The sequence below is a fragment of the Ictidomys tridecemlineatus genome, chromosome 11 (genome assembly GCF_052094955.1).
Source record: "Ictidomys tridecemlineatus isolate mIctTri1 chromosome 11, mIctTri1.hap1, whole genome shotgun sequence".
NCBI lineage: Eukaryota > Metazoa > Chordata > Mammalia > Rodentia > Sciuridae > Ictidomys > Ictidomys tridecemlineatus.
In genome coordinates this window covers 45,777,768-45,914,947 of record NC_135487.1, presented here as the reverse complement: position 1 = coordinate 45,914,947, position 137,180 = coordinate 45,777,768, and the positions used below count along the sequence as shown (strand labels likewise).

Sequence of the window (137,180 nt, the reverse complement as noted above, 5' to 3'; positions counted from 1 at the left end):
CATTTGATAACCTGTAATCCCAAAGTGAGGGCTAAATGACTATTTCTATAAGCTGGACAGCCATGGCCAGACTGTGATCCTCAAGTGACCCATTGCCAGCTGTACTTCTACAGCAAACAGAAAAAAAAAAATAGGCCTGATAACAGCCCATATCCTGCACTTTGCACTTAGGAGCTAGAAGCCTCAGCAAGTTACTGGTCTCCCTGAACTTTAGCTTCTTCATCTATAAAAAGGGATTTGTTAACCCCTGTTCTCAGGAGGATTATAAACACTGAAAGCAATGCCATTTGGACACTTCCTTGTATTTTTTTGTGTGTGTGTGTATTTGTTTATTTATTTTTAATTAATTTTTAATGTATATATGACATCAGAATGCATTACAACTCATATTACACATATACAGCATAGATTTTTCATATCTCTGGTTGTATACAAAGTATATTTAGCATGGATTGTGAAAGGAGACCCTCATTACTATATAAAATACATGTATGAAGATGTGAATTTGGTGTCAACATACCTTATATATAATCAGAGATATGATAAACTATAATATAATGGTGTATTAAGAATTGTAATGCAAAAATAAATACATAAATATTTTCAAAAACCCAAAGTATATTTACACCAATTTGTGTCTTCATACATGTACTTTGGATCATGATGTTCATCATATTCTACCATCATTTCTTTTTTTTTTTTTTTTTTTTTAGCCTTGTAGTGTAGACATGCCATTCTTTTCTTTTGTGTATGCGTGTGTGTTACTCTATCATTGACTTATACTCCCAGACCCTGGATGTACCTTTCTTTAGTGGCTGAACATTCAGGAAGGTTCAAAAAACTTTGAACAATTGTCTGTGTGAAAAGTCCTAGAGAGACCAGACCACTACTATTGCAAAAACACGTTTTGAGATGTATCCTGTCCTTCTATTTCCAAGTGACAATTGCTTTTGAATCATCTCCTGTCTAGAATTCTCCACTGCTTTATCCCCATGGGTGTGTGCGGGTGTATGTGTGTGTGTGAGTTAAGCAAAACACATTCTGACACTTGTGAAAATGGTAAATCAGCTTTTATTCAGAACTATCACAATAGGTATAGGAACTACTGCAACAGCGTCTACAATAGGGAAGAAATACTGGGCTCAATTCCAAATAAAACAAAGAAAAGTGAAAATCTATAGACATGAGAAGCAGGGCACAGGAATTGTTGTATGGAAAATTACTAAGATGAAGCATCAGTTGTGAGAGGGGATTCCAATTAAAACTACCTGACAGGATATCTGCTGAAGCCAGGCCAGGATGATCAGACCCCACTAGGGGGAAGTAAGGTGATTAGACTTTAGTCAAGAAGAAAATCTTTGTCAATGGGTGTGTGCATGCACATTTGCAAGACTTACACATTGCTAAAGTACGTACTCATTCCTTTTTCCTCTGAGTAAACATTAAAAGAACCAAAATTATTTAAGTCACAGAGAAAACTGTAGCTATCAAGGGACAATGTGACAACTGAGGTTACATGAGGCCTGGCTATGAAGCAAACCACTGTCCCAAACAGGAGCATGTTATAAAGTCATTATGCTTTAGTCACTGTGACTTCTATGCTGGGACTTTGTGGGTTTGCTTATGAAAAATCCATTATTATATCTTTTGTTTCTCAGATAAGTGGAACTTTGTATACTCCCCATGGCTGTGTCATTGTGAGCTTCTAATAAATGCTGGATAGGAAAGTCTGGAATCTTGGAGCTTCATCAGCCTTCTCTGGCAGTACTTTTCCAAATAGAGCTTTGCATGTAGTGGCCTTGCTAACCTACAGCAGGCCCTGGAGAGACACAGAATGAACTGTGTGTGAATTAATCTTCCAAGAGCCTTAGCCTTTAAAGATGGAAAAAGCACAGAAAGAAGACAGAGAAATGAACTCACAGGTAGGCAGACTCTCCCACTGTGTAACCCTGAGCAATTCACTAACTATCCAAGAGCACTATTCATATCAAATGAGATAATGCATGCAAATTGCCTAGCACTGTAACTGGCACATGGACATGCCCATAGTGAGAGTCTAGTGTATTTTATTCTTACATGGTATTTCACTTTACCCCATTCAATGTGCCAAATCATTAAGTGTATTTTCCGGGTACAGACACACCTTCCAACCAACATATAGCTCATTGACTGTGGGGTCCCAGAGATCAGAGAGTTCCCACATTCCTGTTCTTCATTCTCCCACCTGCACTTACTCCTCATAGTAAACAAACTAGGTTGGTGCTACTCTGTCCATTGTACAGATGAGAAACTGAGGTTCACCGTAACAGATGTGGTTTAATGGCTAGTGAGTGACTGAGCCAAGATTAAAACCCAGCTGTATAGGACTCAGAGTCCAACACCACCATGAAGGTCGCAGTTAAAGCAAATAACCCACAGAATTCTCATTAGTATGATCTATATCTCTCCCACAAGTCTGGAGGTAAATACAAGCTCCATCAGTCATCAGCATAGAACCTGGATTCTGCACCAAGAGCACACCTGGTAAACGCCCGTTGAATGGAGTTCCCACAGGAACGTTTTGAAAACCCCGCTACCTTTCTGTCCTCTTCCAATTCTCCCAGCTCCTGTGCCACATCTGGTTGCTGGAATAAAAGATGCCTTCAGAATGCTTTGGTGATCTATTCATGTAACCAGAAGCACCTCGGTAGAGATGGCACAGTCCAAAGAGTTTGCTAAGTGCTTGCTGCTGACTCTTCAGAGGAATTTCCCAAGATCATTAAGAGAAACAATAGCAGGGGGTTGGTATTCTAATTGGGATCAGAAATTGGACAGCTTTGGAGTTGGCCTGAGAACTGTGAGGCTCTGAAAACAAATGCATGTCTTTCTTCCCTCTCTCTCCTCACTCCCCCTCTTGTAAGAGCCTTTCAGCTACAGTTCCAAGGCTCCTTAGCAACAAAGGCGGGGTGCCCAGAGCCTGGGTGCCTCCGGAATGCCAGCCATTCCCCTCATTAGCATTGAGGGGCCTCATCTGCCTGCACAGTTGGCCACGGGGACCATGCAAAAGGCAAGTGGCTTGGGGGAGGCCCAGCATTTAGCGTGGTTTGTTGGGAAATGGGAAACCTTCACAAAAGTTTCCAAACAAAAGCCATCAATATTATTTGTGAAGCCATCAGACTGCCTGGGTACAATATGGCTCTGACTTGGCCGCATGCTCTCTCCCCAGGTTCTGTGCAAAGGCACAACAGCACCCCCACCCCCAGATGTATCTCCATCTCCAATGCCAGCCTGCTGGAATGTCCCCACCCCCTTTTCCTGTCCTGTCTCTCTTCAGACTCAGTTTTTCCAGGTTGGACAATGGGTGGACTCCAACTGGCAGTGGGGGTGCCCAGAGAAGGAGAGTTAACAAAGGGTAAATGGTCAGATGGTAGGACAATCATGAACAGATGGCACTGTGGGGAATGGATTCCAGACAGATTCACAGGCAGACTGAGCGCTGACAAAGGCCGAGCGAGACTTATTTGGTGAAGTGCAATTGGCACTGGGTACCAAACCCTTGCACAAAACACACCCGCCCCTCTCCCATACAATCTCCCCCACATAGAGGAGAGAGACATGGATCCCAGATTCTGTCTCACTGGAATCCCAAAGTACCGGTCAGTAGACTAGTCCCTGGAATATTATAAACAGCAAAGCTATTTTTCAGTGTAGAACCGACCCTAAGCAGAATTTCCTTCAGCTTCCTGGTGCTTGGATACCTTTAGTGATATGGCTCTCACTACTTATGATCTTGTCCTTTCCAGACAGCTCCGATCTGTTCTTCTAAAATCGGTCTCTCTTTTAACCTCTTCTCTATCCTCTCTTGTGGTCAGAGAGAATGTGAAGTGTGATTGATGATTGTAAAAGCAGTGATGATCCTAGCCCTGTGCCTGGCCTTTGTAACATCAGGGCTAAACACTTTTAAAACCAAATGAAGAAGGAACAGCAAAGAGAGAAAATCTTGTTTCTCACCTGCAGAACTGAATCAAGTTGGGGAAGGAGTTAAGAGGGGGAGGAAAATATAGGGGGACAAATGTATAAGCCAGTATATTGGTTTGCTAGGGTGACTGTAACCAAGTACTACAAACCTGGTCATTTAAACAACAAAAATTCATTGTCTCACTGTGGGGGAGCTAAAAATCAAGGTGTTGGCTGGGTTGGTTCCTCCTGAGGGCTGCTAGGGAGTCTGTTCTGTGCCTCTTTCCAGCTCCGTGTAGGTTTTGGTAATCTTTGCTGTTCGTTGGTTTTTAGATGCATGACCTTGGTGTCTGACTTCATCTTTGCATGATGTTCTTTTTGAATGCATGCCTACTTCTGCATCCAAATTTCCCCTTTATTATAAGGACACCATCATTGAATTGGGCCCTCCATAAGGACCGCATTTTAATAGATCACCTTTGCAAAGAGTCCAATTCCAAATAAGATTGTATTCTGTGATGCTAGGCATTAAGACTTCTACAGATATTTTATGCTGGCACACAATCCAACCTATGACAGCACAGAGAAATAATTGTAACGTGTGGTAAGCACTTTCTCAGATTTTCCATGGAAAAATGAGCACACAATAGAAGAATTAAATGTCTCCACCTGAGTGGCGCTGTGGGATTCTCCTGGGGGAGAAGTACTGGGCTCAGCTAGCATGTTGTCTTTTGCCAGGTAAGTGAACAGAGATGATCTTTTCAAGAAATGGAAAGTGTATGCAAGCCACATAAGTCTCTTTTCCACCTGACAGTTTTTCAAGATTTGTTCTTCTGTCCCTACAACACACACAAACTCCCCAGGGTGGACATACTCTCCCAATTCCCAATCCCTCCATAAGCCAGGATTTAGGATCCTTTCTTCATGATGGTGCTGTCCCCTAGAGAGTACTAAACTCGGGGATCCAGGATGACTGAGAACAGCCCTGGGTGAGCAGACTTGACCCCAGGCACTCACAAGACTGGAAATATAAATCCTCTTTTTCATGATGAGTTACTGCCGACAACTGATGGTGTGATTCTTGCCTGAAACTGAAGAACAAATCCACAGGACCTTCCAGTATCTGGACCCCCCCACCAAAGCTGAGCATATTGTATTATTTTTCAAAATGGCTATTGTTCAACATTTGTTTTCTCTCCCTGGAGACTATATGTTCACACCCATTGATTTCAGAGGTGGCCAGTAACTTGTGACTTTTCTCTCAGGCAGAGAAATGTCAACTCCCTGATTAAACCCCATTTCATTAGTAAATCTGGATACAAATGACACAGAACTCCCAAAAGTAGCTCTGAAGAACATCGTGCAGTTCTTCTCTGTTCTTTTTCTTCTTCGACAAGCCAGACATCTCTCTAATAGGATCCAAAGTAATGACAACATGGATCAGAGTAGAAGTCAACACCATGGACCCGTCATGGACGTGAACATAAACAGAAATAAGCCTTTGAACATGAACAAAAAAAATAAGCCAGTAAGAATGCAAGACCATTTGTTAACATTGCAAAACTTACTGAGGTTTATTTATGCACACCCTGGCAAGCCAAAGAAAAGGGGGCATAATTCCAGAGACAGCCCTTTATATTCTGCAGAGCATCTGTATTCTTCCGGTTCTCTCTCTCCGGCTCCTTCATGGAGTGTATATTTCTCCACCAAAATTATCAGAGTTAGCCAGTTGCCTACCAAATTTCACTCTTTCTCTTCTATGAAGGGGAGAAGAAGGTATAAAGCAGTTGTCCAGCAAGACTACTACGTTTCTCAGTTCTCCTTTATCTAAGCATGGCTTTTTCAAAAGGTCTCACCAGTAGAATGTGAATTGAAGTAATATCCAATCCTTCCTGGCAGCGTACGTTAAGCAGTAGCTGACTTTTCTCTATTGTCTTTGTTTTTCTACCTGTCCTTAAGAACCAGAACCATGTGACTCTTCATGGATTTTCTGATATCAGTAGGTATTCCTCAGAGTGTGTTTCCTGTAATGACAAGGCCAGGTGATAATTCCAGACACATGCTCCAAGTTCTAGTAGACTTGGGAAACATCATGTGCTATATCCCTTTCTCTTTGATGAGTCTCAATATTCAAGGCACAATACAATAAAACTGAAACCAAAGTAAAAAATACTCTTACTCTCATTTAATATAAACATATTTGATGAAAGTACTTTTTATTTCCAAATAACATTTTAGCCTACCTCATAACAAGTGTTTTATACAAGGCACTATGGGAAATGCTGTCCTAGAGAGTCTTGGGCACCCCAAGTCTTCCACCTACCTACTGTACTTATTGACCCATCAAATGCATTTAGAGCACATAATGTGTCCCAGATCCTGTGCCATCAAATTCCAGGATCCTTAATAGGCTATCAAGTAATCATGAATAATTGAAAATAGTGACAGAAAACTGCATATTAACTAAATGGTTGTTCTTACCCACCAAATAAGACTAACTGCAGCTTAGCTAACATCTAAACAGAAATAAGCATCTCGTTGCACACCTTTGCCTCACCACAACCCATCCCTTATGCCTCATTTAACACCATCCCTTCACTTTTATTTCACATGGATAAGTGTCTGCTTCCTAAAAGTCTTATGCAGATTTGAGGGATTTTGCATTTATTCGTGCAATTGTGTTCTTGCAATATCTTTTTCTCTCCTTTTTAATTGTTGGGTGCCTGGCTATTCTGTAACATCTAAATCATCTATACTTTGGTAAATTATTTGTACCTTGCTGTACAAAACTTTCCATAACCCATATCCTGACCTACTACTTTTACCTCTATATGTACAAACTCTGAAAATCAAACAGTCCATCCCAGTTAAGTGTCACAACTACTCCTATGAGGGCTGATCTTGGTTAACACTCCTTACTCAGCACTGGTGACACTTGCCCTTCCGTTCAGCATGTGGGAGAGAGAGTGAGAAAGCACAAAGGCAGGAGGGAAAGGTACTGTGCTCTTTTCAGAGTTGGGATTGGGAAAAAGAATAGTAGAAGTTATAGAGAGATGGATTTTGACGCAACTTCCAAAAAGCATACGAACCATCAGAACCAATGGACATGACTACTTGTCTGTGCTATAGGATTGGTCACTTCTTGTCCTTAGAAGCACTCAAGATGGACAAAAATCTGTCCATGTTAAAAAAAAAAAAAAGATTAGTGGTCCCTTCCACAGGTTAGACATTATGGATGATGGAATATTTTGGTTTGGAAGAATCTCTGAGAAGTTGCCCTATTTTGATCATCCAGTGGCAGAAAGAGGAAGAGAAGATACAATCACCCATAGACTGAATGAGTTTTCTCAGGTCTTTTGTGCCATCATCATACTTATAACCACACTAACCCAGCAGAGTCCTACCATTTCTCAACCAAACATTGAATAAAGTCCAGTGCTTAATAGGAGCTTGCGGAGCCTAAGATCCAATCTACCTTATGCCTGTGGTAGGAGCAAGTGGGGCTCATTATTCCCCAGGCCTCCTGGAGGGATTGACTTCTGGCCAGGTCAACTATAATGGCCTATGCATTATCCAGGGCATGTTTCCAAGTGTATCCTCTGTCCTCAGAAGAGCACACAAAACTGGTCAAGGAAGGAGTGGAAAACAAGAAGAACGATGACCATTTGAGGATGCTGAGATGAGAGAAGTTCTGTGACTTTCCAAAGGTACAAGAAGAGAGAGACAGATGAGAACCTGCCTTCCTTCTACAAAGTTCTCAGAGACCCTTCCTTGGTAGACTTGGCAGACTTGCTGTATCCTGACTTGTTATCCAACTTCCAGCAGCAGGTTCTGCCCATTGCAAGGGCCAGGCAAGCAGGTGAGAGGAACATTGGTTCTCACATAGCAGGCAGCTCTGGGGATTTGTTTCCCACTACCACATGGTTCAATGAACCTAGGGGAAGGGGAGGGAACTCACAAAGTATTGCACACATGTTGCAGGCAGGTTCTCCGATCTTACCTAACACCTGTAGCAGCCCTCAGAGGTAGAAATTAATTCTGCTTTATGAATGAAGAAATGAGGCTTAGCAAGAGTAGACTTAAAAAGACATATTCCCAAGTCCAAAGCCTGTGGTGACCCCACCCTTAGCATGGAGGGAGCCATTATGGTCTTGTAAGCTTCTACCAGAGCCTCTTGAATCAGGGGATGGAAAAGAGGTGCTCAGCCTTTATATTTCTCTCTTTTGTATTCAATAAGTATTTTCTGAGCATCTACCATGTGCCATACTTCAGGGAATAATTTGAATGAATTTCCAAAGCTATGTCCACATTTCCTTGGTAAGGTTCTTACTCACATTCTACTGACTCACTTGGACTCCCTTCCAATACGGAGCCTCTTCTGGAATTGATCAGTTGGTAATGTCTCTCCATGGCATTTAGGGGGTTAGGAAATATGTGTGTACTCCCATTTACCCTTCTTCTGGCCCAGTCTTCCTCACTCTGAGACTATGACTCAGCCAACACCATGTCCCTCAGCCCCTTCTAGGATCCCACCAATGCATTAGTAACTTATTCCTATCTAGATAGTTTGGTTATCTGTTGATCAGAGGCCTTCATAAATACTGCAAACATGCCACACAGATGCTTTAAAAGGAAGCATTCTTCCTATCCTTCTGTCTGTTCACTCATTCACTCACCAGTCTAACATGTACAAATTCTACACTGTTCTTGGTACTATGCTTCGTACCATCACACAGCAATGAGCAAAGCAGAGTTCACAGTGTGTTCCTGAAGGCAGATACTGAAGCTATGGGATACAGCACTGTGTTAGTGCCATGTGAGAGGAAATTGGAGTGCTCGGTCTCAACAGAAGGCTGCATAGCTTGGCTTAGTAATAGGACCATGGCTACTGTCAGAGAAGACCTCTTAGAGAATGACTGAGCCAAGTGTTGGCAAAGGAAAACTAAATGGCCATAATGGGGGTGGGATGTGGGACAGGAAATGACTTTTCTTGATAGAACAAGTGAAATGAATGATGATCCTGCAACACCAATCCACCCTCTGTAAACTATGGTTACATACCTGTATGATGTTCCAGGGGAAAGAGGTGTTCCAGGGTCAGACCTTGAAGGCCTTTAAATGCCCTTCTAAGACACCAAATAAAGGGGACAGGAGGGTGTTGATGGCCAGAGGAATGTTTGATTACTCAGCAACCATTTGGTGAAACAGAACAGCATTAGGGAAAATCCATGACATCCCACTTGTGTGACTTGGAAAAATCATTTCATGTCATTAAATTTCTGTATCTTTATCTGTAAAGCAGGCTCTAAAGTGTCTACTGAGCAGGATTCTCATAAGGTTTGGATATAAGAGACAAAAAGCACTTCGCAGAGTCTAACTCTAAATAAGTCTTCTAAGGGGGGCCATGTATTTTATCATTCTCGTCTTCTGTAATAACCTGATCACAAAGGGAACTTGCAAAGTGAATGGTCTTCTTTAGGAAGAGCTTGAAGGGACCATGCCATCAGCAGAACGGCTTCAAGGGAGTCACTGACACACAGGAGTGAATAATTTATGTGTTTGGACCACTTTTAAAAGCCCCATTATTATTCCTTCTCCCCGCCTCACAATGATGCTGATAGCTGCAGCACATTAGTTAATTTCATGGCCCTGTTGTGAATCTTACGATATTTCATCCTCCTAATTCGAAATATTCATTCCAAGTGGTTCCAACTTCACAAATAAATAATTCCTGTTGGAAAATGGAGTTTTTCCATCTGCCCAGCCCATTTTCCATCTGTTCTTACAAGCTCATGGCAGGACAGAGCTGGGTCGTGAGGCCCCGTTGATTAGTCCTGATTTAAGAAGGAATGGCTTTCTCCCAGATGGATTGTGCATTAGTGATAAAGATTGGTTTCCACTGTTATCAGTTACTATGTGATGAGACAGTTTTAAAGACCTGGAAGTGGATTGAAAAGTACATGCTAGATAGAAGGAAGGAGAGAAGAGTCCCACAGGCTTAGCTCCCACTATAACAGGGTTCTAGAAACTACCCACACCACACATGCATCATTTCATAAGACAACAACCCAACAGGTGTATGTGATGATGGTCATCTGAAATGAGGATCAGACAGGCTGAAATATTTGCCTAAAGTCATATACTTCATAAATAGGGAAGCTAGAACTGTTTCCAAACCCCAGTGTCTTTCCACAACATGAAATTCAAAAGAGCTCTGTGCTTTTTGAATGGGAAGTACACTGGCAAAGGAATTGTGATTTTTTTTTAAAATAACCATGTCACATTATAATGGAAGCTTATCCCATGAATTAAGGATGATTCTCCTTGATGAGTCCTTACACTGACACAGAGCTAGACAAAAGTGAGCCACTTCTAGATAGGATCACTGTACAAAGTCCTACCTTCTTGGAAAGAGATGGGCTATGAATTGGGAAACTTAGGATCATCCTCTGGATCTCCAACTTGTTATCTTAATGCAAGGTCAAATTAAGGGTGAAAAGTGTGGCTTCTTGAACTAGAAGGTGATGGTTTATGTTGTGTTGCCTCTTGTGTCAACTTCACAAGATCTGAGAAGACATAGCTGTGGGGATCACAGAAGAATATAGAAGGGCGTACAGTTTGACAATACTAGGGTTCTGTGCAAATATGAGATGACATTTTATCTTCTATGCCTGCCTGCAACAAGGAGCTTGCATCAGAATATAAGTCTATGTAACCTTCCTTCACTGAAGAAGTCTGACTACAAAAAAAAAAAATTATTATCTGAACTAAATGGTGTATTCAGTGATACAGTTGATTTACTTTATCACAGATGGAGCAAACAGCCTATGGACCCATGCCAGCTGTGGCCCACATGTTTAGTCTTGCTATCTGTAACGCATTGAAGAATGTAGATGGTGTGAGCATTGAAACCAGAATGCCTGGGAGTGAAGTCTCAGAAGACAGTTTGTGAGCTTCATATGACCTTAATCAAGTTACTCAATCTTAGTTCCCTCTTCTCTAAAATGGGGTTAACAATGTTAGATTCATAGGGTGATTGTGAACATGAAGTGAGAATACATAGGAAATCTTAGGACAGGGTCCAGGATATAATAAACATCGGAAAAAAATGCTATTTATGGTTCACCCAAAGCATCTGTCTTCCTGGTCCACCACAGTGTGTGCATTCCCACCACTAGAGGGTGTGACTGCTACCACAATCAGGGAGGTTGTGCCGTTGTCTTCTAGTGACTACAGAGCAGAGATACTTCAAACTATCCCATAGTGCACAGATCACTCCCCAGAACAAGGAATTTCCAAGCCCAAAAACAAATGGTGCTGAGGTTGAGAGCTTTGCATTAGAGTCAGATCAAGATCTAATGACAGACTTTAGGCTAACCTAAACTTGTGGTTTCATAGACCATCTTTGAGATCATATGGTCCAAATGTGTTTTTTACTTAAAGTAAAGCTTTGGGGGCAAAGACTTGCCTTCTCCCTCTTATGTTTGGCAATAAAAATTACCTTTCTGTTTATTCTATCCTTCATTGTTCCTAAAAGCACATTCCCCAGATTGATTAGACCCAAGGTCAAGGACATTGGGCTACCAAGTAAAAGAGGTAAAATGTAGTCCATATTTCTGGGCGCAGTAGCTGAGACTCAAGAAGAGGAGAGGTCAGTACATCCCAGGGTATATGCAGTGCAGAAACCAAACTCCACATGTCCTGACCACTCACCCCCAGAGACTGGCAAAGAGAAGGGAGGCATGCAGGAAATATTATAATAGCAAACAGCCTGCACTTTGACTTGGAAGCAAAAGACTTGGGATTCAGTCCTGCCTAATAAAATAATGTTAATAAAAGGTACTTACCACAGTGAACAGCTTTTAAGATAAGTGAGACCCAAACTGCAAGTGCAAGCTGTTATTCATGATTAAGATACAGACTTTGGAACCAAAGAGCTTGGGTTCAAATCTTAGCTCTGCCAATTACTAGCTGTGTGACCTTGGGGAAGTCACCCAACTTCACTTTGCCAGTTATCTCATCTCCAAATAGGCATAGTAATATTATTACCTATTTCATACTATTGTTGTGAGAATTTAATACAGTAGTATACATAAAGTGCAAATAGAAAAGGGCCTGGCTCATTGCAAGTTTTATGCAGAATAGTGTAGCTCTTATTGTTAACTGTCCTTTGCCCTTCTGCTTCTTCCTAATGAAGTCAAAAAGGCAACCAAATTTGTTAACTCTACAAGAGCCAAAAAGAGACCCACTTGTTTTCTCCCAAATTCTGTGATGGTATCTTCCTGCCAAATATTTATTCGGATTAGGAGGCAACAGCGCCCTCTGCTGTTCGGAACTGAAACAGTAACATCACCCCGTCTGGAGGCTTCATTAATATTCTCTCCTTCCTGTCCTGTCAATCTTGCCTTCTGAAAATGTGCTTCCTATACTGATGAAATTGCTTCTGTGTACTAATATCATCAGTGAGGCATTTTCCTAAGCAGCTGACTCATGACTTTTTTTTTCTATCAAATGGAACCATCCTTCTAGGCTCCAGTTAGAATTGGAATAGCTGCCTGTTCTCCAGTTCTCAGTAGGTAGCAGGGCTCTGGACCCCCAATCACTGGAGTAGTCACTGGGCATTCTCCCCACCTGGGAGAAGCAGCAGAATTGGAGCATTATGACAAATCGCTCCCATCTACCAATCACTTTGTAACATGGCTGTTTTCAAGGTAAACTCATTTGTCTTGTTGAACAGATGGCAAAAAAAAAAAAAAGCTGGAATTTTTTTCTCCATGTTTCTGACTTCCTTCAAAAACTCTATCTTAGGTTCAGAAGGGGGCAAAAAGCCTTTTAACACAGACAGGGCCACACAGACTGAGTAAAGTGGTGTGACCCTATTTCCTCAGAAAGGAGACCAGCATTCATCGAAAATCTGCTATGCCAGGGTACAGGGTACAGTTGAATAAGAGAAATAACTTCTCGTTATTGTTAACTTCTCATTAAACATTGTAGGGCAACTATGGTTGAAGACAGTTAACTGTATGTTTCAAAGTCGATAGTAGAGAGGAGTTTGAATGTTCTCAATACAAAGAAATGAAAAATGCTTAATGTGATGAGTACACCAGTTACCCTGAACTAATTATCACAGAATGATCTAGATATATAGAAATATTACAGTGTTCCCCATAAATATGTAAGAGTATATCAGTTAAAATTTTAAAAATACATATATTTTTAAAAAGAAAGGATAACCTACCATGCCGGATATTTTAACAAAGTATTATACTATTTCATTCATCCTCACAACAGCCCTATAGTCTAAAGTTTACTGTGTCCCGTTCCCATTAGGAAGCAGTGCTCTGGAGTCCCAATCCCTGGAGTCACTGGGCTGAGGTTGATGCAGGGGCTGAGGCTGTGAGAGCCTTGAGAATGTGAGCCCAAGGTCATAGAAGTTTACAGCACAGGAGAAACTCCAAGGCCAAGGCTCCTCTATGCCATACTGTTTCCCAGAGATGCAAACTGTGGTTGGAGGCCCCGTGGTCTGAGATTGGGAGATCATACCACAAGAGACAAGAGAGAAGGTGCCCAGGAAAAGGGCACCTCTATTCCCTGTTCATGGGGAGCTTCTCAAGGGCCTAAAGTGGGAAACTTTTCTCATCCTTCTCAGGATAGATCCTTAGTCATCAAAAGGGACTCTGAGTCATCCAGGGCTGTCTAAAACATGAAAAAATCTCCTAAGTAATGGAATTTACTGAAAAAATTCCACCAAGTATTTGAAAAAGAAATAATATCAATTTTATGCAAACTCTTCCCAGAATATAGAAAAGGAAAAAAGTACAGAACTCTAATTCTACCTGAATATTAAAGCTAAGAAATATACACATTGACACCCTATAAATATACACACTCAAAAATCCTTAACAAAATATTAGCAAATAAAATCTAAAAATACATTAAAAATATAATACAAAGTAAAATTATCTTGGGAATGCAAGGTTGGTTCAACATTCAAAAATCAATCAAAGTTATTCACTTTATCAGTAAGCTAAAGAAGAAAAATTACCTGCAAAGACAGAAATGATGGAGTCTGGCCCCGGTATTCTCCGAATAAGAACCCCTAGGATGAGACATCCCCAAGGTCACAAATTACTGACAACTCTAGATCCAGAATCCATCCTTCCAGAATACAAAGCTATATTGGGTTGTCCCTCATGCAAGAAGCCACACAAATCTGTAAGTATAGAAGGGAAATAACACATTCTTCCTTCTCAGCTCTTCTATAGCTGGAAGTGACATGAGCGAGTGGGAACAAGATGATTCTAGTCCACACCATGCTAGAAAATTCCTGAAGTTCGCAGGAAAAAAAAAAAAGGATGACATTGAAGGAGAAAAGTCAGGCAAATTGCAAATATTGAAAATGCGATATAAGAAATCTACTTCATAATTTGAGAAACACAAGGTTGTGGCTCTTGGAAAATAATAGTGAAACTAAAGTGTTCCATTATTTTTCTCCAGGCAAGTTTCCAGTAGTTCTTTCCCTTGAAAACACTTTTTATCCACATTTCCCTCCCCAAAACATATAAAATTGCATCTCTTTTTCTATCTCTTCCTTTTCTTGGTTCAGAATTCCTGTGTCGGGTGTATACAAATTCACTCTGAAGCAATAATCAACAACAAACTAGTCTCGGCCTCAGCATCCTCCAAGTGAATTAGAATTTGGATATGCCTTTTCTCCATGCATTTCCCTTTAGAGTTGGTTTAATTTGGTTTTGAGTTTTATTGTTTAAAAGGTACTCAAATATCCAAGGCTTCCAATTATCTCATATTTCTAATTTACAGACAAGGAAAGTGTAGCTCAGGGGATAGGTGAGTTTCTGCCACTCTCCCAACTGTCCGACAAAGCCAAGAATCTGGACCATGCGGCACGGTATACAGAAGTATTATGGCACTCAACCCAACTCACTAGTGACACAAGGAAATCTGTAAACAGTGGCCTAAAAATAGTAATTATTTACAGTTCTTACTGTGTTCTGTGCACTGAGCTACAAATTTTTCTTCAGTATCTTATTTAATCCACAGAGTCACCTGGTGGGGTAGGTGTGATTATCCCCATTTTATTAAAAGATGAAGCTGCAAGAGGTCATTGAATATGACCAGAGTGATGCATAATCAGTAGGTAATAGACTCAGGACATGATCTTAGGCCTGAGGCCAAAACCTGAGCTCATAACCTTTGCATCTGACTACATTCTGGAAAGTCAAGGGTCCTGAAAGAAATACAAATGGGCATGCTGTGGAGTTAAGTATGTAGTGGGAGCTGAGGTGTCAGGAAAGCAGTTGAGAAGCGAGCACATGTTTGCAGGAGGGTAAATCAGAGAAGACTGTGCAGCACTTGAGCGACAACTGACAAATAGGATTTGAAAAGGTATAGAGAATGAGAGATGGAACCCAGGTTTCTAGATGGAGACTGGGAGCAGGAAAGGATCCTTTGTATGCACATGATTACAATTCTTTTGGGATGGAGGACTTGGTGACTTGGTGTTAGGATCAGGTGCAAGGTGCTTTGCAAGAAATATGATACTGATGGTGAAGAATGAAAAGTTTGATTTCATGTAATTTTTTCATACAAATTAAAGTCAGCATTATTCTTATAAATGCATTGGTTCTTACACTCAATAAACTGGCATTCTCTTGGGGAGATAAAGCAACAAGCAACTGCAGCATAACAGTAATTCTATGAAAGGAGTAGGAACAAAGCGGTCCTGACCATGGGGCTATAACAGAGGCATCCTGGACAGTGATGCCCAAGCAGAGAACTGGTTGCGCGTGATGCCCACAAGACAAAGGACGGGGTTATTTAGCAAGGAGTTGATAGCAAGGACAGCTGTGCCAAGGCCCAGACGGGAGAGAGCCCTTACGTAGCTTGTTTGGGAGGCTGCAGGTGTTAAGTACGGCAGAAGAGGAGAGAGCAGGTGGGAATTACTAGCATGGGAGGCCAGGGAGCCTACACGGGGTCAGCTCCTGATGAGACTGTGCCCCATGTTAAAAAGAGTGTGTAGTAAGGTGCCCTGGCCCTGCACGGGCACGGGCTGGCTTCCCATTGCAGTCAGCAAATCAATTACGCCCTCCACCGACTTTCGCCTTGTGTATTTAGAATGCATGGAGTTCGCCTGCCAAACATCTGCTCTCGCTATTAAGCATGCCATGGTAACCATTGCACTCCCGTGCGTCAGCGCCACCAGGATTGGTAATAATCACAAGTGTCAAAAACGAGAAAGAATGGAGAAGGAAAGCTGTGCAAAATCCAGCGGCAAGATGATTGGGCTGGCAGCTCCGCTCTGGGGCCCCGCCAGCTGCACCTTCTGCTGCCCCTGTTGGGGGCAGGGGAATTGATGCAGCGCTGGCCTCCTCTTGCCCCTTCTGTTGATCCCTCTCCCTGTATTATTCATCCGCTGCTTCCACCGACATTGGAAAATGCGCCGTGCCTTTGCCAGAACAACATATGTGCCCCTGCGCCATTGTGTGTGATAGATAAACCCGCCAGCGCTACCCAGACCCAGGGGCCCTCTGGGTGAAGACCCCGCGTTGACTCAGGCAGGCAGCACGGTGTCTTGGCAGGGGTGCAGTTCTGAAGACAGCCCTGGCTTAGGATTTCAGTTGTGGCAACGTCACAGCCTTGAGACCTCCGGCAAACCTCTCAGGCTCTCACCGCCGCCACCACCCCTTGCCTGGCGGCGAAGCCTGGGTGGAAGGCGTGTGTCTAGAGTGACTTGGGGGCTGAGCGAAATGGAGGGGAGAGCACAGGGCCTTTCACAGAATCAGCGGTCGAGGCTAGGCTACTTTGGTTTTCTTTTTAATTGAGCTCTCAACGAAAATTACGAGGCACCCTGCTGAGAACCTTATTCAATTACTGAAGTTCCACAACTGTAAGGTAGACATCGCGATCCCCATTTTACAGAGGAAAGCACTGAGGCTAGGGGAGGTTCCCTGGCTCCGCAGAGGGCTGGAGCTGGGGATGGCAGGCCTAGCGCATGCTGCCTGCCACACCTGCAGAGGCTTCGCAACTCTCTTTGTTGGTATTGTTTGTAAGTTCCTTCTGCTGCTGGGGCCACAAAAAAAGATAAAAGAAAAGGGGGTGGGGGGGAGAGTCTATTTCCTCTTCCAAACAAAAGCCCTTCAGAAAGGCAGAGCCAGCTCCCACCGCCCCCCGTCTTCTTTGCAGGGACTAATAGGCCTCTGGACATGTTATCCTCCTATCACTGCCCCCAAGGGACCCTCCACCCTGGCTGGAGCTTGTCTCAGAGGTCGGTCTAGAAATCCGTGCTGCGGGAATGCAGGGGTAGGGGTTATGTCTTCCTTTCCAGCCCTACGTGTCACTGCATGTGGGGAGCACACAGAGTATCAGAACCCGCAGCTGGTAGGGTTGGTGCCATCAACCCAAAAGCTCCGCTTCTGATCGCCCTTCTGCCTTTCCGCGGAATCTGTCTCCAAGCCAGAGAGCGGTAACGTGGGCTCCTGCGCCCTCTTGTGGCCAGGGAGAGAAATCTGCGGGAAATGAGAATCAGGTGGACCGGGAAGAATGGGAGAAAGCCGCTGAAGGCCACCGATTGCCACTGATTGTCTTTGTAAAAACAAACAAAACAAAACACTATGTCCCGGCAGTGAGAGGGCCGTTTGTTTCGGTCTCTTGATGCGTTGGTGTGAGATGGCTGATATCCCTGCAGCCATCTGTAGGTAAGTCTGCTGCTATTTCTCATGTCAACCTGGAAAGAGGCAAGTGTGGGTCCCTTCCCCAAGGCCTGCCTTTAGTAAAATCTCACTTAGCAGGCTCATCCCCGCCCCCCCCCCCCCGTTCTTCCAGCTGTGCTGAGGCCATAAAGAGAAGGCGTGTGTGTAAACACCTGGGCCCAAGCATCCCAAGTAAAGACATGCTCCCTCCCACCCCTCCCACCTCTGCTCCATCAGTGAGGACAGTGAAGAATATGAGAGCAAGGAAGGGAACACCTGGGGCAGTAGTGGGCAATAGGTAAGAGCATAGGGAGAGCTGGTGCCCCGGGTTGTTGAAATACCCACCACTGGTCCCACTTCCCTGCTTGATGCAAATGTTATCTGGGAGCAGTTCTTTCTCTACCAAAGCTCACTGGGGTATTGATAAAGGAGGTGTCATAGGTCCCTCCCTTCCTAATAGTCATTGAGTTCTAACATAAAATTTTCACCAGATGGATTTCAGCCATCTAGCTAACTCCGGAGGGACTGAGCTACAGGATTGCTGTGCTTTTATAGTGAACTAAGAAATAAAAAAAGAACTAGCATCAAGTACCCTGCAGTGCTGAACAGATACAGTGCTGACACCATGATTTTCTTCCTTCATTGGCTTCAACAAATCAAGAATGAATACAGAATGTGGAGCTTTTAATTGCCGTCCTTTAGTAGCCTTACAGGTAAGGGAACCTGTGTGTAGGAATCAGGCTTAAATATTGTAGTTGTCTCAGCTCTCAGACAGGATTACAGAGGGACAGCTATCCCTGATTAAACCTCTTCAGTTTATCAATGTGTCATGAGCCACTGAGTTATAGTCTTGGTTGTAGTAGCTGGGAGAAGAACATGGCCATCACAAAGATGGCCCAGAATGGCTGCCTTGGTCATCTGTGTGCTCATCTCCTTGGTTAGACCCTTCACACCTGTCTGCCACTTCCAAAGATCCATCCTCTGACTGATATTGTCACTGCCTATGGAACCAATGGTGGTAAAAGAAGCTGCAATGACCCACAGCTCTGCTGGAAAACCTTCCCTCTTGCAAAACCCCCCAGAGTGCACCAGCTTACACAACTTGCTGCTCTTTTGGCTAGTGCCGTCTCTCCTCCATGGATCTCCAGGCTCACTGAGCACCCACGAGATGCCTGTGCTAGGAGGATCCATTTACTGGTGTGGGTGGAGGGGAGAAGGAGAAACAAGAGGAGGAAAAAAGAGTGAAGTAAGGGTGACTAGACCATAAAAGACAAGAAATGGGGAGGAGGAGAGTAACAAGGAAGAGAAGAAAAGGATAATGTGAGAAAGACAGCTATAAAATTATTCCAAATATTTTCATCTGTTACCATTCAAATATTCTCAACTGTTCTTTGATTGACAGTTCAGAGATTTTTCTTTTCCTTTTCAGTGATGGGGATGGAAGCGAGGGCCTCAAGCACGCTAGACAAGCACTCTACCACCCAGCTACATCCCCAGCCCTGGGAGATCTTTGTAAAACCAATGCTTTTTGGAGAAGGAAAGAAGGTCGAGCACCACAAACCTTTTATTGAGAGCTGTGGTATTAGTTTCAGATAAGCTATATCAGGTTCATCTTTGTTGTGTTAAAGTTATATCTGCAGATGGAGATCCCAGGGCAAAATGACCAGCATTGCTGCCTGTTCACATTCCACTTGTTCAGGAAAACAAAGAATGATTCTTGCAATAGGAGTTTGTGACACCATGATCTGGGGTAATCTTGGGGACATGAGACATACTGACTTGACAGGCTGGCAGATTGTCTAGCAATTTGTCTTTTAACATGCATTGAAAAAGCTTCATCTTCAATCTTGATCGCAGTACACAAATGATTAGATTTCTTATTTATAGGGAATACTAATAAATTAGATTTTCTAGTCTGTCTAAAAGACCAATAGTTTAATATTTAAAATAGCATAATCCCTCCATGTCCACACCTAGGATATCCCATTTCTCCTTCAGTAATAGGAACAAGAAATGAACTTTGCCCCATGCTTTAGATACAGAAGGCAGAGGCTTTGCTGAGTATGTTTTCCATCTCATTCAAAATCAGAGCCCAGAAAACCCAGCCTTGCACATAGATACACACTCAGAGACAGCACACACAAAGGCCAGAATCGGCTGCAGGAGGCAGATAACAAGGCAGGTGCAGGCAAGCAGAGGCTGCCACAGCCTGGGAAGGAGACGCCAGCCCCTCGAAGCCCTTGATAACAGAATCCCCATCCCTGCTGCTTGTGGGAGGCCATGTTAATGCAGCTTAAGGGTTATTTTCTCCTTTAAAGAATAGGTCGAGTTTTAAAACCCCATCTTCTTCCAGCCGACAAGCTCATGCTTTGCCAAGCTCTGTTAAACACTGACTCATTGGAAAGGAACAGCCCTTTCCAAAGAGGAAATTGGATGTATATTTGTGTAAACCTCCTTTAAGAGGTTTGCATAAACCCCTTGTGATTACATGGCCTGGAGATTTGTTCCTGGCTTTGTGGATCCTCCAGCAAGAGCTTTCTTTCATGGTTATCTCAGCTCATTCTTAAAACTCGTGTAAGCTTTTGTATCTGGAGTTCTCAGCCTTAACCAGAAACTGCATCTGCTCAAAGGCTAACTGGCTCAGAGATGGAGGCCAAGGTCATATTTCAAGGGGAGTAAAAAAGGGAAGCTTGGGTGTACATTGTAAAAGCAAAATGACTGGTGTGGGGAGCAGTTTTGCCTGAAGAGCTTAGATTTCCTTAATCCAAATAACTTGTGCTTTCAACCACCCACCCCGACACAATCTGTGACATGAAGGCAGTGACTACATGATGAATAAACCACCACCCAGAAAGTTAGAAAAAAATCAATCAAAGGTGTTTGGTGATATGGATAGAAGTTTATGTTGCTTCTTTTTTCCCTCCAAAATGACTTCAGCCAAATAAGTTGGTGTGTGAAGACAGCCACAGATAGCCTTCCTTTTCCTCTATTACCAGTCACCCTTTTGCAAAGAACATTTGCAAATCCAAATGCTCTTTGTTTTTGTTGTTGTTGTTGTTTGTTTTTTGTTTTTAATCAGCCTCACTTGAATCTTTCCTGGTAAAACCTACTTAGTCCCTACCTGCCACCATTGAACAGTATTGTCACATTTGCACTTTTTTTTTTTTAGAGAGAGAGAAAATTTAAATATTTACTTTTTTAGTTTTTGGCAGATACAGCATCTTCATTTGTATGTGGTGCTGAGGATCGAACCCGGGCCGCATGCATGCCAGGCGAGCGCGCTACCGCTTGAGCCACATCCCCAGCCCCACATTTGCACTTAATACATGAGATATGTCGTTAGAGAAGAGCACTGTAATAAACAGAATATCACCTTTGAAGTCAGGGATGTCTGTCTTTGGTTCCTAGCTCTGCTATTTGTCAGCTGCATGATCTATCTGCTCCTCAGTCTCTAGGTCTGTAAACTGGGCCCAGTAGGAATGAGAAATAGTTGAAGCCCAGGGCTGCTGTGTTGACTCAATGAAACAATACAATAAATACTTTTAAGGTCCCCAGAACATAGCCAGCCTTTCATAAATGTCTTTATGAACAGATGATGAAAAGAATTCCCTGAGAGCCCTTTCCAAGGAGGAAAAGTTGAGGATGAAGAGAAGAGCTGTAATGAAAGGTTGATTCACCATCATAAAAAGATTGGGCTGAGTTATATTACCACCAGACTGAGAATCAATCTTAATAAATATAATTTCTCTGTGCCACTATCTTGCTCCTGCACCAAATAATGATCAGACAGCAACATGCAATCTTGTCCATCACCACACTTCCCAAATAAATCAACCCTGCATGATATGTGTGTGTGAAGAGAGTCACTTCCCAAATAAATCAACCAAAAGCATGATTTCACAATTTACCCAACTAACACCAAATCATGTCTCATGATCCTCAGAATTCACATGTGTTCCTGGACTATCACATCAAGTTCACCACAGCTCACTTCTGCCATTCCACAGATCCCAGAACAGTCACATGCAGCAGGCACAGAGAAGCAGCATTTGGAGATGGGCAAGTTGTCTAGACAGAAGCTAGACAGAAGTTGGACCAATCTGACAGTTGGTGACCACTCATTATACCTTTTATTCTGTGTCTTTTCTCACAAATGTAATAAATCTCTTCTTGTGTTGGTGGCATGCAGTTGGAGTAATCAGCCTTCTGAACTCTGTTCCATATCTACATTCACTCTCTAGTTGATTTCATCTATCTGTGGGTTTCTGTATCACCTACATCTAACATTTCCCAATTTATATTTCCAACCTAGCCCTGTCCTCTGGCTACAGATATCCAACTCCTTGTTTGACATCTTCATTTGTCTGCCTAAGAGCTGTCTCAAACTTCACAGTTCCAGAAATGAACTCCCAACTCTCCACCACCATCACCGCTCCAAACCTTCTGGAAGAAAATGGCAATTTGGTTAATCCCGAGAGTCAATCTTCATTCCTCTATTTTTCATATATATCATATTTGTGCTATCAGTAAATCCTATAAACTGTCATCTCAAAAAGCATCCTCTATCTGACATATTCTTGTGATCCTCAAAATATCACTCTGGCCTAGGCTCCCATCATCTCTTATCTAGATTATTACAATAGACACTTAAGTAGTCTCATGTGTCAGTATGATCCAGTCCTAATAAAAAATATCTCCTCACCTAGCATGAAAAGTTTATCTCTAAAGATGTGAGACAAACATTGTGTACAATCAGAGAAATAAAAAGTTGTGCTCCGTTTGTATACAATGAAATGAATTACATTCTGCTGTCTTGTGAACTAATTAGAACAAATAAAAATAAATAAATAAAGACACTTGATATTAATTGTAATAAATAAATAAATAAGAGGTAAGACAGATCATGTTTTTCCTCTGTTTGATACCCTCCATTGGTTTCCCACGGCATTTGGAATGAAAACACCCAAATTTTGCTGTGTGAATGTAAGCATTTCTTGAGCAAGTTTGTAATATGGAATATTCATTCTAATTTTTTAGAGAAAGAAAAATCAGGATCTAAGGAGACATTCGTCTAGTTGGTAGTCAACCAATGTAACTTTTCTAGATTTGGAAAACTTCCCATATGATGCAAAACCATCTTCACAAAGTAGAAGCTGGGACTCAATTTTCCAGTTTCTCCTACAACAAGAATATAGCCATGTGCCCAAGGCTCTGCTCATTAGTCGCAGCTTTGCAAGATTTTTATTCACAACATAAATTGTCAGGAAGTAGGCATTGGCTGAGTCCATTCATAGAACTGAAAGGTAGAAAGAGTGGTGGTAGTAAGCTTCCAGGAACATCAGCACTGACATCCCACCTGGAGTGTTCACATGCCAGGTCTTGGCGGAGGCGAGATGGATTCCAGCAAGGCAAATGGGTGTTGTTCGGGTCCTGTGCCCTCCGGGCCCCGTTCTCTATTCAATTTGGAGACTCTTTGATTTACCTAATATGTTTTTATACATTTTGCTTAAACCAGCTCAGATGACTTTCGCTTATTGCCATGACTGATCACACACCAAACACTACTCAGCATGTCAAAAAAAAAAAAAAAAAAAAAAAAAGGATTGCCTATACTTTCAAAAAGAAACACATTCTTGGGCCAAACAGACATAAACTTGTCATCATTAATATCTGATCTCACCTTTCAAGATAGGTATCAAACAACAAGTGATTTCAGGTATCAAGTAACATAAGTTAGCCCCATTGGTTTTCTTTATAAATTTCTATTATAAATTCAAATTTGTAAAGTATTTTACTAGAAAAATGCAAAGAGAAGTTGGCTTTTCATGAGAGATCTTATGTTAAATCCTCATTTGTAAAGTTTTCCAATAAAAATGTGAATGCTGTCTTGTGTCCTGGTGAGAAAAGCTGCCCAGAGGAAAGGTTGCTTGTCCAGGACCAGAGAGCTGTTTATTGGCTTCTCCAGGGCTGGAGTCCAGGTCTCGACTCCCAAGTCCACACCTTCTGAGTTTCAAGATGATGTCTTGGTTGAAAACGGGACTCGAACTTACACACCAGTGTTCACAAGAGCCAAAGGTGAAAGCAACACAAATCTATAGATGAATGAACAAAAAACCTATAGCATATACATAAATGGATTATTATTAAGGCACAAAAGGAGCAAGGTTCTGACACATGTCATAACATCGATGCACCTCGAAAACACCACACTAAGTAAAATAAGCCAGATACAAAATGGCAAATGTGTAATTCCTCTTTGACAAAACATCTAAAATAGGCAAAATTTTAAAAACAGAAAGTGGTTTAGAGGTTTCAGGGATTGGAGGAGAGATATGGGGGTGAGTTATCATTTCAAGGGTATGGAGTTTGGAGTAATAAAAGAATTTTGGAATTAATGGCAATAGTTGTACAAAATTGTGAATATAATTAATATCACTGAATTGTACACTTAAAAATGATTAAAATGTCAAGTATCATTATGTGTATGTATATATTGCTGCAATGTAAAAATTAATAATATCCAAAAGTTTGAAGTGTATACTTTATTTTTAAAAATTTTTTGTAGTTGTAGATGGACAGAATGCCTTTATTTTATTTGTTTATCTTCATGTGGTGCTGAGGATGGAACCCAGTGCCACACACACACACGGCATGTAGCCACTGAGCTACAGCCTCAGCCCTGAAGCGTACACTTTAAAGGGGTAAATTGTATGTGAGCTTATACACATATAAGTTTTTGAACTATATCTCAGTAAAGCCATTTTAAAAAAAAATATTCTGGATAAAATAGAACAATTCTGAAGTATCAAAACAGAAAAAATATGTTGTCTCATCAGTTCTCACTTATTAGAGACATTTAACAGTTCATTAAGAAAATAAAAAAATAATCTCATTTTGAACAATACAATGCACCCATTAAAACAACAAGGTTGCAAAAAGCTAGAATGGACTGTTCTTAGGTGGATGGAATAATTGTTTTGTTTAAAGGTCCTACAGTGGTGCCAAATGTCCTGCACTTCTAAACTTGTGGAATAGTGGCGACATGGTGTTCTGCTCCATGGTGGCCCTGGGGATATTCAGATTTCAATCCCAACTCTACCATTTACTTAATGTACTGCATTGTGTCTTGTCACTTGTATCACTGTTCAGTTACAGCATCTTGAGCACGTAAATGTCAAGAACCCAGGGCTTTACTCTGATTCTATTCCCATGATTTGGTTCTTCTGGGATTAATAGTTTACTCTTCTTTTATTTGTTTAGTTTCCAATATCAACAACTCTAATGCTTTACTAGCTGACTATAAGTCAACTCTGAATAGTATTTTTTATAAGATCAAATTGTACATAAACCCGCAAGACCTGTTTTTGCTCTGGAGCTACTCCTTTGAATCTCTTCCCCTGTTCCTGTTCCAATGGTTGTTCTCAGCCTGCTGCATGGGTGCCCTCTGGGGCTTTCCTTTGTTGCTCTCATGGTTTGAGTTCCAGTTTCAAGAGTCATCTAGATTTCAGATTTACATATGCCTAGGTCTATCCCTTTTTTGGTTTAGGTTTGGTACAGGGAATTGAACCCAGAGGCCCTCAACTACTGAGCCTTTTTTAAAATTTTGAGACAGAGTCTTGCTAAGTTGCTTAGGACCTCCCCAAATTGCTGAGGCTGGCTTTGAACTTGCAATTCTCCTGCCTCAGCCTCCTGAGCCATAGGTCTACCCCCCAAAGACTCATTGCAACATAGCCTTACATAGCTTCCTAGGCAGTGATTTTTGCAAGGTAAGTAAATTTTGGAAATGTACATTTTTGAAAAGTCTCATTCTGCCTTCATCTTTTAATGACACAGTTTTATTGAGATATAATTCACACACCATAAAATTTTCCCATTTAAAGTATACAATTAAATGTTTTTAGAGTATTGACAAAGTTTTGCAACCATCACCAAAATCTATTTTTAGAACATTTTGTGACTCCAAAAAGAAACCCTAAATCCATCAGCATCACTCCTTATTTTTCACCTTACCCTACCTCAGACACCATGAATTTATTTTTCTAGAAATTTCATCTGACAGCAATCATATAACATATGGTCTTTCTTCCTCTAGAGAGGTTATTGAGGTTAATATATTTTGCAGGATATATCAGCATTTTATTTTCCTTTATTGACAACATTCTATTATATGGCTATAACATTCTGATTATCCATTATTGGTTAAACATTTGGATTGTTTACACTCTTTTGTTATTCTTAATAAGATCTATGTATACTACATACTGATTTCTACAGAAACTCTAATTTTAAGATTTTTGAGGAAATTTTAGATTGCTTTCCAAAAATGGATGGAGAATGGTTCATTTTTGTAACATAAAAGTCACTGAAACCTATGGAAAGGGCAGACATGAAAAGAAAGAGAGTAAGCTACATGACAGCTCTTCAATGAGCAGGAGTGACCAGCAGCTAGCTGGACAGTGAATCTATGCAGCATAGCAGAGTAGAATGGGTGGGTGCTTCAGAAGAACTGTGATGTTGTAGGAGAGAGAGAGAGAGAGAGAGAGAGAGAGAGAGAGGCGCCACAAGGAGCCATGGGACAACTGCTACCTCCAATTCCAGTTCTACAGAGGGCATGCGAGAAAATAAAGAGCTAACAGGACTGTGGGGAAAGCAATGTCCCCTGGTTGAAGCTGGTTTCAAGTAGAGCAAGAAAGCAAACTTTTTATCATTCAGATAAAAAAGTTAAGAACATGGGAGTTTTGCTAATGGTAAATGGTGAAATCCACAGGGCAGAGCAGAAGCGTTGGGTGTGAGGTTTTTCAAATCAGTGGAGACACAGAAAGGTCTGGAGATACAGGTCCAGGTAACCTGGGATGAGCCTGAGACACTGACCTCTGGTGGCAGCATTCAGAGTAGCAGAATGGAAGTGGCCGTGAGGGTCTGTTAGCAAAAATCCAGTGATCAGTCCTAATTTTAGCCTCCGTCTTAGAGGTGTTATTTGGCAGCTCTTAGTAGTAAAGAGAAAAATATTCAGGGTAGGGAACTTTATTGTCTCATCAGGAGCACAGAGCTCTGTGTTCCTTCCCATCATCGTAAATCCTGCCAAGTGCCAAGACAATATGCCTGGCATTGCTCCTTGGGCTTCCAGCTTCCAGAAGGCTGATGCCATTGTTTTATCTGATTCTTTGAGTATTACTTATGGAGTATTTTAGGGTCATTTGTTTACCATGATGTTCTGAAATTGTAAAATAATGTGCCACCATGTAGATTTTTTCGACCCTTGTGCTAGATACTCAGTAAGCCTATAGTGTGTGTGTGTGTGTGTGTGTGTGTGTGTGTGTGTATAAATCTTTATCATAGGGAATTTTCATTGTGATTAAAAAGGATGCATTTGAAAATTGCTGGAAGATCTGGGTGCCTGGGTAGAAGGGAATGGAGGGTGTCACTCCAGACTTTGATTAAACCCTCCTCATTTCTTTTTTTTTTTAAACAATTTAATAAATTTATTTAACTGTTGTAGAGTATATTTTATAAATTTAAATTACATAAATTACATAATACATTAAATTGATAAAATTAATTTAAAACATTAAATTTACTTTCTTTTTTTAAAATTTTAAAAAATATATATATATTTTTTATTGTTGGTCGTTCAAAACATTACATCTTTCTTGATATATCATATTTCACAGTTTGATTCAAAAGGGTTATGAATTCCCATTTTTACCCCGTATACAGATTGCTGAATCACATCAGTTACATCAATTACATTTCCATTGATTTACATATTGCCATTCTAGTGTCTGATGAATTCTGCTCTCTATCCTATCCTCTACTATCCCCTCTCCCCTCCCCTCCCCTCCCCTCTTCTCTCTCAACCCCCTCTACTGTAAAACATTTCTTCCAATTGTATTATTCTTCCCTTACCCCTCACTTCCTCTTGTATGTAATTTTGTATAACCCTGAGGATCACCTTCCCTTTCCATGCAATTTCCCTTCTCTCTCCCTTTCCCCTCACTTCCTCTTGTATGTAATTTTGTATAACCCTGAGGATCACTTTCCCTTTCCATGCAATTTCCCTTCTCTCTCCCTTTCCCTCCCCCCTCTCATCCCTATTTAATGTTAATCTTCTTCTCCTGCTCTTCGTCCCTACTCTGTCCTTAGTTACTCCCCTTATATCAAAGAAGTCATTTGGCATTTGTTTTTTAAGGATTGGCTAGCTTCACTTAGCATAATCTGCTCTAATGCCATCCATTTCCCTCCAAATTCTATGATTTTGTCATTTCTTAATGCAGAGTAATACTCCATTGTGTATAAATGCCACATTTTTTTTATCCATTCATCTATTGAAGGGCATCTAGGTTGGTTCCACAATCTTGCTATCGTGAATTGTGCTGCTATGAACATCGATGTAGCAGTGTCCCTGTAGCATGCTCTTAGTAGGTCTTTAGGGAATAAACCGAGAAGGGGAATAGCTGGGTCAAATGGTGGTTCCATTCCCAGCTTTCCAAGAAATCTCCATACTGCTTTCCAAATTGGCTGCACAAACCCTCCTCATTTCAACATGGCTCCCCTCTCTCATGACAGTTCTGCCAAGTGGTCTCAACTTTGGAGGCTTTATGATTCAGCTTCTCCACAGAACACACATGCTACTTCTTGGAAGAGTAAAGGAAGGATAGCTACTTGATGGCAAAGGACACTAGAAAGGTGTGGTTACGTACAAGTAGAAAGAACATGACATTCTTTTAAGCTTCATGCCTCACCGCCCCCATCCTTGGCAGCTGGTTCTTCAATTTCTACCTCTTTCCAAGGTGCTGCAGTATGAATTGAATTTCTTTTTGCTGTCATTTCCCTTCTGCAGGTGCTGGTGTTCAGCCCTTGCCTCTGTTAATACCTTTCTTGTTTTTCCCTCCACAGACCAGTTATCTATTGTCATGTTGAACAAACTGTTCCAAAACTTGGTAGTTTAGAACAAAAACAACCATTTTCTTTTCTCTCATGGGTTCTATGGGCCAAAATTTCTGGAAGCACTCAGGTAGGGTCTTTCATGCAGTTTTAGTCCAACAGTGCTAGAGCAGAAACGATGGGGAAAGCCAGGCATCTCTCTCCATGCATCTTAAGACTTCTCCATGTGCTCTCTCCACATGGGTCACCTTTGGTGGCCCAAGGTGGTAAAGCCTCTTTCATGGTGGGTAATGTTCTAAGAGCTAAGCAGAAGCTACAGACCTCCTGTGACCCAGCGTCAGAGTCACCAAATGCTACTTCACCTACCAGCTTTTAATTTGTTCTACCATTTACCAGATTCCAGGGGAGGAGGCATGGATACTCCACCTCTTACTACAGGAGAGTTAGGTAGTTCCCAGCATGATTGAACTGCTGCATGCCCTTTAGAATTACTTTTTACTTTTTGTGTTTTTTTCAAGAAGAAGAGGTTAGAAACTACTGTCATTCAGAGCATGAATGTAAGCTGCCAGCCTTTGAAACAGCAGGTAAACTAGTTACAGTTGGAATTAATTAGCATTTAGAAAACCTGACTCCCATATCACACCAATGTGAGGAAATTCCTGTTGTTCCTTGCAAATTGCTTCATCTATTAAAATTAGTTTGTGCACAAAGACAAAAACATAGCCAAACACTTCAACATTCTAAAATCAGTCCCCTGCTTTGTCTAAAATACTATATTTTCGAACACATAAGCTCAAGTGTAGAATCCAATTTTTAAAATGCCAGAGTTTATTGCATTCAGGAGCACAAAATAATTTCAAATTCAGATGGGCCATTCAGTGTTAACTTTCTCATGATCGTCACCAGCACCAATACATACAATGACTCAGAAGAGATTTGGATCATTTTTTTTCTTTTTATCTTTTATTTGAAGATTATTTCCAACTTAGAATAAAGTTGTAAGATAAAAATAATACATAGAACATACGTATACTCTTTATTATCATTTTGACTAATTTGCCATTTGTTTTATCATTTGAGAGTACTCTCTCTCCTTACATATATACAGCTAGGTAGATAGTATGCATCCATATATAATATCTGTATCTATGTACATATATCTGTATATGTGCATGATATTTTTTCTAAATCAAATGCGAATAAAATTGCATAAGGTTGCGTATATAACATATGCACCTCTCTCTCAAATCCCTCATGAAACACACAGACACATACATACAATGTCCTTTATAATGTTTTTCCATGTGACATCTGTTTAGTTTTCTTTAAACTGGAACATTTCCCCAGCCTTTCTTTCTCTTTTAAACCATTAACATTTTGAAGACTAAAGCCAAACCCTTCTCCATTGTTTTTTTTTTAAATAAAACTTCCTCATTTCAAGTGTATCTGATATTCGCTCAAATGTAGATTAAGTTTATATAGTCTAGACCATAATACTACATCAGTGATGTTGGATCATTTTCTGGGTATTAAAATCAAAGGCCTAGGAATGTGTCCCTCATTGATGATGTTTATTTTATCGCACAGCCCAGGGGTTGCTTACTGTCTACAGTGTGGTTGGTATTTTTTTCTATGCAAATGAAAAGCAATTAGTAGAGAGACACTTTAAGATTATGCAAATACCCTGCTCATCACCTTGTCCCCTTAGATTTAGCATCCATTAAAGATTCTTGCTTGAACCATTCATGATTCTTGCCTGAACCAGTCTTTATTTTCATAATGTTGTAAAATGATGAATTTTGGAGTCCATCCTTCCCTCCCATTAGCATTCTACTGTAAGCAAGAGCACTTCCTTATCTTCATTTATGTCTGAGCACATATATACAGATGTAGATATACATAAGCTATATATATATACACACTACTGTGTGTATATATAATATTATACAGATATATTAGAAATCATGAGACAAAACTGATACCTCTAATTCTAGCCCTTCTCCAGAGGGCTTTCATGAATTTCTTTGTTTTATATTTCCATATCGCTTCTTTCACAGTGAGAATCTTGGTTTACCCCCAAATCAAGCCTTGATCCTATAATACCTTTAAAATATTTCAAGAAGTGCTTTGCCCATACCTCTGCAAAAAAAAAAAATGAATCTACTAATTAGAGTTTAGATTGCTTTTGCATTTCCCCTCCCACTCGACCCTATGCAAGACTGATGATACACAATCAACTATTGTGTTCTTACATTACTTAAGTGAATTATTTTCCCCCTTCAGCATGATTATTTTATTCATTTGAAATAAGGTGACGCCTTCGTTTACCCTTTTTTACCCCTTGTCATCTATTATCTGCTATCTTCTCCTCTCTCATGTCTATTTTTATAACTTTGCTCTCACCTTAGTGGAGTTTGGGGAGATATTAAGATAGATAGGTAGATAGATAATTATCTACCAAATTAACTGAACCTAGGTAATTTTTAAACATATAAATCAAATTAAATTTGTATTTGTCAGAATAAGCTTAGTTGTGTCTTGTTTGTTTTTTCTCAGTCACTGTACATGTGCCGTGTGGATCAGCTAGGTCATTACAGTGACTCAGAGATTGAGAATGATGGAGAAATCAGGACAACACACACTTTCACAAGTGGCAATCTAGAGCAAAGGGAATGTGATAAATAAGACACTGATTCCCAAAGCTTTTACTTGACTAGGACACATGCCCCTCCTCACATCCCGCTAGCCACATTTAACTTAAAAGTAGACTGGAAAGTATAATCCTACCATGTGACCAGAGGACAGTCAGAACATTCATGAACAGAACTCTGGGCTACAGCAATATTCCTGGTCCCAAGCCCTCAGTGACCTCCTAAAATAAAATCTGCATTCCTTACTATGGCCAAGTTCTCTGCACAAGAAGGTCTTACCCACTACTCCGGATCTACCTAGCACTCTCTCCGTAGGACTACACTACAGCCACACAGCCTACTCCCTGTTTTTCTAACTTACAAATGTTTACCACAACAAGAACACTTTGCAGGGCTTCCCCCACCTGGAATGCTTTCTCCAAGTCCTTAGTATAGCCTAAGGACTGTGTATTTAGGCCTTCATTCAGATACCACTTCCTCAAAGGGGCTGTCCCTGGGAATGTACCCCCCCACACACACACACACACACTGCTGCTTTTTTCTGTTTACTTTTTCTACATAATTGTCTTTTATAGCAATTTTCAATGCCCTAAAATTTTTTTTCACATATACATCTGTTACCTTTACCTTTGCTTTTTCCCTCCAGAATGAAGGTATATGTTATGGTATCTTTATAATTCACCACTGCAGCCCCAGGGCCTAAAACAATGTCTAGCACAGAGGAGGCTCTCAAGAAAAATGTATTGAATGCATGATGGATGCTTCTCACACTCATTTCCAGACCACAAGCCCCACCTGGACAGGTACTGAGAGCTTGGTGAGCTTACACCTAGAGTACTTATCTGGACTCTGACAGTCACAAATGGTTTGACCTTCTTCACCTATTACATTTTATCTCACCTGTACTCTCCCATCAGGAAGAACAGCTGAGCAGGCTACAGGAGCACTATGCCTGAACCTTCTAGGTTTTTCTCTAATTCTACACTCTTATTCCTCTCAACTCCCTGACTGTACAAACTTTGAGTTTTACTCTCTGCAAGGTGATAAACATCCTTTCTTTGCGCTGGGTTCAAAGTCTACCTGAACCTCTCTGTAGGTGAACATTTGTTTGCTTATTCTACTGCACGAATGCACTTAATCATTTCTATGAAATGACATTTTGTGTACATATATCAAAATATCACACATACCCTATAAAAGATACTATAATGATTTGTCTATCAAAGTAATATTAATACAAATTTTAAATAAAATAAAATGAAAGTTAATAAAGACATACTTTTTAAAAGCAGGAGGGACCATGTCATGTTCATTACTATATTCCAAGTGCCTCTGTGCATTGGATGTGGCCTGATGTACCGTTGTGGCTCAACAGATTTACTGGATGAATGAATACATGAAGGAAGGGGTAGATCCTGACTTATATTTGGTATATATAGACTGAGAATCTATTTTCCTAATACATCTTGCAGACATTGAGGACTCAGAAAATGAGCTGTGTCCAGTCTAGAGTTGCTCCTGATTCCCACTGTTTTAGCCTTCTCTTGTTCTGCCTGAGTCGCTAAGCAGCAGTCTCCCACGTCAGGAAGGATCATCCTAATACCCCTCTCAGCTGTCCTCACTGCCTCCAACACCAGTTAGTGGATGCCTGGTAACTTCACCTGGCATTCTGCAAGTTGGCATCTGGATTCCCCACCCCTAACAAGTCCCATGCCTCCTCTTGAATCTGCCATTGCTAAGCACCAGCTGATGATTGCCCAGACAGAAGCCATCTGCTGGTTATTAAGGAAAGTTAAATAAGCAAAGGAGCTCCAGGGAAGTTTGGGGGGAGGTGGGAAGACACCATATGCACAGAGAATTGGCAATTGGTTTGCCCCTGAAACACGGGATTCATTATGGTGATGGTAGGCACGCTTCCTTCAGGATTACTCAGTTTATTGGCTCAGGAGAGACCTTCTGAGAAAGCCTGTCCTCATGCTCCTGCCCCACAGAACTTCATTACTTCTGTCAAGACATCACTACTATCCATGTCAGGACATCTGAGTCACAGACTCACTGGGGACCAGGGGATCTTGGTTCAAGGTGCCAGTTCAATTCAGACCATATACTATTTACTGAACTTTGTATTGGATAATCAATGGTGAGCAAAACAGAGAGTGTCACTCTTTTTATGGTGACTATAATAGAGTGGTCAAAGCCATAGTTTTTAACCATATTTATGGTTAAAAAGGAAAGCAAAGAAGGAAATCCAATCAAAAGTCTTTCTCAGAGGGCAGGAAGGGTCAAAATCAAGAATGTCAGAATCAACACTTAAAAGCTGAGCCAAAGCTCTGATAATAAGCTAAAGAATCAAAGTTAGATTGAAATGGAATGGGGAAGTAGCAAGTCAGGAGAGAAGCCAAAAGGGTTCTGGGTAACAAGACTAAGATTCTGGGAGTTTCCTTTTAATGAACTTACATTTCCTTGTGCCGAAAGTTTTTCTTTTTTTTTTTTTCCAGATACAAGGCAGACTAGTTCATAGGACTGAGTATTCCTTCAGTATTTGTCAATTGACTACCATGCACTGTATCTTACAGCATGCGATCTGAAATAGATGCATAAAGAGACCAAAGCCCAGTTGTAGGGTTCTTATAGGCAGATGTGAAAGATAAGAAGCATGTACACTAAGGTATTAAGACACACAAAGAAGGTTCTGTTTTAATTGTCTTGTTATGTTTTGGTTTGGTTTGGTTTTTGCTTTTTTGCTTAATTTCCTTCATGTTAAGAGCCTTAAAGAAATGCTTTGGAAGGTTGAGTTGGAGGACTATTCATTTTGAAATTAACTAATAGGAAAAGTGGCATTTTTCTAGGCCTGGGTGTCATGCAGTAGTTAGACACACAGACGTGTAGTCAGGGAAATATTAGCAATAAACAAAGAGGAAGTGGCAAGGCAAGATAGTATAGTGGAGAGAACCCAACTGTGGCAACTGAAATGAACCTGGTCAGCTGTTGACCCTTCTACTTAGCAACTGGGCAAGTAACTTAGCCAGATTTGGGGATCATTTTCAAAAGCAGCTATCACAGTGGCTCCTAGACTCCTTACAAAGTGATGGTTCTATTCCCTTCTTTAAGAGGAGGAATCCAGTTCCCTCCTGCAGTTTGGGCTGGTCACTTGCTTTGAGCAATAGAATGTGACAGCAAAACTGTACAGTCCAGGCTCCTGTGTTAGGAAGCCTCAAAGCTTCCACTCCCTTCTGCCCTCTAAGAAACCAGCTGCAGAGGGAGGCACTCCAGCTAGACACCTCAATGGTGGACAGCCATGTGGACAGGGAGATAGTTGGAGGAGAACTGAGGAGCAGCAGCAGACAGACAGCACCAAGGAGACCCACTTGGATCTCCCCATCTCAGATGAGACACAAGATTGTACATCAAAGACCTGAGATGAGCACTCTTGCCAGGCTCTACCCCAAATCCTAACCTGTTGGATTGGGAAAAGTGAAATGACTGTTGTTTTAAACCAATAAGTTTGGGGTGATTTAGATACTGGCTACAATTGGTGAATAGCCCAAGTATCAAGTTCATTCTATAAACATCACTACCACAAGAGGTGGCGGAGTTTGGTTAGCACAACAGAAAAACTCCATGTGTATCCAGGTGTAAGGGACTTACATGCCCCTGGAGAGGCTTAGGGAGCAAATGTCAGAGAAGCCAAAACTGAAGACAGCCTGGGGAATGGACCTGGGCTCTAAGGAGCTCACCATGGGCTGACAAACCATGGAGAACTCTGAGAAGCTCCTGCCAATGGTGCTGATATATAGCAGCAAAGCAAATGGTTTTGAGAGTTGCAGGGAACCCTCTGGGAATTCTGCACCTGCCCTTCTGCTTCCCAAATGTCCTCCTAGTGCTGCTATTGGCAAGTTGTAACTCAAAACCATATGGAAATGGGATCCTGGGAAATGGAGTCCATGGTTCCTTAGAGCCCTTAGAGCTAGTGATGCCGAGTTGACAACAGACCATTCAGCCAAGGTGCAATTCATTGATTGTTAAAATCAACTCTTAATTTAAGACTTTGAATTGGACCACATCCCTTTCCATCCTAGAAAATCAAGTAAAATCAGATGTTAGAGAATAATAACAGGGTTTAAAAAACAAACAAACAAAAAATACGAAATATCTAACACTGTCAGCGAGGTATTTCCTTCCTTTTTCACCTGAAAGTCATAGGGCAGACAATAGCAGCAGTGGAACTGAGGCCCCGAGGCAGAACACCCCCAGTGACTGGGACCATTAAAAAGAAGACCCCCTGCAAAGGAAGAACAAAAAAAAAGGCTTCCAGACACAGGACATCACAGAATAATCACAGAAGAATAAAAGAACAGAAACAAGAAACACATTTCAGTAGTCAATTTGGGAAAAAAGGATGAGCAAACTGGTTGTTTTCAGTTGTTCAGAACTCTTGGGATAAAATGTAATTTAGAATATTTGAAAGCAAGGGGTACCAGCTTTCCAGTGGGTTACACATTCCTAGGGTTTTCAGTTTTTAAACTGTACACATGCAAAGCCAAAGGAAGTGCGATATTTCTCCCCAAAATAACTCAGGCTCTTGGTAGTAGAGATACAGAGACACCCAAAAGATTTTAGATGGGTTTTCAAAGCTTATGTAGATTTCTTCAAATATAGAAAGAGGCAAAAGGCATTCCAGACCACCATGAGATCATGCAGAAGCCAAAAGGATGAGCACACTTAAAGTGTACAGGAAGGAATAATGCCCTTAGGATAGGAAGATAAGCAGGCCCCAGACCACAAACGACTAGGAATACTGTGCTTTCTAAGGAATTCGCACCTTATCTTGTATCCTTTTCAGTTTAAACAATGAGTGTTTTCCACAAACAAATGCCAGAGCCAGAGTCTGGTCAGCGTCCATGTATCTGGGGACATAGTAGTTGGAAGGAAACAAGAATACTGTCTAGCCAGTTCTCTCAGCAGCTAAGGAAGTTGGTTTACTTCTGTAGTTACAAATTATCACCACATAGGGGCGATAGCAACCCATCGAATCCCAGAAGCTCTTGGGCTCTGCTCAGAACTTCAACCTATTTACCTCTGAGCTGTCAGTCACTGAACTAGATTGCTGTTCTGTGATGCCTCTCTTTGGGAGAAAGGACTTTTTATAGAAAATTATGGTGTTTTATAGGTTTCCACTAAATAGTCTTTGAGATTCCCCAAATCAACTTCTACTCTGTTATTTTTTTAATTTTTATTTTATTTTTATTTTTTTTTTTAGTTTTCAAACTACATAGATGACATTATCCAGGAGTTGGCAGGGCAACTACTGACAGACCCTGTAAACACCATTTCTTTTACAAAATTCAGCATACCATGTAGCCTAATCCCATGCCTTCCATTTTACAGATAAGAAAAATAAGTCCTAAGGAGGGGCATGGCAAGAAAAAAAAAACTAGTATAGTTGGGAAACAAAAGTAGCTAGAGAGTTGGAACAGCATAGTTACCAGGAAACTGACTGCTAGGTTAGAATCCTGTCAGCATCACTCGATTCATGAATAATTTGGGAGCAAGACACTTTACCCCTGTGCCTCAGTTTCCCATCTCACCTTTCTCAAATTAAACTGTTTCAAAAAATGCTTTTAAAATGTTTCAAAGCTTTCCAGTAATCAATAAGAGCCACATCATTAGATGTTATCATTATAATTTCAAAGATTATATTTTTATATTTAGAAATTGTGCTGGTGCTATTGTAAATATAAAGTTTTTTGTTAAGTGTAAATTATTCCATTTTACCTTAAGAAATCTACTCCTTTATCTTTTTAAATATTTGACATACTTACCTTAATGTCTCTTTCAGATTGCTCTAAACCCCTACCCCCTCCCCCTCCCCCATTGCTTCTTACAGTGAAAATTTTTCTTGTGTTTTTTTTTTTAATTCACTGACTCAAGCAACAAATATTACTTGGTTTTACCACATGCTAATTATTGACAATACAACAGTGAATCAGAGCAGATACCCTGCCCTGCTAGAGTTAACCCACTAAAGGGGAGAAGAGGAAGAAAGAAGGATTAGAACAAGTCATACACTGCATGGGAATTTCTGCTCTAGAGGAAAACTAAAGCAGGAAGGGGAGGAATTGAGGTTTACACAGGGCAACTGTAGAAATCCTCACTGAGAGATACTTTTTGAGCAAAGAGCCAAAGGAGAGCAGGCAGCAAGTCATATAGTTGTCTTAGGGTGGAGCTTTATAGGCAAAGGAGAGCAGGTGCAAAGACCCTGAGTCAGATGTGAGCCTGGCACACTGGAGGCGGAAACATGACTATAGGAGACTGAAAAAGGATGAGAGCACGGACAAGATCAGAGAGATTGCAAAAGCTTATGGAGGATTATGACTTTTACTAAGAGAAGAGAGGCCAGTAGGCAGCCATCTGAGCAATTTATGACATGATCTGATTTTGTTTTTAAGAACTGCTCTGGCAGGGATGTGCATGAATGTTCAGAGAGCGATCACAGAAGCAGGTAGACCTGGATTTTGCAACAATACATCTGAGAGTTCAGGGTGAGTTGTGAAAGTATATTAGCTGTGGAGACGGTGAGAAATGATTGGACTTTGAATGTTTCAAAGGTAGACTCAACTGGATTTGCTGATTTACTTTTAAAGCATAAGAAATAAAGGAAACAAGGATGATTCACAAGTTCTTAGTCAGAGAAGTTAGAAGGATGGTCTTCTCATCTCTGGGATGTGGAAGACTGAGAGGAGCAGGTTTGATATGATCCTAACCAAGTTACTCCCAGAACTTTTTGTTATAATTGGCTAGGCCAGTTGATTCCCACAATTATAATGAAAACTAAAATTAAAAGAAGAGCCATATGGGCTGGTGATATAGTTCAGTTGGTACAGTTCTTGCCTTGTATACACAAGGCCCTGGGTTCAATCCCCAGCACCAATCAATCAATCAATCAACCAATAAAAATAAAAATAGAATAGCCAGGAAAAATGTGAAAAAAGAAAAGGTAGGGAGTAGGGGGACTTGGGCTAAAATTTATTGAAGGTAATAATTAAGCTTCTGAAATTTCAAAAATGTAGATTAACAGAACCACAAGAGGACCCAATATCATAATACAATTAGATAGATAATAGACGATAGAGGATTTTACTAATAAAGTTTGCATTTCAGTTCAATAGGAAGGTAGATTAGTTAGCAAATGGGATAGCTATGGGGGAAATGAAGTTAGATCTCTGTCTATTTCTTTCACATAGCAAAATAAGCATCAGATAGTCAAAACTATGAAAGCAAAAATTCAACCAGAAAAGAATTCAAAGAAAATGTAGACATGACACAAAGCTGTGAACCCTTGGGAAAACAAATTGAGAATTCTGACTACATTTTTAAAAACAAACACTTCTACATGATAAAAATACTATACTTGAAATCAAAAGATAAGGGGAAAGATGAGAGAAATCCTAGCAACATAACTGCTATACAGACACCCCTCTTCCCTTAATGCGTGGGCATGTATGAGTTGACAAGAGCCAACTACCCTATAGAAAAAAAATCTGGGTGATAGACATGATTTAGGGGAAAAAAATGCAAGTAGCTTTTTAAAAAAACATCACAACATCGCTGTTGTGATCTAAAATAATGCGATTAAAAATTTGAAGTCAAGGCCATCATTTTTCACCTGTTCACCTGGCAAAAATGATCACAAGCTTGGAATCGGCAAACAAGGGAACAGATGTCCTGGTGAACAGGCAGCAGGGACTCTGGGCAGAGAAATTGAGTCACATTTATCAGTACATTAAAAAAAAAAGAAAGAGAAGAAAATGCCCTTCCACCTAAATGTTCTACTTTTATGAATCTGCCCTGAAAACATACAAGAATTTTTGAGAATGTAAATACAACACCTCCTCTGGAACATTGTTTGTAATATTGGACAACTAAACACGACATCAGTGCTCACTGGATGAGGTATTATCTGTAGTCATTTACAAAAACAGAGCCAGTCTATACCTACTTAAATGATTGCTGAGACATTTTACTTATTGAAAATGGCTTGGTTTAGAACCATGGCGTTAGCAAGAAACAATACGTACCTTAAAAGAAAAACACCACAAATCTGAACGCAGCTGGAACTCCATTAAGTTCTCAGTGGCCGTCTCCTCTCCAGCTCCCATTCTCCCAATGCAGCACAAGTCAGCCTCCTCTCTGGCCTCGGAGCCGGGTACTTGGAGATCACCAGGACACCAGGACTTCCACACTGACAACTCCAGCTGTCCTTTCTCTGGTCTTATCTGCTTCTGCCTCCAGAAATCCAACTCTCCAACCCCTCCATCCTAATTGGAAATCTGTTCTCCTATGTCCTTTGTGATGCCAGACTTTCCTTTTTTATCTCCTACACCTTGAGGGAGGAAAAAAAAAAAGTCTTATTATCTTTTTTTTACCACTTTTGCAGGCTCTCTTGCCGGCCCTAGTCATGCTATGGACTTGCTCAGATTTGCTAAAAATGGTGTGCTTCCTTGCTATATTTTCAACTTCAGTATGTACTTTCCAGGACTTGACCTTTAAGCTCTCAGCGTCTGAGAACTCTTTTGAATGTCTGCATAGCCCCAAGCACATATTCCTGTCTCTCCATCTCTAACTTCTCATACTCAATCCATGCAACATAATGCATGTTAGTCACCAGGGGTGGGAATCTCTGTCCTCTTGATACCTATGAAGATCTCCCTCCTTGTTTTCTATTGGACTAGTCTTTATTTCAGAACTCTGGTTGGCTCCTTCTCCTCTTTTTTGACTTTATGGAAAGCAGGCTGTGCCCTGCTCTGAGCTATGTCTTGATGAATAGAAGAGCTAGTTTTCAGTGTGTGCCTAAGCCTGAGTTACTCCATTTTACAAAGCAGTAGTTTGCTCTGAGTTACTTTATTTTGAGATTAAGTGCTAAGGCAGAATGACTCTACCTTTTGTTTGTACAAGTCAACAACCACCATCTGCCTAGAACAACCTTAAGGTACAAATTGATAAATATAGCAATTGTATAATAAAAATGACACCTGTGAATTACTGAATTAATCTGAAGCACATGGATACAAGGGTGTGTCAACCCCATGTGAGAAGAGCCAGGGCTATGAGCTTATTAAATACATCAGATCTCAGAATGAAACAACCCCCTCACCTGAGACCTGTGAAAAGAGGAGCATTCCAAGACTGGAGAGGGCGGCACACACCAACCCAATCTGATGTAAGGTCCATGTGTGACATCATGACCAGACAAAAGATCAACAGGCAATGAACTTCCAACTCTGTTCCTGGGTTTTAGCTCAGCTCCATCTCCCTGCTTGATGTGGTCCATTCAGAAATTGCTGCAATCCAGATCCCTGTCTCGAAAAAAGCTCTATGCTCTGGTAACTCTATACCTGAATAAGTTCTTCAGCTGGATTATAGTCCTATCTGATACTGACAGTGACTCTTTCTTAGCTTTTGTGCAAAAAAAAAATATATATATATATGTATATATACACACATATAATACATATATATATATTTAAAGTGCATATAATATATAATTTATGTTTATGTTTAATGTGTATAGTGTGATTGTGTGACTTGAGTGTTATACATAGTAGTGGTTAAGACTGGAATAAAAGAACTTGTGATTGCCCAGTTTAGGACTACCAGTTGACCCACATGTACTCATTGAATAGCAACTGATGAAAGTGATGTAGCTTATCAATTTGTTGTTATTCAGTAAATTATGACACTATGAAAAGACAGAATATGTTTGGTCCATATTAATGGCATAGCTTAATCAGGACAGACTTCTAGGCTTTGTTATATCCAAGATTCCCCTAGGATGTCTTTATCCTCTACGACTCCTCTTGCTAGGTGATAACCACTTCCCAAAACACCAAACATTAATGTTCACTTATCTGCTCAACATGTCCACTTGGAGAGTTAATATATCTAACAAGAGCATCAAATTTAATGTCTCCAAAAAAAATATTTATTTTCCACCCAAACCTGTTCTTCCTTGATTTTTCCTCATTTTGACAAATAGTAGAACCCAAAATTGAAATATTACCCAATTTTTACTTAGTTGTTAAAGTTTAGTTCACCTTTCAATTTCTTCATTTGTAAAATGGGATTCTAGTAGTGCCCACCCCAGGGTATGGTTAAGCAGACTGAGTTACCATGTGCCCACAAAGTCAACTCTCAAAAGATATTATCATCATTTCAATCATCTCTTTTTTATTTGTCTCTTCTCATTAAACAGCTTATTTCAACAACTCAACTTTAAATTCCATCTGTTCTTCTTGTTCTCTAACATCACTGATGTAAGCCACTGTGATATATCAGCCTGTCCACTATGAGGACCTCCTAACCAGTCTCCCTGACTTCCTCTCTTCTAGTTACAATCCACAGTCTTCAAGGAAGATGGGGAAAGTTAACTGAAAAAAAAAAAAGATTATCTCAATCTTTGATTAGAAAAAAAAAAGATCTTCAGTGACTTCTAATCAAACCAAATAAAACTCAAATTCAGAAAAATACTACATGGTCTTACTCATACATGGAGTCTAAATAAAGTTCATCTCATAGAAATCAAGAGCATAATGGTGGCTACCGGATGCTGGCAGAGCAGTGGCGTGGAAGGGAGAGGGAGAGGTTGATCAAAGTACTTCAGTGAGTAATAGATACACTCACTCTAATTTGAAAAATTCCTTGCCCTATTCATCTCTGCCCTCTAACTGCCAAATATCACCCTGGTCCTCCCTCACCTTCACCCATTCAGCCTGGTCATGTGACCATGCCAAGAGTCCTCCCATTTTAGGTCTTCACACTATCTAGTTCTTCCATGAGGAATTCTTCCCTCTTCCCTCAACTGTAAGGGGCATTTCTGGGTACTTCTTAGCATTCAGATATAAATTACTGTTCCTGTACAGGGAGACACTACTAGGCTACCAAATTTCAAGGGGTCACCTGTCTCTATCTGTCACATTACTCTATTTTTCTAAATAGTGCTTAGGACTATCTGATAGTTCTTTGTTTGTTTGTTTGTCTGTTTGTTGGTACCAGATATTGAACAGACAGATACTTAAGCACTGAACCACATCCCCAGCCTGTTTTATCTTTTATTTTGAGTCAGGGTCTTGGTACGTTGCTTAGGGCCTCACTAAGTTGCTGAGGCTGGCTTTGAACTCATGGTCCACCTGCCTCAGCCACCCAAGCTTCTGGGATTACAGATGTGAGCCCCCATGTCGGACTGATTGTTTTTTAATAGTTCTTTATGAGCTGCCTCCAACCAGAGTGAAAGTTTTACAAAAGCTGGGACTTTGTCTCCTTCCCTGCTGTATCTCCAGTGCCTAGAGGAGAGCTTGAGTGATACTCAGTCAGTGGTGTAAGGGCAATGGATGAACAAATTCTCTTCTTATCAGCTACAGCCACACTGGCCCCACTGAACCAGGGCAGAGTCAAAAGAACCTTAGCACTTCCTCAGGAAGACTGTAATGAGTTGCCACTGCAGCCTTTTTATCTGAACAATATGGTAAAACACAACAAACACTGATACCAGTCCTCTAGCAGCACCCACCCATTAACCTGCTTTTCTATTTTATCCATTTCCATCCTTCTTGTTTTGATTCTTGTCACTTTCTAATATTTTTCACATTGTATGAAGTAATATGGACATATATATATGTATACATATGGACATATGTGTATGTATGTACAATGTATGTGTGTATAGTAGTATGTTATATATGCATATAGTCATCGATTGATTTTCAAATATTGTGGCTGTGCATATTTAGGAGAAATTCCACTTGTTCATCATATGTAATCTTTTGTATATGTTGTTGCAATAAACCTGTTAATACTGTGTTGAAGACTTTTGTATCTATATCCATGAAAGGTATTCGTCTTGGGTTTCCCTTTCTTATCTCTTCTTTTATATTAGAGTAATGTTAGTATCATAAAGTAAGTTAGAAAAAGTTCCCTCTGTTCCTATTTTATGGAAGAGATTATAGAAAATGGGTATATTTTCTTTAAACATTTGGTAGAATACACCAGTGAAAACATCTGAGTCTGGTGCCTCCTGTTTTGGAAGTTATCAATTATTGATTTAATTTATTTTAAAAAATGAACCAGTTCACATTATCTAATTTTTCTTATAAGTTTAGACAAATGATATCTTTTTTAATATTTATTTTTTTAGTTGTAGTTGGACACAATACCTTTATTTTATTTATTTTTACATTGTGCTGAGGGTCAAACCCAGGACTTCACACATGCTAAGTGAGTGCTCTACTGCTGAGCCACAACCCCAGCCCCTAGACAAATGATATCTTTGAAAGATTATTCTATTTCATTCAAGTTATCACATTTATAGACATAGACCTGTTTATAATATTTCTTTATTATTCATATGATCATGGAATCAATAGGATGGTCCTTCATTCAGTTGTGGTATTAGTAATTTGTCTTCTTTTTCTTGGTTATCCCAGCTAAAGATTATCAAAATTATTGATCTTTTCAAAGAACCAGCTATTGACTTTATTGATTTTCTTCACCATTTTCCTATTCTCAGTTGCATTGATTGCTACTCTAATTTTTATTCTTTCTTTCTTCTACTTGCCTTAGGTTTTTGTTGCTCTCCTTTTATTGCTCTATTTTTTCCTGACAGCTTATCAAATTGTGAATTATAACTCTGTCAGTTTGTTGAATATCAATTATACTTCAATAACACTATTTTTAAAAAGACTGGCATGTCATATATAAATTGGAAAAGGGAAAGAGTTTGCTTCATGACTGGCCCCCTGACTCTAACTAGTTTCAAAACCAAGTAAGACACGTTGGGGAGGATTTTTCCCCATAGATATCTACATCACCATGGAAACACCCTCCTCCATCCCCAGAAGGTGACAGTGTAATGACTGACATTATAGAATAATTGAGATGAGTTAATAAAATGGCCCATCCAGATTAGATTCTCAGCTATGACTACCTTGGAGACAACAGGAACTCTCAGAGAACTTTAGGAAGATGGACTAATCTTGGATCTAGGAACTCCTGTTCTTTGAAGCTTAACTCATGCAACCTCCAAGGAAAACAGGGACTTACCTGTTTTTGCTCACCAAGGTGTCTCATTTGCTAGTCCAGGATCTGTCACGTGGTAGAAATATGGGATATGATCAGGTAGTTAGACACTCCTGGGTTTAATCCCTGGTACTCCCCCCAAAATATAGTCTGGGTAAAGAAAATGCGTTATATATACACAATGGAACTTTATAGAAGACACAGAGATAATCCACATAAATACAGTTATTTCATACTAGAAAAAGGCATCATAAACATATATTGAAGAAAAGAGAGCCTCTTGAAGAAGTGGTGCTGGGAAAACTGAAAATCCATATGTAGTGGAATGAAATTGGGCCCCTATCTCTCACCCTGCACAAAACTCAACTCAGAGTGGATCAAGGAGGCATTAGAAAGATTTACCCTGTGCTTACTAGAAGAAAAAAATAGGCCCAACTCTCCATCATATTGGCTTAGGAAATGACTTCTTCAATAAGACTCCTAAAGTGCAAGAAGCAAAATAAAGAATCAATTAAACTAAAAAACTTTTTCACTACAAAGAAAAATATCAAGAATGTGAACAGAGAGCCTACAGAAAGGGAGAAAATCTTTACCACCAGCACCTCAGATTCAGCATTAATCTCCAAGATATACAAAGAACTAAAAAAAAAAAAAAAGACACCAGATAAATAAATAAATAAGACAAATAACCCAATCAATAAATGGGCAAAGGAATTGAATAGACACTTCATAGAAGAAGAAATACAAATGGTCAAAACTATGTTAAAAAAAGTTCAACATCTCTAGCCATTAGAGAAATACAAATTAAAACTACACTGACATTCCATCTCACTCTAGTCATAATTCTGATTATCAAGAATACAAGTAACAATAAATGTCGGTAAGGATATGGGGAAAAAGTTACTCTCATACATTGCTGTTGCAGCGATTATGGAAAGCAGTTTGGAGATGCAGTATGGAGATTCCTCAGAAAACTTGGAATGCAACCATGATTTGATCAGTTTTCTCACCCCTTGGTCTATACCCAAAGGACTTAAAATCAGCATCCTACATTGATCCAGTCACATCATTGTTTATAGCAGCTCAATTCACAATAGCCAAGCTATGGAACTAGTGTAGGTGTCCTTCAACAGATGAATAGATAAAGAAAATGTGATATATAAATATATATATATATATATATATATATATATGTATATTTTATAGATAAAGAAAATGTGATATATAAATATATATATATATATATATATATATATATATATATATATATACACACACACACACACACACACACACACAATGGAATATTGCTCAGACATAAAGAAGAATGAAATTATGGCATTTGCTGGTAAATGGATGGAACTGGAGAATATCATGCTAAGTGAAATAAGCCAGCTCCAAAAAACCAAAGGCCAAATGTTCTCTTTGATATGTGGATGCTAACCCACAACAAGGGAGTGTGAGGAGGGGAAGAATAGAAGCCCATTGGATTAGAAAGGGGGGAATAAAGGGAAGAGAGCTAGTCAGGGTAACACCACATCATGTACAACCACAAGAATGGAATCCTGAATAGAATAAGTTATACTCCATGTATGTATAATTTGCCAAAATACACTCTAATACCTACCATGTATATCTAAAAAGAAAAAATTAAATTTAAAAATTAAATTTAAAAAATGAAATTATATCATTAGCAGGAAAACAGGTGGAACGTGAGAGCATCCTGTTAAGTGAAATAAGCCAAACTTAGAAAGTCAAGATTTGTGTGTTTTCTTTCATAGGTGGAAACTAGAGAGAATAAAGAGGGAAAGAGGGAGTCTCGTAAAAATAGAAGAAAAAACAGCAGAGTAGAGGAAGGCAACCCAAGGGGAGAAAAAGAGGGAAAGTGGAGGTACTGGGGAACAAAATTGACCAAATTATATTTTATATTTTGTGCATTTATAAATAAATGATAATGAATAGCACTATAAAAATAATAATGCACCATAAAAATGCACAAATAACAAAAAAGAAAAAAAAAAGAATATTGTGCAAGAGTGATTCAGAGAGCAAGGTCAGAGATTTATTGCCTGTTCACAAACAGGCAAGGGCCCAGGAGATAAGAGACCAAAATAGAACACAATAAACTGGGTGGTGACCAAAGGTCAATTGGATAGTAATCCTATCCTTCGCCTTCCTGAGAGTAAGCCACACTCTACCCTGTCCCAATATACTTGAGTTTATTGATACATTAAACTAAAAAAGTAAAAGATTCATTACATTTAAACTGGGGGAAAAAAAGGAACATGAAGGTAACACTTGTTAAATAAAATAAAAAGTGGACATAGGAGGCAAAGGGTAAAAAATAGGGAGTTTTTAAGGACTGATTGTTCTATTATTTTCAACAATGCCCTGGGGAACAAATTGTAGGACAGTCTGACCCAGTTAAGTTCCCAGCCCTTCTCAGGTCAGTCCTTGAATTTTGTTTGTCCTTGAGAAGGCTCTTTTTAGCTGTCTTTCCCCCCTGATTGACCCTGGAAAACTTCTAGCTAGCCAGCAGTTTAACTATTGTTTTCATGGAGATACCAGTCTCCTCTTAATTACTTGCCACCCCCAACTCTGTTGTGTAGGGCATTCATGATCTTTGAGGTTAATCTTTCCCAGATTGGAACTTCGTTCTATAAACCAGCTGGGATGAAGCCAATCTGGCGCAGTATTCTCATCCTTTTGAGAAAAAAAATTCCTGCCCTACAAGTGGGGGCCAGAAGGAGAAGGATATTCGCAGACTTCTGGCCACTCTTGCCTAGAATAGAGCTTCAGTAGCATGGAGTTTTGGGGAAGAGTATGAGAAGAACTGATAGCCTTTCCCCCTCAGAGAGATACTGTGTTTTTCAACTGGGATTTAGGTACAGTGCTCTTGGCTTTCACATGCCTAGAACAGAGTTTCTGGCCCACTGACCTGGGGTCTTGAAAAGGAAAATGATTTAGACTCTGGCTGCTTTTTACCAAGATTCAGTAGATTAAAAAAATAAGTTTCTTAATTTGTTCTATGCCCTTAAATTAATGTTCAAAAACTTAAAGTGGTTGGGATTTTAAAAATAATTTTTTTAGCTATTATGATTTTTCCATAAGAAGAGGGTCAGGAGAGCTCCTCAGGGTGATATTATGCAGTTATTCCCCTGTAGCATTATTTGTAATGCAAAAAAAAAAAAAATTAAAAAGGAAGAAATGAATAACAAACTTAAATACCCATTGATATGGAAATAATAAGTAAAGAAATTGTAAGGTAGTAAAGGAAGATTGCCTGGGTTTTCCCCTGATTGATTCTGGAAAACTTCTATTCAAATTGAATGAATTAATTTCATATTTAAAGCATTCAGGATAATATTACATAATACAGAGCTTAATTTTTAAAAAAACAGTTTTAGAAAATTTCTTCCAACATATGTAAATATACAAAAATCGAATGGATATATATAGTTACTGTATTAAAACAGGGAATTTTGGACTGGGAGGTTACAAAGTAAGCTCTAACTACCAGCCCATCTCCTCCATATTGGAAAGATAGGAAATTCTCCTTTATTTTTTAAGAAAAAAAAAATAGAACGTATATTTTCACATTTAGTTCACGATTAGTATTCCAGAATCATGCTGCAGGTTTTGAATACCTCACAAATGGTGAGACACAGGTAGGCACCATTGGATGACATGGAAGGTTGGTTCCTGGAATCCTAACACTCTTGGGGCTTCTGAGGGACCTTCACAGGGCAGACCAAAAAGAATCAGGGCTAAGACATTCCTAAACAAATGTTAATTAAGCTCCTACTGTGGATGATACTCAGTGCTTAGAGCTTTGATGTAATGCTTTTGAATCTTTAGAACACTTTCAAATACAGGACCTTCTTAGATATGTTTTAGACCTGTAGATTGTCTTATTCACCCCATGTTTTTAGTACTTAACCTTAGTACTTACTGTTTCCTCAACTGCAAGATAGAACTAACAAGATCATTTCCCGCATAATTCTATCGAAGCAAAGTGATTTATGTAAAGAGTTAAGTGTGCTTTATGGCGTATATTAAGAAGCCAAGAAATGTTGGATGCCGCTGTCACTTCTGTTTACTAGACATGGTTCTGGTCACAGGGTGAGAGGGTGTTTGGAAAACAGCAGCTCCAACGTTTGAGGCGCTCTCTGAGATACATAACCTGAGAGAATCACAACCTAAGAACTTCAGGGATGTCGGAGAAAGGAGGACTTTCTAAATCGAAAAGTAACCGGTCCTAGCCAAGTATTTGTCAATTGTGTTGCCGCCCAAGAATCTCAGCTCCAGGCATTTTTCCTGCCAAGAACTGGGCTGGGTAAGAGGCTGAGGGAATCAGGGGGCGTGGCTTGAGTTGGCGGAGCTCTGGAGAAGAGCCGGAAGGAGGGACCCTGGGAAGGAGGGGCCTGGCGGAAGGCCGGGCAGAGGCGGGGCGTGGGGCGGGGCGCGGGGCGGGGCGTAGGAGCAAGGGGCTACACTGACAGCAGGAAACAACTGGAACAGAATAGTTTGGGTTCTAGAGGAGCCAGAGCTTTCTGAGCCATGCTAACGGAGGTGGTCTCTCTGGCGAACGCCTTATGGGCAGGGCTCCATGCCCGGACTTTGCTGGTGGGTGCTGTCGTCTTTCTGTTGTTTGCTGTCTTCAAAAAGCGGCGCCCAAAGAACTACCCGCCAGGGCCCTGGCCTCTACCTGTGCTTGGCAACTTATTTGAAGTTAACCTTGAGGATTCGCACTTGGATGTTCAAAAGGTAGGAAGGGGCAAAGGTGCCCCACTGCGTCCATATGCTAACCCTGACTTGCAGGGCAAGGGACTTTCTGGGGACCCGGGGCAAGAGGATGGGTGGCTGGGCAGCTCATGCTGCTAACCTGCTAAGTCCCACTTTGAGCTTTGTTTACCTTACCAGACATATGGCATCATTCTACATACCTGCCCTTTCTTGTGGTGCAGGAGATTTAAATGTTTACTTTCTAAGTGTGCTACCTAGGTTACCATTCTTAACTCATTTGTTTTCTTCTTAAACATTATTGAAATTCTTTTTTTCTTGTAATGTCCTTCTTTATCTCTGGTAATTTTCTTTGACCTAACTTTATTTGATATAATATAGCAATATCAGCTGTCTTTTGATTATTATATGAATAGTATTTGCTTCTTTATTGCCTTACTTTTAACCCACTTTTTATAATCATATTTGAAATGAATTCTTGTAGAGAACAGATACTTGGTTGATTTTTTTAAAATTATGCCTATCTCTGTCCTTAAATAGGTGAAGGTAGGACATTTCTACTTAATATATTCATTGCTGTGTTAGTGTTTAAGTCTACCATTTTTTTTTCCGGGTTTGTTTGTTGCTCTGTTTTTCATTTCTGTTTCCCCTTCCTGTCTTTCTGTGAGCTACTTGGACACTTCTCTTATCAGTCAATTTTTATTCATCTGTAGTGTTTTGAAGCCTATCTCTTTTTAAATGTGGTTGCTCTAAATATTATGAGCTACATTAGTAGCTTAATAGACTCCACCATTGCAAGAATTTTCCACTTCAAGTGAAAGATAGACATAACAATTTAGGACTCTTGACCTTCACACTTTATAATTGTCTTCACACATTATATCTACTTGCACTGAGAACCACAATATTATAATTTTGCTTTTAAATGTCAGATGCAATTTTAAAAAAGCAAGAACAGTCTATTGTGCTTATCCATTTATTTACACATTTTGTTGCGTTTTCTTCATTTCTCCTGTTCCAAGTTTATAATTTCCTTTATGATGTGAAGAACTTTCCTTAGCTATTCTTTCAGAGCTGGGTTGCAGGCAAATAATTCTCTTAACTTTCTTTCATCTCAAAATATGTTTATTTCACCTTCCTTTCTGAAGTCTATTTTCAATGGACCTAGAATTCTAGGTTGGGAGTTTCTTGGAGGAACAGGTTTCTTGGAAAATAGAAGCAGAAGGGAGGTACCCCAGGAATAAGATAACTTCTGCCTTTCTTCAGAGGTAGAAGTCAAAGGTCTTCCCACGTCTGTACCATAGGGAAGAGTAATTCCTTATCTCTGTAGGAGAAGGTGGAGATTAGAACTATGTCCTGTAGAGAGTCTTTACTGGAGTTCAGGGGTGAAAGTCACAATTCTGCAGAGATAGGACATAAGGAGAGGGAGAAAGATGAGGTTGTACCATGCTTTCCACTGCAGCAACACCTTTCAGGGGCAAGGAAGGCCACATCCTCATGATGTTTGCCTCCAGGACAGAGAATTAGAAGACTCAAATGTTTCTGTCCTGTTGGGCTCCTCTTTTCCTAGTCTTTTGGCTAAAGGTAGTAGGATTTTCTTGGAGTTTTGTCTGTGATAATTGGTCTAGATTAAGAAGTTTGATCTATGTCCTTCTTTTTCTATTAGGATAGATGGGACTAGAGAAGTTAAATGATTATCCTAATATCACAGAACTGGCTAGTGATGAGCTGTAATCCCATCTACTCATAAGAAGGATTGCAAGTTTGAGACCAACCTGGGCAATTTCAGTGAGACTCTGTCTCAAAATAAAATATAAAAAAGGATGGAGATGTGGCCGGTGGTAGAGTTCCTCAGGGATTAATTCTCAGTACCACAAAACCAAACCAAAACTCTAGCCAGTTGATGAAACTGAGACTAGGATCTTATTCCCAGTCCAATGATATTTTTAATCACAATTTAGTTTTTATTTTATTTAGGTTTGCATTTTTATATTTCTGATGTAAAGCAAATAAAATTAAATGGCATAATTTAGTAATGATACTATTAAATTTATCTTCATGAAATTGGGAAACATCAAGTATTAAGGTCTTTTTTTCCACATTTTTATTGATAGATTATATAGTTGTATATATAATAGAACCTGATAGGTCTTGTGTCAGAATTTTTATGTTCCTCTTTATTTAACCTTCATGATAGGTATAAATTTTAGGTACCATCTGGTGGCATTTCCATTTTACCACTGAGAAAACTGAGAACAAATGTAATGTGATTTTCCCAGGTTATTCAGAGGATAATGGCAAAGCAAGGGCTTGAATCCAAAAATATTTGACTTGAAACTTATTCTCTCCTATGCTACTTGACTCTGCATGATGTTAGTAGAGAATAATTGACTTTTCTTGACATAGTTATAAGCTATTTATTTGTATATGTATTTCTTCAACAAACATTTATTAAATACTTACCATGCCAGGCACTGCCCCAGTCAGTGTCTGATGAAGAGAGTTTTACAAACTCCCATAACCCAAATGGATACTAGGAAATAGGATCACTGTGGATGGGAAATCCTGAAGATAACCTTTTGTGGAATGTTGGAATTAATTGGATTGAATTTTAAAAGAATTTCTGGCAGGTGAATGGATTAAAATGATAGGATATTTTAAACGGGGATGTGGCATGAACTAAAACACAGTGAAGAGACCAGAAAGAAACTGGCTTGTGTGTGTGGCCTGTGGGGGACTTTGCTTTCCCTCCCTCTCACACTTTGTAAATTTTCTCCATCACTGCTAGATGGCTTATTATAGGAACCTGTATTTAAATGAAAGAAAGTCTTATTGGGCTAAGTGGAAGAACTGTACATAAGATGGGTCAATTTATTAGTTAGCATGCACAGCAAGCTACTTATAACAAAGAAACCCAAAATACAATGGCGTCAACAAGATTGAAATTTCTTTCTCTCTCACAAAAGAGTTCAGATATAGGCAGGAAGTCCAGGATAGAGAGGCTGTTCTGTACCACAGTGTCATCCAAAATCTCCAGTTCCTTATGATATTGCTCTGGTCCTTCACCACCACCATCATGTGTGGGTTCTGGCTCATGAGAAGGGGAAATGGAGGTGGTGAGCAAGCAGCTTTCATTTAAGGCTTCGACCCAGAAGATGCACACATAACCACTACTCACATCCCACTGGTTACACCTAGTGAGGCTGAGAGATATAATTATGATGCCAGCTAAAACCTAGGCAGCTCCATCACTCAGAGGAACAGAAAGAAAATATCTTTATCCCTTCATTGAAGGATGAGGCCTACAGAGGGGACTGTAAAGCACCCAAACTTTATTTCCACTAGCTATGTGCTAAATTTCTGTGCCTCTTTTTTTTTCTGAAAACTAGGTATACTTTGTGGGATCATTATAAGTATAAAATAAGTTTATGAATATCAAGTTTTGCCAGGATGCCTAGCATGTAGATGTGCTTATTTCTATATTTCTATATTTTTTATTCTTCCCTTTTCTGTAATAGCTTATAGAAAAGCCAGTTTTTGGTTACAGGCTGGGCATCGTTTATATGTCCTGGTTGCTGGATGAGTCCCATCAGCCCCCTCTCTGGTCTCTGTCCTTGCATTCCTTAGATGATGCCATTATGAGAGCCCTCTTCCTAAATTATACTCCCTGAAATATTAGTAGTAATAGTTTTCATTATTCATTTTATTATTATGGTTACTCATCATAATAATCCTAAAGATAGGAACTAGTAATGTTCCCTATTTTATAGAAATAGAAACCAAAACACAGAGAAGTTAAATAATTTATCCCCAAATTACACATGAAATAAGAAGCAGATCTGGATTCAAACAGGTTGTGTGACTCCTAAATCCAGACTCTTAATGCACTTCACCTCTCCTACTCAGATATTTCCAGGCTCTGTTATCTGTTACCAAGTAAGATCCAAATATTTCACTCCTGGGTCTAAAGATTACCACATCAGCACTATCACCCATCTTCCTTGGCACCTGAGAAGAAACTCTTTTCTCTGTGTGCTTCTATACTTTCCAACATCAAACAACTTAAGGATGGAATAATAACAATAAGAATTTATCTATATACTCCCTTAGGTTGTGAGCTTCCTGAAGTTAAGGACTTAATGAATCCCAGAGCCCTGGGCCTAGACCTTCAGCATAGGTCATGCTCTTCAATGAACCTTTCACTCCAGAAGGACAGAATGAGTTCTTTTTTCCCAGACACCCACATTTTCTGCCTTTGCATTTGTATGTGCAGTGCCCACAACGGAAAGTGTCTCTGTCTTCATAATGAATGCCCTTTTGCTGATATCCTTGCCTTCATTTATGATCTGGCTCAAATACAATTTTGAATATCTGGCTCAAGTATTCTCTGATATCTGCGGTGGAAATTCATCTCTTCCTGCAATACTTCACATCCCTTTCTGCCAGCATTACAGCATATGTCATGTGCTATGCATTGCACTTTTTTTTATGTATAGTTGCTCTTTCTCAAGAGGTAACCTGTGAGACCATTATGCTTAGCAAGAGTATATACAGTCATGCACAACTGTACTTAGTTGTACAAGGTTCTATTAGAGAGCAGATACATGACATATACTAGATTTTCAATGATTCCATACTCAAAAAGATAAGAACCACTGTTATAAAACTTCATTTCTTGTTTTTCTAGGTTTCTCTTTTTCTTTATGGGATAAAAATGCTTTTCAGTTATAAAGGCAACACATATACACTAAGAGAATATTGTGTGTGTGTGTGTGTGTGTGTGTGTGTGTGTGTTCATACATTACTTGGGGTAATGATATCCATCTCATTCCTCCATCTTTTTTATACCCCTTTCCCCCTCCCTCCCTCTCCCTCCCCTTTTCCCTATCTAGAGTTTGTCTAATCTTCCCATACTCCCCTTCCCAACCCCACTATGAATCAGCCTCCTTATATCAGAGAAAACATTCGGCATTTGGTTTTTTGGGATTGGCTAACTTCACTTAACCTTATATTTACCAACTCCATCCATTTACCTGCAAATGACATGATTTTGTTCTATTGTATTGCTGAGTAATATTTCATTGTATATCTATTCCACATTTTGTTTATCCATTCAACTACTGAAGGGCATCTAGGTTGGTTCCACAGTTTAGCTATTGTGAATTGTGCTGCAATAAACATTGATGTGGCCGTGTCCCTGTAGTATGCAGTTTTTATGTCCTTTGACCAAGGAGTTGGATAGCTGAGTCTAAGGTGGTTCATTCCCAATTTTCCAAGGAATCTCCATACTGCTTTCCAATTGGCTGCACCATTTTGCAGTCCCATCTGCAATGTATGAGTGTACCTTTTCCCCCTCATCCTTGCCAATACTTATTGTTATTTGTATTCTTAATAGCTGCCATTCTGAATATTATTCAGAGAAATAAGACCTAAAGCATTGAACACAATGGCTAACATTTATTGATTACTTACAACATCAGGTACTTTAGTGCTTTTTATGTATTACGTAATTTGTAGAAGCTCTATGGGATAGATATAATTATTACCCTCTATAGGACATTAGATTATATTTGTAGATTTGTACATAATAACGATAAAATTATATTGATGACTTTTTACTAGGGGTTCTATGTATCAATAGGAAAAATGTTGAACACCCCATAAAAAATGTTTGAAAGATATAAACAGGTGATTGAAAAATACAACATGTAGAAAGAAGAAAAAATGTTAAATCTGAGAAAAATACAAAAGCAGCATGCATTTTTGGACCACACACACGTGCACACATGTATGGTTCAGTGCTAGTGACAACTGAAAAATAAAACCTCTTACCTTCTGATGCTTGAAGTGTGAATTGGTACCCTGGTCCTTTTTTTTTCTTTTCCTCTCTTTTAGTGTCTTTGTTCTGCTGTCTCTTATAAGAACTTAGATTAAGTTAGAATCTTTTGGTCATAGTAGTTCAATCTCTTGTCTCAGTAACCTTTCACTTTAATTTTGTTTATTCTAAACATTCATTTAACTACACTTTGTTTTGTAAGCTTAATCCTACTGTTGGAGTTTTTATTCCCACTAGTGAATTTCCCATCCCCATTTCTTTTTGTTTGCCTTTTATAACTTCTATGACAATCCTTTTTCTTTTTCTATTTTCATTTCTCATCTTAAGCCTATTTTAGCCTTCTGAACCATCTCATAAATTTTAACCTCTTTTATTCCTTTACTCTCTGTTTAAAAATTTTTTTAAAATGCCTTGTTTGACGATATCTATTGAAAAGTTTGCTCTACCTTATGAAATCTCAGATGCACTCTGGATCATTCAATCAATATTGAATTGGTTGAGAGACTGGGTACATTTAAGAATTACTGAAAGCTGCAATAATCAGTTCTAGAGCTCCAGGAGGTCATTTAACTTATCCATGTTTACATACTTGATAATGCCATAAAAGGTTTTGATTTAGTTCTGATGAACAAAAATACACAAGGGCAAAGAACTGGTAAGGATGGAATGCTGTAGTTCACTTCAGTAAATGGCATTGAAGATCTGAATCCCTCCAAATAAAAGTTAGATTCTAGATTATATGCATTGCCAGTTAGGAGTCACTTAAGTTAACTTGAAATTTTCAGCTAAACAAACAAACAAACAAAAATCTTAATTGAAGTTCTAAATTAGCCAGTGAATTATTGAAAGGCTTAAAAATGTTGTCTAGCCTTTCATCAAGATGAAATAACAAATTTGACATGTGTGGACCATTACAATGACTTTGTAAGTTTTGACTTTTCCCTTGCTACCAAGATAGGGTAGACTTCCAAAAATGAATGGAGATTATACCCAGGACTCTAGAGCAAAAGACAAATGGAAGAACTAAGCTCAGGCTTTGTCTTTAAGGTGAATACAGGATGGTGGGATGAGACTGCATCCATTGAGTCTGCTCTGATGGAACCAATGTTAGGTCCAGGGCTCTAAGAGCATCATGGTGGAATGTTAAGTGTGTGGGGATGGAGCTGGGGAGGGAGGCCACAGATAATTGCAGGAATTGAGCCTTTCTGTCTGGTACAACTGCTACAGCTGGACCAGATCCAGGCAGACAAAAAAACAGAGGGTGGGTCTACTTAGGGATCATTCTTGAATAGAAAGGTTGAAAAGAATTTTGATTTAATGATCATATGCTATTTTCCAACCCATATTGGCACAAACTTGCACACTTGTGCATATTCATCCCAATATAATATCTCTTTCCCTATCATCCTTTACACCATGTCTCTCACCCTCCCTTTCTTCTCACTTTCACTTTCTTATTCCCAGTGAACTTTAAGTTCCTAGAGCCATCCCAAATTCACATCTCTAGCCTCAAATCTTACAAAATGTTTGGCAAGTTCCCTCTACTACTAAATAGCTTTGTCACCTTGCTATATCACTTCAGCTACCACCATTTTCTTCTGCTACTAGATGAGAAAAGTCCTTACTACACAGAGTGACCATTAGATTAGTGAGATAAAGCATGAAAGATGCCCACCATGGCACCCAGGGAACACAAGCTGTTTCTGACCACAAGCACCTTCCTCCTGCATTTTAGTGTGCTCCTGTCCTCACTGTCACCCTGTGGGTGCATCCACATTCCTTTACACACAGAACTCATTCATATGGAGACTCTCTGGGTGGCTGTGTGCCTGGAACCAGAAAATAAAGTGCCTTTCATATCGATGCTCTCATTCTTCATCACAGAACTTTAGGGGGGAAGAGTTCATTTTCTCTTTTATAACAGGGAAACTGAGGCTCAGAAAAATGAAGGAACTTTTCCAAGAGCCCACAGTTGGTGAACCCCAGAGCCAAGATCCTCCCATAGCTCCAGAGCTGGAATAGTTTCTCCATATGTGGCCTGCACCCTGTAAAGCACTTCCTGTTATCTGGCAGATGCTGAGGAAGAGGCTTTCTCCTCTGGTTACTGATATTTTGATTTATCTTAGTAAAAGTGCCACAAGATAGCAGGGAGCTGAAACTCCAAACTTCGGTTCTTGTGTTCTGATGAAAGAAGATTTAAAGTCAGACACCAAAAGTCAGATAAGAGAACTTTATTAGAAGTGAAAGTGAGGTGAAAAGTAAAAGAAAAGTGAGGGATAAGCAAAAAGTATCTCAAGGGAGAGAATGGGCCATCTCCAATAAAGAATGACAAAGGAAACAATGCTACCCCCAATTTCATTCCTATTTGATGTTTACCAGTAGACTGAGGACCACCTTTTGTACTCTTTGCCAATCAGGTGTTCAACTCTTCCTTAACATCAGGCAGTGGAGTTTTAGACCTTAGTTGGTCCTCTCCAGAACTGTCATGGTGGCCATTTTATTTCAGGGGGCTTCATCTATAAGTCAATCCTGTGTTAATGTCAGCACTGGGGTCAATTGCTTGTCAGAAGTTACCTTAGTGCGCCTGCACTACTAAAGGGATCTTCCTCCCTAGATAAATGGAGGTACTTTTAGGAGATACTTTTAGCCATAATTCCTAGCTTCAGGTCAACACCAATGGACTCTATCAAGAGTTAGTGCCATTAATCCTTTTCTCTTGACATATTTCTTGATAAGCTCATTTCACTTTTGTTTTTTTTCCTACAAATTATCACATTTTGTTGTCTTCTTTACTTTTGAAATAAAGAAGACACTAACATAAGTTAAAGCTACAACCTAACAAAAGAAAAAAAAGATTTAACTTCTTAAATTCCATATTTGCTACACCAGACTTACATTAAACATACCCAACATAAACCTTATAGACAAAATAATATAATATGAAGACACAAAAAATGTATATAGGAAAAACAAAATCTTAAGGGCTATTTAATATCTTTAGATAGAGAAAGATTATTTATATAAATTAATAAAAGTTGTTAAAATACTAAAATTAAAACCCCACTAAATTGAAAATGGATATTGATAACCCAGAAAATCATATTTAAAAAATAAGATTTTCCCTCCCCATAAGAAAAAGAAAAAAAATCCAGCAAATTTTGGAGTTCAGATGTGCTGTATTTTCTGCTTTCACTAAACTCTAGGATGCCTCAGGTTTGGGACCTTGTTTATTTTAGTAAGTCATATCTTTATGTCTTCTTTTAGTGACACATGGTAGATGCTCACTCTATTCATACTGGTTGAATATATGAATATATGTTCATAAGGAAACTTCCAATCTCTCCGTGAACTAAATTTGAGTTTAGTTGAGGAGAAAAAGTTCAGAACTATTCCTATCACACACACTTCCCTCAATGTGAGTCCCTTTAGCTTCATACTAGCCCTGTGTCCCCAGACACACAGACAAGTGCATGTTCAACTGTGACTATAACTGTTTTTCAGTTGGTGAAGAAATATGGGAATGTTCTTAGCCTGGATTTTGGTAACGTGTCTTCAGTGCTCATAACTGGACTGCCCTTAATCAAAGAAGTTCTTTCTCAGACAGACCAGTTCTTCCTGCACCGCCCTGTAACGCCTCTCCGAGAACGTATCTTTAGGGGAAATGGTAAGTTTATTGATGACAATAAGGTGTGCATTTGAAATGCTATGGTCTCTTCACCATGCCTCTATGCCTATAATTTTCTGACACTTCCAGAAGTTAATCTCATTATGAATGAAATAAATGCCTTCCATTATAAGAAGCCAAATGCCCACATTTCCTGGTTGAAAACATCTCCTCCTAAACATTTGTCTGAGTGGTTCCTGATAGAGATTTTGGAGAAACCAGGTGTCCTGCACAAACTCTGGATGCTTTGATAATAAAGTAACCACATCACCTAATTATAACAGAGGAGGAGACAGTGTGTGAAGAAGCTTCAGACCTAATCTTCAAAGAACTCTGCCATTTCAAGATTTGACAAAAGATGAAACAGAAAAGGATATAAGAAGTTTCTGGAAGGGATTAAGAAGAAAATATGGAAGTGTATACCCTGAATTCCACCAGAAATGAGTGTGCAAGAAAAAAGCATCTCATGCTGCTGCTAAAAGACCAAGTGAAATGAGGTTGAAAGATAGCCCTGGACTGACTGCAAGGAGGGACATTTCACTGGGTTGGTGGAGCTGTGATGGCAAAACCAGACCTGGTTGTGAACTTAATTATAAAAATGTTATGGTAAGAGGGACTGAGGCTGTGGCTCAGTGGTAGAGTGCTTGCCTAGCACATGTGAGGCACTGGGCTCAATTCTCATCATTCATCTAAAAAATATTTTAAAAAACTGTTTTGGTAAGAAAACTATGCCTGGGGAAAGGTCAGTTGTTCTCCCCTCTCTCAGCCTTTCTCTTGGAAGCCTAATTAACCATGGGTTTATTAACCTTTTGAATTGTAAATAACTGCCCTAGGGATCTGACTACCCCCTCTTAAAAGAGCCCTTTCTTCCTACTAGTTTCTGTGAGCATGTTAGAGACCCTGCACAGGGCCTTTAGCAGAGTAGATTAGGAATAATTTTAAGAGAAAAAAGCCCCAATGATAGGATAGGTCTAAGAAGACATGAAATCATGAATAAATGTTATGAGAAACTGTGGATCAGGGCTCAGAATTTGGAGTTTTGTTTTCCTCTGGGCGCACCAGCATAAAATAGAGTTTGGAGTTCTCCTCTCTGAGTATTGCTTGCTGCTTCTCCACCAGTCTTGTTTCCCACAACAGAGCCAAAGCCAGGTATCACAAGAAGTTGAGGAGTAACCATGGGGAAGTGGAAGGGCGCATGGCATTGCCTGTGTAGTGACATAGATGGTGGTCTTTTGCACACAACAGGATGTTTTTTCCCCTTCTCCTATGCTGTTCTTTCTGTGTGGAATACTCACTGGTCTCTTGCTTTGTTGAATGATTCCTTCATCTTTTAAGGTCACACTTAGGACCTCTCCTATAAAGCCTTTCTTTGCCTTCTACCAATTATGGACTTTGACTTATCTCTGAGTACATTCTTGGTACGTAGCTTGCCATAACTACTGAACTGTACTTATGTTGCTACTGATTAAAGCATGAGTTTTGGAATCAGGGAGACTTGAATTTGAGAACCTGGTTAACTGATTACTATATGACCTTGCAAAATTTACTTTATCCCTTATTCCCATTCAGTCAAATTCAGGGGAGGGCAGAGGAGGGGCGGGCAATAATTGTATCTATCCCATAGAGCTTCTATGAGTGTTAAATTACATAATATATAAAAAACACTAAAGTAACTGATGTTGTAAGTAATCAATAAATGTTAGCCATTGTGTTCATTGCTTTAGGTCTTATTTCTTTGAATAATATTCAGGTGCCTTAATGTCCCTCCTCTTTTCCATCTGATGCACATTTCCATACAATTTGCCAGATATTTGCATAGTAGAATCAGAATACCATAATATTGCCTTTTTCCCCCTAGGATTGATCATGTCTAATGGCCAAATATGGAAGGAACAAAGAAGGTTCACTCTGACAACATTAAGGAACTTTGGTTTAGGAAGGAAGAGCCTGGAGGAACGAATCCAGGAGGAGGCCTACCACCTTGTTGAGGCAATCAAAGAGGAGAATGGTGAGCATTTCACAAGAGCATTTACAGGAGCCTGTGGCCTATGCATTCACCAGTAGATACTTTTTAAGTGCCTAAGTGCTTGCCGATGACCAGCACTGACCTAGGCTCTGAGGATACAATAGGAAACAAATACCATGACACTTCTCTCAAGGAGTGCTAGAATTCAGTGCACAAACATTAAACATATTATGGTATTTAAGTCCTGGTTATCAGTTCAACCCCCCTGGCATTGACTATATCCTTGCTGTATCACAGACCTCATATAGGGGGCTGTGGCCAGCACCTCCTCTAGGATTCTCTAGTAGGTATATCTGTGTCAGCTAGAAAAGACTCCTGTAGAAAACAGGAAGAAACCAATGATTTTGAAGAACTCTCTCTCTTTCTCTCCCTCCAGGACAGCCTTTCAACCCTCACTTCAAGATCAACAATGCAGTTTCAAACATCATTTGCTCTATCACCTTTGGGGAGCGCTTTGAGTACCAGGATGCCCAGTTCCAGGAGCTGCTGAAGTTACTGGATGAGGTCACGTTTCTGGAAGCTTCAAGATTCTGTCAAGTAAGCAGTCATCTTCTATATGCTGGTTAAGGCCATTGGAGCTGATCTCATATACACATAGATTCTTCTTCTTCTTCTTCTTCTTCTTCTTCTTCTTCTTCTTCTTCTTCTTCTTCTTCTTCTTCTCCTTCTCCTTCTCCTTCTCCTTCTCCTTCTCCTTCTCCTTCTCCTTCTTCTTCATTGAAATGTAATATTTTAAAATTAATTTAACAAAAACTTACTTGAAATCAGCTATTTGACTTTAGTGTTTTCAATAATGTTGAAAATTTACCAAATGCAAAAAACATTTCTAAGGTTTCTTTAGAGTACAAAATTATAGAAGACATACACTTATGTACTTGTGTTGTTCTTTTTTTGAAGAACATATTGCCATTGTCCTTGCCTTTGAATCTCTCCTCTCCATGTTACTTTTAAAATATCCATTTCCTTCCTGTTTCAAGCAACCTTCTGAGTGCAGTTTCTCTCCTGGTGTGTTGTTTTAAGATTCACCTGTTTTGGTTGCTCTTCCTATTTTTTTTTTTAATGCAGACTAGCTTTGTCTTGTATAAACATGCCCCTGTTTGTTAACCTATTTGCTATTTTTGGACAAAAGCTTTTCCAGCTTTTATGTTATGAATAGAGCTGCTACCAATATTCTTTTACTAGTGTATATATAGTATATAGTGTATTCTATTTCTCTAGGCCCTTATATATATTTTTTTTAAAAAAAGAGAGAGAGAAATTGTTTAATATTTATTTTTTAGTTTTTGGCGAACACAACATCTTTGTTTGTATGTGGTACTGAGGATGGAACCCGAGCCGCACACATGCCAGTTGAGTGTGCTACCGGTTGAGCCACATCCCCAGCCCAGCCCTTATATTTTATATGTTTTCTTTTTAAACAGCATAAAAATGAATATAAATTTTGTACCAAATTTGACAATATTTTTCTTTTTATTGGAGCACTTAGTTTCTTTTATCAAATTTACTGACAAATGAAAACTAATTCATGATCACTTTGTGGCTTCTATTTTTCTTCTGTTTTGACTTCTGTTTTAACCCAAGCAAGATACTACTTCTAAATCCTGAGAGTGAGAGGGCCCATAAGGACTGATGGGAGATCTGGGAATGGGAGGGTCTCAACTAATGGGTGAAGAGAGAGAGAGGCAGAGGGACAGAACCTGTGAGACCAAGCCTTCATTAAAGGCCATGGTGGTCTCTCAGGCTTTCCCTGGGGGTGGTCAATTGCTAGCTTAAAGAAAACACTCTTGGGCTTAAGATGGAAACATATTTAAATGACTCCAGTATTATCCATTATGTATATTTCATGGTCAGCAGCTATGGGATGTGTTGCCATGGGGCCGGTAATATGAAGAATAAGCAATTGTATTATTATCACAAAGGAAGGAGAAGTTTCACTAGGCCAAAGGCTATGGTACAATGAGGTTTTAAGTGACTCATGTCAAATTGAATGGGTGCCAAGGCAGCAAGTGTATTAAACAAACTTATGATACTTTATTTTGCTTAAATTAAGTATTTAAAAAATTTTGACTTGGGCTGGGGATATGGCTCAAGTGGTAGTACGCTCTCCTAGCATGCGTGAGGCATGGGATTTGATTCTCATCACCACATAAAAATAAGAAAAAGACAGAGATTGTATCCACCTAAAACTGAAAAATAAATATTTTTTAAAGAGAGAGAGGGAGAGAGAGAGAGAGAGAGAGAGAGAGAGAGAGAGAGAGAGAGAGAGAGAGAGAGAATTTTTTAATATTTATTTTTCAGTGGACACAACATCTTTATTTTATGTGGTGCTGAGGATAGAACCCAGCGTCCCAGGTATTCAAGGTGAGCGTGTTACCGCTTTAGCCACATCCCCAGCCCCTGAAAAATAAATATTAAAAACAGTTTGACTCTTTTTGCTTTGCATACTGAAAATATTTTTCAGCATCCTCTAGGTTTGCACTGGTGCCAGGGAGAGTCAGCTAGAAATGTGATTGCTATTTCTTCAAAACTGCTTTTTCCTTTTCTCTGGAAGCATTTTATATGGATGCATTAATCCTCTGTGGTTGGACTGTCCAGTGGAAAGTGGCAGAGAAGGATAGAAAGGAGGTGGTGAGGTTGCAGGGGCCAACTCTATAGGGCTTATAGGCCAGAGAAATTATGCCAGACTTAAGTGTAGTGGAAAGCTATTGGAGGATTGAAAGGTAAGGAATCCAACTGTTAAATGATACTCCAGCAGCTCTGTGGAAAATAGTCTGGGAACAGGGTTAAGAGTGGAATAAGGAAATTGCTGAAAGCTATTGCAGCATTTGGGTAGGAAACAGTGGTGGTTTCTTGTGGGATGGCAAGTACTTGGACTGATGAGAAGTGTGTGGAGGGTTGAATGCCTGCCAGAGTGGCTAGAGAGAAAGGAGAAGTCAAGGATGACTCCTCAGCTTAAGCATAAACAAATAAAAGAGAAGGAAAGAGAAGACTGTCCCCAAAAGTGCAAAAGTGGCCCCATGCTGTCTCCATGATCATTCTGTTTTTTGCCATTAGCTCTACAATATGTTTCCATGGATAATGAAATTCCTCCCTGGTTCTCATCAAACTGTCTTCAGGAACTGGGAAAAGCTGAAATTGTTTGTTTCTCATGAAATTGAAAAACACAGGAAAGACTGGAATCCTGATGAGTCAAGAGACTTTATCGATGCTTACCTCAAGGAAATTGTGAAGGTGAGGAAAACAAATTTGTCTCCTTTGTTCTTGTTTTTTCTTAAAGAACAAATAGCTGTATATTAGTTTCCAATAGCAGCTGCAACAAGTTACCACAAATTCAGTGGCTTAAGATGGTAGAGATGTGTTGTTTGTTCTCTTACTGTTCTGAATGACAAAAGTCCAGTTCTGAATGACAGAAGTCAAACTGCAGTTTCACTGGGTTAAAGTCAAGGTGTTGGCCAACTTAGATCCTATGAAGTCTCTAAGACTTGGTTTCCATGGCTTGCCCAGCTTCCAGAGGCTTTGGTTTGTGGTTCCTGCCTCCATCTTTAGCACCAGGGTAGCATCATCTCTCCTCTCTTGTCTCCCTGCTTCCATCTTTACACTTTCTCTCTCTGACTTTGAACTTCTTCCCTCTATCTTGTAAGTATAATTCAGGACAATATTCCTAATTCAAAACCCTTAGGTTAAATCACATCTGCAAAGTCCCTTTTGCTATATAACTTAACTTACCCGGGTTGCAGGTCTTTGCATGTGGTCATCTTTTGGATCATGGTTCAATTCCTATAGGTGAGTAAAAATTACTCAGGAAGCTGAGGCACTTTGAAATAAAGACAAAGGTTTAATGGCATTTGGTTATAGGCCCTGAAAATGCCCCAATACTCCCTTTTCATCCCCATCACCTTCCCCCACCTGTACCTGAAGAAGCTATATACAAAAGGGAAAAGAGAAATTGAGCTTCAAAGCTCTGTTTTAGATGAGCTTGCCAGTTATCTACTTCTTCTCTCAGCTGTCACTGCAGAGAACACATGTAAAGCTGAACTGGATACCAGATTTTAACCTTAAGGTCTGAGTGGGGCTTGTACTCCCTCCTCTTCTCACCCACTTTCCAACTTTTCTGACAAGTATCAGGAAAAAAAAACCTTAAGTGGATACAGGCCTTGAACGTGGTGGTCCTCTGGCTAATGTAAATCACTGAATCAATGTTATAATCTTTGACTCATCAGATCATGTATTCCTATATCTGGAGGTGGCAGAATGGTGAATTTCTTTCCATCTTAGCTCTTATTTCACCTTATTGGCAAAATATTCATAAAATTAATATTAATTTTAATTTTGGAATTAAAATTTGAATGCCTGCCAGAGTGGCTAGAGAGAAAGGAAAAGTCAAGGATGACTCCTCAGCTTAAGAATAGGCAAATAAAAGAGATGTACACCATCTCTTCCTTAGAGGAGGAGACTTTATCTGCTAGATGGTGTACAGGTGTGTGACCACTGACATTAACAGCAATGTTGAAAAACAAGCTTTCAAGAAGAAGGTAGAAAAAATGATGGAGTGTTATAAGGAATAGTTGATGGAATCTATGAGGTTTAAACTACAAAAGCTGTATGGGGAGATATGATAAATGTGCAATTCGGTTTATGCTTTCTGGTATCGGCACAAACATTCATTGAGTATTTGCTATATCCCTTTTGCATACCACATAAACTATTATGCCATCTTAAGGCATGCTTCTTATTCCCATTTGATAAAGCAGGAAACGGAAGTACAGAGATGTTAAATAACTTATCCTAGGTCATATAGCTAATAAGTGATCTAATGAGTGATGGGGTTGATATTGGAAGCCAAGTCTGTCTCATTCATAGCCATTCTCTTTCCACTGTACTAATACCTTCTCCTGAATTACAGGCATAAAAAAAGTGGTTGTTTTCATTTTTATCCAGTACAATCTAAAAAGTTTCCAGCACTTCCAGTTACCTACCCCTTCTCTCAGGCCCCATTGCAGACAATGTTAATGATATTGCTGCCCTCTAAGGAGGGACTTTTCCTTAGGAGAAAGTCATTTCTTCTGAGGACTTTTCCTTCCAAGTTCTTTCCTTTGAATGAAACCCCAGTGTTTTTTGGCAACCACAAGTCCTCTGAATAAACCAAAAATAACTGTCTTCTAGTTCACAGACAAGAATGCTTCAAGTTTCGATGAAGAGAACCTTATCTGCAGCACCCTGGACCTCTTCTTTGCTGGAACTGAGACAACTTCTACAACGCTGCGCTGGGGTCTGCTTTACATGGCCCTCTACCCAGAAGTCCAAGGTGAGAGTGGCAGCAAATGTGCGTGGCCCAGGACACATGGTACCTCCTGGCTACATGGCCCAGGGTTGGGCAGAAGCTGGCTGGTGAGCAGGGAAATACAGAATCATTGGAAGGTGTTGCAGTCTTGAGCATGCATACATTTGTCACTTTTTATACAGGAATATGAGGAGTCCAGATAGGATAAGTGTTAAACTCCCTGTGTGCACAAAGCTCTGGGTCTAGGGGAAAACATTGAGGCCAACTGACTTTGTAATGTGGTCCAGAAAAGAGTTACAATCTCATATGAGTATTTATTCTTCCATTCTTTTCAGCAATCCCTTCCTCTTTTCCCCTGATAATGCCCAGACACATTTTTGCTATTGTTTCCTTTTTTTTTTCCCATTGTTGAGCCTCAAACCCAGGGCCACATGCATGTAAGGAAAGCTGTCTGCCACCCCACAAAGCCACATCCCCAGCCCTGTCTAGATTCGTTAGTCTAGTAATAATGCCCTCTGATGTGCCATTTTCTGCCTGTCCTGCCTCAGCAGCATCCATCCTGCATTGGTGGTTTCACTGAATTCTGTGTCATTTCCTTGACACTGTCCGAAGTGTCTGAATCACAATATCTGGTCTTTCCTCTGTCAAGAACATGCTTCCTGTGTTTCTCCACATGCTGAATCCCCAACTCTTCAAAAAGAATTCTTCCAATACTACTACCTAAGATGTTTCTTCATTCCTGTAGGAAATTGCTAACTTAGAACTGTTTGCCATTTCCTTCCTCCAGAGATGACCAGGGCACATCTATTGCTGTGCTTAGAGCACATTATATATGGATTCCCCAGAGACCACCATCCTTTCAAGGACAATGGCTATTCCCAACATTTTTATTTCTCCAGGTTCTAGAACAGTTTGGGCAGGTGGAGGATGGAAACAGTCATGGCATGGTTTCTTGAACTGTGGGTAACAATTTATTAATGAGTTATAAGATCAATTGAGTAGATCGAGGTCAATGCTCCCACTCCCCCAAAATAAAAATAGAGAAGACTGAAGTTCTTGCCATCTATTAAGGATATATTTGTTAATAAAACTTTACTTCTCTCACATTTTAATTTACAAATGCAGGCTTTATGGGTGTGTGTGTGTGTGTGTGTGTGTGTGTGTGTGTGTGTGTGTGTACGTACGTACATACATACATACATGTAGCTACACTTGATCCCAGAAAAATCTAAGAAAAGTAGCTTTTAGCTGGACAGTCAGGTAGCCAGCTCAAATCTCTATGACTGTAGAAAAGGAGGAAAATATAAATGGAAGACAGCTAGCAGTTTCCATGAGCTGAGACATGCCGATCCTGATCCTGTTTAATGCTTACCTAAATGAGTTCATGTAATTCTCAAAACATCTTTCACATGAAAGTTGACTTAGCCTCACTAATCAGATGAAAAAAATTGAGGCTCAAAGGATCTGAGTACCTTTCAGCAATAATGTTGTAGAGCAGGAGTCTGCTATTCACTTTCTACTCCCATGCTACCCTTGAGAAGTGAGAGTCTTCAGATCTGCTAGGATCCAAATACTTGTGTCTTCCTCAACAAATCCCTGTGTGGAAACCTAATTATAAGTGTGGTGGTATTGGGAGGTGATGAGCCTTCATGTATGGCATTAGTGCCCCTATGAAACATTCCCAGCAGGCTGCCTTGCTCCTTGCAACATGTGAGGACAAAGCAACTAGGTGCCACCTCTGAACCAGAAAGTGGGTCCTCCCCAGGAACCAGATATGCTGGTACTTTGATCTTAGACAGCCCAGGCTCCAGATCTATGAGAAATAAATTTCTGTTGTTTTTAAGCCACTCTACTTATGGCACTTTATCATAGAAGCCTGAATAAGAAAAGACCCTACTATAAGCTTAGCCACATTGATCCTGGGTATTCCATTCCTTGTCCTAATTAGACTCAAGAAAAGTGACTGAGTTGACAATTTTCTGATTAAGCCCTTTGAAGGGTTAAGGAACATTTTATTTCTTTGCAACCTGTCCACTATTTAAATACCACAGGTGAGAACAATCCTACATCTTTAGAAGAAAGTATACAAGTTTCAAAAAATAATAGAATCTCCCTCTTCTCTTCCAGAAAAAGTGCATGCTGAGATTGACAGAGTGCTTGGCCAGTGGCAGCAGCCAAGCATGGCCGCCAGAGAGTTCATGCCCTACACCAATGCTGTCATCCATGAGGTGCAGAGAATGGGCAACATCATCCCCCTGAATGTCCCCAGGGAAGTGGTGGTTGATACCACTTTGGATGGATACTACCTGCCAAAGGTAAGGAAGCACACCCAGCCTCAGACTTCAAGCCTGTCTTTGAGACCATCACAGAACTTGCATTTGTATATGAAAAGTCACATATATTCCTATCCCAAAGAATCACCTAGATGGGGAGATACATTATACTTGATATAATACTAACTTTTTCTCCATGGATTTTTACCAGATATAGGTATTAAGGGGAATAGAGGAGGAAAGATTCCTAACTCAAATGTGTTTAAGCCAAGACTAGTTTGTTTGTGTGTTTGTTTGTTTTGTTTTGCTTGCTGTGGGCCTTCTCAGTGTTCTCACTCTCTGATGTGCACTGTGGCTCATGATGGCACACAGCAGGCAGCAAAGTCTCTGTCAGATTTTGCCACAGAGCCCTGTTCTTTACCTTGGAGAGCATCTCTCAGAACTAGGGACCTGCCAGACTTTGGAAAATGTGGAAGGACATTTGAGATTACCTGGTCCCAAACCACATTAATACCGATGTTTCTAATATCATGTTCCCACAGGTATTTTTCCAGCTTTTACCTACAGCCCCATGATGGGGAACTCTTCATTTCATAAAAGAAGCCACTCCAGTGTATGCAATGTTCATGATTAGAACAGGAGAACAAGGAACGAAAATTTACTTATGCATGATTACATGTCATGGACTAGCCTCTTTCAAAATATCTTAGTTCTCAGGACAACTATTATTCCCATCTTATAGATTGGGAAGTTGAGTCTCCGGGAAATTAAGTTTGCATGAGATCTCAACTACGAAGTGACAATAGCTGGATCTAGAACTAGAGCTGTTCTAATTATTTGTATGATGTGATGCTCCCTCCATAGGACTTGTTTTGCTTTGACTTTAACAAAAACAAAACCAAAAAACTCCTTTTAATTTTTCCCTACTGGTCTCTATTAAATCCCTTGGCTTCACTAACAGAATTCAGATCACACTGCACCCACCACTTTTAAGATCTCTGCAGAAGGCTCTCCTGGGTCCCCCAAAGTTCTTTCTCTATGATGTACACTTATAGTTCCTTCCTTGCTACCTGGATCTATTCTAGTTTGTCCAAGTCCCTCCACATATGTTGTACTTGAGAACAATCTCCATTGTTAGAATAGAAGAGAATCCCAGTGACTCCTTGGTGACTGTCACTGCAGAGCCAAGAAATGCAGCTGCTATAGGAACTATTTTCTTCCTGATGAAACTTCTCATGGATGAAGGCTGAGGCCTGAGTTCCCAACCAGGTGCTGTTTGCATTTTTCTAGCCATTCATTTAACTCCAGAGAATCAGCCAATCTCACTAGATGAATTCTACCACTGGTTTTTCACATCAACTTTAATAATCCTCCTGGGATCTGAGAAATATAATTGATTACATGAATGGAGGCTAGGAGCCATGGTTTTGACATCAGATAGACCTAGTTCACATGACTCTACCTCCCCCCACCACCACGTGGCTCTGAGCACATCATTTAACCACTCACAACTGCAATTTTTTCATCTGCAAAATGCATTTGAGCCCACCCTACAGGATCCATGTGAAGTAAAATGGGATCCTACATGCTGAGCCTCTTACTCAAAGTAACAGTTATTCAGCAAATATTCATTAAGTATCTGAAGTACTTAGATCTAGAAAAATAACCCTTTGCAAAATAGTCATGCTTACAAAATATACCAACCATGCTAACTGTCCCAAGGAAAATACTCACTGCCTCTTTAAAGATGCTTCCAGCATCTCCCAGGAGGAATGAGGAACAGGTGCTGGAAGGATCTGGGGAGGCTTGCCTGTGAAGGAAGTATTGCTGGAGCTGAGGATTAAAGGATTGCTGGGAGTTGGTTAATGGCAAAGTGGGGGAAGAGAACATTTCCAGGCAAGGTGAGCAGTATTTTAAAAGTTATTTAAATGAATGGAAACTTGACCTGTGTTACAGGTCACTGTAGTGGGAGCTCAAGAAGAATAGGAAAAGCCCTGAGAGGTTAGGCAATGGATCTGTGACTAGGAGTGTGGGAAGCTATTGAATACCAAGTTTGAGGTCTGAGTGGGTGGAGGCTGTCATAGATTTAAGCCCTACCCAAAGCACACTCTGCTTTCAGGGTGTGGAGCGAATTCAAAAGGGCAACAGAGGATGTGGGGCATAGGTAGGAAGTGATTACAAGAATCTGGATGAACAAGGTGGAAGCTTGAACTAAGGTGGTGGTGGACATTCCCTAATGGAGGTGAGGGAATCAGGGGGCATTGAAAGAAGTGTCAAGCATGACTGACGGGTTGGATGAGGTAGTGAGAGAAAGGCTCACTCTGGTGACTCCAGAGTTTCTTGTCATATACCTCGATGGACAGGGATTCTTTTCCCTGGATATCTGCTTCTGCTACTCAAATAGCTTTTGGGCCTGGGCACAGCCTTCTACACATTGGAGGGAAGAGAATGCAGAAGCAGAGGTGAAAGATGCATTTCCTCCACTTTGTAGAGCTGCCCTTCTTATCATTTCACTGACTAGCTGGGTTGATTTAATTACTGTGTGGACCCACAAGCTGTCACATAATTCTCTCATGGATGCTTATAGGTCCCTTCCCCAGACCTATACTGACTTTTTTTCCTGCAGAGTACCTTCATTATGCAGTCAAGAGTAGCCAAAACTCCCAGGTAAAATTCTCAGAAGACAATTCTAATTCATCCTTCTTTGTCCCACACAAAGAGATGGGTCTTGGAAGGTTGAGCTCAGCAGGTGGTGGGTTGGGAGGGTGGGGAAGCTCAGAATATGCTCAGAACCCAGCATGGGGTGCTGAGAACCACCTACCTTTGCCTAGATGTGTGGTGTGGGTTAAGTCCTGCCTGACTTTTCACTGCTTTCTCTAGGGGACCATGATCCTGACCAATTTGACTGCTTTGCACAAGGACCCCAATGAGTGGGCCACCCCTGACACATTCAACCCTGAGCATTTTCTGGAGAATGGACAGTTTAAGAAAAAGGAATGCTTCCTGCCTTTCTCAATGGGTGAGTTTGGATGAACAGGAGTTGGGGAGGGCAGAGTTCCTCCCTCAGCCCTTCCCTCCTCTCCTGTCTGCAATCCTTTGCTCTAGTTGGGGAGTCTCCAGAGGGTCCTGCCTAGGGTGACTCCATCTCACTATTGTTTGAAGTTCAACATCCTCTGGTCCAGGCCTGGCCTCAGACCCTCTTTACTTCCCAAGCCCTCCCTGGCTGCTGGTGGAGATTTCAGCCTCCCTTAGTTCTGTTTTCCAGAATGCTGAGGACAGAGACTCAATCCTTGCCTCTTGGTCACAAAGTTGGATATCTTTCTTCTTTATAAAGTTTTTAATTGTCACAATTTGTTTTTAAGTGTTTTCCTCTCCCAACAAATAGTTCTGATACTGATGGGGCGGCAGCAAAGGAGGGAAGCTCTTGATTCACTGTCATGTGTAGTAGACAGTGACTCTAAATGCTCCCAGCTTAGCTAGGTTGGGCTCTGCTCTGTAAGCTCTTCCTGAAAAGGTCCTTTTGCCCTTTTCAAATTTAGTTTTCTTGTTAAAATGTAGTTAATACATCTGTATGATATGCAGCTGGAAAAGTGGATACAATGAAACAATGCATCCCTCCCCCTATCTCTTTTTCTGTCCTCCCCCATTCCTGTGTTTTCTAGCCAGCCCGTTCCAAAAGAATATTTCAAACTTACAGCATTGTAAAATTGATAATAAAATGTCTTAGTCCAGATAATGAGTTTGATGTTACATAAATTACTTCAAATAATTTCTCAATTCCTTTATTTCATAAATATCGACCAAGAATCAATTGTGTCAGATATTCAGTCCATTTCATAATGATGAATGAAACAGAAGACAAAACAGCTGCCCTCAGAGAGCATATGTCATACTGCAACCTTAGAAAGTTCAAATTTATCACCATTTCAGGGTTATGAAACTGAGACCCAAACACATGTGGTAATGAAGTCATAAAACTCATATAGCAGAGTTAAGGCAAAATATTAATCAGATTTATCAATAGCTAAAACTTTTGTTCCTCCTAACAACATCTTCTGAAAATAACTAAATGCTACAGAGAAAACACACTGTAGAATACATAATAATTTGCTTATCATTCACTTAAAATATGCATTGACTTTATGAGACAGTATCATTTGACTACTGGTAAGAGACTCAGAAAGGGAAAAACTCTCTTTCTTTCCTGGCCCTGAGTTTCTAAACCCTTTGCTTTCCCACTATGCTGCACTGCCCTAGGTGTGTCTGGGTTGATCTGATTAGAACTTCTTTGTCTTTTCTCATCTGGTTCTACCCTCACCTTTGCTCACATTCGACAAGTCACCTCTAATGTGAAGAGGTAGTATAAGGTGTAGGAATGTCTGCCAGTCTTCCTGTCTGCTGTAGTTTCACACTTTGCATTAAAGCACAAAGTTTCATGTGTATGTTTCAATTACTGTGACACTTCTTGCTTCTTGGATGCATAAAATGTTGCAATGCTAGAAATATGACCCTTTAGCATTACACAATTGCTTCATGTGCTGTTTACTGTAACCTGATGAGAGGAATCATAATAGAGATGGCTTTAAGAGGAAGATGGATTCTCTTGACCTTCTGATACCCAGATAGATTCCTTCCCTTCATATTGCCAAAACCTCTTACTCATATTTGCTTCATGTCTTCTTCTGTTTTAAAACAGTCTTCCTTCTGTGTTAGCAAAAGGGTAAAAAGAGCAGCACACAGGACTCACTGGTACTTTCCTACCAAGAATTATATGACACTCTCTTAACCACAGGCTTCATTTGCAAGTGTATTATCTCAAGCACTCCTTACAGCAAACTAGTTATTAATACTTACACAGGAAATGGACTGGTATCTTATTTCTTAATATAAGCAAACTAAAACTGAGAGAGTTGTTTCTTTCTGAGATCAGATGGCCCCCAAATTGGTAGGCTAGGGCCTAAGACTCAAGTTTTTATACTTTCAATTTAGTGCTCTCTCCAGTACAACTAGAATGTAACTTACTTTTCCATTTTAAGAGTCATTGAGTTTATACCACATGTATCAGCTAGTATTTTGCTGCAAAACAAACAATCTAAAACTCTTGGGACTTTATAAGCTTGTGTTATTGATCACAAGTCTGCAGGTAAGGTATGTGGCTTTGCTGTTCTTGACTGGGTTCTCTTACATGTTTGGTAGGTCAGTTATCTGAAGACTGATTTCAGCTGGGACAACAGTGTTCTTTTCTCTCATTCTCTAGCAAGCTAGCCTGGCTTTTTCACATGGTGGTGATTATGTCCCGAGAGCACACTGTGGCCCATTAAGGTCCAGGCTGGAAACTGTCAAGCCTTGACTCCCTCTACATTCTAATGGCTGATGCCAGTCACAAGGCCAGCCTCAGTTAAAGAGAAGGAAGAATTGCTAGAACTTTGATTAGATGAGCTATGAACTCATTCTGTAAATAATGTAGAACTGAGGCAAGTGAGAAATGGAGATGTTTTGTTCTCAGCATCTCTCTTATTGATAGAAGACTAAAATTCAGAGAGCACAGGCAATTTGCCTGGGGATTCCCACAGAAGATGTGGCAGAATGAGGATCAGTTGAATTTAACAGGAGCTAGAAACCTAGAAATATCCAGTGAGCCAACATGGTGAAAACTCATCTGTCTGGTTTTTCTACCAGACGTTCATCTTAGACATACAGTTTTGTTTCCTCACTCTGAAGGAGTTTAAGCTTGCAATGAGCTGAACACCATAGAGGAAGTGAGTTGGCAGAAAACACTTTCTCACCTTATAGTGGCTGGGGAACCAAGAGAGGAAGGGACTCAGGGTCTCAATATTCCCTTCAAGGGCACACACCTCCAATGACCTCCCTGTAGATCCACCTTCTAAAGTTTCTACCATCTCCCAATGGCACCAGAGGCTGGCAGACAAGCCTTTAGCACATGGCCTTCAGGAGACATTTAAGATCTACACTTAACATTCTGTCCCTGGCCTCCAAAAGCTCATGTCCATCTCACAATGCAAAGTACATTCAGTTTATCTCCAAGAGTCTCTCAAATATTAACTTTTCTAGCATTGCTAGATAGTCCAAGTCCAACGTCTTTTCTGAGACTCATACAAACTATTAGCTGTGACCCACTGAAAAAAAGGTAAAAAAGAAAAACAACAACAACAAAAATTGCATGCTTCCTAGATTCCTAGCTTCCTAGTCCAGGATAAATATTCCCATTGCATTTAAGTTTCTGAGTTGAGTGACCATGGCTCTAACTGTAATGTCTGGCATATGGAGAAAAGCAATGTGGAGCTCCTGAAGATTGCTAGTGCTCCACTCCCAAGTTTGATTCTTAAAGTAATGGTGCAGGCCACATCTTCTAGACCCCTCCCCACCCAGTGTGGAGGAGAAGGTCTTACAATGCAACTCCACTGCAGCATCCCAGTCTCTCTGAGCCTCTGAATCCCTTCATCAACATTAAACCAAGTCAATTTAGACATTTCCAGCTCATTCACAATGAACCATCTTTTGATCCATATTTCAGCCAACCAACCAAATACTCTGTTAGCATCTCCTTTTTAAAATATTTATTTTTTAGTTTTAGGTGGACACAATATCTTTATTTTTTTTTAATGTGGTGCCGAGAATCGAACCCAGTACTTCAAGCATGCTAGGCGAATGCAGTACCACTTGAGCCACAATCCCAGCCCCATTAGCACCCCTTTTTAACTCTGCAAATAAATCAAGAGCAGAAGCTCTGCTTAATGGGTTCATATCAATAAATTCAGCCTGAACCAACTTTATGTTCCTTCTACCATTAGCCCACATCATTAAAATCCATTTTCACACATGTGCTCTAGACCTCTGCTTGTATGAATTAGAAAATTTGAGAAGTTCATTTGCACTGTAGTGCACCTCCCCAGGAGTCACACAGTGCCCCTTGCCTCTAGGGGTCTGTTGATACTGAAGTCTGATATCCAGTCTAGAGGCAAAAATGGTGGTTGAGGGGGTGGGTCCTGAGGAGTAGCAGCATTGTCCACTTAGTAACTGTGGCAGGGAAGGTCACTGCTGTTTCCTTGGGCAGGATTAGTCCCTTCAGGCAGAGGTAGAAAGGCCAGGAGCATAGGGGAAGAGTTGGGGGTGCTGCTGCCACTAAGGGTGGGGAGGCAACTTCCTCTGGCAAAATAAACTCATCATAACTTAGGAGTTCAATCTCCCCACCCTCATCAGAGTCTGCCCACAGGTCCCCATTCCAATTTTTAGTATGTCATTATTTCCATGTAGTCCTTTCATTTTAACTGCAGATACCTGTCCAGGTTGAGACTTAAATTTGTACTATAATCTGGCCAATTGCATGATGAGGAGTTTGGTTTTGGCAACTTCAGCCTTCTGTCTGCCAGAGAAAAGATTCTCCTTCAGGGCATACTTGGAAGAGTTCAGGTTACTTATGTAAATTTGGCACTAGGAAATTTAATCTCTGAACACATTGTTTTCCTTTACTATTATGTCCAGTGATGCTAGGGACAACCAGCCAACATCATTATATTCCTTGGTTTTCTTAAAATGTTTATAAGTATCATGTATAGAATTGCTGGATTCCCCATCAGGCACATTGAATGTGTTTCCTTTTTGTCTTATGAAACAATTTAGACCAGACTATCAATACTCTCTTCAGGAGAGTCTTTAGATACTTTAGGTTTAGACAAATTAGAGAGCCTTCCAGATACCATAAAACCAATTAAAGAAATTCAACATTACAGTTCTGTGTCTTTACAGCTCCTTCTGGTACCCAAATCTGTACTAAGGCTCTCTAGAGAAACAGAATCAGTTAGGAAAGAAGATTTATTAGATGGGCTTACATGGTCAGAGGATAGTCTCACAGTCATCATTTGCAAGGTGGAGAACTGGGGAAATTAGTAACTAATCAGTCCCAGAAGCCGAAAATCTCACAATGGGAGGGACCAATGACCCAAGCCCTGTAGGAGGCTGAAAGCCCAGAAGCCCTCTGGAGAGTCTCTGGTGTGAGTCCACTTTCAAAGGTTGTAGAAGCTGGTGTCTGGTGTCGGCAGGTGATGGTATCAGCAAAATTCCCAGCTGCTCAAGAAGAATTGAGCTGGCAAATTCAGGCAAGCTTTCCCTATCTTCCTCTATCTATTCCTTCTGGGCCCCCAGCCATGGGACTGCTGTGCCACCTACATTCAAAGCAGGTCTGCTCCTCTCATTTTACTGAGCCAGGTGCCAAATATCTCTGGAAACATTTCACAAATACACCCAGAATTGTGCTTCACCAGCTTTTTAGGTTTCTCAGTCTAGTCAGGTTGATCACCAAAATTACCCATCACACAGACCTAAGCTATGAAATCAAAGAGTCCTAGATTTCATCCTTTTAAAACAAATTCATATCTGTTATCCACCTGGGACCTTTGTCCTGCCCTTTGACACAGGAGACAAATGTTTCATATGTTTTGCAAGTGAGATAGGTTTAGCTTTGTGAGAATGGATCGTTTAGTCACTCAGTGGTCAGTTCTTTAACCCTGATTTTCTACTTTACTTGCCCAATTTTATCAAGATACATGGATTCTTCTAGGAGAATCTTCGTAGTTTATAATACAACTGTTTTGGTATCAAATCATACTATTTCTGATAGGTAATAAGATAAAAATGAGGGGAAGAAAGATGAATTAGACACAGGCTGGAGGGAAACAGGCACAAAATAATATAATAATGATATAATTGGGGGCCATTTACATTTACTAAGCACTTCTGCACATGTGATCTAACTTTATTTCCTCAATAACCTGTATTTGTCCTGTAAGTGAGGACAAAATAGAGGCATACATGCCTAAACAAATTTCCAAGACAATTTAATTACAAAGGAAAAATCCAAGTAGTAAAAATCAGCTTATAGGATTAACAACAGTGAATTATTCCCATTATGGCTCCCAATGGAATTGCCTCTAGGATAGAGAGGAAATATCAAAAAGGTTAACAGAGGTAGGGTTTGATTTATGGTATTACCAACACCCTTTATTTTCTTTTTTGATTTTTTATTTGTGTGTGTGTATTCTTTCCCCTTTTGGGTTAATATGTATTAGGAATAAAGTAAGCTATTAAAAGTGCACATAAGAAAGAGGTGGTAACAACTGGTTTGGGGCTTTGCAGCCTAAGTGTGTTGAAGAGGATGTTAACTCAGAGAAGTGAGCAGGAGAAGCCTAGAGCAGGTATTAGATTGGAATTGGAGGCTGCCTAAATGAACTCAGATATTCAGTAGGTAAATAGATACAGACATGGATATGGACATAAGTATGTGTGTGTATACACATAAATCAGTAAATACTCATGTTATATACACATATATATTCCCCTGTGCTGTCCACTGAGATAACCTAGAACAATAACAACCAGAAAGCAACAAGCATGTCTAATGCCCAGACCTTGATTCTTGATTTCTGCATATCATTATCCAGTAAAAGCAACCAGAACACCTGGAAGAATGGCTCATTCCAGGACTGGGGAAGGGTAAGTATTATATCAACTTGGAACATGATGTTGTCCTAAAAAGTCAGGAAATGTCAACTTGCATGGGCATCAAATGGCCAAATCAGGAATATTCTGAGAATCAACACAAGTTAACAATGAGCAACAGATTATAACCCTTTGAATAAAAAGAGGAACCCATGAATCCATACTGATATAAATAAATGAGTGGATAAATAAATGGGGAGGATAACAAGCATTTGAATGCTGGTAAGTGTAGAAGGAATGAGAGAAATTTTAAAGTCATTATGTGGCAGCCACCTGTGATAAATAATTTGGCCAAGAAATGACAATGCAAAGTAATGAATGAAAAGTTAATGAGGACTGGTTTATTCATGGAATCCCTAAGTATTTTTAGCAACATAAAAAAAATAATTTAACAGGGGGTGATTTATTAGATACCACCTTAATCAAGCTATTAGAAATAATGACAGGAATCAAAATCATGTACCACCTGATAGGATGGAATGAGAAGAAGAACCACTTCATTGATACTCCTACCAAACCTGCGGAACTTCACAACCTGAATCTGTTAATGAGGAAACATGAGAGACATTTCCAAAATGGGTCTATAATCCTTAAAATGCCAAGGCCATGACACTTACGTAAAGACTGAGGAGTTATTCCAGACTTAAGGACTCTAAGTACACAGGGCAAATGCAATACTTGATGTTGAACTCTGATGGGTGAGAGAATTTGGGTTAGAAAAGCTTGGCATCTCTGCCTTCACACTGCATCTGCCTCCTTTGGTACCTTAACCATTGAGTCAGATTTATTGTTGAGTCATAAGTTAGGGAGTGTGTGTCTGGAATCAGTGTTGCAAAGTTAATTAGTCCCAACTTTACCTCATCTGTCTCTTCCCCTTTCAAGGCTAAAGACAACAAGATAAGAGTAACTAAGATATTTTTGAAATTTACAGACATCAGGATCACCAATCACCAACTCTTACAGGCCACCAGAGTGGAACCTAGAAGTCCCTAGTTGTCAGTCCTTCCCTTTCCTTGGCTGTTTTTCTTTCCCCCTCCCCTGGGGATTAAAGTTGCTTACAGCTAGGCTGGGTTGAGATGGTCTTGTCGGCATGGCCTCCATCTTCTTGACTGGCTTGCTTTCTTTCCAAATCTTTGTCCTTGTGTCAACAGCTCACCCTTGAGTGAGTGGCAACTACATGAACCTGGGTACAGTTACCCATACTCTGTGTTACCCTGGGGTATGGCTTTACCATGCATCTTTATTCACAGACAAAAATTCAAGAGGCAGAATGATAAGGAGAATAGATGTTTTCAGGTTTAAGGAACCTGATATTTTTGGCTGTTTTTTTTTTTCTGGTTTCATTTCTCCATCTTCTGGGTGCTCAGGGGTGAGGAAAGCTTTCATTATAGAGACGTTTATAAGAAAAGTGAAACACAAAGACAGTAAAATACAAAGGCAGAATTAGTGATCCAGAGAACCTATCAGTTTCAGCTCCTTGGAGGTGTTTCCTCAGTAGTTTTTATTCTCTGAGGAAATTCAGAAGCTAAAGGAATTTGGAGCTTTAATTTCAAAAGGAATTCTGTTTCAAATCCTGCAGAAAAGCAAGTTATCAGGATGTTGCCCTTCATTTCAGAAAAAGTTTCACTTCACCTTCACCCCAGAACTGCCTGACACTGCTTCCCTCCTCCCAAAGCAAATGTGGTCCTAGACTCTGCATTCTGTTCTTTGGTGAACCCAGAGCGTGGTCAGACTTAAAAAAGGTGCTGGGCATAAAGCCCAGGTCTGGTCAGCAGCGAGAGGCAAGTAGCCCCTGTTTGGAACCATGTCAGCTGAGAAGATAACTCCTCTTCTGTATTTGTCTTTCAGGAAAACGCGGATGCCTTGGAGAACAGTTGGCTAAGACTGAGCTATTTATTTTTTTCACTTCCTTTTTACAAAAATTTACCTTCAAGCCCCCAGACAATGAGAAGTTGAGCCTGGAGTTCAGAATGGGCCTCACTGTCTCCCCTGTCAGCCACCACATCTGTGCTATCCCTAGGGGATGATGCTGTTGGAGAAGGAAAAGGAAAGACAGGGGAAAAAAAAAAAAACTGCAGGTGCTTTGGAGCTGCTGGTGCCTGCTCAGATGTTCAGAAACAGAATGAAGGTGATGTCAAGGAAAGAGGAAAGAAGCTGGACTAAAAGGAAGCTGGATCCAAACCCTGGTCTGCCATCTCCCCCTATAGCCCTGGAAAAATTACTTGTGTGTTCAATGATTTACCTTCTCATCCAGGAGGTGAAAAATAATTTCCCTTCAAAAAAAAAAAAGGTCCTGTAAGAATTAAAGGAAACAATGGATTCTAAGTGATTCCTACACCATAAAAACATATCCTAAGAATAATGACTACAGTCGTGCCTACTTCCCGCCTCCTTCCTTGGCCATGTATCTGCTTCTAGCTGGTTGACATAGCTCAGGTTGAAGTGGTGCAAGACAGGCAATGAGATACAAAGTGGAATCCTGGGGGCAACCATGGAGACAGACTATGAAGTCTCTCTCATTTGTGTCGGCTTTATCTTGTTTTGGCCTTAGAAAGGTCCCCTGGCTAGTGACCAAGGGATGAGTCTATTCACAGGAAGTGGAAGCAACAGTTTCTATGATTTGCACAAGGGAGCACCACCTTGGCATTAGAAGGAGGCCAATAGGGTGTGGCCACAATGAACCCAACCTGGAAATCAGGTTTGGAGAATAAAAGTGAAAAGAGTTTGTCTTATAGTACCTCTGTTTTGAGTCCTCCATCAGACACTGATTCCCATAATGTTTCACATTGGATTTAACTGTAAGCTTTTGTTGGCTAATATTACCACCCTATAGTCTGGTAGAGCATTTTATAGCAGAATATGAGAAATGCCAGAATCCTGCCACAAACTAGAGGACCAGAGACTGTCCAAGAAGTTTTAGCCCCAACCCCAGAGCATACCTACCAACCAGCCTGGTAAACTGGACTTAACTTCATCCAAAGTTCTGACCTTCCTCCTTTCCTTCCTTTCTCTCTCACTCTCTCTCCATCTCTCTCCCTTCCTCCCTCTCGCTTTCTTTCTCCAAAGATTTCTTTTCTTAAAGTGGCTAGATCTAGGTAATTTAGTAGCTCATAACTGTCACCAGCTGTTTGTGGGTTGTATGTGGGTCACCAGGCATGGTAGCCTCATGGATAGAGACATCTGTGAATGGCCAGTGGACATTTACTCTGGTCAGTTGCCCAGGGATAATGTAAATTTCTTTCCCACTCTGCTGGGCCCACACAGCACCTGAGATGGATGTTACCTGCCAAAATGTCAATCAATCTGCTGACTGCAGGACATCATGAAGCAAAACTAAGCCCTTGAAACTTCATCCTTGCCTTTGATGTATCCCCTTAAATAAAATAACTGGAGCTATTTCCCCTTTGTCGAGTTCTAGAACCCATGTGCACTAGATCAGAGGCTTCATCTTGTGTAAATATATTTCTGAGTTTTTGTGTTTTGTTATTTACTACTTATTTGAGATTGTAGTTTTAGGGTGGCTTGGATTCCCCTGGGCAGAAAGAACCCTGCAGAGAAACTGGCCTTTGTCCCCTTTCCGGACACAAACAAAACAGCCAGGAGGTCTTGGGTATTTCCCACCTGAGGCTTAGAATTCAGAGAAAAGCCCATTCTACTGCCACCAGGAAGAAAAGGAAACAGAGAAAGGGACAGAAGGGGGCAGTGTTGGCTTGAGCTAGACTAAGACAGCTGAGAATATCTGGAAGAAATGGTTGCATTTTCAATGTGGGGAGGAGGCTTCAGTCTCTCCTGCCTGGTAAAGAAAGAAGGGGAGAGAGAAGCCAGTTGCTCATAATTCCTTTGTAAGCCCTTTTAAGGCAAATCTCTAGAAAACAGGGCAAGAGACAGTCCAGGACCAGTCAAATCAGGCTTTTACTTCCTCTAATCTGGGATCTGTCTACCATTTATTTTCCCCTTTCTTCCTCTGGTTAGATCAAGTAGGAGATCCATGGGAAATTGTTCAAAATCTTTACATTTCTCAGTTTCTTCATCTATACTATAAGGGACTCTGTTGAAGTCTTTTCTGTATTGTATTCCTGCCCTGCTGTACACTGCCCATAATTCTTGATGGGTAGGCATACACCAAACTACTTGTGGAATAAACATAAAACTCCTGAAGGCTCGTCCTGACCTAATGGATACATTGGGACCCAGGGCCAGTGAAGTGTCACCACAATGAGTCAGAAACATTGGAGAAGAGATGACTGTGACTACTAATTGAATTTTACATGTGCATAAAAAGTGCGTCTTCTTTTTGCTCAAAATTTGTTGGAGACATTAAAATACATGAGTCATATTCCCATCCAAGCATCACACAAGGATTTTGTTAAATGTACTCTTATAAGTCTCCTATTTCTCCTTTATTTGGGAAACTTCAGGACTACTTAATCCCTTCCTTTGTACCTGGAACCTAGTGTGCCAATAATCTGATATTATCTGCCACATTGTGGATGAGGCAACCAAAGTCAGCCAAGGGTGTGAATCTTCTCTCCACAACTCTGCTACAAAGAGATGCAAACATGGGCAGTGAAGTATAAATGTAAAATCAGGCTGGAGGTCAAGGGACTTACAGCAGAGAAGAGTCTGGTGGCAATCGACCTGTGTCAGGCAGAGCAAGACTGCAAGCACCAGGGGGAGGTCCAGCAGAGGTACTGCCCTCACTGCCCTAAATGTTCAGACAGGAAGCAAGGGCTGGCCAGGTGACTAAGAAGCATGGATGACTACCTGAGTAAGCAAGGAACTGTGATAAAACAGGGGACTCCAGAGCTCACGCTTTGGTGAACTTCTGCTTGCTTTCTTTTCCTCCCTCCCTCCCTTCCTTCCTAAAGAACACTTTCAACTAGATTGGCTTAATCTTTTCTTTTTAAATTGTTTTTAGTTGTAGATGGACACAATCTTTACTTATTTATTTTTATGTGGCCCTGAGAATCAAACCCAGTGCCAAACAGTTCACTACTGAGCTACAACCCCAGCCCCCAGCTGTTCTCTTAAGCTTGCCCAAGCAAACTGAGTCAGTTTTCCCATGTGTGTGTTGTTTCTTGCTAAGCTAACAAAAGGGAAAGGTGGGGGATGCTGGGGAACAGTGCCCAAGGACATGCTGGTTGGTCACTCAACCTCCTACTGTAACTTTGAGCAAGACATTTCAAAGTGCAAGCTATGTTCCTCTATAATTGGTAGGTTTCCAGGCAGGCTGGCAGAGGTTCAATGAACTCTCTCCATACCATGGGCTATTGCCTTGTGACTCCACCAACATTTCACGATCCCACCCACTGCAGTGCCACCAGGGCCCACCATGTGCATTGCCCTTGATGTGGAAGGTATATCGTCTTCAGTTTGACATCCCTTTCCCTCTTCAGGGAATTTGCCAGTTCAACTCCTCTTCAGGTTACAGTATCCCTCCAAACAGATCCCCGCTGGGACCTCAAGCTGTCTGCATTCTCAGATTCATATAAAATCCCACACCCATGCCACACCATGAGGGGCAGTGCAGTATTCCTTCAAGACAGCCTGCCTTTCTTGGCCATCACTGTCAGCCTTACTCAGCCTCTTGCCTACAGGAAGTTTCAAGCCTCAATGTGGCACTGATTTGTGGTGCCAAGAGACTTTACAAAAACAAATAATTCCTGTAGGCTTGAAACCTCTCGCCAGGGGAAGGAAAAGTTAGCTTCTCCTCCATTTCATAGGAGATATGTGGAAAGTGAGGAGGACCTTCTTATCAAAGAAAACCAGAGCTGAAGAGGAGTAAAAGTGTCAAAAATATTTCATTCAAGAAAAATTAGGAAAAAGACCTCAGAATAGAACTAGGCTCCATTCTAAATACAGCCTGAACAAGTGGGCATTTATAGTGGGAGCACGCTGAGGGGATCCCTGGATGGAAATAAGTGGAAACATCAATTTTGACTAAACCAACAGAACAGGATTATTATTGAAGTTGGTCACATGATCAGATACCATTTGTATGTGTTCAGATCTCAAGGGAGATCATTAAATATCTGAAAGTAAAATTCTATATATTTGTAATGGAAGATGCTGTTTTATTGTGAATAGATTTGAACATATGACAGCATCCTTCAATATGGTTACTAAGTTAACTTTTTTTTTTTCATTTGGTAAAGATCCATTGCTTTCCCCAATACCTATACATGCTGGCTGTGTCACACTAAATGCAGAAAGACCAACCCTTACTTAGCATACTTCTACTTGAAAGAGTAGATAAAGCTGTTTTTGAAACAAAATCTCACCTTAATAGTTGTCTCAGGTCAGTTCAAATATTTATTGACATAACACTATAAATCAAATAAATAGTATGGGGCCATTCCATTTCAGAGCTCATAGGTTATTACTGGTGGAAGGGGGAATGGGGGATTATGAATACACAAATCATTTGGTGTTAATAGTCTCTACATGAGAATGGATACCAAAAGAAAAAAATTAAGTATATATTGTTCCACAACATTTTTCATCATTTCCATCACAGTCTAACAGTCTTGAGGCTGAAAGACGTTTGTCACAAAGTGTGTTGACTTCTCCCCAGCTGCTTACCTCATAAGCCAGTGCAGTACATTGTGCCTTGAATTCTAGCCACATTTTTTCCAATTCCTCCTCCACCTCTTCCTCCTTTTTCTCCTTTCCCTCTTCTTTTGTTTTGAAATGTCTTATATTGCCTTAATTTTTGAAAATTTGTTCAGATAGAAAAGTCTATTTTAACAAGTTTTTCTCCCCTCTTTTTACCGCTGTGATTCATTGAAGGTCTTTTGTCTTATGGTTGTTTTATTTAAAGATTTTTAATATTAGTCCTCAGCAATGTGGTTATAATGTTTCTTAGTATGGTTTTCTTTATATTTTCTTGATTAAAGTTGAGTTCCTTAAATCTGTGAGGTTATCACTTTAAGAAAAATTGGAAAAAGTTTGGTTATTATTTCTTCAAATGTTGCTTTTCTGAACTGACCTCCTGCTCCATATTTCTGGAATTGACTCATATAAATGTTAGACCTATTAATGTTGACTGACTGGTTACTGAAGTTCTGTTATTTTTTTTTCACTTTTATTTCTCTGTGTGCTCAGTTGGGATAGTTTCTACAGATCAGTTTTAAAGTTCATTTTTTTTTCTTCATCAGGGTCTCATTTGCCATTAAGCAACTCATTAATTTTTTAATATAATACATTTTATTTTTCCACTCTGGAATGAATTGATTCTTCTAAGTTTATAGTTTATTTCTCAATTATTTGCATGTTTTTCTTTAAATCCTCTACACTATCCACCTAAAGTCCTTGTCTGATAATTCCATATTTCTAGCATTTGTTCTACTGATTTTTCTTCTGATTATAGGTCACATATTCTTGCTTCTTCAAATGTCCAGTAATTATGAATTAGATACATATTTTTCATTCTTGAGTGTTTGGATTATCTTTTGTCTGCTTTTAAAGAGTGTTGAGCTTTGTTTAGGTAGGCAGTTAATTTACCTGTAAAACACCTTTGTTTTGTTTTTTGAGTTTTAAAACTTTGTTAAAGTGGGTCTAAAGTAGCCTGCATTCTGGAGACCTTGAGGTGACTTTTCTGGGGTCCCTACTGATCACCTGAGATGTTTAATGTGGTTTCTCCACTTTGCTCAGTGTTTAATAATTCCCACCCAGTAAAAGCTATGGCAACCATTAAGCTTATAGCTTTTTGGCAGTTAGTTATTTTGTTCCCACTAGATGCTCTTTGCCCAGCCTCTTGGAGTCTCGACCTATACCTACAGAGTTCAGCTGATCTCCTTGAAGATTTATGGAGCTCCTTCTTGGCAGAGCTTGCTCCTTTCTCTGCCTTACAAATTCCAGTCATGTCAGTCACTCCAAACTATATTTTCTCATCTAATAAAGACTACTGTGATCTGATTGTCCCCTCTCCTTCTTGTAATGGGGTCCAGTAAATGCCTCCAGGGAGAAAGTCAGAGATGGTTGAGTTCACTTCATTTGTCCTTTCTTTTGGGAATCACAGTCGTGCAGTTCCACTTTTTCAGTATCTGAAAACTCTGTGTATTTATTTTATTGATTCTTTGGATTCTTTTGAATGAATTAATTTCAAATGTTAAGCATTCAGGATAATAATACATAATACAGAGCTTAATTTTTAAAAACAGTTTTAAAAAATTTCTTCCAACATATGTAAATATAGAAACAACATATGGATATATAGTAACTGTATTAAAATAGGAAATTTTGGACTGGGAGGATACAAAGTAAGCTCTAACTACCAGCCCATCTCCTCCATATTGGAAAGATAGGAAATTCTCCTTTATTTTTTAAGAAAAAAATAGAACGTGTATTTTTACATTTATTTCACGATTAGTATTCCAGAATCATGCTGCCGGTTTTGAATATCTCACAAATGGTGAGACACAGGTAGGCACCATTGGATGACATGGAAGGTTGGTTCCTGGAATCCTAACACTCTTGGGGCTTCTGAGGGACCTTCACAGGGCAGACCAAAAAGAATCAGGACTAAGACATTCCTAAACAAATGTTAATTAAGCTCCTACTGTGGATGATACTCATGCTTAGAGCTTTGATGTAATGCTTTTGAATCTTCAGCACACTTTCAAACACAGAACCTTCTTAGATGTATTTTAGACCTATAGATTGTCTTATTCGCCCCATGTTCTAGGTACTTAACCTTAGTACTTACTGTTTCCTCAACTGCAAGATAGAACTAACAAGATCTGTGGAAGCAAAGTGATTTATGTAAAGAGTTAAGTGTGCTTTATGGCGTATATTAAGAAGCCAAGAAATGTTGGATGCTGCTGTCACTTCTGTTTACTAGACATGGTTCTGGTCACAGGGTGAGAGGGTGTTTGGAAAACAGCAGCTCCAATGTTTGAGGCGCTCTCTGAGATGCATAACCTGAGAGAATCATAATCTAAGAATCTCAACGACGTCGGAGAAAGGAGGACTTTCTAAATCGAAAAGAAACCGGTCCTAGCCAAGTATTTTTCAATTAGGTTGCATCCCAAGAATCTCAGTTCACATTTTCCCTGTCAAGAACAAGGCTGGGTAAGAGGCTGAGGGAATTAGGGAGCATGGCTTGACTTGGCGGAGCTCTGGAGAAGAGCCAGAAGGAGGGGCCCTGGGAAGGAGGGGCCTGGCGGAAGGCCGGCAGAGGCGGGGCGCGGGGCGGGGCGTCGAGCGGGCCGCGGGGCGGGCATAGGGGCGGGGCCGTCTACAGTGACAGCAGGAGAGGGCTGGAGCAGAAGAGTTTGTTTTCTAGAAGAGCCAGCTGCTTTCAGAGCCATGCTAACCAAGGTGGTCTCTCTGGCGACCGCCTTCTGGGCAGGGCTCCATGCCGGGACTTTGCTGGTGGGTGCTGTCGTCTTTCTGTTGTTTGCTGACTTCAAAAGGCGGCGCCCAAAGAACTACCCGCCAGGGCCCTGGCCTCTACCTGTGTTTGGCAACTTCTTTCAAGTGAACTTTGAGAATTCACACTTGGATGTTCAAAAGGTAGGAAGGGGCAAAGGTGCTTGACTGCGTCCATATGCTAACCCTGACTTGCAGGACAAGGGACTTTCTGGGGACCTGGGGCAAGAGGATGGGTGGCTGGGCAGCTCATGCTGCTAACCTGCTAAGTCCCACTTTGAGCTTTGTTTACCTTACCAGACATATGGCATCATTCTACATACCTGCCCTTTCTAGTGGCGCAGCAGATTTAAATGTTTACTTTCTAAGTGTGCTACCTAGGTTACCTTTCTTAACTCATTTGTTTTCTTCTTAAACATTATTGAAATCCTTTTTTTTCTTGTAATGTCCTTCTTTATCCCTGGTAATTTTCTTTGACCTAACTTTATTTGATATAATATAGCCATATCAGCTGTCTTTTGATTATTATGTGAGTAGTATTTGCTTCTTTATTGTCTTACTTTTAACCCACTTTTTATAATCATATTTGAAATGAATTCTTGTAGACAACAGATACTTGGTTGATTTTTTAAAAATTATGCCTATCTCTGTCCTTAAATAGGTGAAGGTAGGACATTTCTACTTAATATATTCATTGCTGTGTTAGTGTTTAAGTCTACCATTTATTATTCTTTCCCTCGGTCGTTTGTTTGTTGCTCTGTTTTTCATTCCTGTTTCCCTTTCCTGTCTTTCTGGGAACTACTTGGACACTTCTCTTATCAGTCAACTTTTATTCATCTGTAGTGTTTTGAAGCCTATCTCTTTTTAAATGTGGTTGCTCTAAATATTATGAGCAATATTAGTAGTTTGACGGAGTCCACCAGTGCAAGAATTTTCCACTTCGTGAAAGATAGACATAACAATTTAGGACCCCTGACCTTCACACTTTATAAATGTTTTAAACATTATATCTACATGCACTGAGAACCACAATATTATAATTTTGCTTTTAAATGTCAGATGCAATTTTTTAAAAGCAAGAACCGTCTATTGTACTTTTCCATTTATTTACACAATTTGTTGCTTTTTCTTCATTTCTCTTGTTCCAACTTTATAATTTCCTTTATGATGTGAAGAACTTTCCTTAGCTATTCTTTCAGAGCTGGGTTGCAGGCAAATAATTCTCTTAACTTTCTTTCATCTCAAAATATGTTTATTTCACCTTCCTTTCTGAAGTCTATTTTCTTTGGACCTAGAATTCTAGGTTGTGAGTTTCTTGGAGGAACAGGTTTCTTGGAAAATAGAAGCAGAAGGGAGGTACCCCAGGAATAAGATAACTTCTGCCTTTCTTCAGAGGTAGAAGTCAAAGGTCTTCCCACATCTGTACCATAGGGAAGAGTAATTCCTTATCACTGTAGGAGAAGGTGGAGATTAGAACTATGTCCTGTAGAGAGTCCTTACTGGAGTTCGGGGGTGAAAGTCACAATTCTGCAGAGATAGGACATAAGGAGAGGGAGAAAGATGAGGTTGTACCATGCTTTCCACTGCAGCAACACCTTTCAGGGGCAAGGAAGGCCACATCCTCATGATGTTTGCCTCCAGGACAGAGAATTAGAAGACTCAAATGTTTCTGTCCTGTTGGGCTCCTCTTTTCCTAGTCTTTTGGCTAAAGGTAGTAGGATTTTCTTGGAGTTTTGTCTGTGATAATTGGTCTAGATTAAGAAGTTTGATCTATGTCCTTCTTTTTCTATTAGGATAGATGGGACTAGAGAAGTTAAATGATTATCCTAATATCACAGAACTGGCTAGTGATGAGCTGTAATCCCATCTACTCATAAGAAGGATTGCAAGTTTGAGACCAACCTGGGCAATTTCAGTGAGACTCTGTCTCAAAATAAAATATAAAAAAGGATGGAGATGTGGCCGGTGGTAGAGTTCCTCAGGGATTAATTCTCAGTACCACAAAACCAAACCAAAACTCTAGCCAGTTGATGAAACTGAGACTAGGATCTTATTCCCAGTCCAATGATTTTTTTAAATCTCAATTTAGTTTTTATTTTATTTAGGTTTGCATTTTTATATTTCTGATGTAAAGCAAATAAAATTAAATGGCATAATTTAGTAATAATACTATCAAATTTATCTTCATGCACTTGGGAAACATTAAATATTAAGGTCTTTTTTCCACATTTTTTATTGATAGATTATATAGTTGTATATATAATAGAACCTGATAGGTCTTGTGTCAGAATTTTTATGTTCCTCTTGTTTAACTTTCATGATAGGTATAAATTTTAGGTACCATCTAGTGGCATTTCCATTTTATCACTGAGAAAACTGAGAACAAATGTATTGTGATTTTCCCAGGTTATTCAGAGGATACTGGCAAAGCAAGGTCTTGAATCCAAGAATATTTGACTTAAAACTATTGTCTCCTATACTACTTGACTCTGCATGATGTTAGTAGAGAATAATTGATTTTTCATGACATAGTTATGAGCTATTTATTTGTATATGTATTTCTTCAACAAACATTTATTAAGTACTTACCATGCCAGGCATAGCCCAAGACAGTGTTTGATGAAGAGAGTTTTACAAATTCCCATAACCCAAATGGATACTAGAAAATGGGATCACAATGGATGGGAAATCCTGAAGATATCTTTTGTGGAATGTTGGAATTAATTGGATTGAATTTTAAAGGAATTTCTGGCAGGTGAATGGATTAAAATGATAGGATATTTTAAATGGGGATGTGGCATGAATTAAAACATAGTAAAGAGGCCTTGAAGAAACTGGCTTGTGTGTGTGGCATGTGGGGAACTTTGCTTTCCCTGCCCCTCACACTTTGTAAACTTTCCCCATCACTGCTAGATGGCTTATTATAATAACCTGTATTTAAATGAAAGAAAGTCTTATTGGGCTAAGTGGAAGAATTGTACATAAGATGGGTCAATTTATTAGTTAGCATGCACAGCAAGCTGCTTATAACAAAGAGACCCAAGATACAATGGTGTCAACAAGATTGAAATTTCTTTCTCTCTTACAAAAGAGTTCAGATATAGGCAGGAAGTCCAGGATAGAGATGCTGTTCTGTACCACAGTGTCATCCAAAATCTCCAGTTCCTTATGATATTGCTCTGGTCCTTCACCACCACAATCATATGTGGGTTCTGGCTCATGAGAAGGGGAAATGGAGGTGGTGAGCAAGCAGCTTTCATTTAAGGCTTTGACCCAGAAGATGCACACATAACCACTACTCACATCCCATTGGTTACACCTACTTAGGCTGAGAGAGAGAATTATGATGCCAGCTAAAACCTAGGCAGCTCCATCACTCAGAGGAACAGAAAGAAAATATCTTTATCCCTTCATTGAAGGATGAAGCGTACAGAGGGGACTGTAAAGCACCCAAACTTTATTTCCACTAGGTATGTGCTAAATCCTTGTGCCTCTTTTTTCTGAAAACTAGGTATACTTTGTGGGATCATTATAAATATAAAATAAGTTTATGAATATCAAGTTTTGCCAGCATGCCTAGCATGTAGATGTGCTTATTTCTATATTTCTATATTTTTTATTCTTCCCTTTTCTGTAATAGCTTATAGAAAAGCCAGTTGTTGGTTACAGGCTGGGCATCGTTTATGTGTCCTGGTTGCTGGATGAGTCCCATCAGCCCCCTCTCTGGTCTCTGTCCCTCCATTCCTTTGATTCTGCCATTATGAGAGCCCTCTTCCTAAATTGTACTCCCTGAAATATTAGTAGTAATAGTTTCATTATTAATTTTATTATTATGGTTACTTATCACAATAATCCTAAAATAGGAACTAGTAATATTCCCTATTTTATAGAATTGGAAACTAAAACCAAAATTAGAAACTGAAACCAAAACCAAAAATAAATAATTTATCTCTAAATTACACATGAACTAAGAAGTAGACCTGGATTCAAACAGGTTGTGTGACTCCTAAGTCCAGACTCTTAGTGCACTTCACCTCTCCTACTCAGATATTTCCAGGCTCTGTTATCTGTTACCAAGTAAGATCCAAATATTTCACTCCTGGGTCTAAAGATTACCACATCAGCACTGTCACCCATCTTCCTTGGCACCTGAGAAGAAACTCTTTTCTCTGTGTGCTTCTATACTTTCCCACATCAAACAACTTAAGGATGGAATAATAACAATAAGAACTTATCTGTATACTCCCTTAGGTTGTGAGCTTCTTGAAGTTAAGGACTTAATGAATCCCAGAGCCCTGGGCCTAGACCTTCAGCATAGGTCATGCTCTTCAATGAACCTTTCACTCCAGAAGGACAGAATGAGTCCTTTTTTCCCAGACACCCACATTTTCTGCCTTTGCATTTGTATGTGTAGTGCCCAAAAAGAAAAGTGTCTCTGTCTTCATAATGAATGCCCTTTTGCTGATATCCTTGCCTTCATTTAAGATCTGGCTCAAATACAATTTTGAATATCTGGCTCAAGTATTCTCTGATATCTGTGGTGGAAATTCATCTCTTCCTGCAATACTTCACACCCCTTTCTGCCAGCATTACAGCATATGTCATGTGCTATGCATTGCACTTTTTTTTATGTATAGTTGCTCTTTCTCAAGAGGTGACCTGTGAGACCATTATGCTTAGCAAGAGTATATACAGTCATGCACAACTGTATTTATGTGTATAGGGTTTTACTGGAGAGCAGGTCCATGACATATACTAGATTTTCAAAGATTCCATACTCAAAAAGATAAGAACCAGTGTTATCAAACTTCATTTCTTTTTCTTTATGGGATAAAAAATGCTTTTTAATTATAAAAGCAACACATACACATTGAGAGAATATTGTGTGTATGTATTTGTGTGTGTCTTCATACATGTACTTAGGATAATGATGTCCATCTCATTCCTCCATATTTTTTACACCCCTTGCCTCCTCCCTCCCCTTTTTCCTATCTAGAGTTTGTCTAATCTTCCCATGCTTCCCCTCCCAACCCCACTATGAATCAGCCTCTTTATATCAGAGAAAACATTTGGCATTTGGTGTTTTGGGATTGGCTAACTTCACTTAGCATTATATTCTCCAGTTCCATCCATTTACCTGCAAATGTCATGATTTTGTTCTATTGTATTGCTGAGTAATATTCCATTGTGTATCTATTCCACATTTTGTTTATCCATTCATCTATTGAAGGGCATCTAGGTTAGTTTCGCAGTTTAGCTATTGTGAATTGTGGTGCAATACACATTGATGTGGCCGTCTCCCTATAGCATGCGGTTTTTAAGTTCTTTGAGTATAGACCAAGGAGTGGGATAGCTGGGTCAAAGGTGGTTCCATTCCCAGTTTTCCAAGGAATCTCCATACTGCTTTCCATATTGGCTGCACCATTTTGCAGTCCCACCAGCAATGTATAAGTGTGCCTTTTCCCCCATATCCTTGCCAACACTTATTGTTATTTGTATTCTTAATAGCTGCCATTCTGACAGGAGTAAGAAGAAATCTTAAGAGTAGTTTTGATTTGCATTTCTCTAATTGCTAGAGATGTTGTACATTTATATATATATATATATATATATATATATATATATGTATATATATTTGTTGATTGATTGTATATTACCTTCTGAGAAATGTCTTTTCAGGACCTTGGCCCATTTATTGGGTTATTTGGTTTTTTTGGTGTTTAGTTTTTTGAGTTCTTTATATACCCTAGAGATTAGTGGTCTATCTGATGTGCCTGTGGTAAAAATTTGCTCCCAAGCTGTAGGCTCTCTATTCACCTCCCTAATTGTTTCTTTTGCTGAAAGGAAGCTTTTTAGTTTGAATCCATTCCATTTATTAATTCTTGATTTTAATTCTTGAGCTATAGGAGTCTTATTAAGGAAGTAGGTGCCTAATCATATATGATGGATATTTGGGCCTACTTTTTCTTCTATTAGACATAGAGTCTCTTGTTTAATTCCTAGGTCCTTGATCCACTTAGCAGGAGAGAGAATCTTACCTCTCCTGTGCCTACCCTACCACCTCTTCACATACACACACACATTCACATACACTCACACAGACACTCATCAATACCTCTATAGGACATTAGTATATATTTCTAGATTTGTCCATAATAAAGATAAAATTATATTAGTGACTTTTTACTAGGGGTTCTATGCATCAATAGGAAAAATGTTAACACCCCATACAAAAATGTTTGAAAGGCATAAACAGGTGATTGAAAAATACAACATGTAGATAGAAGGAAAAATGTTAAATCTGAGAAAAAAAACAAAAGCAGCATGAGTTTTTGGATGATACACACACACACACACACACACACACACACACACACACACACATGCACACATGTATGGTTCAGTGCTAGTGACAAATGAAAAACAAAACCTCTTACCTTGAAGTGTGAATTGGTACCCTGGTCCTTTTCTTTCTTTTCCTCTCTTTTAGTGTCTTTGTTCTGCTGTCTCTTATAAGAACTTTGATTAAGTTAGAATCTTTTGGTCATAGTAGTTCAATCTCTTGTCTCACTAACCTTTCACTTTAATTTTATTTATTCTAAACATTCATTTAATTACACCTTGTTTTTTAAATGCTTAATCCTACAGTTGGAGTTTTTATTCCCACTGTTGAATTTCCCATCCCCATTTCTTTTTGTTTGCCTTTTATAACTTGTATGTCAATCTTTTTTCTTTTTTTTATTTTCATTTCTCATCTTAAGCCTATTTTAGCCTTCTGAACTATCTCATAAATTTTAACCTCTTTTATTCCTTTACTCTCAGTTTTAATTTTTTAAAAATGACTTGATGTTATCTATTGAAAAGTTTTCTCTGCCTTATGAAATCTCAGATGCACTCTGGATCATTCAATCCATATATTGAATTGGCTGAGAGACCAGGTACATTTAAGAATTGCTGAACGCTGTAATAATCACTTCTACAGCTCTAGGAGGTCATTTAACCTATCCATGTTTACATACTTGATAATTCCATAAAAGGTTTTGATCCAGTTCTGATGAACAAAAATACACATGGGCAGAGAACTCGTAAAGATGGAATATTGTAGTTCATTTCAGTAAATAGTGTTGAAGGTCTGAATGCTTCCAAATAAAAGTTAGATTCTAGATTATATGCATTCCCCATTAAGAGTCACTTAACTTGAGATTTTCAGCTAAATAAAAAAAAATCTTAATTGAAGTTCTAAATTAGCCAGTGAATTCTTGTAAGGGTTAAAAATGTTATCCAGGCTTTCATCAAGAAGAAATAACAAATTTTACATGTGTGAACCATTACTACCATTTCTTAGAAGAAATGACTTGTAAGTTTTGGCTTTTCCCTTGCTAGGAAGATAGGATAGACTCCTAGAAATGAATGGAGATTAACCCAGGACTCTGGATCAAAAGAAAAATGGAAGAACTAAGCTCAGGCTTTGTCTTTAAGGTGAATACAGGATGGTGGGATGAGACTGCATCCATTGAGTCTGCTCTGATGGAACCAATGTTAGGTCCAGGGCTCTAAGAGCATCATAGTGGAATGTTAAGTGTGTGGGGATGGAGCTGGGGAGGGAGGCCACAGATAATTGCAGGAATTGAGCCTTTCTGTCTGGTACAACTGCTACAGCTGGACCAGATCCAGGCAGACAAAAAACAGAGGGTGGGTCTACTTAAGGATCATTCTTAAATAGAAAGGTTGAAAGGAATTTTGATTAATGACCATATGCTATTTTCCAACCCATATTGGCACAAACTTGCACACTTGTGCATATTCATCCCAATCTAATATCTCTTTCCCTATCATCCTTTACACCATGTCTCTCACCCTCCCTTTCTTCTCACTTTCACTTTCTTATTCCCAGTAAACTTTAAGTTCCTAGAGCCATCCCAAATTCACATCTCTAGCCTCAAATCTTACAAAATGTTTGGCAAGTTTCCTCTACTACTAAATAGCTTTGTCACCTTGCTATATCATTTCAGCTACCACCATTTTCTTCTGCTACTAGATGAGAAAAGTCCTTACTACACAGAGTGACCATTAGATTAGTGAGATAAAGCATGAAAGATGCCCACCATGGCACCCAGGGAACACAGCTGTTTCTGACCACTAGCACATTTCTCCTGCATTTTAGTGTGCTCCTGTCCTCACTGTCACCCTGTGGGTGCATCCACATTCCTTTGCATACAGAACTCATTCATTCCATGGAGACTCTCTGGGTGGCTGTGTGCCTGGAACCAGAAAACAAAGTGCTTTTCATCTCGCTGCTCTCATTCTTCCTCACAGAACTTTAGGGGGGAGAGTTAATTTTCTCTTTTATAATGGGGAAGCTGAGGCTCAAAAAATGAAGGAACTTTTCCAAGAGCCCACAGTTGGTGAACCCCAGAGCCAAGATCCTCCCTGGATCAGTCTGGAACAGTCTCTCCATTTGTGGCCTGCACCCTCTAAAGCACTTCCTGTTATCTGGCAGATGGTGAGGAAGATCCTTTCTCCTCTGGTTACTGATATTTTGATTTATCTTAATAAAAGTGTCACAGGAAAGCAGGGAGCTGAAACTCCAAACTTCGGTTCTTGTGTTCTGATGAAAGAAGATTTAAAGGCAGACACCAAAAGTCAGATAAGAGAACTTTATTAGAAGGGAAAAGGAGGTGAAAAGAAAAAAAAAAAACTAAAAAAAAAAAAAGTGAGGGATTAGCAAAAAGCATTCTCAATGGAGAGAATGGGTCATCTCCAAGCAAAGAATGACAAAGTAAACAATGCTACCCCCAATTTCATTCCTATTTGATGTTTACCAGGAGACCTGAGGACCACCTTCTGTACTCTTTGCCAATTAGGAGTTCAACTCTTCCTTCACGTCAGGTGGAGAAGTTGGAGACCTTAGTTGGTCCTCTCCAGAACTGTCATGGTGGCTATTCTATTTAGGGGGGCTTCATCTATAAGTCAGTCAATGTTGGGAGTCACCCTGGCTTCAAAGACTAACTTCCCTATCCCCTGAGAAGAGCTGTTTAATGGTCAGCCCTGCTGGCTCACATGATGCTTACCCACCAATCATATTAGCCCTGCTGGCTCACATGATCCTTACCCAGCTATCAGACTAGCCCTGCTGGCTCACATGATCCTCACCCACCCATCAGACTAGCCCTGCTGGCTCACATGATCCTCACCCACCCATCAGACTAGCCCTGCTGGCTCACATGATCTTCACCCACCCATCAGACTAGCCCTGCTGGCTCACATGATCTTCACCCACCCATCAGACTAGCCCTGCTGGCTCACATGATCCTCACCCACCCATCAGACTAGCCCTGCTGGCTCACATGATCCTTACCCACCTATCAGAAAGCACCCATGCCAACTCTCAAACCGTTCAACCATTAAACTGTCATAACTGTCAAACCACCCAGGCTCTATAAATATGCAGAGCTGTTCTTCAATAAATGGGCATTTTCTCCAAGGATGACACGCCTTGTTCGTTCTTTCATTGGTGCCCAAACCAGGGAGGAGGAATGCCTCGCTGCTCGAGGGCCCCCTCTCTCAAGGCTTGCCATCCTCGTCCACTGTTTGGAGCACTGCTACTACTCACACAACACTGGCTCTTCAGTAGGTGAGTTCCCCTATCAGGTATCCAACTTCAAATGGGCTATATGCTGGGGCTTTGACCTTGATCGTCTGGCCAACCTCTGATGCCCAATCTGGAGGAGAGAACGCACCCCACCACGACCTTCACAGTCATGGTGGACTCTCTAGAACCTGGTTCATGAGCAGGAGGTCCTGAGGGGTGGAAGAACAGGCACTCCTCTCTCTCTCTCTCTCAATCACCCTTGTCCCTCTCCTGACCTATGGGGGCCTCTTCTTCCCTCCCTACAGACTCCCCCTTATTAAATTCTGCACACAAGATTGGCCTTACTATCAATTAGACAATCAAAGTCAGTGGCCCCAGGAGGATCCCTAGATCCTACAATTCTCAGAGATCTGTTTAACTTCTGTGAGCGCTCGAAAATGTGGAAGGAGATCCCCTATGTTGAGGCTTTTTCTCTTCTTTGCTCTCACTCTGACCTATCTGGCAGATGAACCCCCTCCTACCGACCTCCCCTGAGGGCTCTGTCCAGTCCCTCAGGTGCTTCCCCTGACTCAGCCAACCCCTTTAGTTCCCCCCAAACAAGATCCCGCTCCCTAGTCCCACAAACCATGGCCACCTTAAGAGGTTGCTGGACCTGAGGGCATTATCCGGTACATGTCCCATTCTCTATGAATGACCTCACACAACTCAATCAAAGGTTGGGCTCATTCACCACAGAAGAGAGTTTCAATGGGTCCTCCAGGCTTATAGCCTCACTTATTTGTTATTGGCTAATACTCTCCTTCTTGAGGAACGTACCAGAGTCTGGGAACTTGCCAGAGCCCATGACCATGAAACTCACTGAGTTATTCCCAATCACACTCTGGGGCCACTTGCTGCTCCAGATCAAACTCCCAACTGGGATTATACACAAACTGGCATACAGAGTAGGGACCGATTCTCTGCATATATTATTGCTGGGCTCAGAAAAGCGGCACGTAAAGCTGTCAATTTCCAAAAATTACAAGAGACCCCATTGGAATTTCTGGATCGGCTTATGAAAGCCCTTCAGCAGTAACCTAGATCCCAAAACCCCAGTTGGCCATCATGTCCTTATGACATATTTCCTCTCACAGAGCTACCCCGACCTCCGGGCCAAATTATAAAAGCTCGAGCAAGGCCCTGCCACCCCCCAGACTGAGAAATTTCAGATGCTCGCCCAGGCCCTGCAGGGTGCTTCCTTGTGTTGAACCCCCACCCCCACCCCGCACCTGCTTCAAGTGTGGCAAGGAGGAACATTGGGCCAGGGCATGCCCCGTAGTACCACACACTCCATGTATCCCATGCCCTAAATGTCAACAACAAGGTCATTGGGCTCTGACTGTCCTAGATCCCATAGGAGGCCTATGGCCAGGGAACCCTCCAATCTTCTGGGCATGGCAATCAATTGACGGTGCCTTGGGTCCTTTTCCCTGACTGAAACTATCAAAAGACAGCAACCCAGGGTGTGGATTCAGGTGGATGGACACAAGGTTGATTTTCTTCTTAACACCGGGGCTACCTTCTCAGTTCTGACAGAATTCTGGGGGCAAACAGTGCTGTCCACCTCTCCTATTGTCGGAGTAGGAGGAAAGACCATCTATCCAAGAAAGACTCCCCTATTACTCTGTTCTGTAGACAACTTCCCATTCTCTCAGATGTTCCTAGGTATGCCCCAATGTCCAGTTCCTTTGCTCGACCGAGACATTCTCTCTAAATTCAATACAACAATCAACATCTGGGCTCCTGTCATCAGTCAGGCCCCAGAATTGGCCTGTTCATCTTTTCTGGCCCTTTTGGCAGAACACCATACTAAAAAGGATCACTACCCCTTACCTACGAACCTGGTTGACCCGAATGTATGGGATACCCACACCCCCTCCACCATTTCCTGCCCACTAGTAAAGATCCCAATCAGGCTCAACCTCCTGTCCACAAAAGCTCTTCTGGGCCTACAACCTATTATTCAGGACCTTCTTAGCAAGGGGTACCTCTGTTCTGCTCATTCCCCTTACAATACTCCCATACTAGCGGTAAAAAAGCCCAACGGGTCCTATCACTTAGTTCAAGACCTATGACTCATCAATACCTCCTTTAGGCCCATACATCATTTGGTTCCCAACCCATACACCCTGCTGTCTCAGATCCCCCACACTGCCACCCACTTCTTGGTCATAGATTTAAAGGATGCTTTCTTCTCCATTCCCCTTGCCCTTAATCACAAGATCTTTTTGCCTTTACCTGGACAGATCCCACCACCAGACATTCTCCACAACTAACCTGGACTGTCCTTCCTCAGGGATTTCGAGATAGTCCACACCTCTTTGGACAAACCTTGACCTCTGACCTCCAATCTTTTTACCCTCAGTGTCCCTAACCTCCTCTTGCAATATGTTGATTATTGTCCGGCAAATCTCTTTACTCACCTGCGGGAAGGATAGCACTCCACCACAGCCTTTAAGGCTACAGTGGCCCTCAGGGACTCCTTCCTTGGGCAGATTTCTAAAGTCCTGGTCCTCTCACTTTTAAGACTCGGCCATTAGAGAGACCTTTACCCTCCCCTTCCACTCTCTTGTCCTGCCTCTCCCCTCTTTCGGCCCTGGGAGTATCCGACCTCTCCAGGAGGGGTCCCAAAAAGCCTTGGCCAAGGTCTCTCATGGCTCCAGCTCCATCCCGGATGAAAGCTTCGACGGTCAGGATTTGGTGATGACCAATCTCTGCAGCTTGAACCTGCCACTTAGGCACTCCTGATTTTTTGGCTCTAGCAGGGACACCCTTTTTGCCAATAAATCAGTTTCCTCCTTCTCTGCGTCCTCTTCCCTCCTCCTTACATGGATAATGCGTCCTCTCTGCCGGTCAACTCTCCCCTACAATGCCTCTTGGATCAAATATAGCACCCAGGCCTGGCCCATTTATCCCTTAGACAACCAAAGTTGATGGCCCCTTTTTGGGTCCCTGGATCCCTCCAAGGGATCTCTACAATTACTGTGAGCATTCAAAAAAAAATGGGTAGAGATCGCTTATGTCCAGGCTTTCTTCTTGCTCCGATCCAATCCTGCTCTCTGCATCTCTTGCAAACTTCTACAAATTCTTCTAGCCCATCCAAAGGGCGCTCATCAGATGACACAGTTCTCCTACTTTCTTGGCCTTAAAGGGATATCAAGCCTCTTCACAAAAGGCCCAAATAGCATGTTAAGGGGTCACATATCTCTCAAGGGAAAAGGGCCATTACAATAGACAGAAAACAGCTTATTGTGTCTATACCTACACCAAAGACCAAAGATGACATACTCTCCTTCTTGAGTTTGGCTGGGTACTTCAGGGCCTGGATTCTCCCTCCTCTCCAGGCCGCTATATAATCTGGCCAAGGGCCCCCTTCCCCCCTCAGTGGTAGGGAAGCCCTTTAAAAAGGCCCTCCTCCAGGCACCCGCCCTGCATCTCCCTGACCTCTCCTGACCCTTTACCCTCTATGAATATGAGAAACAGGGACAAAGTCTGGGCGTTCTGGGTCAGGAATATGGCCCCACATTTGCACCAGTGGCCTACCTATCCAACCTCACTGTCAGGGCTGGCCCCCATGCCTCAGAGCCCTATCAGCAGCCCATGACCTCCAGAAAGAAGCACACAAGCTTACCTTTGGCTCCCTGCTAACCATCTCATCTCCTCACCATCTAAAGGATTTCCTCACTTACAAGGGGCTGCAGTCACTTCCTCCTTCCAGGGTTCTATCCTTCTTTGTCTCTCCTTGAAAATCCCTCCATCTCTTTTCAGCCCTGCTCTCCATTAAACTCTGCCTGCCTCCTCCCATCTTCTTCCCCACAAGATCCAATCCACAAATGCTGGAAGGTATGATTTTACCCTGCCCTACCACCTGTTCTCTTCAGACTCCCTCTGGTTCTCAGATGGTAGCTCCTTTATACACGAAGGGGTTAAAGTGGCGGGGTATGCTGTCATTTCCATCTCATCCATCATAGAGGCAAACCTCTCCCACCCAATACCACCAACCAACAAGCTGAATTCATAGCTGCCACAAGAGCATGCGAGCTAGCGGAGGGAAAAGCCCTCTCCCTATATAATACGTCTTCCATATCCTGATCTCCCACGCAGCCATTTGGGAAGAAAGGGGGTATTGACCACCAGAGGGACGGCAGTCATTAATTCCACATTTATTTCTGGTCTACTACAAGCCTCCAGGCTGCCTTCCTAACTGGGAATAATCCATTGCAAGGCCCACCAAACTGACTCCTCCCTTACTACTACGGGGAATTCCAAGGCCAATCAAGCGGCTCGATCAGCCGTCCTCCAGAGATTTACCTCCTCTTCGCTACTCTTCTTTACCACCGGGGATGGGCCCAAAGATCCCGAACAACTCTTCCAGTTTCTTCACTCTCTATTCCATTCTAGTCCACAGAGTCTCACTATTTCTTTCACTCTTTTTTCACCCTTTCCCCCACGTGATAAAACCCTCCTACAACAGATCACTTCTGCTTGTTAGATCTGCCAGAGAACCAATAAAACCTAAACTTTTTCCTTCTCATCAGGCCCACGGTCATATACTTTTTGGGAATGGGTTAAAGCCTTTCCCACTTCTAACAAACGGGCCTCTATGGTAATTGATCTATTGCTTACTCACATAATCCCCCGTTTCAGGATGCCCACTTCTATCCAATCAGACATTGGCCCACAATTCACCTCGAAGATAACTCAGGGACTGGCTCATGCACTATCACTCCCTTGGCATTTCCATTGCCCTTGCCACCCCCAGGCTTCTGGAAAGGTTGAAAGGACCAATGGGTTCCTTAAAGAGACCCTCACCAAGCTCACTATGGAATTAAGCCTGGACTGGGTAAAGGTGCTCCCCTTGGCTTTATTGCACATTAGGACCTTGCCAAGAAGCCTTCTAATCTCTCACCTTTCGAAGTCATGTATGGCCGTCCCCTCGTTCCTCCCGTATTGCCTACAGATGCCCTGCCCCTCCTCTTCCATCTACGCTCTGAACTCTGGCGCTATCAAGACTGGCTCCTTCCTGACCCCAGTCTCTTTCAAAACCCTAACTCCTTAACACCTGGTCAACTTGTTTACTATTGCCCACCGGGGTAAAAGCCCCCTCTAAAACCAAAATGGGAGGGTCCTGCTCAGGTGATTATGTGCACTCCCTTGGTGGCCAAACTCAAGCTGTCTAATAACCAACTTACCCCATGGATTCATATTTCCAGGCTTAAGCCCGGCGCTCCTACCCCTTCATCAGGAGAGACAAGATCATCACCTGTCATTAAGTACTCTTGTCAATGCCCCCCCCATTTCTGGTCCCTCTTGGGTCCTCTCTTCACCCTGTGTCTGGAGATTCAAAGCAAGTGACCCTAAGGGCCCCCTCCAGCCAGACCTCCTTCTCCTCCTTACAGCCCCCCTACTTGCTTGGATCTGGCTGGTAGTGGGACCATTGTGTGTTGTTCTTCTAACAAACAATTTAGGTGTCGGGAGCATGATGACCCCTGAATAAGTGTGATCATAAGAGGGCACTTCATGAGTTGCCTTCTGGGCCTAAGGAGGAACATGTGTATTTTGTTTACCCTCCCAGTTCGTAAGAATTTCAAATGTCAGTATTTAAGTTCGAGGTGTTTCACATAAAACCTGGAGAGATCTGACTGCTCTCAAAGGGCAATCTGGTAACAATGGGCCATCATCCTCCCATGGCCGCCTTCATTCAGAGTGTGGGAGAAGCTGCCTTCTTTATTTCAAAGCCCATACTTTCTTGGATGTGACTAGGGAAAGCTGGGAACAGTGATAAGTGAGAGAAGCAAGCTGGTTTGGAAAGCTGGGATATTTCAAGAAAGGTAAAGAGAGAAGCAAGCTGGTTTCAGAGACACCCAGGTAGGAGAGAGTTTGAAGAACAGCCTTAATAGAGAGGGGGAGGGAGCTAGATTGGACTAGGAATGAAGAGGGGAATTGAGGGTGTTAGGGGCAGGACAGGCTGGTGTGCAGGGCATGCCAAACAAAATTAGCTGCAGGATGACCTGGCTTCTCAAACCCTCTGTCTCCCCCCACCCCAGAAGAGCCATCCAATGGTGAGCCCTGCTGGCTCACATGATCCTTACCCACCAATCAGACTAGCCCTGCTGGCTCACATGATCTTACCCACCAATCAGAAAGCACCCCATGCCAATTGTCAAACTGTTCAACCTTTAAACTGACATAACTGTCAAACCACCCCCGGCTCTATAAATATGCAGAGCTGTTCTTCAATAAATGGGCATTTTCTCCAGCTACAACAAATCTTGTTCAATCTTTCACAATCCCATGTTAATGTCAGCACTTGAGTCAATTGGTGGTCAGAAGTTACCTTAGTGCGCCTGCACTAAAAAAGGAATCTTCCTCCCTAGATAAATGGAGGTACTTTTAGGAGATACTTTTAGCCATAATTCATAGCTTCAGGTCAACATCAATGGACCCTATCAAGAGTTAGTCTCATTAATCCTTTTCTCTTGACATATTTCTTGATTAGCTCCTTTTGCTTCTGTTTTTTTCTACAAATTATCACATTTTGCTTTCTTCTTTACTTTTGAAATAGTTTAAAGAAGACACTAACGTAAGTTAAATACCTGTGACCTTGCCTGCATTTTACTGCTCATTGCCAGCTACAACCTAACAAAATTCCATATTTGCTACACCAGACTTACATTAAACATACCCAACATAAAACTTAAAGACAAAACAATATAATATGAAGACACAAAAAAAATGTATATAGGAAAAACAAAATCTTAAGGGCTATTTAATATCTTTAGATAGAGAAAGATTATTTATATAAACTAATAAAAGTTGTTAAAATTCTAAAATTAAAACCCAATAAACTGAAAATGGATACTGATAACCCAGAAAATCATATTTTAAAACAACAAGATTCCCCCTCCCCATAAGAAAAAGAAATAAGGAAAAAAAAGAAAACATATCCAGCAAATTTTCGAGTTCAAATGTGCTGCATTTTCTGCTTTCACTAAACTCTAGGATGCCTCAGGTTAGGAACCTTGTTTATTTTATGCCTTCTTTTAGTGACACATGGTAGATACTCACTCTATTCATACTGGTTGAATATATGAATATATGTTCATAAGGAAACTTCCAATCCCTCCATGAACTAAATTTGAGTTTAGTCGAGGAGAAAAAGTTCAAACTCTTCCTATCAGAGCAAGGTGTGTGTCCGCACACACGCTTCCCTCAATGTGAGCCCTTTAGCTTCACACATGCCTGTGTCCCAGACACACAGACAAGTGCATGTTCATCTGTGACTATAACTGTTTTTCAGTTGGTGAAGAAATATGGGAATGTTCTTAGCTTGGATTTTGGTAACCTGTCTTCAGTGCTCATAACTGGACTGCCCTTAATCAAAGAAGTTCTTTCCCAGACAGACCAGTCCTTCCTGCACCGCCCTGTAACGCCTCTCCGAGAACGTATCTTTAGGAAAAATGGTAAGTTTATTGATGACTGTAAGGTGTGCATTTGAAATGCTATGGTCTCTTCACCATGCCTCTATGCCTATAATTTTCTGACACTCCCAGAAGTTAACCTCATTATGAAATACCTGCCCTTATAAGAAGCCAAATGCCCACATTTTCTGGTTGAAAACATCTCCTTTTAAAGATTTATCTTGATGGGTCCTGATAGAGATTTTGGAGAAACCACATGTTCTGCACAAACTCTGGATGCTTTGATAATGAAGTAACCATATCATCTAATTATAGCAGAGGAGGAGGCAGTGTGTGAAAAAGCTTCAGATCTAATCTTGAAAGAACTCTGCCATTTCAAGACTTGATAGAAGATGAAACAGAAAAAGATATAAGAAATTTCTTGAAGGGTATTAAGAAGAAAATATGGAAGTGCATACCCTGGACTCCACCAGAAATGAGTGTGCAATTAAATAAGCATCTCATGCTGCTAAAAGATCAGGTGAAATGAGGTTGAAAGATAGTCCTGAACTGATGGCAAGGATGGACATTTCATTAGCTTGGTGGAGCTGTGATGGCAAAACCACACCTGGTTGTGAAATGAATTATAAAAATGTTATGGTAAAAGGGGCTGAGGCTGTGGCTCAGAATATGTGAGGCACTGGGAGTTCTCAGCACTACGTATAAGTAAATGAATAAAATCATAAAGGTCTACACATCTAAAATATATTTTTAAAAATGTTATGGAAAGACACCTATGCCTGGGGAAGGATCAGTTGCTCTCCTCTCTCTCAGCCTTTCTCTTGGAAGCCTAATTAACCATGGGTTGATTAACCTTTTGGATTGTAAATAACTGCCCTAGGGATCTGACTACTCCCTCTCAAAAGAGCCTTCTTCCTACCTGTTTCTGTGAGCATGTTAGAAACCCTGCACAGGTCCTTTAGCAGAGTAGATTAGGAAAAATTTTAAGAGAAAAAAGCCCGAATGATAGGATAGGTCTAAGAAGACATGAAATCATGAATAAATGTTGTGAGAAACTGTGGATCAGGGCTCAGAATTTGGAGTTTTGTTTTCCTCTGGGCCCACCAGCATAAAATAGAGTTTGGAGTTCTCCTCTCTGAGTATTGCTTGCTGCTTCTCCACCAGTCTTGTTTCCCACAACAGAGCCAAAGCCAGGTATTACAAGAAGTTGAGGAGTAACCATGGGGAAGTGGAAGGGCGCATGGCATTGCCTGTGTAGTGAAATAGATGGTGGTCTTTTGCACACAACAGGATGTTTTTCCCCCTTCTCCTATGCTGTTCTTTCTGTGTGGAATACTCACTGGTCTCTTGCTTTGTTGAATGATTCCTTCATCTTTTAAGGTCACACTTAGGACCTCTTCTATAAAGCCTTTCTTTGCCTTCTAACAATTATGGACTTTGACTTATCTCTGAGTACATTCTTGGTACTTAGCTTGCCATAACTACTGAACTGTACTTATGTGGCTACTGATTAAAGCATGAGTTTTAGAATCAGGGAGACTTGAATTTGAGAACCTGGTTAACTGATTACTATATGACCTTGCAAAATTTACTTTATCCCTTATTCCCATTCAGTAAAATTCAAGGAAGGGCAGAGGACGGGAGGTCAATAATTGTATCTATCCCATAGAGCTTCTATGAATGTTAAATAACATAATACATAAAAAACACTAAAGTACCTGATGTTGTAAGTAATCAATAAATGTTAGCCATTGTGTTCATTGCTTTAGGTCTTATTTCTTTGAATAATATTCAGGTGCCTTAATGTCCCTCCTCTTTTCCATCTGATACACATTTCCATACAATTTGCCAGATATTTGCATAGTAGAATCAGAATACCATAATATTGGCTTTTTCTCCCTAGGATTGATCATGTCTAATGGCCAAATATGGAAGGAACAAAGAAGATTCACTCTGACAACATTAAGGAACTTTGGTTTAGGAAGGAAGAGCCTGGAGGAACGTATCCAGGAGGAGGCCTACCACCTTGTTGAGGCAATCAAAGAGGAGAATGGTGAGCATTTCACAAGAGCATTTACAGGAGCCTGTAGCCAATGCATTCACTGGATAGATTCTTTTTAAGTGCCTAAGTGCTTGCCTATGACCAGCACTGTCCTAGGCTCTGAGGATACAATAGGAAACAAATACCAAGACACTTCTTTCAAGGAGTGCTAGAATTCAGTGCACAAAGACAAACATTAAACATATTATAGTATTTAAGTCCTGGTTATCAGTTCAACCCCCCTGGCATTGACTATATCCTTGCTGTATCACAGACCCCATATAGGGGGCTGTGGCCAGCACCTCCTCTAGGATTCTCTAGTAGGTATATCTGTGTCAGCTAGAATAGACTCCTGTAGAAAACAGGAAGAAACCAATGATTTTGAAGAACTCTCTACCTTTCTCTACCTCCAGGACAGCCTTTCAACCCTCACTTCAAGATCAACAATGCAGTTTCAAACATCATTTGCTCTATCACCTTTGGAGAGCGCTTTGAGTACCAGGATGCTCAGTTCCAGGAGCTGCTGAAGTTACTGGATGAGGTCACGTTTCTGGAGGCTTCGAGATTCTGTCAAGTAAGCAGTCATCTTCTATATGCTGGTTAAGGCCATTGGGGCTGATCTCATATACACATAGATTCTTCTTCTTTTTGTTTTTTAATTGAAATGTAACATTTTAAAATTAATTTAACAAAAATTTATTTGAAATCAGCTTTTTGACTTTAGTGTTTTTAATAATGTTGAAAATTTACTAAATGCAAGAAACATTTCTAAGATTCCTGCAGAGTTCAAAATTATACAAGACATACACTTACACACCTATGTTGTTCTTTTTCAAGAGAACACATTGCCATTGCCCTTGCCTTTGAATCTCTCCTCTACATGTTACTTCCAAAATATCCATTTCCTTCCTGCCTCAAGCACCCTTCTGAGTGCAGTTTCTCTCCTGGTGTGTTGTTTTAAGATTCGCTTGATTTGGTTGCTTTTCTTTTTCTTCTTTTTTTTTTTTAATGCAGACTAGCTTTGCCTTGTATTGAATGTACCCCTGTTTGTTAATCTATTTGCTATTTTTGAACAAATTTGAGCGTTTTCCAACTTTCATATTATGAATAGAGCTGCAACCAATATTCTTTTACTAGTGTTCATGTGGACACACTCACTCATTTGTCTTGCATGTGTATCTGGGCATAAAAGATAACTAAAGATTTCACACTATTTACATAACCATCAGAACTTGATACTATTTATATATACATATATATATATATATATAGTATACAGTATATACTATATACTATATTCTACTTCTCTAGGCCCTTATATTTTAGATGTTTTCTTTTTAAACAGCATAAAAATGAATATAAATTTTGTACCCAATTCGACAATATTTTTCTTTTTATTGAAGCACTTAGTTTCTTTTTTCAAATTTATTGTCAAATGAAAACTAATTCATCACTTTATGGCTTCTGTTTTTCTTCTGTTTTGACTCATTATTATTAAATATATTTTACTTTTTCCTATATTCATTTAGAAGATTAAGTTTTTTTTATTTCTTTAGTCTTTGCCTTAAAATTTTTATTATTATTATATTACTCATTACCCTAAAATTTTTAATATGCACAATTAACTGCCTGCATCTGAGATTAATACCTTTGTGCTCTGCCGAAATAATACATGATCTTCAGAACATACCTCTTGTCACTCCTTTAGGTCAATGTCATCACCTATTTTATTTTGTTCTTTTTTTAACTTTTTTTTATCAGTACATGATCATTATTGTTTCATGCAATGTCTGCTTATATTGACCTATATATTTATCAGTTTCTATTTTTATCATCCTATCTTGGATTTAAAGCCCCTTCCTGAATTTCATTTAGTGGAGATCAATTGATGGTAAATTCTTTTGGATTCAAAAAGATCTTTACACTGTGATTTCCTCTATCTTGGTCTTGAGATTTCTATCAAGAGAATGACCATGAGCCAAGACAACCCTTTCCTAGGAGAGCCCTGACCAGCAGGAGAGTTAGGTTTAGGGCTGATCAGGTAAGACAAAGTATAGCAGGCTCATGAAATAAAAGAAGCAAGATACTACTCCTAAATCCTGAGAGTGAGAGGGCCCACAAAGACAGATGGGAGATCTGGGAATGGGAGGGTCTCAACCAGTGGGTGGAGAGAGAAAGAGAGACAGAGACAGAACCTGTGAGACCAAGCCTTCATTAAAGGCCATGGTGGTCCCTCAAGCTTTCCTGGGGGTGGTCAATTGCTAGCTTAAAGAAAACACTCTTGGGGGCTCTAGATGGAAACATTTTAAATGACTCCAGTATTAACCATTATGTTTATTTCATGGTCAGAAGCTATGGGATGTGTTGCCATGGGATCAGTGATATGAAGAATAAGCAAAATGTATTATTATCACAAAGGAAGGAGAAGTTTCACTAGGCCAAAGGCTATGGTACAATGAGGCTTTAAGTGACTCATGTCAAATTGAATGGGTGCCAAGGCAGCAAGTGTATTAAACAAACTTATGAGACTTTATTTTCTTAAATTAAATATTTAAAGAAGTTTGACTCCTTTCTCTTTATATACTCAAAATATTCTTTCAGTATCCTCTAGGTTTGCACTGGTGCCAGGGAGAGTCAGCTAGAAATGTGATTGCTATTTCTTCAAAACTACTTTTTCCTTTTCTCTGGAAGCATTTTATATGAATGCATTAATCCTCTGTGGTTGGACTGTCCAGTGGAAAGTGGCAGGGAGGGATAGAAAGGAGGTGGTGAGGTTGCAGGGACCAACTCTGCAGGGCTTATAGGCCAGAGAAATTATGCCAGACTTTATCAAGGATAGTGGAAAGCCATGGAGGATTGAAAGGTAAGGAATCCAACTGTTAAATGATACTCCAGCAGCTCTGTGGAAAATAGTCTGGGAACAGGGTTAAGAGTGGAATAAGGAAATTGCTGAAAGCTATGGCAGCATTTGGGTAGGAGACAGTGGTGGTTTCTTGTGGGATGGCAAGTACTTGGACTGATGAGAAGTGTGTGGAGGGTTGAATGCCTGCCAGAGTGGCTAGAGAGAAAGGAGAAGTCAAGGATGACTCCTCAGCTTAAGCATAGGCAAATAAAAGAGATGGAAAGAGAAGATTGTCCCCAAAAGTGCAAAAGTGGCCCCATGCTGTCTCCATGATCCTTCTATTTTTTGCCATTAGCTCTACAATGTCTTTCCATGGATAATGAAATTCCTCCCTGGACCTCATCAAACTGTCTTCAGGAACTGGGAAAAGCTGAAATTGTTTGTTTCTCATGAAGTTGAAAAACACAGGAAAGACTGGAATCCTGATGAGTCAAGAGACTTTATTGATGCTTACCTCAAGGAAATTGTGAAGGTGAGGAAAACGCATTTGTCTCCTTTGTTCTTGTTTTTTCTTAAAGAACAAATAGCTGTATATTAGTTTCCAATAGCAGCTGCAACAAGTTACCACAAATTCAGTGGCTTAAGATGGTACAGATGTGTTATTTGTTTTCTTACCGTTCTGAATGCCAAAAGTCCAGTTCTGAATGATAGAAGTCAAACTGCAGTTTCACTGGGTTAAAGTCAAGGTGTTGGCCAACTTAGATCCTATGAAGTCTCTAAGACTTGGTTTCCATGGCTTGCCCAGCTTCCAGAGGCTTTGGTTTGTGGTTCCTGCCTCCATCTTTAGCACCAGGGTAGCATCATCTCTCCTCTCTTGTCTCCCTGCTTCCATCTTTACACTTTCTCTCTCTGACTTTGATCTTCTTCCCTCTATCTTGTAAGGGTAATACAGGACAATATTCCTAACTCAAAACCCTTAGGTTAAATCACATCTGCAAAGTCCCTTTTGCTATATGTTGTCATCTTTTGGGATCATGATTCAATCATGGTTCAATAATGGTTCAATCATGGTTCAATTTTATATGGATGCATTAATCCTTGATTAATCCCTGGGGTATCATTTAATCTTAACCCTATTCCACTCTTAACCCTATTCCCAGACTATTTTCCACAGAGCTGCTGGGGTATCATTTAACAGTTTGATTCCTTACCTTTCAATCCTCCAATGGCTTTCCACTATCCTTGATAAAATCTGGCATAATTTCTCTGGCCTATAAGCCCTACACGGTTGGTCCCTGCAACCTCATCATAGGTGAGTAAAAATTACTCAGGAAGCTGAGGCACTTTGAAATAAAGACAGAAGTTTAATGGCGCTTGGTTTTAGGCCCTGAAAATGCCCCAATACTCCCTTTTCATCCCCATCACCTTCCCCCACCTGTACCTGAAGGAGCTAAATACAAAAGGGAAAAGAGAAATTGAGCTTCAAAGCTCTGTTTTAGATGATCTGGCCAGTAACCTACTCCTCCTCTCAGCTGTCACTGCAGAGAACACATGTAAAGCTGAACTGGATACCAGATTTTAACCTTCAGGTCTGAGTGGGGCTTGTACTCCCTCCTCTTCTCACCCACTTTCCAACTTTTCTGACAAGAATCAGTAAAAAAAACCTTAAGTGGATACAGGCCTTGAACGTGGTGGTCCTCTGGCTAATGTAAATCACTGAATCAATGTTATAATCTTTGACTCATCAGATCATGTATTCCTATATCTGGAGGGGGCAGAATGGTGAATTTCTTTTCATCTTAGCTCTTATTTCACCTTATTGGCAAAATATTCATAAAATTAATATTAATTTTAATTTTGGAATTAAAATTTGAATGCCTGCCAGAGTGGCTAGAGAGAAAGGAAAAGTCAAGGATGACTCCTCAGCTTAAGCATAGGCAAATAAAAGAGATGTACACCATATCCTCCAAAGAGGAGGAGACTTTATCTGCTAGATGGTGTACAAGTGTGTGACCATTGACATTAATAGCAATGTTGAAAAACAAGCTTTCAAGAAGAAGGTAGAAAAGATGATGGAGTGTTATAAGGAATAGTTGATGAAATCTATGAGGTTTAAACTACAAAAGCTGTATGGGGAGATATGATAAATGTGCAATTCAGTTTATACTTTCTGGTATCAGCACAAACATTCATTGAGTATTTGCTATATCCCTTTTTCATACCACATAAATTATTACGCCATCTTAAGGCATGCTTCTTATTCCCATTTGATAAAGCAGGAAACGGAAGTACAGAGATGTTAAATAACTTATCCTAGGTCATATAGCTAATAAGTGATCTAATGAGTGATGGGGTTGATATTGGAAGCCAAGTCTGTCTCATTCATAGTCCATTCTCTTTCCACTGTATTAATACCTTCTCCTGAATTAAAAAAAGTAGTTGTTTTGATTTTTATCCAGTACAATCTAAAAAGTTTCCAGCACTTCCAGTTACCTACCCCTTCTCTCAGGCCCCATTGCAGACAATGTTAATGATATTGCTGCCCTCTAAGGAGGGACTTTTCCTTAGGAGAAAGTCATTTCTTCTGAGGACTTTTCCTTCCAAGTTCTTTCCTTTGAATGAAACCCCAGTGTTTTTTGGCAACCACAAGTCCTCTGAATAAACCAACAAATAACTGTCTTCTAGTTCACAGACAAGAATGCTTCAAGTTTCGATGAAGAGAACCTCATCTGCAGCACCCTGGACCTCTTCTTTGCTGGAACTGAGACAACTTCTACAACACTGCGCTGGGGTCTGCTTTACATGGCCCTCTACCCAGAAGTCCAAGGTGAGAGTGGCAGGGAGTGTGCCTGGCCCAGGACACATGGTGCCTCCTGGCCACATGGCTCAGGGTTGAGGAGAAGCTGGCTGGGTGAGCAGGGAAAGATAGAAATTGTTGGGAGGTTTTTCAGTCTTGAGCATGCACACATTCGTCACTTTTTAGAGAGGAATATGAGGAGACCAGGTAGGATAAGTGTTAAATTCCAAGTGTGCATGAAGCTCTAGGTCTAGGGGAAAACAAAGAGGCCAACTGATTTTGTAATGGGGTCCAGCAAAGAGTTACAATCTCATATGAGTATTTATTCTTCCCTTCTTTTTTTATTGGTTGTTCAAAACATTACAAAGCTCTTGACATATCATATTTCATGCATTATATTCAAGTGGGTTATGAACTCCCATTCTTACCCCAAATACAGATTGTAGAATCACATCGGTTACACATCCACATTTTTACATGATGCCATATTAATGACTGTTGTATTCTTCTACCTTTCCTATCCTCTACTGTCTCCCCTCCCCTCCCCTCCAATCTTCTCTCTCTACCCCATCTACTGTAATTCATTTCTCTCCTTATTTTTTTCCCCATTCCCCTCACAACCTCTCATATGTAATTTTGTATAACAATGAGGGTCTCCTTCCATTTCCATTCCCTTTTCTCCACCTTTCCCTCCCACCTCATGTGTCTGTTTAATGTTAATCTTTTCCTCCTGCTCTTCCTCCCTGCTCTGTTCTTAGTTGCTCTCATTATATCAAAGAAGACATTTGGCATTTGTTTTTTCGGGATTGGCTAGCTTCACTTAGCATAATCTGCTCTAATGCCATCCATTTCCCTGCAAATTCCATGATTTTGTCATTTTTTTAGTGCTGCTTAATACTCCATTGTGTATAAATGCCATATTTTTTTCATCCTTTCATCTATTGAAGGGCATCTGGGTTGGTTCCACAGTCTAGCTATTGTGAATTGTGCTGCTTTGAACATCGATGTGACAGTATCTCTGTAGTCCGATCTTTTAAGGTCTTCAGGGAATAGTCCAAGAAGGGCAATAGCTGGGTCAAATGGTGGTTCCATTTCCAGCTTTCCCAGGAATCTCCATACTGCTTTCCAAATTGGCTGCACCAATTTGCACTCCCACCAGCAATGTACAAGAGTACCCTTTCCCCACATCCTCGCCAGCACTTGTTGTTGTTTGACTTCATGATGGCTGCCAATCTTACTGGAGTGAGATGGTATTTTAGGGTGGTTTTGATTTGCATTTCTCTGACTGCTAGAGATGGTGAGCATTTTTTCATGTACTTGTTGATTGATTGTATGTCCTCCTCTGAGAAGTGTCTGTTCAGGTCTTTGGCCCATTTGTTGATTGGGTTATTCATTTTCTTATTGTTTAATTTTTTGAGTTCTTTGTATACCCTGGATATTAGGGCTCTATCTGAAGTATGAGGAGTAAAAATTTGTTCCTAGGATGTAGGTTCCCTATTTACCTCTCTTATTGTTTCTCTTGCTGAGAAAAAACTTTTTAGTTTGAGTAAGTCCCATTTGTTGATTCTTGTTATTAACTCTTGTGCTAAGGGCGTCCTATTAAGGAATTTGGGGCCCGACCCAACAATATGTAGATCAGAGCCAACCTTTTCTTCTATCAGGCACAGTATCTCTGATTTGATATCAAGCTCTTTGATCCATTTTGAGTTAACTTTTGTGCATGGCGAGAGAAAGGGATTCAGTTTCATTTTGTTGCATATGGATTTCCAGTTTTCCCAGCACCATTTGTTGAAGATACTATCCTTCCTCCATTGCATGCTTTTAGCCCCTTTATCATATATAAGAAAGTTGTAATTTTGTGGATTGGTCTCTGTGTCCTCTATTCTGTACCATTGGTCCACCTGCCTGTTTTGGTACCAGTACCATGCTGTTTTTGTTACTATCGCTCTGTAGTATAGTTCAAAATCTGGTATCGATATACCGCCTGACTCATACTTCCTGCTTAGAATTGCTTTTGCTATTCTGGGTCTTTTGTTTTTCCATATGAATTTCACAATTGCTTTATCTATTTCTACAAAAAATGCCATTGGTATTTTGATTGGCATTGCATTAAACCTATAGAGAACTTTGGGTAATATCACCATTTTGATGATGTTAGTTCATACTATCCATGAACAGGGTATATTTTTCCATCTTCTAAGGTCTTCTTCTATTTCTCTCTTTAGGGTTCTGTAGTTTTCATTGTATAAATCTTTCACCTCTTTTGTTAGGTTGATTCCCAAGTATTTTCTTTTTTTTGAGGATATTGTGAATGGAGTGGTTTTCCTCATTTCCATTTCAAAAGATTTGTCACTGATATACAGGAATGCCTTTGATTTATGCGTGTTGATTTTATATCCTGCCACTCTGCTGAATTCATTTATTAACTCTAGTAGTTTCTTTGTAGACCCTTTTGGGTCTATTAGATATAGTATCATATCATTCGCAAATAGTGATAATTTAAGTTCTTCTTTTCCTATTTTTATGCCTTTAATTTCTTTTGTCTGTCTAATTGCTCTGGCTAGTATTTCAAGAACTAAATTGAATAGAAGTGGTGAGGGCATCCCTGTCTTGTTTCAGATTTTAGAGGGAATGCCTTCAGTTTTTCTCCATTCAGAATGATGCTAGCCTGAGGCTTAGTATATATAGCTTTTACGATGTTGAGGTAAGTTCCTGTTATCCCTAGTTTTTCTAGTGTTTTGAACATAAAGGGATGTTGTACTTTGTCAAATGCTTTTTCTGCATCTATCGAGATGATCATGTGGTTCTTATCGTTAAGTCTATAGATGTGGTGAATAACATTTATTGATTTCCGTATATTGAACCAGCCTTGCATCCCAGGGATGAATCCTACTTGATCATGGTGCACAATTTTTTTTATATGCTTTTGTATTCGATTCGCCAGGATTTTATTGAGGATTTTTGCATCTAAGTTCATTAGAGATATTGGTCTCTAGTTTTTTTTCTTTGAAGTGTCTTTGTCTGGTTTCGGGATCATAGAATGAATTTGGAAAATCTCCTTCTTTTTCTATTTCTTGAAATAACTTGAAAAGTATTGGTATTATTTCTTCTTTGAAGGTTTTGTAAAACTCTGCTGTATATCCATCCGGTCCAGGGCTTTTCTTGGTTGGTAGTCTTTTGATGGCTTCTTCTGTTTCGTCCTTTGTTATTGGTCTGTTTAAATTGTGTGTATCTTCCTGACTCAATCTGGGCAAATCATATGACTTAAGAAATATTTCAATATCTTCACTATCTTCTATTTTATTGAAATATAGGGTTTCAAAATAATTTCTAATTATCTTCTGTATTTCTGAAGTATCCGTTTTGATATTACCTTTTTCATCCTGTATGTTAGTAATTTGAGTTCTCTCTCTTCTTCTCTTCATTAGCATGGCTAAGGGTCTGTTGATCTTATTTATTTTTTCGAAGAACCAACTTTTAGTTTTATCAATTTTTTCAATGGTTTTGTTTCAATTTCGTTGATTTCCACTCTGATTTTAATTATTTCTTGCCTTCTACTACATTTGCTGTTGTTTTGTTCTTCCTTTTCTAGGGTTTTGAGATGAAGTGTGAGTTCATTTACTTGTTGGTTTTTTTCTTTTATTGAGGAATGAAATCCAGGCAATGAATTTCCCTCTTAAAACTGCTTTCATTGTGTCCCATAGATTTTGATATGTTGTGTCTGTATTTTCATTTATCTCTAAGAATTTTTTGATTTCCTCCTTTATGTCTTCTGTAACCCATTGATCATTCAGTAACATATTGTTCATTTTCCAGGTGATGCAGGATTTTTCCTCCCTTCTTTTATCATTTATTTTTAGTTTCATTCCATTATGATCAGATAAGATGCATGGTATTATCTCCACACCTTTATATTTACTAAGAGTTGCCCTGTGGCATAATATATGGTCTGTCTTTGAGAAGGATCCATGTGCTGCTGAGAAGAACGTGTATCCACTTGATGATGGTTGATATATTCTATATATGTCGGTTAAGTCTAGGTTATTGATTGTGCTATTGAGTTCTATAGTTTCTTTATTCAGCTTTTGTCTGGTGGATCTATCCAATGGAGAGAGTGGTGTGTTGAAGTCACCCATAATTATTGTGTTGTGGTCTATTTGACTCTTGAACTTGAGGAGAGTTTGTTTTATGAACATTGTAGCACCATTTTTTGGTGCATACATATTGATAATTGTTATGTCTTGTTGGTGAATGGTTCCTTTTAACAGTATATAGTGTCCTTCTTTATCCCTTTTGATTAACTTAGGTTTGAAGTTGATTTTATTCGATATGAGTATGGCCACTCCTGCTTGCTTCCGAGGACCATATGAGTGGTATGATTTTTCCCAACCTTTCACTTTCAACCTGTGTATGTATTTTCCTATCATATGAGTCTCCAGAAGGCAGCATATTGTTGGATTTATTTTTTTTAATCCAGGTTACTAGCCTTTGTCTCTTGATTGGTGAATTTAAGCCATTAACGTTTAAGGTTATTATTGATATATTGTTTGTACTTCCAGTCATGCTTATTTATTTATTTATTTTAATATAGCTCGTTTTTCCTTTTTGGTTATTTTTTTTTCTTCCCTTTACCGAGTTACCTCCCACTGTTAGTGTTCGGTGCTGTTTTTCAATTCCTTTTCTTGTAGTGTTTTGCTCAAAATGCCTTGCAGTGCTGATTTTCTGGCTGCAAATTCTTTTAACTTTTGTTTATCATGAAATATTTTAATTTCATTGTCAAATCTGAAGCTTAATTTTGTTGGATACAGTATTCTTGGTTGGAATCCATTATGTTTCAGCGTTTGAAATATGTTGTTCCAGGATCTTCTCGCTTTCAACATCTATGATAAAAAATTAGACGTTAACCTAATTGGTTTACCCCTGAATGTAATCTGCCTTCTTTCTCTCGTAGCTTTTAATATTCTCTTCTTGTTCTTTATGTTGGATATCTTCATAATTATGTGTCTTGGAGTTGGTCTATTATGGTTTTGTATGTTTGGGGTCCTGTAGGCTTCCAGGATTTGGCAATCCATTCCATCTTTCATATCTGGGAAGTTTTCTAGGATTATTTCATTCAATAGATTGTTCATTGCTTTGGTTTGAATCTCTATACCTTCTTCTATCCCGATGACTCTTAAGTTTGTTTTTTTTATGACATCCCATATCTCTTGGATAGATTGCTGGTGATTTCTTATCATCCTTTCTGTGTTGACTATATTCTTTTTGAGTTAATAAACTTTGTCTTCATTATCTGATGTTCTGACTTCTATTTGATCTAGTCTATTTGTAATATTCTCATTTGAGTTTTTAATTTGGTTTAAGGTTTCCTGTATTTCTAGGATTACTGTTTGATTTTTTTTTAAATCTCTATCTCCTGGTAGAGCTCGTTCTTTACCATTTGAATTTGCCTATATAATTTGTTTTCATAGTATACTTTTATTGTTTGAACTTGCTGTCTAAAGTCTTCTCTAAGATTCTGTTCCATCTGAGTTTGGTATGCCTTGAGTTCTTTCCCTATCCATTTTTCTGATGCCTCTAAGTTCTCCTGTGAATTTAAGTTGTCTTGCATTGTTTGTAATCCTTTTTTCCCTTGTTTTTTCATGGTGCTCACATTATTTTTCAACTCTGTTTTACTGCTGTGTTTCCGTTTACTTCTTTAAATTTGTTTTGGTTTTTGTAGTTCCAATATCTCTCCTTTGTGTTGGGAGACAATGTTTAGAGATGTTGGATTTAATTGTGATTTAAGGTAAATTCATTAGTTTCATTAAAGGCCTACAGAATTTGATGGCATGTATAGAATTGAGGTTTGAACTTAGGATTTTATGTTGAGGTCGGGTGATTTGATGGTATGGCAGTTAGTATATGTTAGCTTCATTGGGGGGTTGCTCAAATGCAGGCTGATATTAACAAGAGAATAGACAGGAGTACGTGGAGGTATTTAAGGGCTTAGGCGGACTATGGACCAATTCGTAGTATTCATCTATTTGTATTTAGTAAGTTGTACATAGTCTGGGTGGTCATGCTTAAGAGGAATGATGGGGAAAAGGTAAGGAAGCAAACCAAGAAAGAGATGGGAGAGAGGAAAGAAAGAGAAAAGAATAGAAAAGAACAAGAAATGATATTAAAAAACAATAATAAAATGCAGTAAAATAAAAATTACATTTAAAAAAATAATAATATATTTATAGAAAAGAAAAAAATTGAAATTAAAAAATTTTAAAAAATTAATTTAAAAAAAAAAGAGAAGAAAAAAGGGACACTGTTAGGATTCTATTTTCTTCGCTTCCAGTAGGTGGTGCTGTGCCTTGGCTTCTCCTGTCAGCCAGGCCTTTCCTAGTGTGATATCTCTCAGCAGTTCAAGCTACACTCTGGGACTGCAGTTTCCTGGATGTGGAGATCAGCTTTTGGGAACGAGCACCTTATTGTTTTGATTCACTCCGATAGCCCCTCTCCGAGAGCTGGCAAGACAGGTTTCCTTTTCGCGGCTGGTGGGAGGGGGGAGTTGGAGGTCAGGTGCCTTTACCTTTCCCCACGCCTCTGTTCGTGCTCACTCTGTTAATCACGCCCCCGGAAAGCCGGGGAGAGATTTTATGTGATTTCCCCGCTGTATGGGGGATGGTCTAAATGACACAGACCTGTTCTATCGCTGAATGAGCTGCAATCTGTCGAAAACTGGTGAGGGTGACTCTCCAAGATGGTGGCCGCTTGCTTCCTCGGTGGCCTGACCGGTGTGGAGGGCAGAACTGGACTGCTTTCTTCCCAGTCTCAAACCCAGAACTCAGCCCGGGGCACAGTGAGGGGACAGCCGGCAGGAGCCCACAGAGTCTGCAGCGTCGTTTCTCTGCGTTGCTAGCTCGCCGTTTCTAGGGACGCCGTTTCCCAGCATGCCGCAGTCTCCAGCAGCGGGGCAGGCCGCTGAATAAACAGCTTGAATCTCCGGGCAGATAGTTCACTCGCGTTTGAGCCCCAGTAACTGAACCTCGGGCGATGGGAATCCTTCTTCTAGGTTTCAGAGCACCTCAATTTTGCTAGAAATTCCTAACAAGATAGCGTTTGATCGTTCTAACTCGTCATTTACCCGCACAGTGACGCAGTACTGGGGGAGTGATGCAGTCCATTCGCCACCATTTTCAAAAAATTGATTCTTCCATTCTTTTAAGCAACCCCTTCCTCTTTCCCCCTGTTAATGCCCAGACACATTTTTGGTACTGTATTCTTTTTCTTTTTCTTTTTTCCAGTGTTAAGCTTCAAACACAGGGCCACATGCATGCAAAGCAAGCTGTCTGCCACCCCACAGAGCCATATCCCCAGCCTGTCTAGACTCATTAAATGTCTGGTAATAATGCCCTCTGATATGTCATTTTCTGCCTGTCCTGCCTCAGCCGCATCCATCCTGCATTGGTGGTTTCACTGAATTCTGTGTCATTTTCTTGACGCCTCTATCTCACAATACCTGGTCTTCCCTCTGTCAAGAATATGCTTTCTGAGTTTCTCCACGTGGTGAATCTCCAACTCTTCTAAAAGAATTCTTCTAATATTACTACCTAAGATGTTTCTTCATTCCTGGTCATTTCTAGAGATGACCAGGGCACCTCTATTGCCATGCTTAGAGCACATTATATATATAGATTCCCCCACAGACTGTTATTTCTTCAACTCAATGGCTATTCCCAACATTTTTATTTCTCCAGGTTCTAGAAAAGTTTGGGCAGGTGGAGGGTGGAAACAGTCATGGCATGGTTTCTCAAACTGTGGGTAACAATTTATTAATGAGTCATAAGATCAATTGAGTAGATCAAGGTCAATTTCCCTACTCCCCCAAAATAAAAACAGAGCAGACTGAAGTGCTTGCCATCTACTAAGGATATATTTGTTAATAAAACATTACTTCTCTCACATAATAATTTACAAATGCATGCTTTATATGTGTGTGTATGCGTGTGTGTGTGTGTGTATATACACACACACACACATAGATACATACATATAGCCACATTTGATCCCAGAATAATCTAAGAAAAGTAGCTTTTAGCTGGACAGTCAGGTAGCCAGCTCAAATCTCTATGACTGTAGAAAAGGAGGCAAATATAAATGGAAGACAGCTAGCAGTTTCCATGAGCTGAGACATGCCGATCCTGATCCTGTTTAATACTTACCTAAATGAGTTCATGTAATTCTCAAAACATCTTTCAGATGAAAGTTGACTTAGCCTCACTAATCAGATGAAAAAATTGAGGCTCAAAGGATCTGAGTACCTTTCAGCCATAATGTTGTAGAGAAAGAGTCTGCTATTCACTATCTACTCCCATGCCACCCTTGAGAAGTGAGAGTCTTCATATCTGCTAGGATCCAAATATTTGTGTCTTCCTCAACAAATCCCTGTGTGGAAATCTAATTATCAGAGTGGTGGTATTGGGAGGTGATGAGCCTTCATGTATGGCATTAGTGCCCCTATGAAACATTCCCAGCAGGCTGCCTTGCTCCTTGCAACATGTGAGGATACAGCAACTAGGTGCCACCTCTGAACCAGAAAGTGGGTCCTCCCCAGGAACCAGATATGCTGGTGCTTTGATCTTAGACAGCCCAGGCTCCAGATCTATGAGAAATAAATTCCTGTTGTTTTTAAGCCACTCTACTTATGGCACTTTATCATAGAAGCCTGAAGAAGAAAAGACTCTACTATGAGCTTAGCCACACTGATCCTGGGCATTTCATTCCTTAGACTCAAGGAAAGTGGCTGAGTTGACAATTTTCTGATTAAGCCCTTTGAAGGGTTAAGGAACATTTTATTTCTTTGGATCCTGGCCACTATTTGAAATACCACAGGTGAGATCTAATAGAACAATCCTACATCTTTAGAAGAAAGTATAAATGTTTCAAAAATAATAGAATCTCCCTCTTCTCTTCCAGAAAAAGTGCATGCTGAGATTGACAGAGTGCTTGGCCAGTGGCAGCAGCCAAGCATGGCCGCCAGAGAGTTCATGCCCTACACCAATGCTGTCATCCATGAGGTGCAGAGAATGGGCAACATCATCCCCCTGAATGTCCCCAGGGAAGTGGTGGTTGATACCACTTTTGCTGGATACTACCTGCCTAAGGTAAGGAAGCACACCCAGCCTCAGACTTCAAGCCCTTCTTTGAGACCATCATAGAACTTGCATTTGTATTTGAAAAGTCACATATATTCCCATCCCAAAGAATCACCTAGATGGGAGATACATTATACTTGATATAATACTAACTTTTTCCAGCTTTTACCTACAGCCCCATGAGGGGGAACTCTCCATTTCATAAAAGAAGCCACTCCAGTTGTGCAATTCATGATTAGAACGGGAGAGCAAGGAACGAATATTTACTTATGCATCATTACATGTCATGGACTAGCCTCTTTCAAAATATCTTAGTTCTCAGGACAACTATTATTCCCATCTTATAGATTGGGAAGTTGAGTCTGAAGGAAATTAAGCTTGCATGAGATCTCAACTACGAAGTGACAATAGCTGGATCTAGAACCAGAGCTGTTCTAATTATTTGTATGACTTGATGCTCCCTCCACAGGACTGTTTTGCTTTGACTTAAACAAAAACAAAAACAAAAAAATCCTTTTAATTTTTCCCTACTGGTCTCTATTAAATCCCTTGGCTTCACTAACAGAATTCAGATCACACTCCACCCACCACTTTTAAGATCTCTGCAGAAGGCTCTCCTGGGTCCCCCAGGGTTCTTTCTCTATGATGCACACTTACAGTTTCTTCCTTGCTACTGGATCTATTCTAGTTTGTCCAAGTCCCTCCACATTTGTTGTACTTGGGAACAATGTCCAGAGTTAGAATAGAAGAGATTCCCAGTGTCTCCTTGGTGACTGTCACTGCAGAGCCAGGAAATGCAGCTGCTATGAGAACTATTTTCTTCCTGATGAAACTTCTCATGGATGAAGGCTGAGGCCTGAGTTCCCAACCAGGTGCTGTTTGCATTTTTCTAGCCATTCACTTAACTCCAGAGAATCAGTCAATCTCACTAGATGAATTCTACCACTGGTTTTTCACTTTAATAATCCTCCTGGGATCTGAGAAATATAATTGATTACATGAATGGAGGCTAGGAGCTATGGCTTTGACATCAGATAGACCTAGTTCACATGACTCTACCTCTCCCCACCACCACGTGGCTCTGAGCACATTATTGAACCACTCACAACTGCAATTTCTTCATTTGCAAAATGCATTTGAGCCCACCCTATAGGATCCACATGAAGTAAAATGGGACCCTACATGCTGAGCCTCGTACTAAAAGTAACAGTTATTCGGCAAATATTCATTAAGTATCTGAAGTACTTAGATCTAGAAAAATAACCCTGAGCAAAATAGTCATGCTTACAAAATATACCAACCATGCTAATTGTCCCAAGGAAAATACTCACTGCGTCTTTAAAGATGCTTCCAGCATCTCCCAGGAGGAGTGAGGAACAGGTGCTGGAAGGATCTGGGGAGGCTTGCCTGTGAAGGAAGTATTGCTGGAGCTGAGGATTAAAGGATTGCTGGGAGTTGGTTAATGGCAAAGTGGGGGAAGAGAACATTTCCAGGCAAGGTGAGCAGTATTTTAAAAGTTATTTAAATGAATGGAAACTTGACCTGTGTTACAGGAAACTGTAGTGGGAGCTCAAGAAGAATAGGAAAAGCCCTGAGAGGTTAGGCAATGGATCTGTGACTAGGAGTGTGGGAAGCTATTGAATACCAAGTTTGAGGTCTGAGTGGGTGGGGGCTGTCATAGATTTCAGCCCTATTCAAAGCACACTCTGCTTTCAGGGTGTGGAGCGAATCATTCAAAAAGGCAATAGAGGATGTGGGGCATAGGTAGGAAGTGATTACAAGAATCTGGATGAGCAAGGTGGAAGCTTGAACTAAGGTGGTGGTAGACGTTCCCTAATGGAGGTGAGGGAATCAGGGGGCATTGAAAGAAGTGTCAAGCATGACTGATGGGTTGGATGAGGTAGTGAGAGAAGGCTCACTCTAGTGACTCCAGAGTTTCTTGTCATATATCTTGATGGACAGGGATTCTTTTCCCTGGATATCTGCTTCTGCTACTCAAATAGCTTTTGGGACTGGGCACAGCCTTCTACACACTGGAGGGAAGAGAATGCAGAAGCAGAGGTGAAAGATGCATTTCTCCCCCTTTGTAGAGCTGCCCTTCTTATCACTTCACTGACTAGCTGAATTGATTTAATTACTGTGTGGACCCACAAGCTGTCACATAATTCTCTCATGGATGCTTATAGGTCCCTTCCCCAGACCTATACTGACTTTTTTTCCTGCAGAGTACCTTTATTATGCAGTCAAGAGTAGCCAAAACTCCCAGGTAAAATTCTCAGAAGACAATTCTAATTCATCCTTCTTTGTCCCACACAAAGAGATGGGTCTTGGAAGGTTGAGCTCAGCAGGTGGTGGGTTGGGAGGGTGGGGAAGCTCAGAATATGCTCAGACCCCAGCATGGGGTGCTGAGAACCACCTACCTTTGCCTAGATGTGTGGTGTGGGATAAGTCCTGCCTGACTTTTCACTGCCTTCTCTAGGGGACCATGATCCTGACCAATTTGACTGCTTTGCACAAGGACCCCAATGAGTGGGCCACCCCTGACACATTCAACCCTGAGCATTTTCTGGAGAATGGACAGTTTAAGAAAAAGGAATGCTTCCTGCCTTTCTCAATGGGTGAGTTTGGATGAACAGGAGTTGGGGAGGGCAGAGTTCCTCCCTCAGCCCTTCCCTCCTCTCCTGTCTGCAATCCTTTGCTCTAGTTGGGGAGTCTCCAGAGGGTCCTGCCTAGGGTGACTCCATCTCACTATTGTTTGAAGTTCAACATCCTCTGGTCCAGGCCTGGCCTCAGACCTTCTTTACTTCCCAAGCCCTCCCTGGCTGCTGGTGGAGATTTCTGCTTCCCTTAGTTCTGTTTTCCAGAATGCTGAGGACAGAGACTCAAACCTTGCCTCTTGGTCACAAAGTTGGATATATTCCTTTTTTATGAAGTTTTTAATTTTCACAATTTGTTTTTAAGTGTTTTCCTCTCCCAAAGACATATATCTGGTATTGATGGGGCGGCAGCAAAGGAGAGAAGCTATTGATTCACTGTCATGTGTAGTAGACAGTGACTCTAAATGCTCCCAGCTTGGCTAGGTTGGGCTCTGCTCTGTAAATTCTTTATGAAAAGGTCCTTTTGTCCTTTGTAAGTTTAGTTTCCTTTTCAAAATGTAGTTAATACATCTGTATGAAATGCAGCCATAAAAGTGGATACAATGAAACAATGAAACCCCCATCTCTCTCTCTCCTATCCCCCACTCCTATTTTCTAGCCAGCCAGTTCCCAAAGATTATTTCAAACTTATAGCATTGTAAAATCAATAATTAGATGTCTTAGTCCAGATAATGAGTTTGATATGTTATATAAACTATTTCAAATAATTTCTCAATTCCTTTATTTTATAAATATCTCAATTATGTCAGATATTCAGTCCATTTCATAATGATGAATGAAACAGAAGACAAACAGATGCCCTCAGAGAGCATAAGTCATACTGCAACCTTAGAAGTTTCAAATTTATCACCACTTTAGAGGTATGAAATTTAGGCCCAAACACATGTGATAATGAATTCATAAAACTCATGTAGCAGACCTAAGGCTAAATAAATGTCAACCAGATTTATCAAAAGTTAAAATTTATGTTCCTCCTAACACCATATTCTGAAAATAACTAAATGCTACAGAGAAAACACACTGTAGAGTACTTGATAATTTGCTTATTATTCATTTAAAATATGCATTGACTTTATGAGACAGTATGTTTTGACTACTGATAACAGTAAAAGCTTAGAAAGGGAAGAACTCTCTTTCTTTCATGGCCCTGAGTTTCCAATTCCTTTGCTTTCCCACTATGCTGCACTGCCCTAGATGTGTCTGGGTTGATCTGATTAGAACTTCTTTTGTCTTTGCTAATCTGGTTCTACCCTTACCTTTGCTCACATTGGACAAGTCACCTCTAATGTGAAGAGGTAGTATAAGGTGTAGGAATGTCTGCCAGTCTTCCTGTCTGCTGTAGTTTCAAAATTTGTATTACAGCACAAAGTTACAAGTGTGTTTCAATTACTGTGACACTTCTTGCTTCTTGCATCTTGGATTCATAAAATGTTGCAATGCTAGAAATCTGACCCTTTAGCATTTCACAATTGTTTAACCTGCTGTTTACTGCAACTGTGATGAGAGGAATCATAACAGAGATGGCTTTAAGAGAAAGATGGATTCTCTTGACCTTCTGATACCCAGATAGATTCCTTCCCTTCATATTGCCAAAACCTCTTACTCATAGTTTTTTCATGTCTTATTCTGTTTTAAAACAGTCTTCCTTCTGCGTTAGCAAAAGGATAAAAAGAGCAGCACACAGTGACTCTCTGATGTTTTGCTACCGAGAATTATAACACTCTCTTAATCACAGGCTTCATTTGCAAGTGTATTATCTCAAGCACTCCTTACAGCAAACTAGTTATTAATACTTACACAGGAAATGGACTGGTATCTTATTTTTTAATATAAGCAAACTAAAACTGAGAGAGTTGTTTCTTTCTGAGATCAGATGGCCCCCAAATTGGTAGGCTAGGGTCTAAGACTCAAGTTTTTATACTTTCGATTTAGTGTTCTCTCTAGTACAACTAGAATGTAACTTACTTTTCCATTTTAAGAGTCATTGAGTTTATACCACATGTATCAGCTAGTATTTTGCTGCAAAACAAACAATCTAAAACTCTTGGGACTTTATAAGCTTGTGTTATTGCTCACAGGTCTACAGGTAAGGTATGTGCCTTTGCTGTTCTTGACTAGGCTGTCTTACATGTTTGGTAGGTCATGTATCTGAAGACTGATTTCAGCTGGGACAACAGTGTTCTTTTCTCTCATTCTCTAGCAAGCTAGCCTGGCTTTTTCACATGGTGATGATTAGGTCCTGAGAGAGAATAGAAGCACCTTATGGCCCATTAAGGTCCAGGCTGGAAACTGTCAAGCCTCTACCTTCTAATGGCTGATGCAAGTCACAAGGCCAGCCTCAGTTAAACAGAAGGAGGAATTGCTAAAAGTTTGATTTGAGCTATGAAGTCGTATTGTAAATAATGTAGAACTGAGGCAGGGGAGAAATGGAGGTGTTTTGTTCTCAGCATCTCTCTTTTTAATAGAAGAATAAAATTCAGAGAGTACAGGCAATTTGCCTGGGGATTCCCACAGAAGATGTGGCAGAATGAGGATCAGTTGAATTTAACAGGATATAGAAACCTAGAAATATCCAGTGAATCAACATGGTGAAAACTCATCTGTCTGGTTTTTCTACCAGACTTTCATCTTAGACATACAGTTTTGTTTCCTCACTCTGAAGGAGTTTAAGCTTGCAATGAGCTGAATACCATAGAGGAAGTGAGTAGGCAGAGAAAACTTGCTCACCTTATGGTGGCTGCTGAACCAAGAGAGGAAGGGGCTTAGGGTCTCAATATTTCCTTCAAGGGCACACACCTCCAATGACCTCCCCGTAGATCCACCTTCTAAAGTTTCTACCATCTCCCAATGGCACCAGAGGCTGGCAGACAAGCCTTTAGCACATGGCCTTCAGGAGACATTTAAGATCTACACTTAACATTCTGTCCCTGGCCTCCAAAAGCTCATGTCCATCTCACAATGCAAAGTACATTCAGTTCATCTAAGAGTCCCTCAAATATTAACTTTTCTAGCATTGCTAGATAGTCCAAGTCCAACGTCTTTTCTGAGACTCATACAAACTATTAGCTGTGACCCACTGAAAAAAAGGTAAAAAAGAAAAACAACAACAACAAAAATTGCATGCTTCCTAGATTCCTAGCTTCCTAGTCCAGGATAAGTATTCCCATTGCATTTAAGTTTCTGAGTTGAGTGACCATGGCTCTAACTGTAATGTCTGGCATATGGAGAAAAGCAATGTGGAGCTCCTGAAGATTGCTAGTGCTCCACTCCCAAGTTTGATTCTTAAAGTAATGGTGCAGGCCACATCTTCTAGACCCCTCCCCACCCAGTGTGGAGGAGAAGGTCTTACAATGCAACTCCACTGCAGCAACCCAGTCTCTCTGAGCCTCTGAATCCCTTCATCAACATTAAACCAAGTCAATTTAGACATTTCCAGCTCATTCACAATGAGCCATCTTTTGATCCATATTTTAGCCAACCAACCAACCAAATACACTGTTAGCACCCCCCTTTTAAAAAATATTTATCTTTTAATTTTAGGTGGACACAATATCTTTATTTTTTTTATGTAGCTGAGAATCGAACCCAATGCTTCACGCATGCTAGGCGAATGCACTACCACTTGAGCCACATCTCCAGCTCCATTAGCACCCCTTTTAAACTCTGCAAATAAATCAAGAGCAGAAGCTCTGCTTAATGCGTTCATATCAATAAATTCAGCCTGAACCAACTTTATGTTCCTTCTACCATTAGCCCACATCATTGAAATCCATTTTCACACATGTGCTCTAGACCTCTGCTTGTATGAATTAGAAAATTTGAGAAGTTCATTTGCACTGTAGTGCACCTCCCCAGGAGTCACACAGTGCCCCTTGCCTCTAGGGGTCTGTTGATACTGAAGTCTGATATCCAGTCTAGAGGCAAAAGTGGGTGGTTGAGGTGGGTCCTGAGGAGTAGCAGCATTGTCCTCTTAGTAACTGTGTCAGGGAAGGTCACTTCTGTTTCCTTGGACAATGCTGGATTAGTTCCTTCAGGCAGAGGTGGAAAGGCCAGGAGCACAGGGGAAGAGTTGGGGGTGCTGCTGTCACTGAGGGTGGGGAGGCCACTTCCTCTTTCAAAATCAATTCATCATAACTTAGGTGTTCAATGTCACTGTCCTCAACAGAGTCTGCCCACAGGTCCCCATTCCAATTTTTAGTATGTCATTATTTCCATGTAGTCCTTTCATTTTAACTGCAGATACCTGTCCAGGTTGAGACTTAAATTTGTACTATAATCCAGACAATTACATGATGAGGGATTGGGTTTTGGCAACTTCAGCCTTCTGTCTGCCAGAGAAAAGATTCTCCTTCAGGGCATACTTGGAAGAGTTCAGGTTACTTATGTAAATTTGGCACTGGGAAATTGAATCTCTGAACACATTGTTTTCCTTTACTATTATGTCCAGTGATGCTAGGGACAACCAGCCAACATCATTATATTCCTTGGTTTTCTTAAAAATGTTTATAAGTATCATGTATAGAATTGCTGGATTCCCCATCAGGCACATTGAATGTGTTTCCTTTTTGTCTTATGAAACAATTTAGACCAGACTATCAATACTCTCTTCAGGAGAGTCTTTAGATACTTTAGGTTTAGACAAATTAGAGAGCCTTCCAGATACCATAAAACCAATTAAAGAAATTCAACATTACAGTTCTGTGTCTTTACAGCTCCTTCTGGTACCCAAATCTGTACTAAGGCTCTCTAGAGAAACAGAATCAGTTAGGAAAGAAGATTTATTAGATGGGCTTACATGGTCAGAGGATAGTCTCACAGTAGTCATTTGCAAGGTGGAGAACTGGGGAAATTAGTAACTAATCAGTCCCAGAAGCCGAAAATCTCACAATGGGAGGGACCAATGACCCAACCCCTGTAGGAGGCTCAAAGCCCAGAAGCCCTCTGGAGAGTCTCTGGTGTGAGTCCACTTTCAAAGGTTGTAGAAGCTGATGTCTGGTGTCGGCAGGTGATGGTATCAGCAAAATTCCCAGCTGCTCAAGAAGAATTGAGCTGGCAAATTCAGGCAAGCTTTCCCCATCTTCCTCTATCTATTCCTTCTGGGCCCCCAGCCATGGGACTGCTGTGCCACCTACATTCAAAGCAGGTCTGCTCCTCTCATTTTACTGAGCCAGGTGCCAAATATCTCTGGAAACATTTCACATACAACCCAGAATTGTGCTTCACCAGCTTTTTAGGTTTCTCAGTCTAGTCAGGTTGATCACCAAAATTACCCATCACACAGACCTAAGCTATGAAATCAAAGAGTCCTAGATTTCATCCTTTTAAAACAAATTCATATCTGTTATCCACCTGGGACCTTTGTCCTGCCATTTGACACAGGAGACAAATGTTTCACATGTTTTGCAAGTGAGATAGGTTTAGCTTTGTGAGAATGGATGCTTTAGTCACTCAGTGGTCGCTGATGGAACTAGTTCTTTAACTGTGTGTGTTTTTTTTTTTTACTTGTCCAGTTTTGTCAAGATACATACATGGATTCTTCTAGGAGAATCTTGGCAATTTATAATACAACTGATTTGTTATCAAATCATACTATTTCTGATAGGTAATAAGATAAAATGTGAGGAAGAGATATGAATTAGACTCAGGCTGGAGGGAAACAGGCACAAAATAATATAATAATGATATAATTGGGGGCCATTTACATTTACTAAGCACTTCTGCACATGTGATCTAACTTTATTTCCTCAATAACCTGCATTTGTCTTGTAAGTGAGGACAAAATGGAGACCTTAACAAATTTAACAAATTTTCAAGAAAATTTAATTACAAAGGAAAAAGACAAGTAGTAAAAATCAGCTTATAGGATTAACAGCAGTGAATTATTCCCATTATGGCTCCTAGTGGAATTGCCTCTAGGATAAAGAGAAAATATCAAAAGGGTTAACAGAGGTAGGGACTGATTTATGGTATTGCCAACACCCTTTATTATCTTCTTGGTATTTTTATTTGTGTGTGTGTATTCATTACCCTTTTGGATGAATATGTACTAGGAAGAAAGTAAGCTATTAAAAGTGCACATAGAAAAGATGGTGGTAGCTACTGATGTGGAGCATTGTAGCCTAAGTGGGTTGAAGAGGATGTTCACTCAGGAAAGTGAGTAGGAGAAGCCTAGAGCAGGTATTAGATTGGAATTGGAGGCTGCCTATATGAACTCAGATATTCAGTAGATAAATAGATACAGAAATGGATATGGATAAGAATATGGGTGTATATATACATAATTCAGTAAATACTCATGTTATATACACATATATATTCCCCTGCGCTGTCCACTGAGATGACCTAGAACAACAACAACCAGAAAGCAACAAGCATGTCTAATGCCCAGACCTTGATTTTTGATTTCTGCATATCATTATCCAGTAAAAGCAACCAGAACACCTGGAAGAATGGCTCATTCCAGGGCTGGGGAAGGGTAAATATTAAATCAACCTGTAACATGATGTTGTCCTAAAAATTCAGGAAATGTCAGATTGCATGGGCATCAGATGGCCAAATCAGGAATATTCTGAGCATCAACAGGAGTTAACAATGAGCAACAGATTATAACCCTTTGAATAAAAAGAGGAACACATGAATCCATACTGATATAAATAAATGAGTGGATAAATAAATGGGGAGAATAACAAGCATCTGAATGCTGGTAAGTGTAGAAGGAATGAGAGAATTTTAAAGTCATCATGTGGCAGCCACCTGTGATAAATAATTTGGCCAAGAAATGACAATGCAAAGTAATGAATGAAAAGTTAATGAGGACTGGTTTATTCATGGAATCCCAAAATATTTTTAGCTCCATAAAGAAAAAAAGTAATTTCACAGGGGGAGATTATTAGATACTACCTTAATCAAGCTATCACAAGTAATGACAGGAAACAAAATCACGTACCACCTGATAGGATGGAATGAGAAGATAGCACCACTTTTTTGATATTCCTACCAATGCTGCGGAACTTCACAACCTGAATCTGTTTATGAGGAAGCATGAGAGACATTTCCAAAATGGGTCTATAATCTTTAAAATGCCAAAGCCATGACACTTACGTAAAGACTGAGGAGTTATTCCAGACTTAAGGACTCTAAGCACACAGGACATTAAAATGCAATACCTGATGTTGAACTGGACCCTTTCACAATAAAGGACATTATTGGAACAATTGGAAAAACCTGAATGGGATCTGAGACTAAAGTGATGGTCATGCATCAGTGTTAATTTCCTGCCACTGACAGTTTGCTGGTGCTGGGATTGAACTCAGAGCCTCATGCATGCTAGGCAAGCACTTTCACCACTGAGTCACATCCCCAGCCCCCACTGACAGTTATTTTGGAGGATGTTCTTGCTTATAAGAATTACACACTAAATTTTTTATGGGTGATACGGATGATTTACTTTCAAGAAATTCAGGAGAACTTTTTGGGTTTTTTTTTTGTAAGTTTTCTATACATTTAAAAACATATCAAAATAAAAAGCACAGTATGATAAGTATCACAGTAAAAGAATTATATGGAATACTACTTGAGTAACACTACCACCAAACAATTTTACTTAAAAGTTGACTTTTAAATTGCATTCTACTATGTTTCAAGAATTAATCAGATTCCTTTAATGATGCGCTATTGTACACCTATAGTGTTTATTATTATCCAAGAGACATTTTACAACACTTTGTTATGCTATATAGTTTGTCAACATATTCGGCTTATTTGGATTCAGTGTATAAGCCCAATCATTATGGAAAATAAAGTTTTTATCTTAAACACACATGCAAATCTTCATTATTGCCTGCAGAGATTACTTGTCCCCATCACATGGCTAGGAAGTGAGAGGAACTGACCTTCATCTGTGTCCTTCTGACTCCAGTTCTCCACACATAACAGGGTGTTGGACCTGGCCAAGGCAGTGCAGAGTCAGCCACGGAGAGAAGAGGTTCCAGTCCTGGGCTCCATGTTGAAAGCAAAGGTCTTCATCAATACCCACTCTAAGGGTGATGGGCAGTGCCAATATAGAGGGCCATCCACCCTCTAGAGAGACATTGGGCATAAGAGAGAGGTGATTTAAATGCTCTGAAGTTTATTTAGTTATAAGAGAAATGACTTTCTTTTAAGAACTGAAAATCAATACACGGTTTTGTTGTCTGATTTTGCCATTATTTGTTAAATTGGTTTTGAACGCCTTTTAGGCTAGACACATGCTTTCTTGGCCAGCCCTGTCCTCCCACTTCTCCTTTGTTGTAACCAAAGGAAAGCCTGAATAAACCCTCCAGCTTCACTTGCTTTCAGTTGCCTTTAAAATATGCTCATTTTGGAGGTCATGCACCTGAGCCATGTATTTTTAGTCTCCCACCAGCTTTGCTGCAGACAACGCCTGTGACTGGTGGTCATGATGATTCTGGTTGCCTGGGCTGCTTTCCAAGGACTTTTAAAGTACGAACTCTTCCTTTGGACATGCAGATATCTGATGGGTGATGAAATTTGGGATAGAAAAGCTTGGCATCTCTGCCTTCACACTGAATCTGCCTCCTTTGCTACTTTAACCATTGAGTCAGATTTACTGTTGCGTCATATGGTAAGGAGTGTGTGTCTGGAATCAGTGTTGCAAAGTTGATTAGTCCCAACTTTACCTCATCTGTCTCTTCCCCTTTCAAGGCTAAAGACAACAAGATAAGAGTAACTAAGATATTTTTGAAATTTACAGACATCAGGATCACCAATCACCAACTCTTACAGGCCACCAGAGTGGAACCTAGAAGTCCCTAGTTGTCAGTCCTTCCCTTTCCTTGGCTGTCTTTCTTTCCCCCTCCCCTGGGGATTAAAGTTGCTTACAGCTAGGCTGGGTTGAGATGGTCTTGTCGGCATGGCCTCCATCTTCTTGACTGGCTTGCTTTCTTTCCAAATCTTTGTCCTTGTGTCAACAGCTCACCCTTGAGTGAGTGGCAACTACATGAACCTGGGTACAGTTACCCATACTCTGTGTTACCCTGGGGAATGGCTTTACCATGCATCTTTATTCACAGACAAAAATTCAAGAGGCAGAATGATAAGGAGAACAGATTTTTTTCAGGTTTAAGGAACCTGGTAATTTTGGCTGTTTTTTTTTTTTTTCTGGTTTCATTTCTCCATCTTTTGGGTGCTCCGGCGTGAGGAAAGCTTTCATTAGAGAGACGTTTATAAGAAAAGTGAAACATAAGACAGTAAAATACAAAGGCAGAATTAGTGATCCAGAGAACCTATCAGTTTCAGCTCCTTGGAGGTGTTTCCTCAGTAGTTTTTATTCTCTGAGGAAATTCAGAAGCTAAAGGAATTTGGAGCTTTAATTTCAAAAGGAATTCTGTTTCAAATCCTGCAGAAAAGCAAGTTATCAGGATGTTGCCCTTCATTACAGAGAAAGTTTCACTTCACCTTCACCCCAGAACTGCCTGACACTGCTTCCCTCCTCCCAAAGCAAATGTGGTCCTAGACTCTGCATTCTGTTCTTTGGTGAACCCAGAGCATGGTCAGACTTAAAAAAGGTGCTGGGCATAAAGCCCAGGTCTGGTCAGCATCGAGAGGCAAGTAGCCCCTGTTTGGAACCATGTCAGCTGAGAAGATAACTCCTCTTCTGTATTTGTCTTTCAGGAAAACGCGGATGCCTTGGAGAACAGTTGGCTAAGACCGAGCTATTTATTTTTTTCACTTCCTTTTTACAAAAATTTACCTTCAAGCCCCCAGACAATGAGAAGTTGAGCCTGGAGTTCAGAATGGGCCTCACTGTCTCCCCTGTCAGCCACCACATCTGTGCTATCCCTAGGGGATGATGCTGTTGGAGAAGGAAAAGGAAAGACAGGGGAAAAAAAAAACTGCAGGTGCTTTGGAGCTGCTGGTGCCTGCTCAGATGTTCGGAAACAGAATGAAGGTGATGCCAAGGAAAGAGGAAAGAAGCTGGACTAAAAGGAAGCTGGATCCAAACCCTGGTCTGCCATCTCCCCCTATAGCCCTGGAAAAATTACTTGTGTGTTCAATGATTTACCTTCTCATCCAGGAGGTGAAAAATAATTTCCCTTCAAAAAAAAAAAAAGGTCCTGTAAGAATTAAAGGAAACAATGGATTCTAAGTGATTCCTACACCATAAAAACATATCCTAAGAATAATGACTACAGTCGTGCCTACTTCCCGCCTCCTTCCTTGGCCATGTATCTGCTTCTAGCTGGTTGACATAGCTCAGGTTGAAGTGGTGCAAGACAGGCAATGAGATACAAAGTGGAATTCTGGGGGCAACCATGGAGACAGACTATAAAGTCTCATTTGTGTCGGCTTTATCTTGTTTTGGCCTTAGAAAGGTCCCCTGGCTAGTGACCAAGGGATGAATCTATTCACAGGAAGTGGAAGCAACAGTTTCTATGATTTGCACAAGGGAGCACTACCTTGGCCTTAGAAGGAGGCCCAATAGGGTGTGACCACAATGAACCCAACCTGGAAATCAGGTTTGGAGAATAAAAGTGAAAAGAGTTTGTCTTATAGTACCTCTGTTTTGAGTCCTCCATCAGACACTGATTCCCATAATGTTTCACATTGGATTTAACTGTAAGCTTTTGTTGGCTAATATTACCACCCTATAGTCTGGTAGAGCATTTTATACCAGAATATGAGAAATGCCAGAATCCTGCCACAACATAGAGGACCAGAGACTGTCCAAGAAGTTTTAGCCCCAACCCCAGAGCATACCTACCAACCAGCCTGGTAAACTGGACTTAACTTCATCCAAAGGTCTGACCTTCCTCCTTTCCTTCCTTTCTCTCTCACTCTCTCTCCATCTCTCTCCCTGCCTCCCTCCCGTTTTCTTTCTCCAAAGATTTCTTTAAGTGGCTAAATCTAGGTAATTTAGTAGCTCATAACTGTCACCAGCTGCTTGTGGGTTGTATGTGGGTCACCGGGCATGGTAGCCTCATGGATAGAGACATCTGTGAATGACCAGTGGACATTTACTCTGGTCAGTTGCCCAGGGATAATGTAAATTTCTTTCCCACTCTGCTGGGCCCACACAACACTTGAGATGGGTGTTATCTGCCAAAATGTCAATCAACCTGCTGACTGCAGGACATCATGAAGCAAGACTCTACCCTTGAAACTTCATCCCTGCCTTTGATGTATCCCCTTAAATAAACCACCAGAGGTATTTTCCCTTTGTCTATTTTCAGAACCCATGTGGACTAGATCAGAGGCTTCATCTTGTGTAAATATATTTCTGAGTTTTTGAGTTTTGTTATTTGCTACTTATCTGAGATTGTAGTTTTTAGGGTGGCTTGGATTCCCCTGGGCAGAAAGAACCTTGCAGAGAAGCTGACCTTTGTCCCCTTTTGGGACACAACCAAAACAGCCAGGAGGTCTTGGGTTTTTCCCATCTGATGCTTAGAATTCAGGAAAAGTACATTCTGCTGCCACCAGGAAGAAAGGAAACAGAGAAAGGGACAGAAGGGGGCAGTGTTGGCTTGAGCTAGACTAAGACAGCTGAGAATATCTGGAAGAAATGGTTGCATTTTCAATGTGGGGAGGAGGCTTCAGTCTCTCCTGCCTGGTGAAGAATGGAAGAGAGAAGCCAGTTGCTCATAATTCCTTTGTAAGCCCTTTTAAGGCAAATCTCTAGAAAACAGGGCAAGAGACAGTCCAAGACCAGTCAAATCAGGCTTTTACTTCCTCTCATCTGGGATCTGTCTACCATTTATTTTCCCCTTTCTTATTTTGGTTAGATCAAGTAGGAGATCCATGGGAAATTGTTCAAAATCTTTACATTTCTCAGTTTCCTCATCTATACTATAAGGGACTCTGTTGAAGTCATTTCTGTATTGTATTCCTGCCCTGCTGTACACTGCCCATAATTCTTGATGTTTAGGCATACACCAACTATTTGTGGAATAAATATAAAACTCCTGAAGGCTCGTCCTGACCTAATGGATACATTGGGACCCAGGGCCAGTGAAGTGTCACCACAATGAGTCAGAAACATTGGAGAAGAGATGACTGTGACTTCTAATTGAATTTTACATGTGCATAAAAAGTGCGTCTTCTTTTTGCTCAAAATTTGTTGGAGACATTAAAATACATGAGTCATATTCCCATCCAAGCATCACACAAGGATTTTGTTAAATGTACTCTTATAAGTCTCTTATTTCTCCTTTATTTGGGAAACTTCAGGACTACTTAATCCCTTCCTTTGTACCTGGAACCTAGTGTGCCAATAATCTGATATTATCTGCCACATTGTGGATGAGGCAACCAAAGTCAGCCAAGGGTGTGAATCTTCTCTCCACAACTCTGCTACAAAGAGATGCAAACATGGGCAGTGAAGTATAAATGTAAAATCAGGCTGGAGGTCAAGGGACTTACAGCAGAGAAGAGTCTGGTGGCAATCGACCTGTGTCAGGCAGAGCAAGACTGCAAGCACCAGGGGGAGGTCCAGCAGAGGTACTGCCCTCACTGCCCTGTATGTTCAGACTGGAAACAAGGGCTGGCCAGGTGACTAAGGAGCTGGCCAGGTGACTGTTCTAGCACAGTTCCTTGCTTACCTGAGTAAGCAAAGAACTGTGCTAGAACAGGGGAATCCAGAGCTCAAGCTTTGGTGAACTGCTGCTTGCTTTCTTTTCCTCCCTCCCTCCCTTCCTTCCTAAAGAACACTTTCAACTAGATTGGCTTAATCTTTTCTTTTTAAATTGTTTTTAGTTGTAGATGGACACAATCTTTACTTATTTTTATGTTGCCCTGAGGATCAAACCCAGTTCCTCACAGTTCACTACTGAGCTACAACCCCAGCCCCCAGCTGTTCTCTTAAGCTTGCCCAAGCAAACTGAGTCAGTTTTCCCATGTGTGTGTTGTTGCTAAGCTACCAAATGGGAAAGGTGGGGGATGCTGGGGAACAGTGCCCAAGGACATGCAGGTTGGTCACTCAACCTCCTACTGTAACTTTGAGCAAGACATTTCAAAGTGCAAGCTATGTTCCTCTATAATTGGTAGGTTTCCAGGCATGCTGGCAGAGGTTCAATGAACTCTCTCCATACCATGGGCTATTGCCTTGTGACTCCACCAACATTTCATGCTCCCACCCACTGCAGTGCCACCAGGGCCCACCATGTGCAGTGCCCTTGATGTGGAAGGTATATTGTCTTCAGTTTGACATCCCTTTCCCTCTTCTGGGAATTTGCCAGTTCAGCTCCTCTTCAGGTTACAGTATCCCTTCAAACAGATCCCTGCTGGGACCTCAAGCTGTCTGCATTCTCAGATTCATATAAAATCCCACACCCATGCCACACCATGAGGAGCAGTGCAGTATTCCTTCAAGACAGCCCATCCTTCTTGGCCATCACTGTCAGCCTTACTCAGCCTCTTGCCTACAGGAAGTTTCAAGCCTCAATGTGGCACTGATTTGTGGTACCAAAATACTTTACAAAAACAAATAATTCCTGTAGGCTTAAAACCTCTCACCGGGGGAGGGAAAACTTAGCTTCTCCTCCATTTCATAGGAGATATGTGGAAAGTGAGGAGGACCTTCTTATCAAAGAAAACCAGAGCTGAAGAGGAGTGAAAGTGTCAAAAATATTTCATTCAAGAAAAATTAGGAAAAAGACCTCAGAATAGAACTAGGCTCCATTCTAAATACAGCCTGAACAAGTGGGC

At 40.3% G+C, this 137,180-nt stretch overlaps 2 protein-coding genes across 4 annotated transcripts; both read left to right on the top strand.

Annotated features, from left to right (window-relative positions):
- Positions 1-48,714: 48,714 nt before the first annotated feature.
- Positions 48,715-80,324, top strand: LOC101978105 (cytochrome P450 2J2). 2 transcript variants are annotated; one of them, XM_078026368.1, is made up of 9 exons: positions 48,715-49,018; positions 58,332-58,494; positions 60,353-60,502; positions 60,897-61,057; positions 63,575-63,751; positions 65,684-65,825; positions 67,929-68,116; positions 70,955-71,093; positions 79,439-80,324. In XM_078026368.1, exons 1-9 carry the CDS (start codon positions 48,812-48,814, stop codon positions 79,615-79,617), a joined length of 1,506 nt encoding a protein of 501 aa, XP_077882494.1. In that variant the 5' UTR covers positions 48,715-48,811; the 3' UTR covers positions 79,618-80,324. The 2 variants fall into 2 exon arrangements, with proteins under 2 accessions (XP_077882494.1, XP_077882495.1); XM_078026369.1 differs by lacking the exon at positions 58,332-58,494 and having other exon boundaries at positions 48,880-49,018.
- Positions 80,325-86,808: 6,484 nt separating this feature from the next.
- On the top strand, positions 86,809-134,032 carry Cyp2j2 (cytochrome P450 family 2 subfamily J member 2). Of its 2 annotated transcripts, none has more exons than XM_078026367.1 (9): positions 86,809-87,106; positions 103,993-104,056; positions 105,918-106,067; positions 106,469-106,629; positions 109,253-109,429; positions 111,583-111,724; positions 120,644-120,831; positions 123,302-123,440; positions 133,152-134,032. In XM_078026367.1, exons 1-9 carry the CDS (start codon positions 86,900-86,902, stop codon positions 133,328-133,330), a joined length of 1,407 nt encoding a protein of 468 aa, XP_077882493.1. In that variant the 5' UTR covers positions 86,809-86,899; the 3' UTR covers positions 133,331-134,032. The 2 variants fall into 2 exon arrangements, with proteins under 2 accessions (XP_077882493.1, XP_077882492.1); XM_078026366.1 differs by having other exon boundaries at positions 103,894-104,056.
- Positions 134,033-137,180: the final 3,148 nt, after the last annotated feature.

Coding starts and splice junctions, on each gene's coding strand:
- LOC101978105 (XM_078026368.1), top strand. CDS start 48,812: ATGCTAACGGAGGTGGTCTCTCTGGCGAACGCCTTATGGGCAGGGCTC. Junction 63,752..65,683: donor ACCTCAAGGAAATTGTGAAG/GTGAGGAAAACA, acceptor ACTGTCTTCTAG/TTCACAGACAAGAATGCTTC. Junction 65,826..67,928: donor CCTCTACCCAGAAGTCCAAG/GTGAGAGTGGCA, acceptor CTTCTCTTCCAG/AAAAAGTGCATGCTGAGATT.
- Cyp2j2 (XM_078026366.1), top strand. CDS start 86,900: ATGCTAACCAAGGTGGTCTCTCTGGCGACCGCCTTCTGGGCAGGGCTC. Junction 106,068..106,468: donor GGCAATCAAAGAGGAGAATG/GTGAGCATTTCA, acceptor CTCTACCTCCAG/GACAGCCTTTCAACCCTCAC. Junction 106,630..109,252: donor AGGCTTCGAGATTCTGTCAA/GTAAGCAGTCAT, acceptor TTTTGCCATTAG/CTCTACAATGTCTTTCCATG.